General features: G+C 40.0%; 22 protein-coding genes and 1 non-coding gene across 31 annotated transcripts; 13 read left to right on the top strand and 10 right to left on the bottom strand.

The window, feature by feature from the left end:
* Positions 1–1,734: 1,734 nt before the first annotated feature.
* On the bottom strand, positions 1,735–5,088 carry LOC105390566 (cysteine-rich hydrophobic domain-containing protein 2). The gene is made up of 3 exons (XM_011561888.3): positions 4,840–5,088; positions 3,597–3,807; positions 1,735–2,113 (listed from the first exon to the last, which is right to left on the bottom strand). Exons 1-3 carry the CDS (start codon positions 4,953–4,955, stop codon positions 1,946–1,948), a joined length of 495 nt encoding a protein of 164 aa, XP_011560190.1. The 5' UTR covers positions 4,956–5,088; the 3' UTR covers positions 1,735–1,945.
* Positions 5,089–6,984: 1,896 nt separating this feature from the next.
* On the top strand, positions 6,985–8,211 carry LOC105396792 (larval cuticle protein A2B-like). Its single transcript, XM_038106967.2, has 3 exons — positions 6,985–6,990; positions 7,249–7,507; positions 7,955–8,211. The coding sequence occupies exons 1-3, from the start codon at positions 6,985–6,987 to the stop codon at positions 8,149–8,151; spliced, it is 462 nt and encodes a 153-aa protein (XP_037962895.1). The 3' UTR covers positions 8,152–8,211.
* A 1,894-nt stretch (positions 8,212–10,105) lies between these two features.
* LOC119690897 (cuticle protein-like) lies at positions 10,106–10,913 on the top strand. Its single transcript, XM_038107068.2, has 2 exons — positions 10,106–10,114; positions 10,317–10,913. The coding sequence occupies exons 1-2, from the start codon at positions 10,106–10,108 to the stop codon at positions 10,911–10,913; spliced, it is 606 nt and encodes a 201-aa protein (XP_037962996.2).
* Positions 10,914–13,150: 2,237 nt separating this feature from the next.
* On the bottom strand, positions 13,151–15,161 carry LOC105390563 (cytochrome c oxidase subunit 5B, mitochondrial). The gene is made up of 2 exons (XM_011561885.3): positions 14,925–15,161; positions 13,151–13,344 (listed from the first exon to the last, which is right to left on the bottom strand). Exons 1-2 carry the CDS (start codon positions 15,097–15,099, stop codon positions 13,169–13,171), a joined length of 351 nt encoding a protein of 116 aa, XP_011560187.3. The 5' UTR covers positions 15,100–15,161; the 3' UTR covers positions 13,151–13,168.
* Positions 15,162–15,765: 604 nt separating this feature from the next.
* Positions 15,766–16,779, top strand: LOC119690818 (larval cuticle protein A3A). Its single transcript, XM_038106659.2, has 2 exons — positions 15,766–15,867; positions 16,039–16,779. The coding sequence occupies exons 1-2, from the start codon at positions 15,856–15,858 to the stop codon at positions 16,678–16,680; spliced, it is 654 nt and encodes a 217-aa protein (XP_037962587.2). The 5' UTR covers positions 15,766–15,855; the 3' UTR covers positions 16,681–16,779.
* A 5,968-nt stretch (positions 16,780–22,747) lies between these two features.
* On the bottom strand, positions 22,748–31,681 carry LOC105390564 (larval cuticle protein A2B). The gene is made up of 2 exons (XM_048622034.1): positions 31,655–31,681; positions 22,748–23,378 (listed from the first exon to the last, which is right to left on the bottom strand). Exons 1-2 carry the CDS (start codon positions 31,664–31,666, stop codon positions 22,788–22,790), a joined length of 603 nt encoding a protein of 200 aa, XP_048477991.1. The 5' UTR covers positions 31,667–31,681; the 3' UTR covers positions 22,748–22,787.
* LOC119690819 (larval cuticle protein A2B-like) lies at positions 24,607–28,413 on the top strand. The gene is made up of 2 exons (XM_038106660.2): positions 24,607–24,753; positions 27,777–28,413. Exons 1-2 carry the CDS (start codon positions 24,742–24,744, stop codon positions 28,341–28,343), a joined length of 579 nt encoding a protein of 192 aa, XP_037962588.2. The 5' UTR covers positions 24,607–24,741; the 3' UTR covers positions 28,344–28,413.
* LOC119690815 (outer dynein arm-docking complex subunit 4-like) lies at positions 28,832–30,829 on the top strand. Its single transcript, XM_038106653.2, has one exon. It carries the CDS (start codon positions 28,904–28,906, stop codon positions 30,689–30,691), a length of 1,788 nt encoding a protein of 595 aa, XP_037962581.2. The 5' UTR covers positions 28,832–28,903; the 3' UTR covers positions 30,692–30,829.
* Positions 30,829–31,691, bottom strand: LOC125488417 (larval cuticle protein A2B-like). The gene is made up of 2 exons (XM_038106656.2): positions 31,655–31,691; positions 30,829–31,484 (listed from the first exon to the last, which is right to left on the bottom strand). The coding sequence occupies exons 1-2, from the start codon at positions 31,664–31,666 to the stop codon at positions 30,894–30,896; spliced, it is 603 nt and encodes a 200-aa protein (XP_037962584.2). The 5' UTR covers positions 31,667–31,691; the 3' UTR covers positions 30,829–30,893.
* A 1,843-nt stretch (positions 31,692–33,534) lies between these two features.
* On the bottom strand, positions 33,535–35,638 carry LOC119690820 (larval cuticle protein A3A). Its single transcript, XM_038106662.2, has 2 exons — positions 35,487–35,638; positions 33,535–34,118 (listed from the first exon to the last, which is right to left on the bottom strand). The coding sequence occupies exons 1-2, from the start codon at positions 35,595–35,597 to the stop codon at positions 33,648–33,650; spliced, it is 582 nt and encodes a 193-aa protein (XP_037962590.2). The 5' UTR covers positions 35,598–35,638; the 3' UTR covers positions 33,535–33,647.
* A 1,986-nt stretch (positions 35,639–37,624) lies between these two features.
* Positions 37,625–38,864, bottom strand: LOC119690816 (cuticle protein 19.8). The gene is made up of 2 exons (XM_038106654.2): positions 38,750–38,864; positions 37,625–38,449 (listed from the first exon to the last, which is right to left on the bottom strand). Exons 1-2 carry the CDS (start codon positions 38,759–38,761, stop codon positions 37,739–37,741), a joined length of 723 nt encoding a protein of 240 aa, XP_037962582.2. The 5' UTR covers positions 38,762–38,864; the 3' UTR covers positions 37,625–37,738.
* Positions 38,865–50,417: 11,553 nt separating this feature from the next.
* On the top strand, positions 50,418–54,544 carry LOC119690817 (larval cuticle protein A3A-like). 3 transcript variants are annotated; one of them, XM_048622031.1, is made up of 3 exons: positions 50,418–50,558; positions 50,641–51,024; positions 54,095–54,544. In XM_048622031.1, exons 1-3 carry the CDS (start codon positions 50,547–50,549, stop codon positions 54,431–54,433), a joined length of 735 nt encoding a protein of 244 aa, XP_048477988.1. In that variant the 5' UTR covers positions 50,418–50,546; the 3' UTR covers positions 54,434–54,544. The 3 variants fall into 3 exon arrangements, with proteins under 3 accessions (XP_048477988.1, XP_048477989.1, XP_037962585.2); XM_048622032.1 differs by having other exon boundaries at positions 50,419–50,558; positions 50,641–51,096; positions 54,206–54,544; XM_038106657.2 differs by lacking the exons at positions 50,418–50,558; positions 50,641–51,024 and adding an exon at positions 53,477–53,628 and having other exon boundaries at positions 53,711–54,544.
* Positions 54,545–55,447: 903 nt separating this feature from the next.
* Positions 55,448–66,906, top strand: LOC105390583 (protein male-specific lethal-3). Its single transcript, XM_048622119.1, has 13 exons — positions 55,448–55,735; positions 55,962–56,140; positions 56,527–56,666; positions 57,144–57,252; positions 58,532–58,723; positions 59,466–59,588; positions 60,038–60,204; positions 60,464–60,779; positions 61,247–61,348; positions 61,866–61,974; positions 65,042–65,129; positions 65,399–65,483; positions 65,825–66,906. The coding sequence occupies exons 1-13, from the start codon at positions 55,634–55,636 to the stop codon at positions 65,892–65,894; spliced, it is 1,782 nt and encodes a 593-aa protein (XP_048478076.1). The 5' UTR covers positions 55,448–55,633; the 3' UTR covers positions 65,895–66,906.
* Positions 66,892–72,892, bottom strand: LOC105397460 (histone acetyltransferase type B catalytic subunit). The gene is made up of 8 exons (XM_048622120.1): positions 72,510–72,892; positions 72,084–72,253; positions 71,414–71,585; positions 70,776–70,935; positions 70,188–70,353; positions 68,660–68,808; positions 67,866–68,034; positions 66,892–67,705 (listed from the first exon to the last, which is right to left on the bottom strand). The coding sequence occupies exons 1-8, from the start codon at positions 72,568–72,570 to the stop codon at positions 67,538–67,540; spliced, it is 1,215 nt and encodes a 404-aa protein (XP_048478077.1). The 5' UTR covers positions 72,571–72,892; the 3' UTR covers positions 66,892–67,537.
* Positions 69,293–69,364, top strand: Trnat-cgu. The gene has a single exon. It is a non-coding gene; the product is annotated as a tRNA-Thr (tRNA).
* A 470-nt stretch (positions 72,893–73,362) lies between the features above and the next one.
* On the top strand, positions 73,363–84,999 carry LOC105397459 (E3 ubiquitin-protein ligase Kcmf1). The gene is made up of 9 exons (XM_048622127.1): positions 73,363–73,579; positions 73,759–73,926; positions 74,517–74,653; positions 75,621–75,740; positions 77,864–77,958; positions 80,259–80,433; positions 82,605–82,740; positions 83,307–83,485; positions 84,275–84,999. The coding sequence occupies exons 1-9, from the start codon at positions 73,564–73,566 to the stop codon at positions 84,326–84,328; spliced, it is 1,080 nt and encodes a 359-aa protein (XP_048478084.1). The 5' UTR covers positions 73,363–73,563; the 3' UTR covers positions 84,329–84,999.
* Positions 85,000–85,592: 593 nt separating this feature from the next.
* LOC105390581 (S-adenosylmethionine sensor upstream of mTORC1) lies at positions 85,593–86,626 on the top strand. Its single transcript, XM_011561908.3, has one exon. It carries the CDS (start codon positions 85,675–85,677, stop codon positions 86,596–86,598), a length of 924 nt encoding a protein of 307 aa, XP_011560210.3. The 5' UTR covers positions 85,593–85,674; the 3' UTR covers positions 86,599–86,626.
* LOC105390562 (SAP domain-containing ribonucleoprotein) lies at positions 86,618–87,792 on the bottom strand. Its single transcript, XM_011561884.3, has one exon. The coding sequence runs from the start codon at positions 87,664–87,666 to the stop codon at positions 86,866–86,868; it is 801 nt and encodes a 266-aa protein (XP_011560186.3). The 5' UTR covers positions 87,667–87,792; the 3' UTR covers positions 86,618–86,865.
* A 307-nt stretch (positions 87,793–88,099) lies between these two features.
* LOC105390560 lies at positions 88,100–90,536 on the top strand. Of its 2 annotated transcripts, none has more exons than XM_048622178.1 (5): positions 88,100–88,406; positions 88,680–88,770; positions 88,872–89,771; positions 89,899–90,133; positions 90,237–90,536. In XM_048622178.1, the coding sequence occupies exons 2-5, from the start codon at positions 88,732–88,734 to the stop codon at positions 90,335–90,337; spliced, it is 1,275 nt and encodes a 424-aa protein (XP_048478135.1). In that variant the 5' UTR covers positions 88,100–88,406; positions 88,680–88,731; the 3' UTR covers positions 90,338–90,536. The 2 variants fall into 2 exon arrangements, with proteins under 2 accessions (XP_048478135.1, XP_011560182.3); XM_011561880.3 differs by having other exon boundaries at positions 88,585–88,770.
* Positions 90,530–92,083, bottom strand: LOC105390561 (abasic site processing protein HMCES). 2 transcript variants are annotated; one of them, XM_011561883.3, is made up of 5 exons: positions 91,915–92,083; positions 91,595–91,799; positions 91,319–91,522; positions 90,991–91,203; positions 90,530–90,799 (listed from the first exon to the last, which is right to left on the bottom strand). In XM_011561883.3, the coding sequence occupies exons 1-5, from the start codon at positions 91,932–91,934 to the stop codon at positions 90,539–90,541; spliced, it is 903 nt and encodes a 300-aa protein (XP_011560185.3). In that variant the 5' UTR covers positions 91,935–92,083; the 3' UTR covers positions 90,530–90,538. The 2 variants fall into 2 exon arrangements, with proteins under 2 accessions (XP_011560185.3, XP_011560184.3); XM_011561882.3 differs by having other exon boundaries at positions 91,595–91,835; positions 91,915–92,082.
* Positions 92,084–92,216: 133 nt separating this feature from the next.
* LOC105390559 lies at positions 92,217–94,924 on the top strand. Its single transcript, XM_038106911.2, has 4 exons — positions 92,217–92,670; positions 92,760–93,166; positions 93,609–93,699; positions 93,948–94,924. Exons 1-4 carry the CDS (start codon positions 92,383–92,385, stop codon positions 94,281–94,283), a joined length of 1,122 nt encoding a protein of 373 aa, XP_037962839.2. The 5' UTR covers positions 92,217–92,382; the 3' UTR covers positions 94,284–94,924.
* Positions 94,925–94,998: 74 nt separating this feature from the next.
* On the bottom strand, positions 94,999–113,979 carry LOC105397574 (SAFB-like transcription modulator). 5 transcript variants are annotated; one of them, XM_048621995.1, is made up of 19 exons: positions 113,715–113,979; positions 113,178–113,606; positions 112,765–112,792; positions 111,809–111,905; positions 111,231–111,268; positions 109,935–110,077; positions 109,494–109,611; positions 109,014–109,135; positions 107,816–107,926; positions 107,198–107,275; positions 105,856–105,894; positions 105,502–105,623; positions 104,710–104,823; positions 99,048–99,171; positions 98,622–98,660; positions 98,415–98,502; positions 97,671–97,859; positions 95,870–96,049; positions 94,999–95,403 (listed from the first exon to the last, which is right to left on the bottom strand). In XM_048621995.1, exons 1-18 carry the CDS (start codon positions 113,832–113,834, stop codon positions 95,871–95,873), a joined length of 2,178 nt encoding a protein of 725 aa, XP_048477952.1. In that variant the 5' UTR covers positions 113,835–113,979; the 3' UTR covers positions 94,999–95,403; position 95,870. The 5 variants fall into 5 exon arrangements, with proteins under 5 accessions (XP_048477952.1, XP_048477951.1, XP_048477953.1 ...); XM_048621994.1 differs by lacking the exon at positions 98,415–98,502 and having other exon boundaries at positions 98,534–98,660; XM_048621996.1 differs by lacking the exon at positions 98,415–98,502 and having other exon boundaries at positions 98,534–98,660; positions 107,222–107,275.
* A 340-nt stretch (positions 113,980–114,319) lies between these two features.
* LOC105397573 (coiled-coil domain-containing protein 115) lies at positions 114,320–115,221 on the top strand. The gene is made up of 2 exons (XM_011569595.3): positions 114,320–114,481; positions 114,594–115,221. Exons 1-2 carry the CDS (start codon positions 114,463–114,465, stop codon positions 115,079–115,081), a joined length of 507 nt encoding a protein of 168 aa, XP_011567897.1. The 5' UTR covers positions 114,320–114,462; the 3' UTR covers positions 115,082–115,221.
* Positions 115,222–117,790: the final 2,569 nt, after the last annotated feature.

Genomic DNA, 117,790 nt, shown 5'->3' with positions numbered 1-117,790 from the left:
CACGTATCAACATCCCATGCAATTTAGTAAGCAATCCAATTCATAGATATCAAATCTGAAATCAAAATCCTGTCGAGGTTCAAAGCTTGGTACTGCTATCCTGCGATTTCCCATTCCATTTAACTTTGGTCAAGTACTGCTCTAAATTATCTCAGTTCTATGTATTCTTATGAGACTGAACAAAGTAATCAAAGTGAAAAATTATGAATACACGAAATATAGTAGCTGGAACGAGTCCTACACTGTACTTACAAGTGAAAGCAAATCTGTACCTATGATTGATAAGAGAAACCAGGTCACATAGGTGGTTATACCTCGGGCTAGTTGAAAACCTGTACTTTAAATAACAGTTTAGCCTCTCAAGTGACAAATTACAGTGAGCACTTGGTAAAACGCCCGTAGATAAAGAAGCTATATGAAAATGGCTGCCTTTATACTAATTATAGTATACAATAGTACATTACATTACGATTACAGCGAGATAAATATGAATTCGTAAGAGATTTTAATATTTCTTTATTCACGGGCGTTATATTAAACAAAGAATTGAAATTGGTAGCTTTGCAGTTTTTATTTACAAAGAACCTCCCAAGAAGACGTAGGACCATTTTTGCTTTTATAAAGTTTGTGTGGATTATACAGAATTAACCAATCACCAGCTTTAATTTACCGTCAAGGTAGGCGAGATTGGTGGTCTTATAATGTGTTTAGGTACGTACATGAATTAATAAGTAGTGTAAGTACTTCAAGGAACTTAATGTACCAGTATCTCTCGTGTTGGAAATATGCACTTCCTAAAATCTTTATTCCTTTTGAAAAAGGACAAAACATACCTATGTACCTATACATTTTAATCGTGTAAAAATTTTGTTGTTTTTAATTTCTGTTTTATGCAAAATAAAACAATTCGATTCACTCATAATCTTAACAATGTTTAAGGTTCAACTAAAGTAGAACCTCCTTAGCTTACATTCAATGACCTGTACAATTTATTTCATTATGACCCTTATTGCACAGCTAACAATGTCGACGAGTTAACATCATTCTGCGAATCCTAGAGAATTTAAAATACATTTTACGAACTAATATAACAGGCAGCTTCGCTCATACTAGCTATTTATGTGAGGATACATGCAAATGCACCTTATTGTTGCGGCTATACAGATAATTCAAATTAAATATAAGAATAATATGAAGTATACAATTCATATTTTCTGTAACATATTACAAAATTAAACTTTTTGTGCTTGTATGATTAACTTATGAACTATGAAAGTCTGAAAACAATTTATTTGAATTGAAAAAGAAAAGAGTACCTACCTAGGTATTTAAATTAAAAGAACGTCGAAGATGATTACTTTCGTTTATACTTATAACAAAGTATTAAAAAGTAAAATAATGTATGCCGCATCAATAAGGTCGTTATTACCAAGCTAGATATTACACCACTATAGGCGTCTACACATTGGACTTCACCCTGCGATAACACATCCAAGTAAGCACTACAATAATGTAACATCACATTTTATATGTATCATCTACACATGAAAAGCATATTATTCAAATATAATTTGTCTTAAAATAACAATTATTATTATCTTAAAATTATTTACAAAACCCTCCATAAAAATACGCTCGGTAAAATGACAGATCCATTGCACACCACACCTCCATACAACCAAATTAAAACTATCCATGCCCGCAACTTAAATACACTCACTTTCATTGTAGTACTGTTGTTATTCTTCACCCTCTCTAAATATCCAATTAAATTACAACTGCCTGTCTGATCTCAAACATTAGACAACCTCCATAATCATCATAACGACGACTAAGCACAAAACCACCAAAACTACAATCAAATCGACCCCAACCCTCAATGCTGCCGCCGAAAACACTTCCTTCACACAAACTCAACTGGCTATATTTACAAGTCCTTCCCGGCCTAGTCGGGTCTGTAGATGGGTATCTTGGGTATGAACTCTATGAGCAGCACATACTCCATCATGCTGGAGGAGTCGCAGTGCTGCTTGGTGAGCCTCCAGCGCAGGCCCAGCTTGTTGTACAGGCGGCTGTTCTCCCATTCCAGGAGCTTGTTGAGGGAGTGTTGCGTCTGTAAGATAATGGAGAGGGGATATGTAGTTACTGTTAATAGTTTTAAATTTAGTTTTTAAAAATGTTGCTGTTCTATAGCTACAGTGATGTAGTTTAGGTTTATACCTACCTGCTAGCTAAAGAAAAAGGTATAACATAAGTACTAGGGTGCATGATAGGAGCCGCAAGTGAATTATCAAGTATATATTTGGGCACTATAAGAATTTAATGTTGCCATTATATCGAGAGTGATGTAGTTTAGATAGAACTGTTAACTACATTATAAGGATCCTATAACATAAGTGGTGCATGATAGGGAAGTCCGCAAGTGACTTATTCAGCATTTCTTTATTTGTCCCCTTGTACAATTAGAAAATCATAACATAGCTGATTCGAAAACTTATCAGCTGCATAGTACCTCGTGTTTCTATTTTAAGTTTAAATAGAAGGTATCATGGCATCAAGACTGGTTAGTCGAAAGGCTGCATGTTTTTAGTGCCAATTTAAATATATTGTGTGATATGTTTTTGTTTAGTAATCAATATCGAAATTAAATAAAACAGAACCATTAGCAAGAACTTACCTATGAATTTTATGCAGTTTAGCATTGGTCATGGGCAAATTTATGCACCAGAGCATTAAACGTAAAAGCCACTGTAGGAAGTACAAATATGATTGTATAACGATTGATTTACGCAAATCCTACATAACTACAAGTAAAGGGCCATTGATAAGGCAGAATGTCAACATACAGACGACGATAACAGTTTTAAGTGTTCTATAACATGCAACTATCATAGCAAACCCAGGCAAGCTATTCCTTGTATAAAAAATAGCTGAACTAACTGGTCAATTAGTAGGTAAAGGAAAGTTGTAGGCAGAAATGATTACTTATTTATTTAATTAGATGAAGAAAAAGGTACACTTATTCTACTTGTGTATTTATCTTCACGTACAAAGGCATGTCCCATATTGGTTTGAGAACATATAAGAACATGCTAATACTGGCCGTGCCATAAATTATGTATCAGCTGCTCAATAAGCACATGACTTTGTTATTTGAATACCTTATCTCAACTTTAATATGCATTATAAATTTATTTATAGCACATACAAATTAATAGTTAATATTATTATAATTTAACACAACGAGACAGAGTATGAAATATTGTCTTCATAAAGCTAGAGAGGCATCATCAATCGTACAAAAGTTACACATTAATTTATGACCATATCGGTTTTGTAAGTTCAGTTCTTAAGATCATTTTATCATCTGCCTAGGTATCAATTGATACCTAGCCTATCTACCTACAATCAAGACAAGTCAATTTAAAAAGCCATGGTCACACAAAATCTGCATACAGAAAATGTATGTGTAGCCTGAAGGCACATTTGTGGATTTAAAAATTTGTTTTGTCATTTCAAAAATTCACCGGCCAAGAGATATTTAGAATCACTCCCAATAGTCCCAATAGTTTATTTAAAAAGAAAGATCTACTCACTCGTTTACTAAGACAGATGACGGGCCACAGCGAGCAGCCGAGGGTGCAGCAGCAGCAGACACAGCCACAGAATAGCCACTTCACATTGACCGGCAGAGTCTTCTTGAGCACACTGTTGATGCGGTCCACTGTGGCCTGGTACTCCTCCGGGGCCACACGGGACTGCAGGCCGGAGGGGAACTCGCCTGTGAAGCGGTTGCTTAGACCAAACCTGGAATACAGAGATACAGGGTGGTTAGGGTATGAAAATTAATACACTTTGTATTAAAATAATCATTAGATACTTGTGTCTTTCTATTTCACAATTACTAATAGTTTTATTTTATGTTATCTACCTATATGATATATGATGTACATGAGCATCACACTCAAAACTGCGAGATGATTCAAACAAAGTACAATAATATTTTGTTCTACGTTTCTTACCTTATCAGTATTAATAGTGTATTTCTGAACTTGACCTACAATGTGTAACATTAAGATGTCCTAACAATGCATGTGTTAAAGTATTAAGTAAGATTGAACCTAATTAATGTGATGATCTCATAATTGGATTGTTATAATTAAGTGTCTATAATTGTTATAGTGTGGATTCATGATTTAATTTAATACAGTACATAGTAATAAACAAGTTAGCATGTTCAAATATTGCAAGCTGAATGAGTAGCTATGGTATTGAAGTTTTTGAGGTACCTATACTCTATAATTATGTAAGTATTATTAAATGTTATATGTGTTGATACCAATCACACAAACTAACTTGTACATTACATTCACTTTGTTTGGTTTCCATTTTGACTTATGCAACAAGTTATTTAACTGCTGTATGGTGTATTTAGGCCTGTGTTGCTGATATTTTTATCTCGATATACATGAGAACAGCTGAAGCGAACACAATCTACATAAAGCATTGAATTGATAGCATGTCTTCATACAAATGTATAGGTAAATACTATAAAATATTCAATAGATCGTAAATTTAACGTGAATTAGCCATGATAAGCTGTAAATGCGTTTTTATTGACTCAATATGATAAGTAAACGAGGTGAAATGTGATTTGGCCTCCGATCCGCGATGTAGCCGAGACAAGGACCTTCGGCGACAGACGACAAAGACTTCACCACCGACGACGAACGACGCAGTCATCGACCCGACTATTTGAACATTCGCCCGAACTTGTACATTCGCCTGGCTATTTACCAAGCTGCACTGATTAATCAGACAAGACTTTAAACTACTTACACAGTCATATTACCAGCCCCTCGTACAACTATTGGATCTGGCACTAAAGTTACATGAGTCTCCTCTATGTGCTCCTCACTCTCCTCATCAGGGTATATAGCATCAAAGTCTGCCATTTTATGTATTCACTAGCTTATTTTAAACACTGAATTCATCTATCTACACATAGCAAAGCAAGTTTTTGTTTGTGAGAGATTACAATTTCACTTCAAGCGACATCACAAAGTGACGTTTCAAAACACACAGATGTTTGGTGTTACCATAGGAATATCATATTAATGAAGTTTTTATACAATGACAAAACACAAGTTTCTGAAGTTTATTTTATTTCAGGCTATCGTTATTAATGAATTAAGTTTTATGTTTATAATTAAGCACTTTTAAAAAATTTTACAAAATTGTTTTGAAATGAACAAAGCAGTATTTTTCATTATTAAACTTAGTACAAAACAAAGGCTGGCAATATTATATTTGTTCTTGTTTTGTATCGATAGATGGGGTTAACTATTAATATAAGTATGGGTGTATTAAAGTAGTGTATCATAGTTTTGAATAGATGGCGTTAAAATTGTTTTTTTTTTATTATTCTTCAGCGACTTCAATGTTGACAGAGCGGTTGGAATGGTACATAATATGTCACTTTACGATGATGATGAGGATGTAACTTCAACTGGCTCATGTGATTTAAGTAAAGCTTCCAAGTAATACCCTCACCATCACACTCCGCATCTAACACTAATTGTAGGTAGTTAGTTAAGTACTTTTTTTCCTCTTAGGTCAGATTTTCGAGATATTTTCTTATGAACCCGTTTCCAGTCAGTCTTATGTATCCAAGGACTATACATAGTCCTTGAATGTATCAGGCTCTGACTGTTGTCACAGAACCATTGCATTATTTTAAGGTTCGATTCCCACGTCGGCACCACCATTCTTCTTCCTCTGTTAAAATATTGAGAACGCGTTAAGTACCTATAGTTAGGTAGGTATAGAATATGATCCAAATTTGTGTAAGTAAAGTTTTATACAGGGTGTCCCACAAGAAGTCCCTTTAGAAGGCGATACAAATGCTTCGTTCAGTTTTAAATATAGGCCTTTGCCACTAAGAACCGTACGTCCACGTTACCTAAAACTACCAATATGAACTTATTTTTATTTATGTTACTCAAGTGGGTAGGTAATTGTACCTAAGTATAGTTTCATAGAAACACTCAACCTTCACCTAAAGCTTTAATTTAACTTTCAGGCAGTTAAGCATCAAATACAATCCGTATTCACATCACACAATGTATCAAACTGCAATGGCTTCCACGGCAACTTTGTAAGCTAGTAAAAAGGCTGGGCCTGGAGGATTACTCTACACTAACGAAAAACGGACGAACAAGAGTTGTCGTGAAATCGACAATTTAATACAACGAGATAGAGTCGTGGCTCGCGCAAGACCGATCCAAACATAGTTTTTCGTCATATAGAGTGACCCCCTGTTATCATGGAGGTTTGATATATCACATACGCACACACATGTGGCTTGATAATGATTATGATAACGCAGCTGTGACCCAAAAACTAACGGCAGGTCGGCGGTGCTAAAGCAGTTATGGCCTATACTTGCCTTGTAAAGTAAGCTACGTAGATACCTAGGGCTTATAACAACTAGTATTGATTTCCTATGTTTTATTTGAAGGGGGTGCAATAGGATTAAGGGTAACCCGAAAGGGTGTCACGCAACTTACAAGTTTTCTATACGAGTATAGGTAGGTTTGTATTTTAACCTAAGTCTGCATGATGTGTACCACTGCTCCAGTTTCTACAAAATTCACGCAGATCATATAGGTACGTATTATGCTAATGACCAACATGGTTACAGGGAAAATTTCCAGAGATAGAATAAAACTTAATAAACGTTACTGTATTAGCAGGTACGCACGAACATTTTAAAAAGGTTAAACGCTGTATTTTACAGATACTAGGTGAGATGAGAGTAGCAATAGCAGTCATCCAATGATTGAGTATAGGCCACAAATGCGACAGACAAATAATGCACTTGTCAGCTACGGTGCAATAAAGCTCGCGCGAGGCTCGCGTATATAAGCCTGCGCCTGCGCACCCTGCAGCACAGCCTCCACGAGCCCGGAGTCCACACGCAACATGCAGGTAGGCTTGCACCACATTTTTATTAACTGAAACTTTCCATTTACTCAGATTGCTGAAGTCTCTGAAGGCTGAAAAGTGAGACAAACCATGTTGGAGACCCTGTTGGATATAGGTTAGACTTTGGATATCAGTTTCACATATCCCAAACGAAGTCAGGTGACAGCTGGTCATTGCCTGATTCCTACTGGAGGTACCCATTTAAGGCATCACCTGCCTTTAGAATACAATAAACTAATTTATCTACGTCTTTTCTTCCAGGTTCTAGCATTCACGACAGTAGCGGCGTTGCTTGGCGGTGCGCTCGCCTTAGTCCCCGTTGGCGCCCCCTACGCCCCCTACGGGTATCCCGGTCTGGGGGTCCCCGGGCATGTGGGAGTTGCCGCCCCCTTCGGCTACCATGGCCCAGTCGGCATCGCCCGCCCCGCCGTGGCCGTCGCTAAAGTTGCCGCCCCAGTTGAAGACTACGACCCCAACCCTCAGTACTCTTACGCTTATGACATCCAGGATGCTTTGACTGGTGAGTGCCTGAGTGGTGGTTATTTCTGTTATACTTGAGGGTTGCAGTTGAGAGTGTATATCGACTAGACAATTTATAGAAGCTTTTATAAATATAAGACACGTTAGCTCAGAGTTTACTCTCATGGATAGTCTCACTTATAACGAGGTTTTTATTGTTCCATATTCTTCTATTCATACCATACGTGAGTGAGAACTCAGGAATTCCATATCCAGCAGTGGACGAATACAGGCTGATGATGATGATGATAGTGCCTACTCTGTTTGTACAAGCAAAATGCACAACCGCTACTTCACAAACCTTTCTGAAACTATATCTTAAATCAAAAAGTTCATATTATTCAAAACAACTAAAGCACCTTAACATAGCCTCATCTTCAGCCTTAAGAGGCTTCGGCAAAGATAGATAGATTTATACAAGCTAAACACAATCTTCCCCACTCCCCAGGCGACTCAAAGAGCCAGCAAGAGTCCCGCTCAGGCGACGTCGTCCAAGGGTCCTACTCACTGGTCGAGCCGGACGGTTCCCGCCGCATCGTCGAGTACACCGCGGACCCGCACAACGGGTTCAATGCCGTGGTCCACAAGGAACCCGCCGGACACGTCGTTAAGGCCGTCCACGCCGCCCCGGCCTATGTACACTAACCTTTATGATGATTGAACCTTCGACTGTGATGGGAAATTAACGTTTTCGATGTTGGAGAATTATTTATAAAGTAAAAAAAGGCGTATGATGCCCGTTCATTTTCAGATATGCGTGCTAGCTAAAGATAGATAGCGTGTAACATCTCTCATTTCAGTCGAAGGTTAATTTAATGGACCTTTGTTACCGCTGCTCTAGTATAGGATGTTGGGGTTAATTTTGAAGGTGTAAATAGTCTATTTAATGTGTGTTGTGTCATTGAACAAAGTTTTTATTGTATTTTTGATATATTTATGTCATCGGCAGATTTTAATCAGTTGGGTTACGTTGATTGTGTTGAATTTTATTTTAGTTATTTTACCTTCAGAATTAACTCGCCATATTTGATAATGCTACGGCTGGTTCTAGCATTATGTGAGTATGTGACATGCTCAGAGCAGCCTGTTGAAAATTTACCGCTTGTTGCATGGTGCCTGATACTGAGTCGTTATTTATTTATTTAGTCATTAAATTAATATGCTTGTTGTATAGTTATATTATTAAGAATGGCACTGTTAAAGCTAAGGTAATAAATAATGTAAGTGGAATCCAAAATGTGTTGTTTTCTTTCTCAATATTTCTAAGAGTCTCTACTTAGTAATGTAAATGAGAACAAAAATTTTACTTCACCGATTTCACTGCCAAAATTTTACCTTTTTTTGATATTAGGTTACGGAAAAGTTATTTGAATATCTAGAATCTAGGAAATCATGACACCGTTAGGAAAAGATTTTTGACGCATGGTAGCGCTTTGCGCGCGTTGAATTCTTTTGTATGAAAAATGTGTTCTCACTTTTTATTATGCGAATTTGGGCATAAATATATTAGTATTTTTTTAATACCTTATGCCATGATATTTATATAATATGTTATTGATATATTTGATATAGTTACAAAGGAACTTCATATTTTCAGGATATATTTCAATCATCGTAACCAATAAAATACAAATATTTCACTCATAAACAGTATTTTTTAAAAGAAGAAGAAGTATATTTGTTTTTAATATACGCAAGTAGGTATTAACTAAATAAAAATGAGGTCTATAATAAGTTAACACTTACAGTTTCTTGCCGTGGGCCCTTTAAGTTGTATTTCCCAGGTCCTAAATCTCGGTTAGGTAATAATCTTGCGTAAGACTTGAACTAAGGTAATAGGGAAATTGAATTGAATCATGATGACACTCCAATGTGAAACTAATAATGATGTACGATGTTTTAAAAGTAGTATAAGTTTAGTAGGTAGGTAAGTAAGTAGTTATAAAATCATTAATTTCAAAATTCCGGTTAATAGGTTTTTAGAATGTTTACGTATGTAGGTATCTAAGCTTTGTTTCAAAACTTTTTCTAAATTTTCTATATAAATGTATTTGGTTTGATAGCATATACAACTCCGTAACAGTGTAGGACGTAGTGCATTTGAATCTGACTGTACATGAATGTTAATGTTATCAAATGAATGGATCTTACAGCACAGAGTCGTGGGATGAGTCACGTCCTGAACTATGCAAATAGCAATGTTTATGTCTTATAAAAAATGTATCACCACATAGGTAATGACCTACTATTTATTCATATAAAACTGTAAACTGTATTAAGTCATACCTGCCCAATTATCTAAAAAAATACTTGAAAATTAAAATTAAAATACTTTGGCATTGAATTTAAGAATATTACCCTCTGTCTTAGTGCTCAATTTTAATTGTTCACTACAGGACAATTCCCAGCACTTGGTGACAAGATCTTTGTTAAACTTGAAGAAAACAAACAAATGGTGCTTAAAGTCCCGAGTAGAAGGTAAATCGGCGAAGTTGGCCCGATTGAACCTGCAGTGAATGCAATGTGCGGTCTGAAGTATAAATAGTTTGAGACGACAAGCCCTGGTGCATTTACCACTACCATTGTGCCACCACCAGAGATGATTGGGGTAAATATACATACTATTTTAATCAATTACGAAACCTAATGAACTTTTACTCTATAACAATCTAGTTTATTTTAGTTTGTTCAAACAACCTTCTTGTATTTTTTAATCCTTTAAAATTAATTAATTAGGTATTTTTTGTTGTCCTGAATTTGTACAGTTCAATCTTAGTAGGTATAATCATGTTGACTTCTTACTTTTCCAGCTTCTAATATTCGGGAGCGTCCTGCCCAGCATCCTCAGTGTCGTGGTCAATGACCCCCCGAACCAGGGTATCCAGTACAAGTACTCTTACGACATCGAGGACCCTAGCACGGGAGACAGCAAGAGCCAACACGAGAGCCGGACCGGTGATGTGGTCACTGGATCTTACTCCGTGCTAGACCCTGATGGAACCAAGCGCACTGTCGACTACACAGCTGACTCTAAAAATGGCTTCCAAGCTGTAGTGCACACCGTTCCCGCCCAAATACACACAAAAAACTTTAATCATAATGTGGTGACAGATAATTCTTATGTCCCAGTAGCTTCACCATACGCCGCGCAGGTTGAATATAGTCCGAGACCTCCACAGAGGTTGTATACCTATGTTCCAGCTCCGACCTCATTTAGAGAGTTACAGCCAGAGCCAGTAGCTCCTCAAAGTGCATCTATCCCTTACGCAACTACACCGAAGTCGTATGAAGAAGAAGGACAAATCACTGTTTATTTCTATCCAACACAAGAGAGGAAGACGTTGTTGAAAGACACATTAGAACCGGGGCAGTTCTTTCAGCCATCAGCAGAATACAATCATCAATGACCCACTTATAACTAAAGTCCTAATTTATATACTGTAAGTTTTAATGTATTGCCGCTGTGATTCCTTTAGATTTACGATAGAATAGAATAGAATAGAATAGAATACTACTTTATTGACTTAAAAACAATTTACACAAATAACAATTTACGATAATTTTATATTCTTAAGTAAAAATAAGTACTTATCTCAAAATACCTTTGTTTATTAAAGAGTAGAGAAGCTTCAGTTGCCTTTCAAATTATTTTTGTCAATATCTACTAAGTAACCTAAGTTTTTATAGTATTGTCTCATTATCAATTGAATTCAACTAAACAGCCTAGGTGCAGCCTATATAACGGTGGCCCTAAGCTATGTAGGTCGTCGACCTATGAGAGCATTCAAAGCTGGACTTAAAAGGTACTTCCTCGAGTTTTTTTTATCGACATTTCGAGAATGACAGCGATTGTAACTATTCTCGAGAAGAGGAGATTTGTGTTTACACGAAGATTTAAATAATACCTGTAGTTTTTAAATTAGATGACTTAAGTATCGGTTACATGTTGTCAGCACACAAAAATATAGAATTTCTTCCAGATTACCTCAATGGAGATTAATTATAATAAATTAAGAATAAGCAAATAATCATACAACAAAGCCTTCGTATTATCAGACACTACCAGTAGGTATTACCCTGCACTAATATCTATAACCATAACGAGTTGACGACATAATATTGGAAATAATATTGTAATAATAATAAAAATATAATGAGCCCAAGTTAATTGTATTTTATGCAACGAGAGCTGGTTCCGGTGCGGCGCTGGTTCAAGGTTAACGAGCATTAGGCCGCGTTCATGACGGAGGCAAGACCGATGCCACTAAAACCAATGCGACTAGCGATTGCGACTAAGATTTTTCACTAGGCCTTTATCAGGTTGTACCTCTACTATGGGGCGCAGCTTTATTCCAATTAGTTGAATTCTCTAAGGACTCTAGTCCGATATGCGCAGCCACAAAGTAAGTATCATCAACATTGTCTAGGAGCACATCGTACGAGATGTAATGTTCCACTACCAAAGTAAAGTAAAAGTAAGTGAAAGCCGAAACAAAAATGTTGTAGTTTTTATAAAGAATACCCTGAAATACATATTTATATCTCTTTGAAAAATCACTTGAAAAGCTCACATAATGAAAATTCATGCCGATTCAAAGTTTATGTTTCTAAACATCGATAACTTCATACTTTGAATCCAGAGTTTATGTAATTACGCGTTTGAAAACCGTGAGCCGTATGGCTACTGTAGAAACGTGTAGGTATTTATAAATGTAAATAAATACCTATCAATCGCAACTATTTTCATCTAGGTGTGCTGAGAGCCTTACTAAGCTCCGAAGTGGGTCAGTAAGCGAGTGGATTGGCCTTTTCAAAGATAATCCGCTCAAATAATATTAGCTTCTCTTCTTAAAATGGTAACGCTTTGGGGACAAGTCATGTGAGGACCGTAATATAAATAAGTATCTTATAAAAGCCACTAATGGTACTATGAAAAGTTACTTAACAGTTTACTGGTAAATAATCCAAAATTGTATGTAAGTAAAATTAAGTATGTTTACATAAAATTGCCAACATTTCATATACTTACATATATTTTGTCAATAGGAACTCATGAATGAAGTCGAAACATTCCTTCATTAATCTATCATTATTTTCAGGTGGTAAAGCAGTTTTCATTTCAGGAATCCAGTTGCTGAACTAAATCCGAAATAAATTTATCCTTCAATTTCCCATAGAAAACCCTTCACAGGAAAAGCTATCATTCCTAACACATGGTTGCTACCCAGGTTTCAGTAAAAAGATCATCGATCGTAAATTGACCGTCGTCGCGGTTTGATCAAGTTGGCACCCTCAAACTCAAATGCTTTTATTCATCGTATACATATAAATACCTACATTTTTTTCTGCTGACCGTATTTTTTTTTTACAAATTTCTCTCTGTTCCAAAAATAGCTCTTCGGCTCATTTCTACACTGTCAATTAAACGCTTTCATAACAAATCAACCTTTATTATAACATAATTAAGTACAAAGTGCCTATGTAGGGTGTTGCAAAAAGGGTATACTAACCCGAAACCTACGTGTGCACTGTGCAGCATGGACACAACTAAGCCCGAAAATTAATCCAGAATGATAAAATTCACGAAAAAATACACATAGGGATCGGCTTAGTATAGGTACCTTTTTTACAACATCCTGTACATATACGCAGAATCACACCCCTACAGCGGCGCAGTGGGACACAGTTCGAACCAGTGGCCGCAGCCGCAGCGCCGGGGCTCGCCCTGGTACAGCCACATCCACTCCACGTGCATCTGGTGCTCGTTGCAGACGCAGCCCACCAGCCGCTTGCTGAACGCCGACGGCATCAGGTTGGGGCGGCTGTAGGTGCCTGGACCTGGAATAAGTAAGAATTAAAAGTTTCATTGTTTAAAAGTTGCTCTCAGAATTCCAACTGCCTATTCATGAAGCAAGAATCAGAGAGATCATTTTTGGGGAAATTGAATTGGGGCTTCATAGGGCCTTTGTTTGTTTGCCTTGTTGCCTTTCCAGCAGCGCTACAACTCTCTGTCCTCGGCCTTCCTCATACATTGTAACCTTATACAATCGAGAAGTTCGATACCTCCATGGGCGGGGTAGATATTAAATTTGTCCAAAGATAAATATTTGGTCTCGGCTACGACAGCAGCGTTACTCTATACTGACAAAGAACGAATAACCACATTTAATACAACTAGATAAGTCGTGGCACTTCATTTTTCGTTATATAGAGTGACCCCCCTGACCCTTGCACCTCTCGGCACTATGCTTGCAGAATACAGTAAGTGAATGTCACAGGGCGCTCGACATTATTCCATACGCGTCTGCATGAGTTTCAAGCGCGTCCATTTCAGTAGGTCAAATTGATTTTGACCTACTTGTTCTTATTTTATACTCGTAATTAAGATTTTACCAGATCCTAATAGTACTTAAATGGAATATAATTTAGGCTTTACATAAAACCTACAATGATATTAACAATGTGCTTATTACTTAGAGCACAGCATTAGCATCATTGAATGTAAAAATAACACATGAATTTATTACAATTTTTATCTCGTAGTAAAATGCTGTTTCAAATATGTATGTTTAATTATTGTACATAAGTAGATGTTTTTTTGGAATTCATTTTAAAGTCTTATCCATGGTATCAATACCTAGATATAGCGGTGTTTAGTACCTAACCCAACAAATAAATGTACGAATTTTTTATTGAATCTTTGACCGTGAAGATTCAATTTCGAATTCTACAAATTGTTAGCTGGCAATGGCAATGAAGGCGACTATAATTAATAATTATATAATTTAACTGTGAATGACGTACAATACAAGTTAACTCTACAATATACACACGTTAGAGGTACTTATTTAGTTAAACCTATGTACATTGTACACTTGGAGTGATAGTCCTACGATTCAAGAATCTGGGTTGTAAAACAGATCTGTACCTATATTATAGATAATCATAATCATAATTTATTTCATTTTCGTTAACAAAGGTACAGTAGTTATTAGGATATAAAATCTAAATATTAAATATGCTTTGTATGTGGTCTGTATCCTTTTCGCCTCTGTTCCCTACACTAGGAAATCCTGTATTGTAGGGTAATCAGTCAATGATCAATTAAACACTAAACTATTTTTCAATTGATATTCAAATTCATTAAATTAAGTGAATTAATTCCTTCTCCGCTAATTCTTCTTAAGATAAATTCAGTTAATGTCCACCCATGATCTAGCCTGCCTTCAAGCTTACACTCAGTTTTACCAGGTATTACTTGATCGTCGTACTTTATAGGCCAGCGTGGTGGGAGGTGGACTAGGCCAACACCCTTCTTTCATTGGAACTAGACCCGTGCCCCAGCAGTGGGGACGTGATGGGTCATGATGATAATGATGATGATGACTTGATCGTGGATAGGAGTCCTATTATCTAACCTCTAGGCACCATGAGTATGCGGAACGGGTCGCAGTCTCCGGCCAGATGCGCCAGCAGCTCCCGCTTCTCTATCCCGGTGACGTGGTCCAGGGGGTCGTGGAACTGCCGCGCCAGGGACCCTCGGGTGGTGGAGAGCCAGCGGGTGCTGTTATGGAGGCAACGGAATATGCTCATTATGGGAGGTTGAGGTAAGTTTCTGAATGTTCCGAGTTATTAGGAAGGAAAATTCACGTTCGCGTTGGTGGTTTTACTTTGTTCACGCTTTGTTTAGATTTTATTGTGATTTTATTGTTGTCAAAGTGTGTCAAAGTGATTATTTTGGCAGTTGGCACTGGACAAAAAAACATTTCAGCCAGGATTTTCCATGGATTTTCAGGCTTTTTCATGACCCACAGACCACCCTACTGATGAATAAACTTTTAACTTTCTTCTTCTATTTTAAAAACTTGTTGAAAAGTTAATTACTGAGTCGTTAATTAACTACTTACTAGATTTTAAATACGCGATTGAATGAAATAACTACCGTTCTGATTATATCACATATTGACTATGATACATAACAATATAGCAAAAAACACAAAGAGAGACATCAAACAAATGATGCAACAGTTGGTTACGGCCAGCTAATAGTTTTATTACCGCTGAAGGTCGCAACTCCGCCCATGAAAGAAAGCTGTTCTCAGCCAAAATGCAACTGCTCTTTACACTGCTCCATATAACACAACCAGATCAAAAAGCTGCTGCCACCACATAATGAAGCCGCTATTGAAACCACCTCGCATGTCCGGTTAACAATTCACCATCCCGACGCACCGTCGTACAATGCCGTCGCCGCGGGCGCATTCGAGACATATAAAAGCGGAGATCAAAAATGTTGCGGCACATTCTACTTGAGCTCTCCTCTCGTGAAGTCACATTCATCCCTTCGAAATGGCTTTCAAGGTAGGTTAATTGAAAGTGCAGTCGTAAAAAAGATATTTATAAAAAGCCAACTGCAAAAAATACTTATTAAAACAGGGTTTGTGCAAAAGCTTGCGTATTACCGGATGTAAAGCAATTAGTTATGTAACTCTACCTAAGTTTTGTCTCACTGATTATTTGTTTGATTTCCAGCTGGTAGCAGCGTTGTGCCTGGTGGCGGCGGCGCAGGCGGGCGTGGTCCCGGCCGCCTACACCGCGCACGCGCCGGTCGCATACGCGGCGGCACCGCTCGTGCACGCCGCGCCGGCCCCAGTAGCCTACGCCGCCCCCGTGGCCAAGTACGCCGTGGCCGCCCCCGTTGCCAAGGTAGCAGTCGAGGAGTACGACGCTCACCCGCAGTACAGCTTCGCGTACGACGTGCAGGACGGTCTCACCGGAGACTCCAAGAGCCAGCACGAGTCCCGCGACGGAGACGTCGTGCGCGGCTCCTACTCGGTCGTCGACCCCGACGGCACCAAGCGCACTGTCGAGTACACCGCCGACGACCACAACGGATTCAACGCGGTCGTGCACAAGGAGCCCGCGGCGGTCAAGGTCGCCAAGATCGCCGCCCCCGTCGCCTACTCCGCCCCCCTGGTGCACGCCGCCCCCGTCGTCGCTAAGGTCGCTACCCCAGTGGCCTACCACGCGGCCCCAGTCGTCCACCACGCTGCCCCAGTCGTCGCTAAGGTCGCTACCCCCGTGGCATACTCCGCTCCTCTGGTCCACCACGCCGCTCCCGTGGTCCACGCAACCCCTGTGGCCTACGCCGCCGCCCCCGTCTACCACCACTAAAAACAACGTTGGCAAGCACCTAGTCACTATGTAACAATGTTAATCGACGTTTTTGTACATATTTATTTTTCTAGCAAATAAATAAATAATTCTGCTATATTATTCTCTATAATTTTTCCCAGTTAATCCAGGATGTCAGCTAACTCCATACCAAATTTCGTCAAAATTGGTTCAGCCGTTTTGACGTAAATAATACACACAAACTTTCGCATTTTTAATATAAGTAGGATTTTAATTTATTTATGTGATTTGCTGTAGGCGCTTATGATAGCTTCCGACTTTACAATGTAGGATTGTTAAACATAGCAATTAAAATGTTGGTTGTAACAATAACCTAACACTCGATTTAGCAAACCCTTAACTCGTATTTAAAATATATTTTTTATCTTTATGGCGGGGCTTATGCCGGTTACCCGATAGTACACTATTACTAACTAGGTACTTACAGAATACCTTTCTCTTGAAAAAAAACTAATTTTAGCAACCAATAGACAGATATCCGTTGATGATCTCGATAACCATGAGCTGAAGAAGATTTCATCGATGTAAAAAATCTCAATTGATATTTATCTTTCACCTGCAAATAACTGAATAGAGGCAAATGCAGCAATTGATCATTTCAATCCCTTCATTGCGTTACACGGATATGGCCGAATTCAGCAGGATAGACTAAAACATTCGCAAGAATAACCCCATAAATAGGTAGGTACCTCGTTTGTTCAATAAGCTCAGTAAAAGTATTAATGGCTAGGCTTAAATGACACATACAAAATATCTGAGTATCTGCTTTCTTAACGGTTCTGGTTAATCCTATGTTCTGATCTAATCTGGTTAATGCTAGGTGCCGGTACTGATACCCCCTCAGAGAATAGAATAGAATAGATAGCTGATACTCGGCACATAAGGCCGCTAGCAGTAGCTGTAATTGCTCGCGAATTTTTCACCTATATATCATCAGCCTATATCCCATTCCACAGGGAAATACATCTGACAGAACGCTTATTACATTCGAATAAGGGTAGTTTTTAACCGACTTCAAAAAAAGGAGGTGGTTCTCAATTCGTCGGCATATTTGTTTTTTTTTTTTTTTTATGTATGTTCACCGATTACTCCGCCGTATATGAACCGATTTTGAAAATTCTTTTTTTGTTGTATTGGGTTGAGCTCCCAGGTGGTCCCATTTTTTTCAGAATTTTATCTCACCCCCAAGGGTGGGTAAAGGGGTAAGAACAGGGTACGAATTTCCATTTTGGGCACATGTTAACCGATTCTAATGAAATTAAGAACGTAAGTAAATATAGTTCTTATAACAAAAAAATATGATGGTGACCTTGAGCTGATCTGATGATGGAAACGGAAGGCAGTCAGGGGAACTCCTCAACGGTATATATATACTATATAGCAACTACTTCGTGTTTAGGCTTGAATGATTCGTATTGATTGGTAGGACTTTTTGGTATCATTTGCACCTTACTTTTGATTGAAAATTATTGCAAATAAACTAAAAACTATAAAATAAAATAATTATAAAATAACCGACTTCAAAAAACCACTAAAATGTAAGAAATAATTTAAGGTTTACACAAATTCTACTCGCATGTGACAGTACAAATATACCTAAGCAGGAACTGTTCTTTTTTGAAGTTGGTGCCATATTTCTTCAGATTACTTTGTCACCGCACCAACATATTTATTTTAGGGCTAATTTTTCAATGGTCAGATAAGCGTTATCTGGGGAATAATTCTGATGCTGTAGCGTCTGACTGTTTGTATTAGACAGTGACAGCTACAATTTTATTCCTCAGATAGTGTTTATCTGACCATTGAAAAATCAGCCCTTAAAGTGTTTTGTTATTTATACTAGATCGTTGTTGTTTTTGTTTTTTTTTTATTATTTTAAAGGTTTTTTGGGAAAGCAAGGTTTATTATCTGACTCGAAAGTAGTTCTCGTAGTAAGAATAGTTCCTTCTGAATCAAATTTCTTGGTCTATTCTGGATTTACCAAAGGTCCACAAATGTCATGAACTTTCCATGGTGGTTAAAGAGAGTTTATACGATTCGTTTTTACAAGGGCCTGAAATGATGATGGGCACCAATATATGGAAGCTGGGACCAGCATCAATAGAAATGAGTGATACGTCGTTGAAAAGGTATTTTTTTGCAGAATATTAATAACGGAAGCGCTAGTCTTGATTTACTGTCCAATTATAATAATTTACCTTGAAAGTTTTTATATTTTATTTCTGTAATTTTAATGTTTTTGTTAGTTTTTCACATTCATTTTTAATTTTTATAACAAAATGATCATATTTCATATAATATTATATTTGTTTATTATCTCAGTAAATAAAACCAGTTGAAAGTAATTTCTCTAATTTCAATAATACGTGTTTACGTGTATTACGCCCTAACTGTCATCAGGAGAGAGAGTGCAATGCCATAGAAAAATACTTCCTTCCGACGAATATACAGGGTGGCCCAAAGAGTGACGTCCAAAGGAAAATGTTTGATTCCTTAGGTCAAGGGGTAGCCAAATCACCCCCATGTATGTTCAGCAATTTTTAGTAGTTTAGGAGTTATGATTTTTTTTCCAAATTTTCTACGAAAATCGACCTCAGTGGATTAATTATGTTTTATTATTTTTTGGATAACTTTTTAAAGCATTTTTTATTTTTGTGTCATCCTCTTAAGTTGTTCTTTTAACCATAAAAGTTTCAGCTTCCTAGCTGTAATGTAAGTTACAGCTGAACACAAAAGAGTAGAGATTAATGTTTTTGGAACTAAACAGATTTAAACCTGGCAATAAAAAAAAACTTGTGATTTGTGGTCTGTTTCTATGGTTTGAATGTCAAACTCGCCCTGTTCCTGTATAAACAAATCGAATTTTGCTTAATTTTGGAGTTTTGTGGATTGTTGAGTTTGTTCACGAAGTGAAAATGAATAAAACCATTCGCAGCGAAGCTAGACAGATGATTTACAGCGTTTACCTACGATGTTTGGCGGAGAATGAGGCTGGAGAAGTATTAGTCAATATATACGATGTTTATGAAAGAGCAGCGTTTTATACTGGTGAGTAGGTACTTAATTTCTAACCATTAACATACATTGCTTATATTTCTTGTAAAAAAGTACTATTTTGATGTAATAGAATGCCTTTCAATGTGTATTTGTTATTCTTATAGAGGTTAGAAAATACTAGTGTCAAACGTTACATGACATCAGGGTCTGGATGCTAATGTTGTCAAAACATCAGGTCTAGATACTTTTTTACTAACCCCCGACTCAAAAAGGGTATCGATAAGTTTTACAGCTGTAGGTGTCTATGTGTGTCGGTCTCTCCGTGTAGAGTACCTATTGTAAAAATATGTGTAAGAATATGTAATGCCGAGTTGCAGCAAGGGACTTTAAGCTAATGTGGACATTAAATCTATGTCTGTCTCTTTCTGTCCGTATACTGTCAAAGCAAGGCAACAATACATTTAATGCCGACATTAACTTAAAGATCCTTTCTGCAACTCAGTGTAAGAGTCGGTATAAATTCTCCAGACATAATAATTTGCAAGTCACTGCTTTTCTGACAAATTAAATAATTTGTTGCAGGAAAATCGGTAAACACAGTTTTAGAAGAATTGCCGGGGCACATTTGAACTTTTTCCTGAGCAAGAAAAAACTGTAATAAAATATCGATGTGTGATACTATCACTTTTCTCCTATAGTAATTACATAATGGGATAACCAACACATGTTTCAGTGCAAAAAAACATTATGAAATACACAATGAAATAAAAGTTACAGTTGATTTGATTTAATGAAATTCATTCAAGACTGCCCCCCTCTCCCCTACTAATTTCTTCTCTTAACATAAACCTCCCCAAAAAGTCGCATTTTATAATTAGTAAATATTTGAAACATTTCTCGTTTTGATTTTTTCTGCTAAAGTATCGTGATACTTTTGTCCGTTTTCTATACTATAATAGTGTGGCCACTTTCTCAGATTGCAACGCCCTCAATTATTCTCTACTCTTTTATGTTCCATTGTAGTTATTTTTTTTATCGAAAGTTCGAATTATATCATCGAGCTAGACTGCTCTGAATTTTCTACTTGAAATTAAAAATTGAAAAAGATATTCTCATGGTGCCTTATTAATTTTAAAAACTCCGCAAAGTTCCAAAATCACATAAAAATAAAAATAAACTATTGCTTAACAGGGTATTATTTGCAGAAAAAAGCCTTCAAAGGTACCTGGGTGGAAATTACCTAATTAGTAAATTGTTTCAGAAAGTTGAAATATTCCTGTTATGTCATTAGGGTGATTCTTCGAAATTGCATTCTTCGTCTGATTTATATGGCCATTTTTTTATTTAATTTTAAGCTCTATAACGTTTGTTTATATGAAAATGGATATATCAAATAACATATAATTGGAAAAGGCACCCTTTTTTATTAAGTAGTTGCAAGCAAGCTGGAAAACGGACGCCCTATATGAATCAGAATAACACACTTCAAATATTTTTTTTCAGTACTGAAACAGCATTTACTGAAAAAAATAGATTGGTTACAAATAGAGATAGACCTAGACTGTATGGAAAAAAAAATACGTGTCATTATCTTAATTGGTTACAGAGATATCCTCAACGCCGTCGAAAATACGGTCCCCGAAGAATCACCCATTACTAAGGACTAATTAAGTTAGAAAATGTATCAAATTAAAGGGAAAATTAAATTATTTACGTTTTTTTTTATTTAAGTTACATTTTTGAATGTAAATTCTTAGAAAAATGTTTTAGTCTGAGTAGTAAGATTTATGAGATAATTTTATTATTAATAATAAGTAAATAAACTCTAATAATTATTTTACACATTTACTCACAATAAATTTTCAAAATGGCGACCTCCCATAGCAATACACAACCTACATCTACGTAAGAAATTTTCCCTTTAATTTGATACATTTTCTAACTTAATTAGTCCTTAGTAATGACATAACAGGAATATTTCAACTTTCTGAAACAATTTACTAATTAGGTAATTTCCACCCAGGTACCTTTGAAGGCTTTTTTCTGCAAATAATACCCTTTTAAGCAATAGTTTATTTTTATTTTTATGTAATTTTGGAACCTTGCGGAGTTTTTAAAATTAATAAGGCACCATGAGAATATCTTTTTCAATTTTTAATTTCAAGTAGAAAATTCAGAGCAGTCTAGCTCGATGATATAATTTGAACTTTCGATAAAAAAATAACTAACTTACATTACAGCTAGGAAGCTGAAACTTTTATGGTTAAAAGAACAATATAAGAGGATGACACAAAAATAAAAAATGCTTTAAAAAAGATATCCAAAAAATAATAAAACATAATTAATCCACTGAGGTCGATTTTCGTAGAAAATTTGGAAAAAAAATCATAACTCCTAAACTACTAAAAATTGCTGAACATACATGGGGGTGATTTGGCTACCCCTTGACCTAAGGAATCAAACGTTTTCCTTTGGACGTCACTCTTTGGGCCACCCTGTATTTCAAAATGGACAACTTATACGGATTTGTCGTCATAATACTTTTTTGCTCACTTGAAAAGAGCTATCCAACGATGTATGTCTCATCTTTATTGGACATAGGTCCCAAAACGCCCATTGTCATTTCAGATGCGGCCTTATGGGAAAGATATGTGTATACGAATCAATCTTATTATTACGGCAAATGTCTAGTGGAGTAGAGATCAACATATTATTTTCTTTACAGAAAATAATCCATTGTCCGGCAAAATATTATAGCATACGCAAATTCCATTTGGACAGCCAGAAAGTATTTTTATGTCCACATAGAGGTACCTAAGTAGGCGACTAATATTCTAATTGTTTACCTACTAGTTTCACTTTACTATTTAAACATCAGCGCAAAGCTCACATCATCTAACAAAAATAACTTGAATAAGCGGAGAATTTTATATGACAATAACCTTTCCTAGATGTTTGCTACAAAAATAAGGAAAGATAAGTATCGTTTATAACATTTTATTGCTTTTTCTCGATGAGCGAGTTTTTCTTAAGTCAAAGGTATTTAAATAGGTTTCGTAATTAAGGGAGATGACTAGATTGTTTTCGACTTAGTGGTGGTAGTAGGAAGGCGCAGCAGCGGCGTAGGCGACGGGCGCGGAGTGGTAGACGGGGCTGGAGTAGGCGACGGGGGCGGCCGCGTACTGCTGGTAGGCCACGGGGGCAGCGATCTTAGCGACGACGGGGGCGGCGTGCACCAGGGGGGCGGAGTAGGCGACGGGGGCGGCGATCTTGGCGACCTTGACCGCCGCGGGCTCCTTGTGCACGACAGCGTTGAATCCGTTGTGGTCGTCGGCGGTGTACTCGACAGTGCGCTTGGTGCCGTCGGGGTCGACGACCGAGTAGGAGCCGCGCACGACGTCTCCGTCGCGGGACTCGTGCTGGCTCTTGGAGTCTCCGGTGAGACCGTCCTGCACGTCGTACGCGAAGCTGTACTGCGGGTGAGCGTCGTACTCCTCGACTGCTACCTTGGCGACGGGGGCGGCCACGGCGTACTTGGCCACGGGGGCGGCGTAGGCTACAGGGGCGGAGTGGTACACGGGGGCGGCAGAGTGGTACAGGGGCGCGGCCGCGTAGGCGAGCGGCGCGGCGGGCACCACCCCGCAGCTGCAAGCCGCCACTAGGCCGGCGAGGATTACCAACTGAAACAACAATTAAAAAATATTATTATCACCAAACTATATGTATCACCAATCACTTCATAATTTATTTAAATTTAAATTATTATTTTTAACTTTTATGTTTTTTTTATTAACTTAATCAAATTAAGACACACACCTTGAATGCCATTTCGGGATATGTGTTCTCAACTAGAGTCGACAGAGCTGTACTGTTGAGGCGTATTGTACAGCATTTTATATATCAAAGTGTGATATGCCCGAGGCTCTGCCGCCCGCCCAGCCGGCCGCTTCGATCAATAACCGGACCAGATGTCACTACACTGAAGGCCTACCAGAATGCAAAGGTCGAGTCAAATATGCTTATCAGCACTTCTTGATAGATAATGGTTGTAACTAGTAAGCTATTAATCAATGGTAGTTGATGCTGACATGAAGATAAATGTTATGTTACATGTAAGGCCGGATTAGACGGATCAAAAATGTTGTAGCTGTAGTGTAATATAATTATGATGAAAAGTAACACTCGGTTTTATGATTTAGCGTTTGATGGTACCAGTATTTGGCACATATTTAGAATATAGAGAAGAACATAGCTCGCGATCAGTAAGGTGATTGGTAAGAAAATATACGTATAGAAATGAAATAAATGAAAAAGCCAGGTTTTAACTACAAAATTTATCGTTGAACCTACGGTATTTTTATACACTTAACCAAAGACCTTACCTCTATTATAACTATATAGCACTCACCTATCCAAAAGTGGTGAATCAGTGGTGAACCTAACTGTGTAAGTAAAGCACCTAAGAAAGTATGTACATCGTTTTATAATATTAAGGTCTTAGATTATCCAACCAGGGTTTCAGATATCCTTTGCTGGACACGAAAAACGACAGGTTTTATAAATTATTTGAATATACGTAATACCATAGAATAACAAGTACAATGTAATACTTACGTAGATAATTAACTAATATCCACCATACATACTCGATGTCCCCAGATGACGAGGCCAATCTAACTGAAGTCTGCGGACAGAATTTAGGCACCTATTCTTACTAACACATCTTCAATCTTAATAATGCATGCAGTTATGCACATTGCCAGCTAACCTCACAGCCCAACTGTCTGACCTATGTATACAGTTAGTAGAGTTAGTACTAATTTCATAACACTTGGCCTAAAGTCAAGAACGCGTTCGAATTTTCCGCCATTGACAAACTGCAGGCTCATTTCCAATTTCGTGCACATCCGCCCTGATGCGGCGGTCCATACTAAGCGGGCATCTTCGCGGTGTCACAACCTCCGCGTGGTATAAATACTGCGGTCACCCGTTCCAGAGCATAGTCCAGCTCTATTGTCTGAACAATCCATCCAACCAAGAAAAATGGCTTCTAAGGTAAACTTTTGTTTTTACTTTCATTTTTATAAGTAAAAAACTTTCTTCTTTAACAGTCACATTCAGATAAACTTAATTTCACAAAATAAAACCATATCATCCCTAACTCATAAAACTATGTAAATTGTTCAATTAATTTAATTACAGTAATTATATAAAGTTCTTTCATCCAGAAGCCCTAGCAATAAAAATTCAAGAAATAATCATAGATTGGTCACCATCAAAACCCATAGGTTTTAGATTGAAATAACTTTATTTATTCATACTGTTTATTAAATTTACGAGTAATTAATATTGTCATTATCTAATTCAATAAAGACCTCGATTAATTAAAACCATGGCCCTTCGATGGCTTCCTTAAGCGAATTTAATCACCAGGTTCTATCCAAAAATATCTTGTTAACCTTTTAGATTAACATAACATTTTAACAACTTCCCTTTTACTTTATTAGTTAGTATTTACCTAACACACGCTAATGATCCATGTTAATTAATGTTGGTTATTAAAAATCTAAGGGCGTTCAACCTTAAAACCAAATACCTACAAATTCTCGTTACAATGCAAATTCTTTTCGAACACCTTCTGAAATTAATAAAATCTACTAGATATAATATCTCTAAATATTGCCATTGAGGTGCTATTTCAAAGATGCTATTCCACTTCCTGCAAATTTTATTCTAGTATAATTAATTCACCTAATAATTAAGATTATCAAGTCATTTTATTCACAGTGGCATTATTAATTCACGCAAAACGCAAAGCTCATAAATCTACACTCGCGAGCAACCAAATCGACTCAAGCCTTCACGGCGCACATATACATTGATTTTCCTAAAACGATAAATGGTAAATATAAAAGTGATATGTCATTCGAAAGCTGAAGAATTAGGCTTTCAATTAAGATCAATACCATAAAAAAAAACTAAGCGCAGATTTAATGACGCATTTTAATTGCCCGTCAGTGTTAATTACCTCATTAGGAATCCACGCCTTGCGCTACCTGATCCCGCTATAAAACCTTTCCACATCCGGTGTACCTTATCAGTCGCTTGTTGCAAGTTGACCGGTACACATCTCGTTGCATTGTATTCCTTGTTTTCGCAAACCCATGGATACCACACCAGAAGAAGCTGCTCAAGTTGTTGCCTTGCTGCAACAAGGGTTAAGTCAGCGAGCAGTCGCTGCCCAGCTCCACTTGAGCCAGTCTGCTGTATCCCGAGTATACAGACGGTTCCAAGAGACTGGTGCCTTCAATCGAAGACCAAGAACGGGCCGCCACCGCTGCACTTCAGAGAGAGACGACCGCTTCATTGTCTCAACCTCGCTGCGCAATCGACACCTTACGGGCGTTGATGTGCAGCAAGAACTGAGACGTGTACGACAAGTGGCTGTCAGCGAGTGGACAGTGAGAAGACGCTTGAAGGAAGCCAACTTGACACCAAAAAGACCTGCATCAGGCCCCAAATTGACTGCAGGCCACCGACAAGCGCGTCTTCAGTTTGCTCGAGAGCATCTCGATTGGAGCATTGCGCAATGGCGGTCGGTCCTGTTTACTGATGAGTGCAGAGTGTGTCTGCATGGCAGTGACAGGAGAGGCCGGGTCTACCGGCGTCCGGGGGAACGATTTGCCCAATGTTGTTTCGCTGAAACAGTAGCATATGGCGGCGGTTCCTGCATGATGTGGGCTGGTATTTCTCTAGAGGGAAAAACCGCACTTGTTTTCGTGCCTGGAGGCGGCCGAGGAGGCGGGTTAACAGCTGATCGGTACATCACCGACATTCTACTCGGTCATGTTGTGCCCTATGCAGAATTTGTCGGTGAAGACTTCGTGCTAATGCACGACAATGCCCGCTGCCACACGGCACGAGTCAGTCGGCAGTTTCTGAGAGAGAAGGAATTGCGCACGATGGACTGGCCTGCGCTCAGTCCTGACCTGAATCCCATCGAACACTTATGGGACGAGCTCAAAAGAAGAGTTCGGGCCAGGAATCCAGTCCCTGCAAGCGTGGACGAGCTGAAGACAGCTTTATTAGAGGAGTGGGACGGCATTCCTCAGGAAACTGTCAAAAAGTTGATAAGGTCTATGAGAAACAGGCTGCAGGCTGTAATTAGGGCAAGAGGGGGCAATACAAAGTATTGATTTAAATAAATAAATTTTTATCTTAACATTTTTTGTTTAATTTGTATAATACGATACCCATACCCTTTTTTCCTAAATTCCCGTTTTTCCTACAATTGCGTTCAGACATCATTTATTTCAAAAATGATGAATGGATTTCAATAATAATGATATCAAATTAAAGCTGACATCTTAAGCTTTTAAATGACATATCATTTTTATTATTTCTATTCATAATTTTACTTGTATTAATGTATGTTTGCGCCGTCAAGGCTTGAGTCGATTTGGTTGCTCGCGAGTGTATATACCTACGCTCTTTTTACAACTAATTCGTGTGTCAAAAGACCAGGCATTTCAGGTGGTGCGTACTTATATAGACAGATAGATACACTTTATTTAAACTAAAAGGAATAATAAAATTAACAATTTTTAACTTAATTAGGCTACAAAAGGCGGTCTTATCACTAAAAGCACTTAGTATCTTAGTGGACAAAGGTCGCCGGTGCCTGCAGAGCTAATCTGGATGCGGGGCGCGCGCGTCCTTGCGACGCTATCCGCAGCTCGTTTGTAATTTCACTGCGCACACGCATGGCGCAACACTCTAGTCTCCTCGTGAAACTATGTCAATGTTTCTAGTACACTGTTGCGCACTTGTCATTGTAAATCATGCGCTTAAGCCCACGTGTGCACCGGCCGCTGGATAAGGAGCTTTAATTTAATTCTCGTTGCACAGATAAAATCGACAAAAGATATTGTGGATCTTATCTTTCATAAGTTGATTAGTAAAGATTAAAATAGCTTTTCAGGTTAATAAAAGCTGTATTCAGTCAAATCAAAACAATAACTCGAAATAATTAAAGTAACTGTGTGTATCTGTATTTAATCCAAACAATTCATTTCCAGTTCATCGTATTCTCCTGCCTGGTGGCGATGGCCCGCGCGGGCGCGGTGGTGGCGGGAGCAGTGGCGGCGCCGCTAGTGGCCGCCCCCGCGCCCCTGGTCGCCGCCCCCGTCGCGGCCCGCCTCGAGGAGTTCGAGCACCCTCAGTACAGCTACGGCTACCAGGTGTCGGACCACATCACCGGCGACTACAAGGAGCAGAGTGAGCAGAGGGACGGGGACTTTGTGTCGGGACGCTACTCGCTGGTGGAGCCTGATGGCGCGAGCCGACGAGTCGTAGAATACGCTTCCGACCCCGTCAATGGATTCCAGGCTGTTGTCCGCAACGAGCCCCTGGTAGTCGCCGCGCCTGCCGTGGTGGAGCCCGCCCGTATCGCCGCCGCCCCGGTCGCGCCTGCCCGCCTCGCCGCCGCGCCCGTGGTCGCCCCCGCGCCCGCCCGCCTCACCGCCGCCTACCCCGCCCCGGCCGCCCGCTACTTCACCGCCGCCCCCGTGGCCTCGCCCTTCGCCCGCCTCACCGCTGCCTACCCGTACAGATTCGCTCCCGCCGCGTCTGTGGTCGCTGTCTGAGCTAAGGAATGCGATAACGACGGACTGATCTACTCTATTTTGGTTTATTAAATTTTCTACTTGACTTAAATTTGAATTTTTCGTTTCCTAACCTACTTTTCGTAACTGCTGCCTACTTAGATTACTGCATTGTATATTTACCATTTCAATTAAACATACAGAGATATAAGTTTGTAAGTATTAATAGGGCAATATTAGGTAGGTATCCATATGAATTTTATCTGAGCTGAGGATATACTAAGCACCATCAAATTATATAGGTATTTATTCTCGTAAGTCTTGATGGCGAAAATAGTTTTTTATTTGGGGCACTACTTTTATCTCCAATGAACACGACTCGTGAGTCGTCGTGTCCTTGTCGTGTCCTCCCTAATGTTACGTGCTTTGAATAATAATATGTCCTCGCTGGTATGCTCCTGAAAATAATAACCCCCTCACGCTGCTCTCTGACGAGGTTCTTTGTGCTCTCTTTTCTGACAGAATGCAAAGGTCACTGTCACTGAAGTAAGCCATTTATTTATATTTATTTATTTACAATAATTAGATAACAAAGTTTAACCATGGAGGAGAAGGAGTTGTTCGGCGCGCTGACGGTGTACCGCGAGCGCGGCGCGTACCTGCGGCGCCTCGAGCAGTTCGACAAGTCGCTGGCGGCGTACGACCAGGCGCTGGCGACGCATCCTCAAGACATCCGCCTGCTGACGGGCCGCTCGCAGACGTGCGCCGACGCCGCGCGCCCCGCGCCCGCCCTGCGCGACGCCGAGCGCGCCCTAGCGCTGCAGCCCGACCACCTGCCTGCCACCCACATGCAGGCGCGCGCGCTCTACGCCATCACCGAGTTCGAGCGCTCCCTCGTCGTCAACCACCGCGGCTATGAGAAGCGCCGGCAGCCGCCCTACTTCCTCGAGGGCATCAACCAGGGCCGCGAGACCATACAGGACTGTATCGGCACCAACGCCGGCGATGTCATGATCGACTTCTTACCTCTCATTAAGAAGGTAGAAAAGAAACGCATCTATGAAGACCAGCATCCTAAGTCGCTGCATAAATGCCGGATACCAAAATGTGAAGCCCACCGCAAGCTCACGCAGGCGCAAGCCAGGAGGCGGTTGATGTTGTCTCGAGTTTTAGCGATGAAGTATTTGGGGCCGATGGCTTATGACAAATTCTTTCTGCAGGACCGACAAGTTGACCCGCGGCTAGACTCGGCCAATGCCGCGGGCAGTCGGGAGCTGCGGGCGCTGGTCGACGAGGCGCTGCGCTCCCTGATCGAGCGACAGGATATGCTGCATGCTCAAAGACCGTACTACTCAATCAAATTGGCTGAAAGAACAGTATCGAAACATCACAGTGAATTTATGAAAGCCATGCTAGAAGCTGAACAAGAGACGTCGACGCGCACGGCTGATCGACTCATACAGAAAGTTGAGAACAGCATGAGACAGTCGCATGTTAATGAGGTGATTTCTCAAGCAGAACGAATGCAGACATTCTTAGATAAGAAGACACCGAGGACTCTACCCGACAAAGAAAAGTTTATCGATCGGCTTTATCGAGCGGTAGGCGAAGGGTATCTGTTGCAACATCGCCTGTCCTACTCACTCAGCGAAAGGGGCAACCGCCGCCGCATCGCCTTCCTCATGGGCTTACCAACAGGGCGTCCGAGATCATTCGACTCCGTCATGGCAAATTACCCGTACAAGTTCCACGACCTGAAGACAGCCACAGAGAAGCTCACGGCCACTCTCGACATGTGCGAAAACTCAACTCAGCGTTGCTGGCTGTACTACGAGCTGTCGCGTCTGACGTGCGCTCAAAAGAACTACTCGCTGGCCAAGTTCTATGCCAAGCGGTGCCAGCGGGAGGCGGAGGCGCTCAACAGCCCGACGTGGTTCCTGAACGGGTGCTTCGCGGTGATGAGCGGCGACATGCAGCAGGGCAACGCCAACGACGTGCGCGAGACGGTGGACACGGCGATGGAGTGGAGCGGGCGGCTGCCGGAGCCCGGGCGCGTGCAGGAGTTCCTGGGCCGGTGCGCGGAGGTGGCGGGCGAGACGGCGGCGGCGGCGGCGGACGAGCGGCGGGCCGCGGCGGCGCGCGAGCGGCAGCTGCTGCAGGTCATGGACCCCGCGGAGCGCACGGACATGCGCGTGCTGCTGAAGCGCATGGCGGCGCTGCCGGCGGGGCGGCGCGGCGCGCTGCTGCCGGGCCCGCGCCGCCGGCCCAGCCCGCGCTCCGAGCGGCGTCGGCGCCTGCAGCGCGGCCTCACCGTGGTGCCCGGCCCCGACCAGGCCCTGCCCGCGCCGCCCAAGACCGACGTACTCGGCTTCCAAGTTTTCGATTTTTAAAAGTACTTTTATTGTGGTTAGAAGTTGTGCATTGACGAAATGTTTTCTTAATTTACCTAGTTTATTTCGTATGGATTTTTTTTGGTAACCATAACCTTATCATGCTTGTCCTACTATAAATAAAAAATATACGGCAGTTTATATGAAGGAATAAATATTTTATTTACAGATTGAGACGGTATATCAGATGTGACTAGGATATTCAGTGGTGGTAGTACGAAGGAGCAGCGGCGGCGTAGGCGACGGGCGCGGAGTGGTAGACGGGGCTGGAGTAGGCGACGGGGGCGGCCGCGTACTGCTGGTAGGCCACGGGGGTAGCGACCTTAGCGACGACGGGGGCGGTGTGCACCACGGGGGCGGAGTAGGCGACGGGGGCGGCGATCTTGGCGACCTTGACCGCCGCGGGCTCCTTGTGCACGACAGCGTTGAATCCGTTGTGGTCGTCGGCGGTGTACTCGACAGTGCGCTTGGTGCCGTCGGGGTCGACGACCGAGTAGGAGCCGCGCACGACGTCTCCGTCGCGGGACTCGTGCTGGCTCTTGGAGTCTCCGGTGAGACCGTCCTGCACGTCGTACGCGAAGCTGTACTGCGGGTGAGCGTCGTACTCCTCGACTGCTACCTTGGCGACGGGGGCGGCCACGGCGTACTTGGCCACGGGGGCGGCGTAGGCTACAGGGGTGGAGTGGTACACGGGGGCGGCAGAGTGGTACAGGGGCGCGGACGCGTAGGCGAGCGGCGCGGCGGGCACCACCCCGCAGCTGCAGGCCGCCACCAGGCCCAAGAGGATTACCAACTGAAACAACAAAACAAAAGTTCAAATAGGTCTTTTACGATGCGGAAACGATAAGCCACTATTGACGTTAATTTTAATCCTTGTATGTCCTTGAACTGTATTTAATTGATCACTGTTTTAAATAAACTAAATTGAAACAATGCTAAAAAACATTTTATTAATAAAAATACCTTGAAAGCCATTTTGATCTGTTAGTGTTGACCGATGAGATCGTACTTCTGAATCGAGACCAAGCTCTCGTTTTATATCCGTCGCGTTTAGCTTTCGGTCGTGACATTCAGAAGCTTGTGACGTAAGTGGACAGCCGAACTTGGCGCAGCTTACGAAAGCTTTCGACGAAAACTTACCCGCAAGGTCACGGTCAGATCTTCGAACGAATAAGTGCAAGTACCTATAATGACATTATTATAGTCTACTCATTTTCTACTTTTATAATTTTACAGTAAACCTATGCTTAATTGTAATTAGTTAACTAGTTAATAAAAGAAAATTTGACCTATAAACCACCATGACATAATACGTTATCATATCGTATAATTTGCTCTACTTGCATTCAACTGAATATATTATATGCATTTTAACTTTTCCGTATGTGTCGATAATATTTAGTTAATACTTATTTACGTACGTAGATCTGTTTTAGCAATAAGTAGGTTACTTATTGAACTTAACTTACACTTACGCACCCAGTAAAGTAAAGTTGGTTACTGCTACTGGGTGCTGCTATAAACTACTGTCTACCCCATTAATGTATGTCTATTCTTATGCATTTTAACTTCAATAAGTAACTAGAAATTTTGAAGAAAAATACATTTATAGTCGGTTAACCAAGTCTGAATAAGGTAAGAGGTAAGATCAAATCAAAATATTCTTGATGTTTCCAATGCAAGGAAAGCTTGATGCTGCCGTTTTTACAGATATATCTCCAACATTATATTCTATGTGACAATAAGAATGTATACCTTATCCAGAACCTATTGTGAAATAAGTACTACTTAAGCTAAAATAAGGATTGGCGGCTAGGTAAGTACCTACTATAAAACATATCCATAGTAATCATGGGGCTCTAGCCCTCTTGAACTGATCGTTGAAGAATTGTTTAATACGAGGGCGGGTCAATAAGTCCGTGACTTTTTGAACAAAATACTGGTTTTTGGATATTTTTTTTATTTTTTTTTTCAACGTAGTCTCCTTTGAGCTCTATACACTTTGTGCAGAGTTTCTGCAATTTTTTTATCCCTTCCAAAAAATTAGGTTTCTCGAGGTCATCAAAATACCCACCTTGGCCTTCTTTGGCGCCGATTCACCCCGAGAAACCCACCGTTTAGACAGATTTTTGGTCTCTGGTGTGTTGTGGTGGATCCACGTTTCATCCACGGATACAAAACGGCGCAAAAACTCGTCCGAATTTCGGTTTAACAACGCCAAACACTCCTCTGCGAAGTTGTCATTCGATTGCGTTTGTGAGCAAACGCGGCAGCCATCTTGCGGAAAGCTTTTTCATACCCAAGTGATCATTCAAAATTGAAACCAGTGAGCTACGTGATATCCCTGTGGCTTCCACTATCCCTTTCACTTTCAATCTCCGATCGGCCAACACCATGTCGTGAATTTTTTCAATCATTTCAGGTGTAGAGACCTCTACTGGGTGCCATGAACGTCCGGCATCTTCCGTACTTGTACGGCCACAACGGAATTCAGTAAACCACTTTTAACCATAGATATTGATGGTGCAGAGTCCCCATAATCTTTATCAAGCTTAGCCTTGGTTTCAGTGATGGTTTTTTTCCGTAAAAAAATCATGCTTAGTGAGCACACGAAATTCAGTTTTTTCCATTATGTTTTTAAATCACGCGGTTGTTGCTAAGAACGGGTGTAAAACACAAACCAAGTGACGTAACTTGTGCAAATTTTGACAGATGTCTACTGACAGATGCTTGTTGACAGGAGCAGTGTTGTTCTTTCAGTTAAGTGGCGGGAAATTATAAAAGTCACGGACTTATTGACCCGCCCTCGTACAAAGGATAAAAAGATAAGCAAAAACAAGAAAAACTTTTCGAAGTATTTATTTACTCCGCTTCATAAATAACAAATTTACAAAATGCCTATATACAGTTAACATAATCTAAAAAGAGATAACACAGCAATATTGTAATAATTCATCTAGTAGTAGTAGGGGTAGGGGTATGGTAGCCTGAGGGGCGCGGGTGCGGGGGCGGGAAAGACAGGGGCGGGGGCGGGTGCGTAGACGGGGGCGCGCGCGAACACTGGAGCGGGGGCGACCACGCGCGCGGGGGCGGGGGCGAACACCGGGGCAGGTGCAACCACTGGGGCCGGAGCGACCACCCTCGCGGGCACCACCAGCGGCTCCCGACGGACCACCGCGTTGAACCCGTTCAGAGGATCAGCGGCGTAGTCCACGATCCGCCTGGTGCCGTCCGGGTCGACCACGGAGTATGATCCGGTGACCAGGTCCCCGTTCCTGTGCTCCTGGTGGCCCTTGTAGTCCCCGGTGAGCGCGTCCTGTACGTCGTACCCGTAGGAGTATTGTGGGAGCGGGTCTGAGCGGAGCAGCGGCGCGGGCGCGAGCACGCTGGCTGAGGCGGCCCCTACCACGCACATGAATACTACAATCTGGAAAGAAATTGAATAGTTATAAATGAATATTGAAAAGCGTAATAGTCAAAGGATGTGTGTAGTTTACTCGGGAGCTAGGCTGGCTGAACTGAAATTAAGAGGATATATACAAAGGTTCCACTCGACAGAGCTACGTAGAGGAACTTCGCCCCCTCTAAGAATAGAATAGAATAGGATGTGTGAAGAAGAGCTTTTCAATCCACAGCGATTGCCGACATAAAAGGTTGCTTTCAGCAGTTTAATTTCACTTCTGATTCATTCGATCGATCGATATCGATGCTAATGAGATGCAGTAGCGATTGCCACCAATATTTGCGTAACATCTATTTGTGCCGGCGATGTCCTGCATATCAATCGTCGTCCCTTCTGCTATCACTATCATATCACGCATATTTACAACATGCTGGCGGTCAATCGATTTGACGAATGAGTGGGGTTGTGTGAGGAATACTTATAGTTGCTTAATTGCTTATATTATAGCTTTTGTTCAAGTACTTAGGTAGGTACATTTTCAACTACTAGGTACAATATTGGTGAATACATCTTTGTGTCTGGAGAATATATATAAAAGCTACGAGTACAATTGAGTATAAATTGCTGATATGCATTTTATTACAGCTGTAAAAGCGTCTTTGGATTTGATCTTTCTATAAGTATCTTAGGGGTTTTTCGGGAATGTAACAAATAATAATATGTAAAAACCTCTCAAGGTAGGATCGTATTAAATGGCAACATTGCTAATGTCAAGGAGTGGCTTTCTCCGCTGCAATGTGCGCGGGCGGCGCATTATCATACAATGATCGATCGTGACCGACCGATTGCAAATATCATTTAATAATTGCAATTATAATTATTAATTCTTTGGACGTGTTACATTTTTCTGTCCTTAGATGTTGTGAAAGTGATTTTTAGGCACATAAGTAAGATTTGCAAATAAGTATCCTTATTTAGAGCAGAGTTAGGTAACGTAAAGTGCGCTGTTGTTATTTGTGGCTACACTAGACGTGATTAATTGAGGCTACTAAATGTAGACCGCCTTAAAAAGTAATTAGACATTTGATTAAAACCTGCAATTTTGGTATTATTTTTGTCAGGTAAAGGACACCAACTTTTCAGTTTTAATGTTCATTCACATAATAAAATCTTTTGAAATGTGAGTTTTACAATTGCTATTTATATGAATAATAAATAACTCAAATGGCAAACATATTTTATCATGAATAATGCAAGTCACTGTTTTTATCACTAAAAAAAATATCCTAAACCTTTGATACTAAATTCACTTATTTATTTTCACCACGAAACTAGGTATCAAGAGCACAAAACACTTTCACCACCAGCTACCCCGCACCCTCACTGACTCACCTTGCTGTCCATGTCTACAGGCTTGAAGATGCTACGGAAGGATGAACGAAGTCGGTCGACTGTGCCCCTGATGTCCAGCCACCGGGTTTTATATCGTCCACTGCGTAACATCACTACGTGAGCACAATACAACCACCGCGTAAAGAAAGTGACGCATTGCGTGATGGTCTTGCGATATCATCGCATCGCACAGGGATGGGACGTGTCCGGTCCTTATAGATGGGTAATTAGGGGGTTTTCCCACGATAATTTAGGTGCATTGTCTTAAGGATAATGTAGTTTTCTGATGGGGTTGATGATGATACACTCACGGGCAATGAAAAGGTTCCACTGAGAAAAGCACCAAATTTCTCCTAAGCGGAAAAGGCTTGCTTAATAACGCCTTCTGCAACATGAAAGTACGGTCAGCTGCATAAGTAGCTATACACTTCTGTACCTTGTCAAAGTGACGAACCGTCAATGTTTCAATGAATGGATAGGTGGTTTCAGATTGACAAGGTACAAAAGTGTACAGCTACTTATGCAGCTGACTGTACATTTAACAGTGCATCAGGATATTACCCACTAAAAACAATAATATTTTGTTAAAATAGTGAGTGTAATAATCAAAGCTTCTTCCATAAACTAAAAAACATACATACCGTCTACGACTGTTACCACCTTATTCTTTGAGATTTTAATCTTACATTACTTGTTCCCATAGATACTTACCGAGTTATCTAGAAAATCAGAGGTTTATAGACATCGGTCTGTTTTGAAATCCTGAGATTAGGAGGTCCCGAGATTCAGGGCATTAATTATTTTGGCGCATTTGTTATTTAAGTATAACGACTAGTGATAACTCGTATTGTCCAGATGACCGCGCAGATGCTCTAAATTGATAAAGTTAAGTAATGTTATGATATAGAAAAAACCTTTTTTTTAGTTACTCTATTGGGTAGGGAAGACTGAATATTGGCACATCCTACTTTTATCCCGGAGTTCCCGACAAGCGAAGCTCGGTCCTAATTGTTGATTCATTTAAGTAGTCTCGGCCAAAGTGAGTTTTGTTGTAAGTTCCGAGCAGCATGCATGACTGAATTTGTCGTTAGGTACTTACATATACCCATAACCTACCTACGTTCTTACGTAAACTGGGGTGCACGAAAGTTGCATATCCTTCTGTGACGTATCACTTGCTCCATACGTTTAGCGGTCAGCGATAATCTGAACCATGGTGACAAATCCTACTCTAGCTCTAGCCTAGTCTAGACCCAAGTCATGTCAAGTAGTAGAGACGATTACACGATAGATTCGTTGTTAAATGTAGGTACCTACTTAAATTTTAGCTAGTCTTTTCCGCTTAGGATTAATGTGGTGACACACTGCAATTTTTTTTTGTTTTTTATTCAGTAAAACAAACACAGGTTACAAACAACAAAAACGCCAAACTGTACAACTGTAACCATAATATAGATATAGATACAGTGAATATGTACTCACATCAACAATCTCCCGCGGAGAAGCCTGAGCCGGCCGAGCGCAGAGATGAATGGACCTTACATGCAGTAGAGCTTTATAACCAACTAGCTGTTCCCGCGCGCTTCGCTTCGCCTTAAAAAGTTTTCCCGTGGGAATTCCGGGATAAAAAGTAGCCTATGTTCTTTCCCAGGGTCTAGACCGTATGTATACCAAATTTCATTCAAATCCGTTCAGTAGTTTTGGCGTGAAAGAGTAACAGACAGACAGACAGACAGACAGACAGACAGACAGACACAGTTACTTTCGCATTTATAATATTAGTTAGGATTCCTTTGGGTCGGCATCGGGCTACGGCAGTAGACTAGAGGGCAGTAATGCACGTTTTGATACTTAACTCATAAACCATTTATTTTCTGATTTTAAAATACAACTCTTGAGTTTCTCTTCTCCTGTGGTTTTCCAGTTCCGCAATGCATACTGTTTTAGGTAGGTATGTATAAAATCGAACGAGGTCTTCCGTGAGTGGTGTTTAGATAAATCAAATAGTTAAGTATGTCCTTGTGTTGGTACTAAATCTCACTTTCGAAATTTCAATAATTTCCATATTTCAATAATTGTAAAGTTAAATTTTTACGTTTTAACCGCTACGTGCAGCAATGTAAATAATATAGCACACATTTAACAGTGAAAATATATTTATTTAAGTACTTAAAACTAAATAAAAAATAAGTCTTTCAAAATGGGCCATCAAGTCAGTCGTGCACAGCTAGCGTAGTAGGAGTGTGGGGCTTTCAGGGGTAGCGGTACCCCTCCACGTTCCCGGCGGCGATGACCTTCGCCGGCGCGGCGCGCACCACCTCGGGCTGCGGGAGGGCGAGGGCGGGGGCGGGGGCGAACCGAGTCACGGGAGGGGGGAACGCGGCCGGCGCGTACGCGGGAGCATACGAGTACGCCGACGCCACCGCCGGCCCCGCGTATGCCACCGGAGCATTACCGAAGCGCTGGAACACCGGTCCGGCGAACTCAGCGAACCTGGGACCGGCTATCTCCGCGAACCTAGGAGCGGCGATCTCGGCGAATCTGGGACCGGCGTAACGTTGAATGACCGGCTCGGCGACGACGGGGGCGGCGAAGCGCGGGGGCGGCAGGGGCTCGAGCACGGCGCGCGGGGGGGGCCGCGCGGGGACCACCTCCTCCACGACGGGTGCCACGGGCTCCAGCCCCGGCTCGCGGCGCACCACGGCGTTGAACCCGCCCGGCCCGGCCGTGTAGTCCACGATGCGGGTAGTTCCATCAGAGTCCAGGAAAGCGTAGTATCCGCTGACGAACTCGCCGTCCCGCCGCTCCTGCTGCGACTTGATGTCGCCCGTCACGCCGTCGCGCACGTCGTAGCCGTACTTGTACGACGGGTAGTCCTCCTCCACCACGGCCACGGGAGCCCCCACCGGCGACACCGCCACCTGCGCGCGCGCCATCGCAGCTACGCACGCCAACACGACCAACTGAAATAATGAACAACTTCTGTTAAAATACATGATTACTTTCTGAAATGCAATCCTTTCTTAGAATTGTTGTTATAGCGTCCAGGCCGCCGCCGCTGGACTGACTCTCTTAGACAGCTAGCTATTCGAGGTCAAAGGCAGAGTGTAGGGTTGCTGCTTGGAAGAGGCCTATGTGTCCAGCAATAACAGCAATCAAAATTATTATTGGCGGATGGACAAGATTAAAACTGTTCACATTTCACAATCACTTTTAAATTTTCACTTAGAGATCACTGAAACACTTGTAATGGTCGTAGGTACCTTGAAAGCCATTTTGCTGAGTATGAGATGTGTTGCGGGGTGCGCTGGGATGAGCACTGTACCCCCTATCACCTCTAACACTGTTTTATACTTCACACGACAACAGCTTGCCACATCCTGACGCATCTCCAAATTTTAACATATTCATGTTTCAAGTACGCACGTAAGTACGGTGTTTCTGTCGGGACAATGCCAAGTTAACAAAAGTGGCTACTTGAGCAACGACGTCGCGGGCTAACAACATATTATTACGGTCAATGCGATTCTCAACGCGTCACGGTGGCCGCAGGTTTCAGGGGTACATTTGCGCAATTCAGTGGACCGTCTAGACTTGCATTGTTCGAGCATGGCCAGGACTCGTTAGCCCCCACCGACATCCTTGCTACTGTCTGCTACTAACAAAAGGCATAGACGCGCGTCTCGCTAACTTTCTAAAAGTTTCAGTCTTAGTTCAGCTGTGATCTGAAGACGGCTTACAGAGAAGACAGGAAGAAATCCCAATGGCTACATCACTAGTTGTCTCCAAGTTTGCTCTACATAAAAACAACAAAGTATCTAAGGTACTAGATTACTGTGCAATAGCTTATGTTGGTACAGATCCCGTGAGTCTGACGGCCCTGGGGTCCACTTCGTGTCATGAAGCGGTGATTCATTGGGCTAGTTTCAACAGCTCCAAGTAACACCAAAGACGTTTTCATTGTTGACTTACAGCGATCAATGATAAAAGAAGGCGACGAATTAACTTTGAGATTTGTAATCTCGAGCGAGACGTATTCCCAAAGACATCTGGCTACTTCATATGAAGATGCTACTGCCCAATCCGATGTCCAGGACCTTCCAGGTACAGATTTACTCGACATTTGACCCTGTAAAAGAGATCAATGATTAACTTCAGCACCTTAACAAACTTGCCCTTTTGATGTAATCATTATATATGAGTCTTTAACTAAGCTCAGTTATGTATATGATATGACCGATGCCGAAGAAACATTACCTAGAGAAATATATGTACCTACATATATTTTTCTAATCTAAATTGATCTAATCTTATATCTAGACCAATTGCATAAGGTTGTCTCGTTTGTATGTAATTTTGACCGTCAAGAGACATATACACATACTCTACTTTGCCAAGGCTCGCTTGATTGATGTTTTAAGCTCTAATTACAACAAGTTATTAGGTCTATCGGTACCTGAATATCAGTTATGATGTTATGTAGATCTGGTTACTCATTTGCAAAATACGTAGACTGATCAAACGTACGTTTTCTAATAGGCATATCTAATAGTTTAATCTTAGGTCTATCCGGCTAATCTTAAATTTATCTTAAAGTCTATCTCAATTATAACAATTTATCTCAACAGATTTAACAGATGACAGATACACAAGGTAAAATACCTAACTTGATTTTATTTTTCAGATCGAACACTACATTACCTACCTAACATAGAATTATTGTTTTTCTTACAAAGTAATTTGAACGCTTTAAACTTATGGAATAGAGATAAGTACCTACTACGAAAACAATATTGTAACATTCCGTACTACTTATTGAAGAATAATGAAATCGCTTTCAGACACTGTGTCTTTACAATGCCAAAAATGGCGAAGCAAATCTGTGGTATTTATTCACAATATTTAGATATTTCTACTCCTGATTTACATGTGAATAGTGCTGAAAGTGGGTCATTTAAACTAGTTAGTAGACGATACCTAGTAGCTAAGTAGTCAGTACCTCCGTGGCGAACCTCATATCACTCATATCTCCATCACAATACGCATCTGCAGGGTCTCTCAAGGTTCCTGGCCCAATTGAAACAATAATGAAATATAATTTCGTTTATAAATTGTATTATAATTAATTATGTTTTTATAAATTTTCTGAATAAAGTGTAAGTATAAAAGGGTACAGTTACAGGTAAGGGATGCGTACTCTTACAAAAAGTAAAATATGGTAGATTTTTTATAAATGCATATTGTTTATACTCCTCACGTTTATTTCTCCATGAAAAGGGCTAAACGTAAACAGTAGTAATAAAAATTATCAGTTAGTATAATATAATATCCTCATAGCCTGGGCGCGTCCTTTATTGTAATATAAGTAATACTGTAATATTTAACTACTAATGTTTGTAGCAGTTACTATGGAATTAGACTCCTTTTTCATGTCAATATCACTCACACATTAGATTGTTATCAATATTTTTGATCAATATTGTTACCTTTAAGTATCCATAAGCTCAATGCGTTTAAATAGGTACTAAATAAATAATTGGGTCACAAGCACAATTACATTGTCGAGTCATTTGGTTGGCACACTTCAAGCTGCCCAGTCCTTCGGAGGGCTACCAACTGCCAACTCTTGCGCAAGCGGCCATTGATTGATGCGTCGGAGCCTGCAGATATCAATCTTTTGATTAGCTCTACACATGGGCCGGGCATGTCAATAACACAGGTACAGTGCTAGTGAATTATGCAGTTCTCCTGACTCAAGCATAGACAGTCAAAGACAGCAATTGTGTACTACTTATACCTATAGAAGTAGTAAACGAAATACCAGGTTTGTTTCAGGAGTATGAAACGGTATAAATTTAACAAATGCGTAGGGTCGTCAGCGTCAAACATCTATTTTACGTATGTCTAAATAGATTTTGTGGTTACACGAATAGCGAAAACTCGTGTGTCTTCCACTGTACCTTGGGTGGGTAGATAATGAGAAACACACGCTTGAACCTCACCTAACTTGCATAAAGCTAATATTGCGTTGTATGATTAAGGTATATACCTAATGGTGCCTACGAACCCGTAGAAAGGCACTCCAGCCAATAGACCGATCTCCTTAGATAGGTGACCAGCAGTGCAGCGAGCACAGGATTCGATACTATTTTCGAATCTACACGAAGACCCACTTTTACCAAACGCTAAACGTATTTAAATACATTTTGTACTAACTGACAGACGTATGACAGGCTACTTAATACGTTTAGCGTTTGGTGAAATTCCACCTAACATATGGAAAAAACAAATGTCACTTTTGGAACTAACTTTGCGAGAACTTTGCCTTACATTTTGACAGTGACAGTTGACGATACGCAACGTTAACGGAGGTTCGAAACTTGTGCTCGCGACTCAGTAGTGTCTGGATGAGGAAGGCCAAGGACAGGGTGGTGTGGCGTTCCTTGCGGTGGCTGATGATAATAATTATGACATACACATTACACACCATATATGGTGCTGAGTATGGCTCTCGGAACAGTAAACATATTTTCGGCTATATTCATAATTATATTAAAGTTGCAGAAATCAATTAACGTCTCTAGGTCAGAATACTAAGTTTAAAGGTTTACAGAGAGTGCAAGTCGTACCTATTCTTGAGGTAGAGTATCGGCAAACATTGCACAGGTAGTTTCGCTCTTATTCTGTACATGAAACCGGTTAAATTTGACAGCAAGAGTCATTTGTTTTATCTTCCACTGTACTCGGGTAGTGATTTGCAAACACATCACGTGTGGACTCGGTGCCTCAATGGGCGGTAGTCACAACTGGTTCAATTTCTATCGTCTAGACAAGGTTCATTTTATTTAACATGTTCAATTACTGATGTATTGCGCAATATTATTTTTACTTTGCAACTATTGATTTGACAGAAAGTCTGGGATTTAGTGCACTTTTAGGCTTTTGGATTGTTCAACAAAATCTAAATATGGCATCTTCATCATCAGTATGACTAATAATTGAAATACGAAATTTAAATCAGATCGGATGGACTTTTTATGTAATGCGGTGTGACTGTTACATATCTATTAGCTTTCATATTGATTGCATACATCCGAGATCATTATCATGTAGATATTGTATTATTGGACCTACCCACCTGTCAGCTAAGCAACGATTAAGTTACAAAAATATTTTATCGTAGTGACCTGAAGCAAAAAATTGTGGTGCTTTGAGACAAAGGTGAGGTTTCGGCGATCAGTGTCTTTGGATCCGATTATATGTGAGTAGTTCTTTATCAAAATAAGTTCGCAAAATCATAAGCTGTCGGTAGGCCTGCACTTACATTAGCCGATAACATCAGACATTATAAGCGTCAGCTCATGTAATGTCAAGGTGCTGGCTTAATATTGTTTCTTACGATCTGCCATTGTTCTTTGTGTACTTACCAATAAAACTTTTAAATGAAACTATCTGTACAAATAGGAACCAAGATAGGAACAGATTGGCTGAAAATCACACAAACTTTAGAATAATTTTAACATAGAACATGACTGTCAAAACATCCTTTTAGAAACATAGAGTTTTTCTTGATGCTTGTCTTCACGAACTAACCTTAGAGCCAACTGTAGCAACTTGAAAGCCATAAAATAATCAGCGAGAAGGCATCAGACACATGGACTCTGGACAACAATGGGGAACCTTTGCCGTGGGTTTGTTTGCGTCAGGAGCACGTCACGATCCCGTCAGTCCGTCGCTGATGCAACGTGGCGTGAGTGTGAGTGATTGTGAGTATGTGTGTGTGTGAGTGTGTGTGTGTGTGTTAGCCCGGCAGACGGCCCTTATTGGATTAATTTAATATAATACCGTGAATACTTTGGCCTACGATACTGACGAGCCTAAATTATTTGTAAAACTTATATTTAGATTTCTGCAGTTTATGGATGTGTTTTGTGTTTCTACTTACGATTGGGTACCTCAATTTTCCAATTGAAATAGAGGTAGTAAAATAATTCCAAAAAATGAAATTGGTAATATTATATGTAGATGTATAAATAAAGAAGCTTTATACATTTCACCAACTTTTCAGCGTGCAAAGGTGACATTATAAGTACTTAGGTATGATAAAGTTTGAATACTTACCTAAGTAACAGACCAAATGTAAAATAACAATCAAACACATATACAATGCAAACTACACCGCTCGTAGTCTAATCAACCATCAAATAATTAAAACCATGCCCAAACAGCTTCAACAAGCAAAACAATTATCCTCACACATGATAGATGTAGGTAGGTGACCTCTAGAGGAGCCACGCCCGCCGGCCCGGCCACTTTTGTTTTCATTTGAGACCTCAGGAACGTGTGGCTAAGTGTGTAACCGCATTTTGTATTAACAGGTTCCGTCATACATTTACTTACTAACTTACAAAAAAATATATGTGATAGTCAGCTTTTGTTAATGAATATTTTAATGTTTGTGATTAGACGACTGAATGGCGTAGTGGTTAGTGACCCTGACTACTGAGTCGAAGGTCCCGGGTTCGATTCCCGGCTGGGGCAGATATTTGTTTAAACACAGATATTTGTTCTCGGGTCTTGGATGTGCCCGTGAAATGGCAATAGGCCCGCCCCCTATTACATTGGGACTAACATAAACACTGGCGAAAAGTGGGTGTAGCAATGCACCTCTGCCTACCCCGCAAGGGAGTACATTAGTACAAGGTGTGAGTGTTTATATTTATATATATTATTTGTTTGTGATTATTGTACCTACTGGAGTTTTCCGTATCTTACTTTAAAGGTGCATAACATTACATTTATTATTTTATAGCTTCTTTTACAAAATACTTCAATATAACAAACAAGACATGTATGGCATAGATCTATCCATTACATGTAAATTTTATCACGGAACCCTAAAGTTCTCAAAGCTGCTCCATGCGTGAGGTCGATAAGACCTTAGCTGGGTGTTCGCAAAATTACTCACAATCTGAAGGCTCCATCTCCCAATTATCTGATTTACTCGTTAGATAAACGCTTCCTAATAAGCAGATCTAACGTAATAACTAGCTTTTAACGTTTTACTTCATGTTTTTAAAATCATATTGTACATTCCGAACAACAAATTTTATCTCTCACTGTATGGTTTTAGTGTGTACGGTACTTCACCTAATGAAGAAACATATATGGATAACAAAATGTTAAACTTGAAGTTTCTCACAATATAATAGGTATAAAGAAAAGAAAAACTGAAAACTATTTTTCATCACTCATACTGTGAAAGTATTTATTTATTTATTCATAAATTGGTATTAAAAAGGCATGAAAATATCTTCTTTTAGGCTTGAGGAAAATTGCTTGGTTGCATTTAAAATGCGATGTATGTACTTTTAAGTAAACGCCTTATTAGACCATGCACCTGATGATATTTGGCTCGTAATGGAGGTGAGCATTTTATTGTTGTTGTTGATATATATACTCATAATATTAAAACAAGAATTTAAGATCAATTTTACTTTCCTCCTGCATATTTGTATTGAAAACCATCGTGTTTACTTCGGATGAATTTCTTCCTTTGGGTAACAATGTACTATATTCATGAATTGTTCCATGAATTTTATATGCCTATCTGGCCCCTACTATACAATATTCCCTGCAAAAAAAGTATAAATAAATGATCATACAGGTCTTGAATATTTTAAGTTATATAATTACTTTTAAACAAGATATAATTTTAATTGTACACGATGGGCTGATGAGTTGGTGGTTCCAGCATAAAGTAATTAATAATTAAGTTGAGATTGAACGTAATTAAAATGAGTCTTTTATGTAAACATCTTGTCTTTTATTGTTTATGATGGTTACAATGTATTTAAGTAAGTATTATGTATAAACGTAGGTATATATTTTATCTTATTATTACGTAGATAGTACACATGTACTAAGTACTTAAATATTTTTAAAGATAGGTACTTAGATACAATATTGAGATAAAAAAAATCAACTACAAGAACGAATCATGATTCTACTAATAAAATTCAGCATTTCAATTAAAAGTAATGATATGTGCACTCTTATAAGGTCAAACCGTTTCTCAGTACGTAGAGTGTGAGTACTGCGCAGGCGCAGAGGGGCCACTCTATATGACGAAAAACCAAGTTTCGGCACGCTACTGCGCGACCCACGACTCTATCTCGTTGTATTAAACGTGCCAATTGCACAACAGCTCAAGTTCGTTGGTTTTTCTTCAGCATAGAGTAAACCTTCGAGCCGCAGAGTGCCCTTTTGACATATGAAAAGATCCTTACGAATCTGGGTGAGACCAATTTGTGGATTGTGCAAGTGTCGACCTACTAGGTACCTACGGTAGTGATAATCATAAGTCTACACTAACTACAGTTTAGTGTCGTAGGGCCGTATGATAATGTTTTAAATAGCTTATAAGCTTTCAGTAAAAAGTATCAACTACAGCCCATCTAAAAAGACATGAAAACGGAACTGGATTCTAACTAAGCTGGTATTTCATCGGTGTACTTATTACCTTTATTTCATCTATAAAAAAAGAGATTATCAATCGATATAAAAAATACATGTATTAAACTATAAATGAATAACTGAAGATGATAAAAAGTCATATAGTATGTAGGCGTTCACTTACTACACTTACTAAGCGTAAAGTCAACCAACGTGTGATATCCTTGCGCAAATTGTATGGTTGGGTGTGGCTGCTTGCACAATGGTAGGTAACAAGAGCACTAATGACAATGCTTGTCTGAACTAAAAGTGAATCCTACGATCAAGTTCTTATTTACCTATTGTTCGCTTATATGAAAGATATGTCGTCCGTTTAAAACAACTCATTTTTATTTCATTCATTTTTGCCGTATAGCGACGCCATTTGGAGTAAATTATGAGTGTGCGTACGAGTATATTCTGCGTAAGTGCTTACAGAACGATTAACATTGCAGTGGCGGAAAAAGTTTACCAATGATTAATGTTAGTCAGTTCTTAATTCAAAAATATGTAAGTACATGAATATGTAAATACAGATAGGTGTAGGTATTAAAGTTTTATGAACGTGTTTATAACAATGTTACAAAACTTAACTTTCTCTGAATGTTGTGACGACATTCAGACTTCAAGTTTCAATTGAAACAATCTGGATAGATGTAAGTCAAGATATCAACCAAATCTTCGTGACTTTAGTGTCGTAATAAACTTACTTAAAGTATGTAGGTACTGTTCTCCTATTCAGAGCTACTAAGCATTTTCAAGGAATCAAACCTTTAATACAAAAATCTTCGATAGACAAGGGAATGTTTTGGTATCGTTAACAGTTAAATATTTTTCGCAAGTATTACTGTAAAGTAGCTTCCACTGTTCATTTTCATAGCAAATGGTCACACCTAGTGTGTCTCTCACTCTTCAGTATAGTTATTTATTGACTAATGGCATAAAAACCAGCTGTTTTTGCTTGAACTTTTGACGATTTTAATGGATGTCCCGTAGGTAAGCAGCATTATCTCGGCGGAAAATATCTAAATCGGTTATATAATTTAAGAGTAATTTTTTTTCAAACTTGTATTAGGTTATAAGTAAATTAGTATAATGAATTGATAAGGTATCCTGTCTACAAAGTTCCATAAACAACGTCACTGTACAACACATTATGGCTTCACATTAAGCTCCACTAAGCTCGTTTTGTGCTATAATTGCAGCTTTAATGATTACGGCAGTCGTCGCCGCGTGTAAGATGCCAACACTATTAGAACTTCATGCAACCTCATTTGAACCAACTAATGTTATGCCGTTAAATTAACACGCTGTTTACGCTTTATTTATTTGTACTGAACTTAGATAATATAATTTTGAAACCAAAAATATTGTGTGGGAAAATGAATTGCTGTTTTATATGAATTTAAATACATACATACACATTACACATTATAGTGATAAAACATAAATAAAATATGTATTGAATTTACTTACCCGAAACTGGTAAGCACTTTACAATATGAACGATGAAATTATAAAAACTTGATATAGGTATATAATTATCTAATATAATATATAATTCACTGTTCGATGGAAAATATTTAACTTACTTTTAAAAAGTGCCTCGAATCATAATGGCTACGAGCGTGCTACGAAGTTTTTGTTGCCGCTACGAACATACAGATCTCATTTTCATACAAAAGACATCAACGTGCGCGTTTATTGTAAGTTCTGGGTGAATAAATGCAGTGAGGTACGACCGTATTCATCTTAGGTACTTATTATGTACCTACTTACCTGCATTTTTTGGTAATATAATTATGTATAGTTAATTACTAAGACGATAAAACTAGAACAATTTAAAATTGGGTAAATATTTTCTGGAATTTTATTTATTGATATAATTGATTAAAACTAGTTGATGTACTAATAAATTACAATTTCAATAAACATGAGTGTAAAAATACTGTTTTTAAGTACTTAGTTATAACCTATAAATATGTGCAACTTGTATGAAAACCTCTCCATATTATATTTATAGTCCATTCAAGAAGTTAAAAATAACATTTTTATAACAGAAATAAAGTAATTACTTGAACGAGTGCAAGTGTGACGTAGTAGGTTCATACGGGCAGTAATACAGAGTTGCGCCACAAGTAGACACGACCGCTAAGGAAACCGGTACCCACATAATATGTTTAACATGTCTCTAAGCTTTAAACTTCCAAACTCTATTACACTTGTATGTACACCAATGAGCATGCCTGGTTTTTGTTTGTGATTTACGTCATGTCTTTATAGCTAAACAATAAGTTCGCGGATTCATTGGGCAGGTAGCAAAAAGCCTAAGTACAGGGGCAGAGAAGCTTGGCCCCTCTCACAAGCACTGTTACTATTAGAGGGGGTTCCGGTTTCTCAGCCCGTAACTGTACTTCACTAAAAGTGGTGTTTTAATAAATTCCCCAAGTCTACAGTTCCAGTGGTAACCTAATGCGGAGCAAGTCAAACTGGAGCTTAAAATCAAGATCTGCTTTACTGTACAACCTTCAGCTCGCAATACAATTATAATTAAGATGGAGACATTAGCAAATGCACTTTATTTTACAATGTGATAAGTACAAGAATTTTAAATACAAGAATTAAGATTTTATGAAGAAAAAAAGCTCAATTTTTCCAAAAAATCCTTGGCATTTTCAGACTAATATTATCTACCTAAGTGCTTTTCGCTCTGAACTTACAATTCAACAATTTTTTTACCTACCTCATACTATCTTATAAAGTCAAATTGATATGCATAAAAACTATTATGGACAACATAGGCTACACTTTGAAGCAGCTAACCCGATAGTTAACACAAGCTACATTGTACTTTACATAACATAAAGCCAGTTGTCTCAAATTGCCCCACATATCGGAGCAGCCTTGAAGCAGTCTTGAATGGAACAACGGCTGTTCGCCCGCAACAAGACTAGTGTGAACTTGCCCTTGCGACGATCTCTTAATGGTTCCGGTCAATAGCGTTACGTAAGAAATGGCTCCGATTTAAAATTAACCAAAGCTATGGATTTACCGTATGCTAAGTACTGTATTTTTTGGCTTAAAATAGGGATATGAGTATGTTGGACCCAAATGCAGAGAGCCGTTATAAGTTAGACTTGTGTAAAAATTACTTAATCTGTGCATAATAAATTATAAACATAAACCGTGTTTAGCTGCTAATTAAAAAGCTAAATCGTCCACCACAAGACATATAAGGCTCTTTCAAATAGAGCCACAACCACAACACTCGCTTTTCGGTCTTTATCATCATTCAACCACAAGAAACACATTCCAGTTGCTCTTTTAAATAAGACATGGGCTCCTCGAGTGGTAAAGCCCATGTAATTGATAATACATCGCGGCGGTCGAATCTGTCAAGGCAGCATTTCGCCCTGAATAACGATCAGTTGGTGCATTGCTAAATACTCTCGCTACGTCCATTGTCGGTTTGAATGTCACTGTGATCGACACTGGGAGATAGCGGCAATGAGAGACAATGTCATTAATAAACAAGCGGCTCCTGTATCGTTTTTTTTTTGTTTCTAGGATGGTATAATAATATGATTCCTAGGCCCTAGGGCCTGCACGAACCAACATTTTTTATAGCGCGACTCTTTGTGACATGATTTTTAAGTCGCACTTAGTATTTATATTTTTTCCGTCATCTCAAATGTTATATTTATGCGAAGAAAATATCGCATTCCTTGTTTTACATTAGAATAGCATTGAACGCTACCAGTGTAAATTAAAGTTAAATAAAACCTAAGTAACCATGCACAATCAAGTAAAGGATCAAACAAGTATGTACGTATAATAATAAAAAAATCTGTGCCTACTTCAAGTTTAGATATCCCATAAGTAACAACTATACATAATTCCCTGTGTCTGCAAAACCTTTACGAATTAACAATACAACATCATACCTTTTGTAAATACGTCGGTATATAGGTACCTAATCTAACCGCAAATTAAAGTTCACACAACAGATGTACATGAAATTACCGCCGCCTATATGTAAACGAAGATCCACTGAACTTTAGAATAGTGATTGTTGCGCCCTATTTAACAGAATAATAAATTATACTTAAGAAGGTCTCTATTGATAAGCATTTTCTTGCATATTATTAACAACAAAAACAGTCCTTCGAATACCTTTTTGTCTGAGTGTAAGAAAGAAAATCGATTGTTCACATCAGCATTTATAAAATAACAGCCGAAAAGTAAGTATGCCCAACTGTTCATATCGTGCGCTTTGGGACTTTTGTGTCGTTTATTGACGAAAGCCAATTTGCGTAGTCTTTATTCTAATTTAAAAACTCAAAAGTCTGACTTACTTACTTGATTTCTGCTGAAATTGCCTCCATTGAAAATAAACTTCGTAATTCTTTACCACGGGATGAACTGGGAACAGCTGCGCAGCGCCCCGGGCCGCCCTCACGGCCGCCCCCCGCGCGCCGGTGAAAGGGTGCGCCAACACCTCGCCGGTATAAAAGCTGCCAGCGCTCCCCGACCGACATCATTCGATCTCCATCCACACTCGACACAATGGCATTCAAGGTACTACGCCGCTCCACATGTGCAGTGCAGTGACTCGTGGGATACAAGTGCAGTGAATCTAATAGTTGTTTTGTTGTTTCAGTTGGTAATCCTCGCCGGCCTAGTGGCGGCCTGCAGCTGCGGGGTGGTGCCCGCCGCGCCGCTCGCCTACGCGTCCGCGCCCCTGTACCACTCTGCCGCCCCCGTGTACCACTCCGCCCCTGTAGCCTACGCCGCCCCCGTGGCCAAGTACGCCGTGGCCGCCCCCGTCGCCAAGGTAGCAGTCGAGGAGTACGACGCTCACCCGCAGTACAGCTTCGCGTACGACGTGCAGGACGGTCTCACCGGAGACTCCAAGAGCCAGCACGAGTCCCGCGACGGAGACGTCGTGCGCGGCTCCTACTCGGTCGTCGACCCCGACGGCACCAAGCGCACTGTCGAGTACACCGCCGACGACCACAACGGATTCAACGCTGTCGTGCACAAGGAGCCCCTCGCCGTCAAAGTGGCGACCGTCACCAAGGTGGCCGCCCCCGTCGCCTACGCCGCCCCCGCGCACTACCAGCAGTACGCCGCCGCCCCCGTCCAGTACGCGGCCGCCCCCGCCTACTACTCGGCCGCCCCCGCGCACTACGCCGCCGCCCCCGTGGCTAAGCTGGCCACGCAGGTCGCGTACTCCGCCCCCGTGGTGCACGCCGCCCCCGTCGCCAAGTTCGCCGCCCCCCTGACCTACGCCGCCGCCGCCCCCGCCTACTACCACCACTGAACTCATGCCAAATACAATCACCACTAACGTATTGCTTTATAATATGTGACACGTGGTACAAACTCATTAGGATAGGTACATAATTTATAATTTAATAAATATTTTCTATCCTCAAGTAATTCATTTTATTTTACGACTCCAATATTTTTTTTAACTCTATTAAGTAGAGAGTTAGTTATTGATAGTCCAGGCAAGTATACATACGTATTTTCAAGGAAACCTCCGATGTAGCCTACCCGCGTGTTAATTAACACGATTCATGGTAGATCTCAGGACGAGTTGAATACATGGGATACCTACTGTTTTGAATTTTGGCTTTAATCATTTTCGATTGTAGGTATGCTAAGTAATAAATATGGAAGGGCTTTTAGGTCTTACTCCACCATGCTGGATTGGTGCAGGTTAATGGACCCCAACACAAGTAAGCTTGTGCTGAGAGAGTTGTCGTGTTAGTGGTCAACCCGACTGTCATATGTTTTCAAGCTGCCCGAAGCCCTCTGACAAGGCTCCGACTACTGCCGAAACCGCAAACGGGACCCAAGGCTTAACGTGCCGTCCGAAGCACGGAAGCGCCCATTAAACGACCACTTGAAAGCAATGACCCATCCATTGAGTGACCGTGCCACGTGTTGCTTAACTTCAATGATCAGATTACGATCACTGAAGCTTGCTCGACTTCTTACGGACGCTATATATATACGTAGCGTACACGCATACATGTGTTGCAAAAAGGGTATAGTAAGACGTAAGGGTTTATTTTTCGTTTAATTTTCAAAATTCCTAGAACAAAAGTTGTTCAGAATAACCCCCTGTGTCACCCCTTTTCGGCTTAGTATACCGTTTTTGCAACACTCTGTAACTCTATATTATATTATACCTACGAGTACTTTAAAAACAATTAAATCCAATCAAATTTTATACAGAAACTACAGATATTCTTATTTACATTTTCAACCCATTATTTCCAAATACAGAATATCAAGGTTAAACCGATAAAGGAATCATCATCATCATCATCATCAGAACGTATACGTCCACTACTGGGCATTTATATATATAACTATAAGTAGGCCTTCCATCCATCTGGGTCCAGCAAGCTAGAGGCCGTTCTACCAAAGCATACGTACCTATTTGGTTTACTCTACACTATGCGACATTTTCCTATTCGTATGTTCTCATTTACTAAAACAAATTTAAAGCTTTTTGAATATAGGTACCTTAAGTAGGTATACCTTCTTGATACCTTAATAGCTATCTAACGTATTATGCACCTGAATAAAAGGCAATTATGAATTATCTACATAATACGTCAAATATGATGCAATCCTTCAGAGAAACCGCGAGAATAATTCGAGGATGAGGATGGTAAACGTTAAATCGTCATTTGCCCAGTTTTTCCCTAATAATGCAACAACGACGAGTAGTCGTCTTAACCCTACATTTTCTTGACCAGTGATAATGATAACCCAATTCGAAGAAAACTGGCCAATTTCGTTCATACGTAATTTGTAACACATCATTTTGCTTAATGTAACTACAATCGGAATAAGTATTTTGTATATATACCTACAGATAACTAAGTACTTAATTAAAAACTATTTGTTTTTTTTTCTTTTGCTACACTAAACTACACACGACAGCGACAGCTCGGCGACTAGAATCGGCTACGGAGATACGGCAAGTTGTCTTGGCCTGTCTACAGCCTAATTTGGCCTTTGATACAAAAGTGAGAAAATTTTACGCATGCCCGAGAAGAATATGTGACGAAGCTTCGCAAATAAGCTGACACTCTAGAGTATTATAGATACCTAGATGATCAGTTGAATGTGACAACCATTAAGTACCTACGTTACTGTATGTTTCTATGTGGCTCAGTATCTAATATAAAACACACAACATTATCAATTACCCAGAAATACCCCTTTACAAAACAACATTAAAATGATTTCACACTTACATAGAGCTATGGTAGCGGGTGCGTTACAGGTGAATTGAATAAATCAGTTTATAATGTTTATTAAATAATAGCTTTTTATACCTATATGCACCATTTCAACACATGTCATATTATATCATTTACGTAGTATTATATCAACTAGAACTTAAAAGTATAGCAAAACATGAAAGCACAAAAGCCATTTCTTTTCATCTCTGAGTGCTCAAAGGATGTCCGGAGCGGCTGCGCATCGCCCCGGGCCGCCCTCACGGCCGCCCCCCGCGCGCCGGTGAAAGGGTGCGCCAACAACACGCCGGTATAAAAGCTGCCAGCGCTCCCCGACCGACATCATTCGATCTCCATCCACACTCGACACAATGGCATTCAAGGTACTACGCCGCTCCACATGTGAAGTGCAGTGACTCGTGTGATACAAGTGCAGTGAATCTAATACCAGTTTGGTTGTTTCAGTTGGTAATCCTCTTGGGCCTGGTGGCGGCCTGCAGCTGCGGGGTGGTGCCCGCCGCGCCGCTCGCCTACGCGTCCGCGCCCCTGTACCACTCTGCCGCCCCCGTGTACCACTCCGCCCCTGTAGCCTACGCCGCCCCCGTGGCCAAGTACGCCGTGGCCGCCCCCGTCGCCAAGGTAGCAGTCGAGGAGTACGACGCTCACCCGCAGTACAGCTTCGCGTACGACGTGCAGGACGGTCTCACCGGAGACTCCAAGAGCCAGCACGAGTCCCGCGACGGAGACGTCGTGCGCGGCTCCTACTCGGTCGTCGACCCCGACGGCACCAAGCGCACTGTCGAGTACACCGCCGACGACCACAACGGATTCAACGCTGTCGTGCACAAGGAGCCCGCGGCGGTCAAGGTCGCCAAGATCGCCGCCCCCGTCGCCTACTCCGCCCCCCTGGTCCACGCCGCCCCCGTCGTCGCTAAGGTCGCTACCCCCGTGGCCTACCAGCAGTACGCCGCCCCCGCGCACTACCAGCAGTACGCCGCCGCCCCCGTCCAGTACGCGGCCGCCCCCGCCTACTACTCGGCCGCCCCCGCCCACTACGCCGCCGCCCCCGTGGCTAAGCTGGCCACGCAGGTCGCGTACTCCGCCCCCGTGGTGCACGCCGCCCCCGTCGCCAAGTTCGCCGCCCCCCTGACCTACGCCGCCGCCGCCCCCGCCTACTACCACCACTGAACTCATGCCAAATACAATCACGACTCACGTATTGCTTTACAATATGTGATACGTGGTGCAAACTCATTAGGATAGGTAATTTATAATTTAATAAATATTTTCTATCCTCAACCTATGTGTTTATACTCAATATAATAAAAAAGACCTAGTTAATTAAATTAGACGATCGGATGGCGATGTCGCAGTGGCTATATAGTTGACTCTGACTGCTATGGCGAGGATCCCAGGTTAGATCCCCAAACGGTACAGATGCTTGTCTCCGGGTTTAGGAGTTAAACACCTAAATCCTTAAATAAATGGCACCATTTCGAAGTCATTTATATGTAGACGTAAGTAGGTATCGCATTAAATGTTAAGTTGATTCGATCATTACTTACCGCATATGCACATTGAACAACAGAACTACGGGTGTCTGTCGATCTATGGTTGAACTCTAACCTTGATATTTCCATGTTTCCCACGCCGAGATGAGCAGGTGTTACAAGTTTGTTAGGCATATTGATGTTTGTAAGTAGGTACATAAGGTACGTCTGTTGGAGGTAGGTTGGCTTTAGGTAGGTGTAATTCTAAGGTTTAACTGCATAACTTGATAGATAATTACGGTTGTAGACAGTGCTAGAATAGGACATCCAATTTGCTAATAGGTACCTAAGTAGTTAGCAAGGTACTGATACTTTTAAGTAAGAATTACTGTAAAATACATTACTATCTTCTCTTCCACAGCAATGATATTCTTATAGCTTCTGCAGCCGCAGAGAAGCTGGCTAGCTCTTCGCCTTTTCACCAAATGCCTTCCTCCCTGCCAATGCCAAGGCTTGATACGACTGTGCCTCAAAATAAGGATTAATAAAAAAAAACATTATTTAGCCTGGCAACTCAAAGAAACACATCAGTTAGACACTGTTGAAATTAACATCGCTATTTTATAACAGATTATCGCAATATTGAAACCAACGGTTCAAACCAACGGTCGTATTTGTTTTTGACAGTTGATTGGTAGATTGTTTTGTTTACAGCTGTTCTCCCCATCACAGCGCCACTGCGTTTGTAGATTTTGTCCAATATTTCAATTTTATTTACGAATTAGCAAGTGGTGACTAACTAAATAAGAAGTGATTTGACCCAAGAATCATCTATTCCAAACTAATTAATAACTCCACGTGACAAATTGTGCATTAATTGACTAATGATCTGATAATAATGGTTTCGACAAGAGGTGTAAGATATAAATTTACCGAAGGAGAACGAGTACTGTGCTATGAGCCTGACCCGACTAAAGCTAAAGTGCTTTACGACTCAAAGGTAAGCATTCTTATTGATGTATAAGTTAGAAAAATATCGAATAAAAACCGGCAAAAGACATTTGAGGTTATGTGCGACGCTTGTAAACAAAGTGGTAAACAATCGATACGCTACCACCATAATTTGATGGTGGCCTCCGAATACATTAGCCATTGCGTTTTCTGATCGAATATCCCATATTTTCCCCAATTAAGTTGTTACGCTTACATAACACGTAAACTTGTAGGTGTTGGAGGTGATCGATACTAAAGACAAGCGAGGTCGGCGCAGCGTCGAGTATCTGATCCACTTCCAGGGCTGGAACTCGTCGTGGGACCGCTGCGTGAGCGAGGACTTTGTTCTGAAGGATACAGAAGAGAATAGGCAACTGCAGGTGGACTTGGCTGAGAAGTCACAGCTACAGCTGTGAGTTTTGCATGGAATATTTTTATGTTCTATTTTTGAATTCGATTAGGTTAGGGGTGTTCTGTCTCTCTCTCTGTCTTCAAAATGTAGTGTAAGATGTGGTTTCTTCTGCTGAATATTCTTTGTTTATGATCTTAGGAGTGGTGCTTTGCCATCAAACAGCTGTTCCTACATAGTCCACAAACTGATGTAGGAATATAATACCAATGGTGCTATAATCAGTGCTAGTTTACATACATTTTCTTCACCCCCACCCTAAGTAGTGATCATTTTGATTTGCATAACTTGCAGTTAGTTGCATTGAGGCAAGGAGACACACCTTAAATATTAATTTAGACATTACACTTATTTATCATATTAATGTTAAAACATACTATCCTCCACAGTGGAGCCTACTTATACCGTAAAGAACGCAAGAAGGGAATGTGCGGCAGTGGCCCCGGCCCGGCCAAGCGCTCGCGGCACGGACTCAGCGACGATGGCTCCTCCACCAGCACACAGCCTGATGCAGAAGGGGAGGGTGAAGGTATGTGGAGCAAAATTATTACTACTACTTACAGTTTATAAAAAAAGTAAACTATAAGAAACTGTTAGAACAATGTAATACATAGTTGAATGTGTATCATATCAGTTTATATGTAGTTCCCTAGAGGGAAATTTCTGCAAATTGAAATTCCAGCATAACTTGATGAAAAAGACTAAGGTTTAAGGATTGTGTTGTTATATGCCACTGTGGATATGTGTTACCTGATGATACTGAGTGAAGGATGACGGGCGGAATAAGTAATTGATAAGTAACTATACATTTTCCCCTTATCATGAAAAGAGCTTTCGAACGACTTACGTCTGGTTGTTATTGGTCGGTGGGTACTCTGGGTACGTGACTCGTAAATTTTTGCCCTCCTTTTACTTAAATTAAAAACATCTCCCTATCCCTAAATGAACTAACAGCAGTATATAGAAGAGTGACAAATGGCCCGTAACGTAACCATGGTATTCACAGAGAACGAGACGTCGAGCGCGGGCGACACGGACTCCTCGGCGGCGTCCGGCAGTTCGCAGGAGCCGCGCCTGCGCCCGCGCGCCGTCATCAACCTCACGCCCGCGCTCAGGTATTATTTATTTATGCTTTTATTGCACAAATTACAAAAGTATATGTACGAGTACAATCAGGTGGGTAATCCATTTGTCCTTACTTGGCACAAAAGGTAAAGAATCTTTGTGTGTCTTTTTAATCAAAGTATTATGAAACAAGTAAACTAAAGCTAAAATAAATGGTTTTATTACAAAATGAATCATTTTTACTAGTAAGTATTTCATTTTATGTTATTTTTATTTTATAACCCTGGTTATTAAATAAGTTCAAATAAAAAGGCACACAATGATGTTGATTCTGAAGGCAGAAATTCTAATTTTAACGCTGTCAAACTAAAAAATTTGCTAGCATAAAATGACATTTACGGAAACAATGATAGAGTCGAATTTTAAACAAAGAAATTAAGGTTTTGACATCGCTAAATTTAAAATTTCTGCCTTCAGAATCGATATCAATGATTGTTTATCTTTTGTGCCAAGTAAGAATGAATGCAGTATATACGATTATTCTATTCTACTCTATTCTATTCTGGGGGGAGGGGAAGCTCCTGTATGTGGCTCTTTATAGTGGAAGTACATATCCCAGGTAGACCGCTCTTAACCTTCCTTTAGAGACTAGTGTTAAAATACATAGCAAAATTGGCACTATTTTTATTGATAAAATAGCTGTTGCCAGCCAGCTTCACTTCCATTTTAAAAGTTTTTCCGTGGGAATCCGATATCAAGATAGCCTATGTGTTTATCCAAGGTGCTATATGCGGTGTAAGGTAAATATTACTTACTTCCCGCATGATAAACTTCATGAAAATCATTTCGATTTAAGATGATAATAACGTCATACATTAACTTCGTGGTAATAATCGTGACAAAAATATATCGTGATTCGTGATACCCACCGCTCTTGAGCTATCGAGCCTAATCCTAACTATAACAACCCGCAGGGACCGCCTAACATTTGACTACCACCTAGTAGTGAAGCGCGGGCGGCTGCCCCTCCTCCCCGCTTCGCCCACCGCGGCCGAGATCCTGGAAGCCTTCGTGAAGTGGTTCCTTTCATAAAAATCCGTTCATAACAAACTTCGCGTATTTTTGGCCTAGTGTGTTTTTACACTAATGGGAGATTTTCAACATAGACAATCAACCATAGATTATAGATGACTTCATACCCAACAGCACTGCATTTTTTTTTAGCCGGCATCTAAAAAAAATGCAGTGCTGTTGAGTATGAAGTCATCTATAATCTATGGTTGTTTGTCTATGTTGAAAATCTCCCATTATAATGATAACAACCCACAGGGACCGTCTAACATTCGACTACCACCTAGTAGTGAAGCGCGGGCGCCTACCCCTGCTCCCCGCGTCGCCCACCGCCGCGGAGATCCTGGAGGCCTTCGTGAAGTGGTTCGCGCGGAGCGGCGCGTGGCGCGGGGCGCGGCGCGCGGCGAGTGAACCGCCGCATCGGCCCAACTTGGCTGATGTTTGTCAACGGTAGGTTTTACTGATAGTCCAGCTAAATATTGATAGATAGATAGATAATTCTTTATTGCACACACAAACATAAATTACACAAGGAAATGTACAACATAGACGGTACAAATGGTGGCCTTATTACTGAGAGTAATTTCTTCCAGACTACCTCGGAGGAGAGAAACTATACAAGAAAATGTATATTATTGGTATTGATGTAGGCTATATAGGATTATCGTAATAACGTTTAACCTTTTTATAGCTTCAAAATTTAAAAAAATGACAATGTTTAATATGTAAAAAGTTTAAATATTTTTTTCTTTTTTGTTAACTACCGTAACGCACTCTTATGTGTGAATGGAAACAAAACTATAGCAGTTTTTATTTAAAAACATATTTACTAGATGAAAGACGTTATTTTCTCGATATTGCGATGTGTGTGAAACATGTAATCACAAATTTCGCCGACGGGCGTACTCCGAATTTCGATGTGAAACTTTTTATCATGTTGATTGTTATCATGCATTTGATTTTCCTCTCGCCAGGCAGAACCTAGTCGGCGCGGCGCGTATTGCTATGTGAAACCTGTAATCACAATTTTTCTCCCTGCCAGGCTGAACCTACACAGTCCGCAAGATCGCTGACGGGCTGCACATACTGCGATGTGAAATCTGTAATCATACATTTCCCCCTGCCATATTGAACCTAATCTGCGCGTATTGCGATGTGAAACCTGCAACTATAAATTTGCTTCCCCTACCAGGTTGAACCTAGTCCGCGAGGTGGCGGACGGGCTCCGGGTGTACTTCGACTTCATCCTCGGCGGGCACCTGCTGTACCGCCCCGAGCACGCGCAGTACTACCTGCACTGCGGACCCATGGAGGAGTGAGTACAGTTTACACGGAACGAAACTATCAAAATATCAAATAGTCAAAATCAAAAACTCATGAACGGATGACAAATATTGATTAATACTATGCATAGCGATAATCAAGCAGCTAATTAGTAGTGTCGCTCAGTTCATTCACATCCTCCTGCACCTCTACCGGTACCTCTAAGCTAAGATAGGAAAGTGCATATAAGATAATTTCTTTGTTGACTTACAAAACATGAATAAAATATATCAAAGGTGAAAACAGATGAACTGAACTTAGCCGCTGCCGATAGATGCCAATGAAAGAGAGACTTTAGGAATGGATAGATCACAATCGCAAGGCAATTCATCAGTAGTCATATGAAAAAAATATAGTTTTTAGTGTACAAGTGTAAAATCCATAACGGTATATTTTACACTCATACAATTTTTTATTCACAGTTTTACCTTATCTTTTCAGTATCATTGCCGGTGATGAAAATGAGATCAAAGTGAAAATGGAGCCTGAAGATGAGAACAGTCAAGATGAAGCCAACATCACGATGGTGGAGCAAGACATGAAGAGCCCCAAAATACCAGAATATTCCCATTTGCCTCCCGACCCCGTCGACTCTGAGAAAAGTGAAGGTGAGGTGTTCAGTAATTTAAGTGTATAGTAAATTCCGATAATTTAGTAGTAGAGTAGCTAATAGATTTAAACTTATCTGTAGCCCTTTAGGTGTATGAAATAACGTCGTATTTACAAAATAATATATACATAATATAGATGTAGTCATACTCGAATCGCACTGTACCTAAAGTTCATAGGTAGCAGATTTTTGTTACAGAATCCTCGTTATTAATACATAATTATATTGTTATACACCTTTCCGCTTTTCCTTCGCAGGTTCACAGCAATCCACTGACCTACCGGCCGTAGAGAACATCAAAGTAGAGAGAAACGACACACCAACCAGCGATACAACAGCCCCAGAAGAAACCAACGACTGCACCAACAAACCCATCACAGAGCCAATAAACACTCCAGTACTCAACAATGGCACTATAAAAGTCAGAACCCAAGAAGAGATAAATTCATCCGTAATAACAAAGGCAGATGATAGTAATAGCAACAGTAAAGGGAAAGAAGACGTGAATAATGGGACGAGTAAGGTGAAGCCGCAAGAGCGGTGTGCGACAAGGAGCGGCAATCTGGCGCGGAGGTATGTGGTGTTGTTGTCTCTTTCATACACGTTTAAGTATATGTATGTGTAAATACCAGACTCCGGTGTATGGTGTCTTTATTGACGTAGATGCTATTTCCACCAATCACATCGCCGCGACATAGTGACGATTATCTACGTTGATAAGGTTGCCTGTCCACCAGAGCCGAGCAGGCTAGCAGAACGGAGTGCGAGATAAAAATGACTATTGAGAGACCTATTTACCTCCTTATATTGCTCGCTCCGCTCTGGTGGACAAGCAGCCTAAAGATGCCATGTAGCCACATACATATAAGTCTACATCACAACTGTGAATACTTGGCTTTTTACTGAATTTCACAAGAATGGCTAAAATGTATACGTTTACAATTGCACTTACAACTTTAAATTTGATTGTACATTTTTATTAACTACTTAAAAAAAATATCACGTAACTTGTACTAATAAAGCACCGTCTATGCTTACAGATTGCGCTCCCACAAGTCGGCCGTGTCTCAGTCGGAGACGGAAGAACCAGGCCCATCTACGTCGGCCGCCGAGCCGCGTGCTATGGAGAACTTGTCTTCCAGGTAACCTATGAACCTTCCATAACGGCGCGTTCTAGCCCGAGCCAAGCTCGGCCCGGCTTGTGATTGAGCGCACCAGTATATTCTTACTCTCAAGACTTGGTATTCTAACTGTGTGTTCCGCACACCTACTAACACGCTGGTCCCCTATCCACAAATGTGGACTCTTGATAGCAGCAACTTCTGACATATTCACTCATGTACAGTCCATATACATGGTGTTGGTTGCAAAGAAGGTATAAGTACTAAGCCGAAACCGTTGAAAAATTAATATTTTTATTGCGAATTTTGACATTCTGTTTTCATTTTTGGGCTTAGATATACCATCCTGCACATGTAGGTTTCGGCTTAGTATACCCTTTTTGCAACACCCTGTATAAAGCCATGAAAACCCCACTAACTCCCTGATCTTGAAAAAATCACTTTTAGCGATAAAACGCCGCCTTTTTTGTACCTAAGCATTCTAAATTCTGTTCTTGTGTACAAATAAAGAATATTCTATCTATCTATCTTGTTACAGTGTCGGCAGCAGCGAGTCGTCCATCAGCTCGGGGCTCCGGCAGCTGCAGCAGACCGCGCCGCCCTCCCCCGCGCCCGCGCGCACCCCGCTGTCGTTGCTACTGGACAAGGTAAGTGGTAACACTCATACAGACGTGTAACAGTGTTAACACGCACATAATCTCCTTCCTATAACTAGAAAGTGTAACAGTGGGGAACACCCAAATATTCCGAAAAACATTTTTCCGAATTTGAAAACACCGAATATGTAATTTACGAAATATTGCAATACCGATTTTTTTAAATTCCGAATTCTAAAAATCACGTAAATTATAATTTCGAATATTATAATAACGAAGATTTGTTATTACGATTGTCAAATACACGAACGTTAAAAAATACGATTACTCAGGCATACGAAAAATAAAATACCTATTTATTATAATCACGAAAAATTCAAATCCCGATCGAAAATGTGATAATTCGTGATTTTGACAAAAAAATCGTAAACGTCTTAAAAACCTTAGACCCAAAACCTAAAGATAGGTGCGACGACGAGCAAAGCGAGGAGGAGCGTGTTAGGTGCACATAGATATCGAAAAACAAAGCGGAGCGCAGCGAAGCGGAGCGGAGCGTTTCAAATATAGAGCAAAACAATTGCTCGGAATTTTATGGTGTTTAACCTTAAAAACCTTAGGACCTAAACCTAAAGATAGGTGCGACGACGAGCAAAGCGAGGAGGAGCGTGTTAGGTGCACATAGATATCGAAAAACAAAGCGGAGCGCAGCGAAGCGGAGCGGAGCGTTTCAAATATAGAGCAAAACAATTGCTCGGAATTTTATGGTGTTTAACCTTAAAAACCTTAGGACCTAAACCTAAAGATAGGTGCGACGACGAGCAAAGCGAGGAGGAGCGTGTTAGGTGCACATAGATATTGAAAAACAAAGCGGAGCGTTTCAAATATAGAGTAAAAATATTGTAAATAGAAAACTATTTGTAGTATTTGTTGTTAAGTAACACAACAAAGCAATGAAATTGCTCGGATTTTTACGGTGATTAACCTTAAAAATCTTAGGACCTAAATCTAAAGATAGGTGCGACGACGAGCAAAGCGAGGAGGAGCGTGTTAGGTATACATAGATATCGAAAAACAAAGCGGAGCGCAGTGAAGCGGAGCGGAGCGTTTCACATAATATAGCTTAAAAAATATTGTTAAATTGTATACGGATTATGCTGTTAATAAACACACTATTCTTAATAAATTCGGGAATTTGTATTTTCGGAATATTAAAACTTCGGGATTCGTAATTTTAACAATTCGTTATAATAAAAGGTCGTACTTTTAAAACATCGAAATAATAATATTCGGAAAATTGACTTTCGTGATTTTAATAAATATGTTGTTTGAAATTTCGTTTATTGACTATTCGTGATTTTCGTTATTCGGAAACTTGAAATTCGGGATTGTGAATTATTCGGAACTATGAAATTCGTAATTTTAAAAATCGTTATTTTCATATTCGTAAAAAAGTAATTCGGATTTATGTAGTGTACCCGTAACAGTGGTAACACACATACTAGACAGTGTAACACAGTGTTTTTCAACCTTTTTCATGACGCGACCCCCGTGAATAAAAAAATATTTCGCGACCCCCTCGACCCTTTCGGTTTTTTAGCATGTATGTATGTGTATGTTAACAACTAATACCATTGCGACCCGGAATTTCTTTTTCGAAATTAGCTTTTTCTATCTGACTTCTTTGAGCATTTAAATATCTTGAATAAAAGTTTTCAAGGGTGAAATGAACATAAAAATACAACATACCTGGCTTTACTAAAAAATAAATACTTGTGGTCGTCGTTTTTGAACCAGGCAGGAAGGCCTCCCACGCTACGTTTGCCTATTCGTGGTCTGTAACTAATCGAAAACTCCTTTACACCAATGATTATCGGTTCTTCGGCAGATAGGTATGACCAGCACACTACCACTTCAGCTTGCATATTTTGACAGCTATGTCAGTAATTTTAATCCTTTGACTGACGGAAAACCTCATTTCTGATACGATTTATCAGAGAAACCAAGGATAGCTCTCTCCATACCTCGCTGAGCGCCTTTAAATCGGTGGACTAGTCCTGCCGTCAGTGCCCACGTCTCTGCACCATACGTCATCACTGGCAGGATGCACTGGTTGAAATCTTTAGTCTTCAGGCTCTGAGGGATGGCCAAGGAGAATATGTGCTGACGAAGTTTTCCGAATGCAGCCCAACCCAGTTGGATGCGCCTTGCAGTCTCCTTGTCGAAGTTGCTTTCTGCCTAGCCAAATAGTCTCCCCGAGGTAGACATATCTTGCACAACTTCGATTGTTGCCTCACCAACGATCACTGGCTCCGGTTCGATGTGAGCATTGTACCTATATGACTTTCGTCTTGTCCAAATTTATACCCCGAAGCCTACACGTTGGGAAGCAGCATTTAGGCCACTTCCATCATCCAGCTGAGTTCCTTCAGAGATTCTGCCATAATAACGATGTCGTCCGAGAAGCAGAGAGGTGTGACATGTACTCGCCATTTATATGTATGCCATGTCCAGCGGCATCGTACAGACTCCTCAACTCCTAGATGTAGCGCCAGTCGATTTGAAATCTCTGCAACGCTTCCAAAATTGCCGATGTCTCGATGGAGTTGAAGGCGTTTTCATAGTCCACAAAGGATAGACACAGATGCTGATTATAAGAAAGAAAGAAAGACAGATCCATGATGAGATAATTTAATTAATAAAAAACAAGCTCAGCCTTCGCATTTAAGAAAATTTTAAGTAAAAGTTTTTAAAGTATGTGTATTTCTTAGTAAATTAGTACTAATTGACTTTATATTTTCTTTACTAAAGTTCCCAGTTTTTTCGCCCTTTGGCGACCCCCCTACAGAAGCTACGCGACCCCCCAGGGGGTCGCGACCCACAGGTTGAAAAACACTGGTGTAACACATACATAATGTTCTTTCTACTAGACAGTGTAATATTGGTAACACACACATACAGCCACTTTACAAATGGCTATTCATTACTTGGTCGAATAACAAAAATAAGTGAAATACCTACTACAATAATTATGCACAGCCTCACCGCGATACTCTCAGAAAGACATAATTGATGACTAAAATCCTCTTCTATGCACTACATATTCCCGTTGCGTCCGCAGGTAGCGAAGTGGGAGATCATTCCCCGGGAGGGCACCGAGCACCTGCCGTGTCGCGTGTACGGCGCCATACACCTCGCGAGGCTGTTCGGTGAGTTGGAGTTTTAGTTTTATCCCCGTGTAGAATGCTATTTAGTCTACGTTTTATAATTAAAGAGATAGTAGGGGTTTACCACTACAATGCTACTATGCCAAAAGGCTCTCAAGCGAGTTATAAATCTAAAATATCTTCTAAACGTTTTTTATGGTAAAATGAGGTCAGAAGATTAGGACGCCCATAAAATATCATGAGCGCTGAGTCTATCTATCTAACGACGTCATAACGCGCACTCGCTCACAATGTACTTTTTTGTGTTCCAGTGAAACTACCAGATTTCCTCAATGCAACTCAGATGCCGGACATCAAGTTAAAAATGCTGCTGAAACATATCGACATGTTTGTTCAGTGAGTACCTTAACTTTATCCCTTGCTTGCATTGCTGAACACTAATGCTTCTAGTGAATTTGGGTAATGCTTCTAATGAGTATTATCTAAAGTATGACGAAATAATTCAGATTACGGCTATAATCATAATCATAAGGTGGTATACGCCATGTTGATTTGTGGATCTAAGAGACTAATATACCTGTAAAGATTTGTGAAACTAATAAATATAGAAAACACTATACTTTTTCATATCCCGTAACAATAGAGCATCGTAGGTCGGCAAAACAGTCAGTCTTCCTAACTGCCGCACTGTCCTGCCCTTATCGCTCCTACTTTTTACTAATGGGTAAATATTTCAGGTACTTGGACGAGCACAACGAGTGGTTCGGAGAGATGTACTACCGGAGCAGCTCGTCTAGATCCCGATGAGCCTCGTGTTAGTGACACATGCCGCGTCATGTGCCGTGAACCAGACTGTAGTGATACAGTGATATACATGATGTCATGTGCCGTGAACCACAGTGTACAGTGCTAGTGATACAAGAGTTTTGTGCAGTTACTAATGGCTCAAGTATAGTGACACATGTCGCCATTCAGAGTTCAGTGTTCTAGTTGAACAAGTCACCGGGTGAACCGCAGTTGTGCCATGCTATATGCCACCATCAATTTGTGTCATGAATCCCAGTGAGAGAATGTGTTCCGTTATCGCAATGTGTGTATAAAATATCCTCGGGATAAAACTTCTTTATAATCTTTAATGCATTACGTTTATCGTGTCATTGGATGGAAAAACAATGAAATTAGTGTGAACCTCTTTGTAAATAAAATTGTAGTCTTGAATGAAATAGTGTGATATTTCGTCACTGTTGAAATCATACAAATAAATAAAGTAACGTTTGAAATTATGTAAGTGTCGATGATAATTGTAAAATTTGTAAGTAGACAGGTGAGGTTATACTGCATAATTTAGTGAAATCTATACAAGTACAAAGTAGAAAATATTTAACATTCCAGATAATAAGCAGGAAATCTATGGCGTAGACTCAAAAACTTTGCTAATCTAGAATCATTAATACTTGATTACCTAACTATGAATTTCATTTGTATCGCCTATTTAATACTGAAATCCATGGCAGCATTTTAGTTTGCGTTCCCAGTTGGCAAACTCACTCGTAAGTAATCGCAAACTGGCAAACTCGACAGTTTCCTAATGGGATCGCAACCTTAGTTGGTTGAATGTTGGATGAGTATATTCTGGGGAGTCAAATGCACAAGTGTTTAACAGTAGAAGTATCTTCTTACCGAAAGTTATTGCTAGTCTGTGATTTTGTATATCTTCCGATATCAATAATATTAATTGGACTAAGTACTTTTGTTTCTTAGTGTATGTGATGACTTTAACGATCTGTAAATAAAATAAATGATGTTCGTTTAAATTCAACTTGTATTTATTATTATCACAAAGCAATAGTAACAAGATCTCAAGACGTTTTTAATCCAAAATCTTTATAACATTAATGAATTATTATAATTACATATTAAATGACAAAGTAATACATATGAGACCTGTATAAATAGCAAATGTTAATAAACCATGCAGTACAGAAACTTAATACTTACTTAAAACAAAATACGTATAAAAATAGAGTAGTCTTGGTCAACTTAAAGTCAGTGTTACAGAAATAAAATTTTCACGGAAAATCCCTGCCGATTTGAACACTATTTCTAATCTATTTTATTATTTAACAAAGCTTACAGCTACAAACCTCGAGGTATCAATTTAAAAATTTCAGGACGAGCACTTTAATTTACTTTAAATATCACACCATGCAAATTTGCGTCCAGAATCCAGATATGTCCCCCGGCATTTTAACCTTTCATTGCTTTAAAGTACATTTTTGAACACATCTTTTGCCGCTACACGGGTTCTTTATCGACGTAGATAAACGGCACTATATCGCGATTCGCTATAAATACAGCGCTGTATTGTATGGTAAGCTGTATTAGTGGAAACAGCATTAAAAGAATTTATCGACGTCGATAACGAGCACGTGTAGCGGGCGCAGGTTGGTTTAGTCGCGGTCCCACCGGTCCAGCACTCTTCTGTACTCCTGTTCCAGCGCGAGGTACTGGCTCTTGAGGCGGTCGTGCGTCTCGCTCGCTCCCGCCACACTGATGGTAGCCGCGTACTCTTCTGGCTTTAGCACTTTTTGCAGTTTCTTCATTTCTAGTTTCCTTTTCTGAAGAGAGAGACAGAGCAAATATTATTATCTAAAAGAAATGGATAGGATAAAAGTTAATTCGTAGACATTAGGTTTTAAATTTCAGTGAGCGCTTTTACACAATCAGGTTACCGGTACAGGTATACTACAGGGAACCCGATTCTCCATGTAAGACTACCTGGTGCGGCGCGTTGAGTCGGTTCTTCACATGCAGGCGGTAGGCCCGGTACGCTGCAGCATCAGATATGTCGGTGGCCCTCAGTCGCAGGATCTCGTACACGCGCCGCGCCTGCCGCTTGTTGATCTTGAGCTGGGCGCGGGCTGACTGCCACATCTCCGTGGTGAAGCTGAGGTGGGGTAGAGAATTGTTATTTTAGTTATTTGTAACTTTGCGTGCCATGTTTGGGAAGTGGTAAGTATAGGTCGGTGTATGGTATCATAAATGCGATAATTGAAGGAAATCGTGTTGCGTTGCGACGGCGACGCTATAATCGACTTTTGGAGACGGGTTGAAGATGAGCATGCTATAGAAAGAGCTCGAAGTTTCTAGAAATGTTAAGTTATTCGTCAGAGACCTAAGATTATATAATTTCGCTGCGCGCTGGTTAGACAAAGGAACCCATAATTATTGGGTAGACGATTCTCGAGTGGATACCACAAACACCTCCATTGAACCGAAGACTAAAAATACAATGTAATGCAGTCGACGAATATATATTATATTGTATGATATTAAAAAACGTAAGATATAACGTGAATCATAAAACAGAGGCATGTCTAGCAGTACCCCAATACTGATGCTGATATTTAAAAAAGCTAAGATATAATGTGCCCTTTTCCTTTTATACCAGTCTTGTGGGTTGACTGGTAGAAAATTCGTATAGCATTAAGTCCACCCTTTGTAAACTTATGTTTATATTTGTGAAATAAAGTATTAAATAAATAATATGAATGATAAACCAGTCCCCTCACCCATTAGCGAGCTTCTCCGGCTGGAACGCGGGCAGCTCGGCGCAGTTCCTGGCGTCCACGTAGTCGCGGATGCGCTGGAAGTCCTGCGAGGGGTCCTCCACCGTGATGTCGATCACGTCCGGCTGGATCGTGAAGTGGGAGTAGATGGCCTAGAGGGTGGGGGTAGGGTTTATGTTGAGTGACGTTTATTACACTGTTTATAAATGATAATTGAAAGTGAACAAGTACCTACCTACCTACCAGAAGCTACTCCACGGAAGCTATTTTTTTCCACGAATTTGCAAACGTCGTTTAGGGAAATAGTTACAAACTTTGTCAGTCACGTTCACGTGACTTTTTTGTTGAGTAGATTTCTTTTTCACGAGTTCCAAAAATACTGTATAAGTGACGCGGTCTCTGAGCTGGCATAAGATAGGAATAAGTAGCGGCACTTCACTACGGCAAGTTGAAACCTAGGAAAGATTTCGAATAACTAACTATAACTAATACCTAAGTATGAAACTCATCGTAATTATTTAATTTGGAGTACTTATCGAAAACGTAAACAAAAGGTCACCAATAAAATAGGGCAACCCGAGACTCGAACAGCACCGCCACCGATAATGTATTGTAATTTCGACTACATAACCACAAGCCTCTTTAGCTCAGTGGTAGAGCACTGGTCTCGTAAACCAGGGGTCGTGAGTTCAATCCTCACAGGAGGCATGCGTAAATTTTAATTTTAGTTAATTTTAACAATGAGTTTAGGCTTGAGCTTGGTGACTCTATTCAAAGGACAGAATAGATAAAATATTGTGAGTGGTCCGCATTATAAAAATATAAATAGTATTCACAATTAAATTGCTGCTTGGGTCGCTCTTATAACTTCCTTGAAATCTACAGCCTCAGTAGTATTACAAAAAAAATAATAGTTCTCTTTTTGCCACAAAATTTTGTGCCGAAACTTTTCCAGTAGAGGCGCCAATTAAAGACCAACTTTTTTTGTTTTTGTTATCTATACTATCATTCTGTAGCTGAAGACCCTCAAAATACTTCAAATTCATAGACCGTAAGTATTGTAAATTTACAAGGTTAATTAAAATTTACTTACAACACAAGTTTCAGTTTTCTTCAGTCAAAACGTTGAAATTCCTGTATTACAACGTCGATTTTAAACCTATTTTAAAGTGTCGAAAAGCTTAAATTGGGGATGTTTTCCATTTCTCTGCAAGGAAAGATGCTGCATACAAAAGCAGTGCATATTACCTGCAACAGATGCGCGCAAATGCCCATCTTCCTGAACGGCGGCAGCGTGAGCACCTGGGACACGCGCGGGCGCGTATGCTTCGGGTACGCGTATCATAGACCGTATTGTAAATTTACACGAGTTTCGACTCTTTTCGTCAATCAAAAAATTTAAATTTCTGTATCACAACTTCGATTGTAAACCTATTTTAAAGTATCAAAAAGCTCTTTGTATTTTGTGGGTTGTTTTCCATTTGTCTGCAATGGAATAATTATGCTGCATAAAAAAAGCAGTAAGTATTACCTGTAACAGATGCGCGCAAATGCCCATCTTCCTAAACGGCGGCAGCGTGAGCACTTGCGACACGCGCGGGCGGGTATGCTTCGGGTACGCGTAGTAGCGGTACGCCGTCGCGTACGCGGCGGACGCGTAGCGCCAGTCGCCCTCGCTCGACTGCCACTTCTCGAATCTGTAGAGACAAAGATTAAATTGCAGGTAAATTATTTTCGTCTAAAGGAATTAATCCCATCCGAAATGAGAACTGTAAATCTGTAAGTTGTAAGGCAGGGGCCAGTCATATTTGGCTAGGAACCAATGAAAAGTAATTGGGGTGGGTGGATTTCGTTTTACATCAAGCAAGCATTGTAGCCTCACCACTGATAAGCATGGATATCAGCTTTCTACACGTATGATCTCCACAGGTAGCCGGTAGTGTAGTGGATAAAGTTTTGTGGTGCTGTTTTGAATGGGCTTTACCATTTTCCACAAATTACGTCAAACCCTTGTATCTTGGAAGACAATCTAATTAAACTTTTCTGTTATTGTTTGCAGTCATAAACATAAACATAACATTAATTTCATTGCTTTTCTATTTACACAGTTAAAACTTACACTGTAAAGAAAGTCCACTGGTCATCGTCAACGTCGATGAAGGAGGCGGCGTCCACGTACCACAGCAGGAAGGTCTGCAGGCGCTCGTGGTACTGCAGGAAGCCGGGTGTGGATGTCTCGTTGTAGTACACCTCAAATGTTCTTTTAGTGCCACATTCATCTGGAAATTAAGTTATTTTCATTGTTTTACTTTTTTTTTTATTTTTTTGTTTTTTTTTTATATTATTATTGTTTTTTTTGTGTATATTTTTATTATTTTTTGTTGTGTGGTGCTGGAGACAGAATAAAGAATTTTTATCTTTATCTTTATCTGAAATGTTTACTCAATTGTAAAACAATCATTGAATTGAATATGAATAAATGAATCTATTTTGAATTCATCTTGTGAAAGAAGGGTTTGTTTATTTCATATTATAACAAAGAGTTGAAAGTTTGCATAGAAATTAGACATAATTGAAATTGTTATTCCAAAGGTTAAAAACTAAGGAACATGAGGAAAAGTGTTGCAGTGTGCCATCTATGTCAAGAGGCTCCTGTTGTGTACCCTATTTCTTGAATGGTGATGATATAAAAACTATTTCACAATTTTCACAACTTATTTACTGTCTCCTTTCATCTAAAAATAAGCATATTGTTACCAGGTGTAACTGTGAAGGAGTGGACGAGACGGCCGTGTGGAGTGAAGTGAGCATCTTTATCCAGCATCGAGATGAAGCGGTCAAGGTTGGTGATGTAGCCCGGGGCAAGCACTTTCTGCAGTGCTCCTTCCACATCGTCAGCTGTTAGCCCCTCCGATTTACTTGGTTCAATCTGTTAAGTGATTAAATTTATAAATTACAGCTGTTCCCGCGCGCTTCGCTTCGCCTTAAAAAGTTTTCCCGTGGGAACTCCATGATAAAAAGTAGCCTATGTTCTTTCCCAGGGTCTAGACCGTATGTATACCAAATTTCATTAAAATCCATTCAGTAGTTTTGGCGTGAAAGAGTAACAGACAGACAGACTGACACAGTTACTTTCGCATTTATAATATTAGTTAGGATTAGGATTAACTGAATATAATGTAATGCTCATAAGTAATATTGAATGGATGGTCCAACTAAGGAATCAATCTTGTAAGACCTATGGGTGTTGAAGCAAACAACAACAAGACCACATTGAGGCAATTAGTTAATAGCAGATTGAAATTATTCAGGTCAATTTAATTTTCAATTTATTATGGCTCTCCCTCATTTATAGCATAAAATTTCTAATAAACCCATCACAGTAACAAAATGCAGGTAGATTGATATTCTTTAACTTAGTACCTACCTTATCTGTGTACTCTATTCCAAGATATGTGAGGAGACTGCCAGCACTGTAGTAGAGGTGGATTTGTAAGTCTTGGTAACCAAATATGTTCTCGTTCTCACCAAACACTTGGTGACACATCTCGGGCCCAAATGAAGTGTCTTCATCTTCAATATCCTTTTGTGATCTCACTGAAATAAAGGGATACATCATTATATTTCTTATTTAGTTGACTTGAGACTTAAGTGCATTTTTTAAGTAGTTTTTCTAAGTTATTGGAACTGAGCAGGTGTGGAGTAAGGTTAAAGTGAAAAAACCTATTTAACAAAAATTCAGCAGGATATTTGTGTATAGATTTAGTTTTACTCAATGGTATCAATTTGTGAGTATTGGAACCAATATATAATATGTTTATTTAGTCAATGCACTTCCAAAGCCGTTACTTACCTAATTTGATCTCGAGGACATCATTGCCATCAACGACCAAGTGGCACAAAGCGTCAGTCATTTTGGAATTGTATTATACTAAATAAGATTACTATGGGGGGTTGAAGGTAAGAATAACTTGTTTCTTTCGGTTAAGGCTTCCCGCGTAAATATATTCTTGTTCTGCATGAGGCTCTGTTAAGATTTTAAAACTTGCTGGTAGTCTAGACTTAAGCGGAATCACTTTATAAGTTAGTATCTATCGTATAAAATTTGGTGCCGTTATCAGATCACTTTTTGAAGAATTTACAACAGCAAAAGGAGCTAGAAATTTAATTACAAAACAAAAAATTAGCAAAGCAACAGCACCGGCAGACGGTTGAAAAATGTTGAAAAAAAACTAAAACTGTCACAATGACAACCAAACCAACCGCAAATATTAATCGTGTATCTGTGAAAACGTCATCCAAATCTATAACGGCATATTCCGAGGATGAGGTAAGGAAGCGCGAGGTTATTATTCTAAGAAGTAAGTTCACTTCGCTTATCTGCTAAAGAAAAGGGGCAATAACGCTTGGGCTACCTAGTCATTCACGAGCTTTTTAGAATCTACATTTAGGGCTTTTCAGAATCTATCCAAATTCGTTGGTGACTATGGTGACACCTCCGATAATCAGCTCAATATTCTATTTTCTAAAAACTTTCATAAAACTGTAAACGTTTTAATTTTATCACGGTTGTAAGGCTCGACCTGTACGGTTTTTATTTTATATCACATTTACATTAGGACTGCGATTAATAAGCTTTGTATTTATAAAAACTTTTATTTTGGTCTGTTCTACTTTGTTTGGCAGAAAAACTATTTGTTTTGTTATTGCAACACTGAGTTTATGTGACGTCATTATGGCCTGGTTGGGTTAGGTTTGCTTGCTTGGAAATTTTTGTTAAAAATCTTGTATTTTAATGTAATATATAGTTGTATTTCTTATTTTAGAATAGTAATATAAATATAACCTAGATTAGCAGCAATTCTGGTGCCAAGAAGTGTTTGTTTCGGCTGCATTTTCTGGCGAAAATGAACTGCCATGAAGGTGGGTAATGATTATCAAAATTTGTTCGATGCTATTGTCATTGTGATTTCTTTCACATAAATAGTACAATTTTATCTTATAATCCCACAGTTTTCACCGCTACCGTGCCTAATATTGATCACCGAGATTACGGTAAAGTTTAAGTGTATGATAACGTAAAATAATTGTAAATTTTGCAGGGGTCAGCTGTGATTCTTGTATGAAAAATAACTTCAGAGGGCGACGATATAAATGTCTAATTTGCATCGACTACGACCTGTGCGCTTCTTGCTATGAGGCGGGCGCCACCACGAACCAACACACCACTGAGCACCCTATGCAGTGCATTCTTTCCAGAAGTGACTTTGGTAAGTAGACCATGTATAATTCTGTCATTTCTCACTATCTTATCACATCTTTACTCCTGAAAACAGGCCCTATACAAACCTGGTTCCAATCATATACTAGGGTATGATGATAGCTAAGAGCATAAGGATATTAGTATGATACTACTTTCCAAAATTAGCATAATCTAATATCCATGAAATTGCTGAGGTTTCTTCACACCTCAAAGTGATGTTACCAGCCATTCATATAGGTGCTATTATTGATAAAATTACTTTCACATACAAATTCTTCTAGAAGTTATAAATAGTAATAAAAATCATTTATTAGTAATTGAAGTATTCATTATCAACTTGAGAAATAAGATCAAACCTAGACAGTTATTTGATCAGAATATTCTCAAATATGACATGTCATACTAATATGCCCTTATGGTATGGCTATTACTATGGAGACCATCCTATTATTTAAAGATGACATAGAATATTACCAACAACATGTTAATAGGTCACACTTTAATGGTAGGATGATACTCATAGTAATAAAATTAAACTCTAAATTCATTATAATACCTTTTAAACCAAATGTTGATGACACCATATTTTTTTTTCAGATTTATACTATGGAGGCGAAACATTGGCGCTGGAGCAGCCACAAGCCTACACGTGTCCATTCTGTAACCGCATGGGGTTCACGGACACTATGCTCATGGAGCATGTCACCGCCGAACACGCGGATACCACACTCGCTGTGAGTCACACTAGTGCTTGTCTGCCAGAACTCTTCACATTGGTAGTAATATACCTGTAGTAATGAAGAGAGTCTCAAAGTTCATTTAATTTTGAATTGGTTTAGATTTTTCTACATTGTTTGTTTGATGAACAATGTAATTTATTAGATGTACAACCAATCACAATGGTTATTAGAAAGAAGAAACCTTGGTTTTTTTATTCATCTCTGTGGTGATTATGTAAATTCAAATGATATTCATGCACTTACTTAGCAGTGTTTGATGATTCATGGATAAAAGGGTTACTGTTTCTCTAATATGCTTTTAATTTAGAATTTTATTTTACTTCCAACTTTTAGGCTCTTTAGACTGAAACCAATAATAATATAGTGAAGCACAATGGTGATGGTTAATGAAATCATAGATTATTTCTAAACTCATCATACTATGTGAGTCAGCCACTTTTCCCCATACGTATTTACACATTTTTCAGGCACATTTACAGAAAAAAATCTCCCTAGCTTCCAGCATATCTCTCACTTACAATACAAACCTTTTCCCATATCTTTCACTCCGCACCAACTCTACATCTCTCTCACAGAAGGTGTAAGGCATATCAATTTGCCCCCATCTCTTTCACTCCCCTTTCCTCCATGTGCGGACCAATGAATAATATGTTAGGTGGATATCAAAAGTGCATCCATAGCAATATATCTAGTGGGAGAGCACCCTTGTATGGTCAGCTGCTTTTTTAAGTAGCTTTACACTTCTGTACCTTATAAAACTGACAAACCGTAAATGTTTCTAGGCAGTTTGTAAATTTGACAAGGTACAAAATTGTATAGCTAGCTACTTATGCAGCTGACTGTACAGTCATAGATGTACACCTATGCTCATCTCTGTCACTCCACCCATCTCTCTCTCTCTCTCACACAGTTGAAATGCCAACTCTCATTGAGTCTCACATCACCCGTCTCTCTCCCGCAGGTGGTGTGTCCAGTGTGCGCGTCGATGCACGGCGGGGAGCCCAACTTCGTGACGGACGACTTCGCCGGCCACCTGACGCTCGAGCACCGCACCGGGCCGCGAGACCTCATCTCGTTTCTTATATCCTTTTACAATAGCTCGAGTTTCACGTTACACGCTAGTGTATTGTTGCCTTGCTTTGACAGTATATGGAGGGAGAGAGATAGATTTAATGTCGACAATAGCTGAAAGTTAATTTCTGCAACTCGGCGTAAAGAGAAACTGGTCGGGGTAGGACGGTGGCGGGATGATAGCATGTGGGTTTTAAAATACTGGACTGATCTGCTTGATGCGCTATCTGATGTGTCATGGAATTCCATGCATTTAAGCACCCGGCGGTACGCTGGTCTCGACGTCACGTCGCCATCGCGCCCCGCCGGTTATGCGGTGGAATCTTCAGGGATGCTTAGAAATTACTTGATGAGCCATCCGCAATACTACCAAAGATTACATACTCATGTGAATCGTAAAATTTTGGTGGTCATGTATGTACAGTCAGTTGCATAAGTACATAAGTAGCTATACACTTTTGTACGATGATGTCAAACGACCTACTAAACAAAACGTCAATGTTTGAATGAAAGAACAGCAATGACAAAAGAATAAAGAGGACCTGGCATAAAAATCGGTACTTAAAAATATATCGTCGTCTCTTTTTAACTTATTGGTGTTATCGTACGTAAAAAAGGACAACAATACAATACAATACAAAACACTTTATTTGCACCAAGAATAAAAATTACAAAAAACAAAACTTAAAAATAAAACAGTACAAAAAGGCGGCCTTATTGCTTATAGCAATCTCTACCAGACAACCTTTGGATGGAAGAGAGTAAGTCTATATGATTGTGAGGTAGTTGTGGTGCAAGTATATATATACATAAAATATATACTACTTAAACAGTACATACACTAAATAAATAAATAAATAAAACAACAAATAAATATCTAATAACTATATATATTATATATATATATATATATATATATATACCTATAATATACTTACATAAATAATACACATTACATAATATTATATTCAACTAGTTTGTCAGTGACTGTAGGTAGTGCAATTTGACCCTTTCTTTGAAAGAGGCCACAGATGGTGCACGTCTAATTTCTTCAGGAAGAGCATTCCAGAGAACCACTGATTTCGTCGTAAAGGAGTCACCGTAGAAGTCAGTTTTGTGCGGCGGAACTAGCAGTCGCAAGTTCTGAGCAGACCGAAGTGTGCGATCGTGTGAGCAGTGCCGAAACTGAAAACGCTCTTTTAAATATTGAGGGGATGCCGGGTTAAACAGTATGTTGTAGAGAAGCGTTAAGATATGAGTATTCCGTCGAAGGCGAATAGGGAGCCACTTGAGTTTTATACGATATTCGGAAATATGGTCATATTTTCGTAAACCAAATATAAACCGTATACAAAAGTTTTGAAGTCGCTCAAGCCTATTAAGTTGCTCCTCGGTGAGATCGAGATAGCTGGCGTCGGCGTAGTCAAGAATCGGTAATAATAGAGATTGAGAAAGCGCAATCTTAGTGGATGTAGGAAGGAAATTACGCAATCTCCTAAGCGAAGCAGCTGAGCCAAACACTTTTCGGCTGACTGATTCAATTTGTGGTCCCCAAGACAAGTGTTTGTCGATGAAGATTCCCAGGTACAACAGTAGTTTTGTCTTTGCCTAAAATTACAACATTGCGACCGGTCGCCATGTTTATTGACATCCAAACACAAGGTACTTCAGCTGTCAAACAATTTGATTGTTTACATTTTTCAAGAAAAAAGCCGCCATTTTAATTGAAACCAAAGTTACGGTAAGCGCATTTTTTTCGTGGATACGCCATGTCCTCTCTTTATTCCTTTGTCAATGAAGAACAGGCAGTTTGTGAGTTTGACAAGGTTCAAAAGTGTATAACTACTTATGCAGCTGACTGTACATCCAAGTAATTCTATTACAAACTATCCCCTCTACTGGTCGTCTATGTAAACATATTGCCCTTATATGCCTCTACAAAGCAGCACTTTGACCTCGTCCCTCCTACAAGCCATCATTGGGCCAACCCCAACAACTATTAATTCCGGCATATAAAGCTCTACTCTTAAAATCAACATGGCCCTTAATATCAATATATCCTGCATGTAATACTTAAATTACCTATATCATTTACCTCATGTTATTGCAATATAACCCTTAACCCCTGTGCACGACGAGCCGAGCGGCATCCGGCACGGCGGCGTGCGGCGCATGCCCCACTCGGGGCGCGGCGTCACTCGCGCGAGACGCACCAATATGCAGTTCAGGTATGCACAGTCTAGTGATGTAACGAATATGTGTTTTTGGACATTCGCGAATGCGAATGCGAATGCGAATATCTGATATCGATATTCGCGAATGCGAATGCGAATGCGAATATTCAGTTTGTGTTCAAATTTGGCGCCATGGTTGGTGGCATGGTTTGTATGGTTTGGTGGCAGTCTCGTACTGAACGAGGTACTTACGTTCCGTTCTAGGCGCATTCCGAATCAGACTAGCCAATACTAGTCGCAGTTTTTTTTTAAAGTAGCTTAATAAACTTAACACTTTATTAAGCTGCGTAACTGTTACGAAACATTGTGTGTGCGGTTTCTGAGGGCGACTTACACGAAAAATTTAAATCTATGGATATCTTGCTCTGACACTATACTGTCAAAATACGCTTTTTGTTTGATTTGAGATAAATACCACCACCGATTTAAAGTCGCTCAGCGTGCTATGGAGAGAGCTATGCTTGGGGTTTCTCTGATGGATCGTATCAGAAATGAGGTTATCCGTCAGAGGACTAAGGTTACCGACATAGCTGTCAAAATACGCAAGCTGAAGTGGCAGTGGGCTGGTCATATCTGCCGAAGAACCGATAACCGTTGGGGTAGACGAGTTCTCGAGTGGAGACCACGAACAGGCAAACGCAGCGTGGGACGCCCTCCTGCCCGCTGAACTGACGACCTTAGGCGGGTGGCGGGTAGTGGTTGGATGAGGAAGGCCGAGGACCGAGTGTTGTGGCGCTCCTTGGGAGAGGCCTATGTCCAGAAGTGGATGATTATTGGCTGATGATGAACTACAAATTATTTATATTTAGGTCCTAACTTAGGACTCCTAAGAAACTATTTGAAGTCGGCTAATGCCGAATTTCGGGTGAATCCGATTATATGCGATTTCTTCCAAATGCAGCCATACTTTGAACTGTGGAACCATTCACCTTGATGGCAACTTAAAAACCTCGCTTGGGTTGACTCAGGGCGCAAGGACCGAACGCGCGTGTTAAAACGTAAAATTAGTAAAAAAGTGCATTCGGCATTTTCGAATTTTCGGAATTACCCGCGCGTCGGTAATTAATAAATCAGTTAAGTTACTTAAAGGATTGTTTTTTCATCCAAAAGATTGTCATTTTTGCTCACTAAGTTGTGAGTTTAAAAACCCTAGCTCTGATTTTGTATTTCACGACTAGGGTAGTTCCAAATGTTGGAAATTCTGTGGATCGGGTAATTTTGAATTATAAATATCACATAAATGTGTAAAAGTTCTTCGGAACCTACATCGGAATTACCCTATATGTTTGGAATTACCCTGAAGCAATGAAAAAAATATCAACTTTAGAAACTTAAATATTTACGAATTCCGAGGGTATTTACAGAATCCTATGAAACATAGTTTTAGGTTGTATATTCAAGTATACAAAGCGATCTTACATGAATAACAATAACCCAACCAGTTCTGATAATGTGACAAAATTCGAACATGTAGCGGACTCGACCAAAAACCTTTCGTAATAACCCACCTTCACTATATCTTAAGTTTCGTTTCCCAAAGTAAATAAATAATACCAAGTGATAAAGTAAGACCGGTAATGTGATTAAGAGGGTAACTTGTAATACCTACCTAAGTAAAATGGTTATAGATGAATGGATTTCGATATTGTTTACCTACCTACCATTATTTTCAAATACTTAGTGTTTTTTTTCTAATAAGTACTGATATTCGCAAAACATTCGCACAAAATTTTGCGAATGCGAATGCGAATGCGAATATCCAAAAACATGCGAATATTCGCGAATGCGAATGCGAATGCGAATATTCGTTACATCACTAATGCACACCACATTTACCTATTTAGACATAGCTCAAAAAATGTGCCTTGCCATCCAGTGTGGCAATGCACTAGGAATAATGTGAACATTTAGGCCACATACATACGATAAGAGGGGGATTATTTTAATTTAGAATTAGTTGTTAGACATCCCCTATAAGTCCAGCTAATAAATTTGAAGGATATGGATTGAACGATAGAGAGATATGTAGTGTGGTGACAATCTGGCAATACCAGAAACTATTAAACCTTATTTTTATTGTTCATCCATTCATCACACAATCATTGCAATCATTTGCTAAAATTGCTTGCACCACTGTTACCTCTGAATTATTTTTAAACTCCATCCAAAGGATGTGTGTAGAGATTGGATGCACCATATTACACTACAGACCGAGGATCGGTTCCATCTATATTTTCCATCCTACTGTATGTTTGCTTCCATATCTTTTACATTTCCAATCACTTTCTCCACAGCGGCGGCGGCGGCCTCTCCTCTTTATCGCCCTCATCCCGCGACGCCGTCGTGGATCCCATAGCGGAGCTGCTGTCCCAGCTGTCGGGCGTGCGGCGCGGCCAGCCCGGGCCCGGCACGCCCTCGCAGCTGCAGCAACTGCAGATGCAGCTGCAGCTGGAGCGGCAGCAGGCCACGGTATGTACTGTAGTAGCTGTATACATAGCGAGCACGGTATGTACTGTAGTAGCTGTATACATAGCGAGCAGGCCACGGTATGTACTGTAGTAGCTGTATACATAGCGAGCACGGTATGTACTGTAGTAGCTGTATACATAGCGAGCAGGCCACGGTATGTACTGTAGTAGCTGTATACATAGCGAGCAGGCCACGGTATGTACTGTAGTAGCTGTATACATAGCGAGCAGGCCACGGTATGTACTGTAGTAGCTGTATACATAGCGAGCAGGCCACGGTATGTACTGTAGTAGCTGTATACATAGCGAGCAGGCCACGGTATGTACTGTAGTAGCTGTATACATAGCGAGCAGGCCACGGTATGTACTGTAGTAGCTGTATACATAGCGAGCAGGCCACGGTATGTACTGTAGTAGCTGTATACATAGCGAGCACGGTATGTACTGTAGTAGCTGTATACATAGCGAGCAGGCCACGGTATGTACTGTAGTAGCTGTATACATAGCGAGCAGGCCACGGTATGTACTGTAGTAGCTGTATACATAGCGAGCAGGCCACGGTATGTACTGTAGTAGCTGTATACATAGCGAGCAGGCCACGGTATGTACTGTAGTAGCTGTATACATAGCGAGCAGGCCACGGTATGTACTGTAGTAGCTGTATACATAGCGAGCAGGCCACGGTATGTACTGTAGTAGCTGTATACATAGCGAGCAGGCCACGGTATGTACTGTAGTAGCTGTATACATAGCGAGCAGGCCACGGTATGTACTGTTGTAGCTGTATACATAGCGAGCAGGCCACGGTATGTACTGTAGTAGCTGTATACATAGCGAGCAGGCCACGGTATGTACTGTAGTAGCTGTATACATAGCGAGCAGGCCACGGTATGTACTGTAGTAGCTGTATACATAGCGAGCAGGCCACGGTATGTACTGTAGTAGCTGTATACATAGCGAGCAGGCCACGGTATGTACTGTAGTAGCTGTATACATAGCGAGCACGGTATGTACTGTAGTAGCTGTATACATAGCGAGCAGGCCACGGTATGTACTGTAGTAGCTGTATACATAGCGAGCAGGCCACGGTATGTACTGTAGTAGCTGTATACATAGCGAGCAGGCCACGGTATGTACTGTAGTAGCTGTATACATAGCGAGCAGGCCACGGTATGTACTGTAGTAGCTGTATACATAGCGAGCAGGCCACGGTATGTACTGTAGTAGCTGTATACATAGCGAGCAGGCCACGGTATGTACTGTAGTAGCTGTATACATAGCGAGCAGGCCACGGTATGTACTGTAGTAGCTGTATACATAGCGAGCAGGCCACGGTATGAACTGTAGTAGCTGTATACATAGCGAGCAGGCCACGGTATGTACTGTAGTAGCTGTATACATAGCGAGCACGGTATGTACTGTAGTAGCTGTATACATAGCGAGCACGGTATGTACTGTAGTAGCTGTATACATAGCGAGCAGGCCACGGTATGTACTGTAGTAGCTGTATACATAGCGAGCAGGCCACGGTATGTACTGTAGTAGCTGTATACATAGCGAGCAGGCCACGGTATGTACTGTAGTAGCTGTATACATAGCGAGCAGGCCACGGTATGTACTGTAGTAGCTGTATACATAGCGAGCAGGCCACGGTATGTACTGTAGTAGCTGTATACATAGCGAGCAGGCCACGGTATGTACTGTAGTAGCTGTATACATAGCGAGCACGGTATGTACTGTAGTAGCTGTATACATAGCGAGCAGGCCACGGTATGTACTGTAGTAGCTGTATACATAGCGAGCAGGCCACGGTATGTACTGTAGTAGCTGTATACATAGCGAGCAGGCCACGGTATGTACTGTAGTAGCTGTATACATAGCGAGCACGGTATGAACTGTAGTAGCTGTATACATAGTGAAACCGCGGTATAGGCTCTCATAGTAATTTCGTGGGTTTTATGAGCGCCATCAGTTGTGTATCATCTGTACTTCGCCACAGGTGACGCAGAGACGCGAAGATGTAGGTAAGTAAAGTTTCAAAACGCAAAAATCGGCACTAAATGCTCTTGATACTTTACTACTGTTTTGGTATTGTTACTCCAGATTACGTTTACTTGCTCGATATTACATGTTATATACTTACCACTAACCACCCCCTCTTACCCCCCGCAGGCAGCCCGACAGCAGCTGGAGCGGCTGCCGCGCCGGCCAGCAGCGGCCAGCAGCGCCGCGCCCCCCGCGCAGCCCGCCGCCCCCGCGCCGCCCGCGCCCGCGCCCGACTCCGCCTATCTACTGCACACGCTGCTGGGTACGTGCCACTGTAGCTCTAGTGTCGAGGCAGTAAGGTCTAGCGCCGCGCCCCCCGCGCAGCCCGCCTGCCCCCGCGCCGCCCGCGCCCGCGCCCGTGTCATGTCAATGTCAGTGGCTGCCATTATGCCATCGGTATAGAGCCCTGGTTAGCGCAACAGCGATTTGGGCCCTGTCTGCAAGTTTTTTCAACGTTCGAGAAGCGGCGAGTAAACGTGAATTTGTATGGCGCTGAAGAGACGCCACTTAGCGGTAAGTAGGTACCTAGCTGCGTTAGGTCCGCGCAGTACAATTTTGCGTTTAGATGGGTTCTGACCAAAGTTACGAGGTGTAATGTTACACAGCAAGCATTCGTGCAGTCAGTATGTAGTGTTACGAGGAAACCAGCGAGCAACGAGCCGATTTTAGAAGACAGCGTTGCGTAACATTCTTGCTAGGAACAGTCCGTAACGTTGGTCCTAACCTTTAGGTTTTACTGCTCGAGCGGTATTGAAAAACTTACACTTATTTTCCCGAATGTTTTCCACGACCGTTACACTAACTAACCCGATCCTCTACCATCCACAGGTACAGAAGAGCCCCTAGTGGCGGGCGAGGCGGAATCCCGCGCGGCGCTACTACGCGGGCTGATGCTCGCGTCTCTAGGGAAGCCCGCGCCCCCGCGCCCCGCGCCGCCGCCCGCGCGCCCCGCGCCGCCCGCGCCCGCGCCCGCGCCGCCGCGCGCCAAGCCCCCGCCGCGCACCAAGGTGAGTCGTGTGTACATAGTGGTAGAGGCTAGTGTTGATAACATGATGCTCGCGTCTCTAGGCAAGCCCGCGCCCCCGCGCCCCGCGCCGCCCGCGCCCGCGCCCCGCGCCGCCCGCGCCCGCGCCCGCGCCGCCGCGCGCCAAGCCCCCGCCGCGCACCAAGGTGAGTCTTGTGTACATAGTGGTAGAGGCTAGTGTTGATTACATGATGCTCGCGTCTCTAGGGAAGCCCGCGCCCCCGCGCCCCGCGCCCCGCGCCGCCGCGTGCCAAGCCCCCGCCGCGCACCAAGGTAGGGGATCCTTGTAATTATGGTAATAACTAGCGGGTCCCGCGAGCTTCGCTTCGTCTTAAAAAGTTTTCCCCTGGGAATTCGAATCTGTTCAGCCGTTTTGACGTGAAGAAGTATCAAACATAGTAACACACTTACTCACAATCGCATTTATATTATTAGGATGTTAAATTTTCGTCTGCGAACCCATTTGCGACTCTCACATAGCCTCGCCGAGTCTTGTGCAGCAGAGGTTAGTGTTAATCGGCAAACCCGCGCCGTACTAAGCCTCTGCTGCCCACTAAACCTGTAAGGCATTGTAAGTAGGATTGCCCAATCTAATTCCACTTATACACTATGTGCCACCATTTTGTTTTGGTTTGTTTATCTGCACGCATTATAAGATTGTCTTATAAACTTTCATTTGCACTCAACTACCGACGTTATATGCAAATATTACAACTAATAACGTCTCATCTCATACTATTTTGTGTATAACAATTTTGGCTTGTATCCCCAGGAGGCGGCGCGCACCGCGCACGCGCCGGCGCGCCCGCTGCCCGAGGGCAGGTAGGCCCCGCTCCCCGCGCCCCGCGCCGCACCCCCCGAGTGCCCGCCACTCCGCACGTATACCGTACTCCATGCCTCATGTCTACCACACGGAGCCACGACGCTTAAAGAACTGTTGCACCGCGAATAGTGGCCGATCCTAGTGACTACCGAGTAACTGTTGTACATACGCCGCGCCACCGCCCCGCGGCAACTTCATTTTATTATTATTATTATTGTATTTGTATTCTTTTCTTTTTGCTAACACTTATTAGTGGAGCTTATGTTTGTTTTGTAGGCTTTCCAAATATCTGTGTGGTTTTCTTTATTCTAGGAATAATAGTTATGGAATGTTTTTTAATCGAATTAACTAAACCTCGTACTTGTAAAGGTGATAAGCGTTAAGGTAGGTGAAGCAATGACTCACGAGTGACGAGAGGAGTCAGTAGACACGACTGCGAGACCAATTTAATGTCCAATTGTAGAAAGCTGAATAAGTTAACGAGTATTATTTTGATTAATTTATAAGTGACTCCTCTCTGTAAATACACGTTCTTTACAGATCGAGAGCAACTTAACACAAATTGCCACTAGCTACTCAAAAGTGCTTATTAGTTTATTTGATTGTACTCCAACATTACCTTGATTACAAAATGTTTGTATGTACCCTAATTAAATTCTATAATATTAAGAAAATGCTTTTCATTTTACTTTACCTCTAAATATTAATATTCAATCCCATTGGTTAGCACTGCCGATGGCGTTATTATGTTAGAGATGTGTTAGAGGCATCTATCGAAGACTATTATAAATTGTAAGCCGCCGTTCATAGTAGGTACCCATGGACCATAAATCACACTAATATCACGAAATGAAAGCCGTGTGTGTATGTGGGTACTATTTTCTACTATTTATTTACTAGGTAGTAAAATGGTAGTAAAGCTTTACTGTTCAATAAAATGTATAGTTTACGATCATTCGAGTCCGTTCGAAAAGTAGCTTGTGAGAACATAAAAGGATGAATGTCTATAGCTCAGGCTGAGAGCATACAACAAGGCGGTTATTTATTAGTTCTGCAAAATTGGTTATGGTGTAGAAGTCCCTGAACATACTTACTTATGTTCCTTGTCCCTCAAGGAACATATTGCTTCTTTAACTAGAAATGATCCACCTCCAAGTTTTACCTCCTGACAATGAAAATAACGGAATTAATATTCTGAGATCTTAGATTCACAGAATATCACCAATTAAATTTCCACAGAACAATATTTGACAGCTTGTCCTTCCTTAAAATTTATAGGTTATGTTTTAGTAAACAAACAAAAAAAATCTGCTTTATTTATTTTTTAGCTTTTATAAGTTTTAAATACAATGGCTAGTGATGAACACAAGTCTTTGGCTCAGTTCGTCAAAGACGTACATTCATCGTTACGACAATCTTCAAGTAAAATAGGCGCAAAACGGGCATGGAGTGAACATTGTGAGCAGAAGGATGTTCTTGAGAAGTATGCTCGGTGTATGGAGAAACTGGCCACGGAACATTGGGATGTCAACTCTTCTAAAAGCGATAGTACTGCTGTCTCCAGAATCAAGTGGACTACAGACGAATGTCAGGACTATTTCATAAATAAAGGATACCAGTCTTGCCATGAAAAGGAGACAGTAATAGCCGAAAAAATCAATGTAAAATTCGATCAGAAAGAGTTATTTGACATTCCCATCAGGCTGCTTGACGTTGGAAGCTGTTATAACCCTTTCAAAGATTATAATTTTATAGATGTTCTGGCTATTGATTTGTGCCCAGCCAATAGTTCTGTAATGCAATGTGACTTCTTGAATGTTAATATTGGTAAAGAATTATCAAGATGTGAGAATAAAGTAGTAGAATTACAAGAGAATTCATATGAGGTTGTAACATTTTGCTTTGTCTTAGAATACATTCCAACACCGGAGCTCAGAATATCTGCCTGTGAAAAAGCTTACCGTCTATTGAAACCCGGGGGGTTGCTTATAATTAATACACCAGATTCTAAGCATGTTGGTGCTAATTGTAAAATCATGAAATGCTGGAGGTATGCTTTGGCTCTAATGGGTTTCTCCAGGATAAAATATGAGAAGTTTGCTCACATGCATTGTATGACGTTCAGAAAGTCTCTTGTGAAAGATACTGCAGTCAGGTGGGCAACTCTGCACAAACAGGAATATATGGAGTACAGTTTACATATACCACAAGATAAAGATTTCAACTCTTCAAAACAAAAAACTGAAGATGTAAAAACAGATAAGCCAAGTTGATATTAAAATAAATACTTGATATTTTTAATACATTGTTTATTTTCATGTCTATTGTAACATAAACCCATGTTTTAACAATATTCCGTTTTGCAATTAATGAAATGTAATGTGTAGAAGTACACAATGAGATAATTAGTATTTAGGATACAACAAATTCTTAAAATTTTAGAAAATAATGACAAAAGTTATTACTTAAGTATATTCAACTTAATCCTAGAGTAATAAAACTGTCCATAGGTACTAGAATTATCATTTATCAACACTATGTTAAGCTTTAGCAAGTCCAAATTTCTCCTTACGTTTTTCCAGCAACTCTTTCTTCTCAATGTCAGTCATTATTTTGGATACAGATTGGCCAAACCTTTCAGCTCTCTTTTTTAATTTCTCAAGGTTTTCAGAAAGGGTCCCTGTAGTAGCTGTACTAGTGGTCAGGGGAGTTGTGGCAGCAGTGGTGCCACCTTGACCAAAACGCAACTTCCTGGCTTCTTTGCGTTCATCATCACTAACCTTCACGGGCAAACCAAACCTCTTTGCTCTCATCTCTAGTCTTGTTTTAGGATCTATGTCTGCTGTTATTTTAACTTTTTCTTTAGTTGCTGTGCTTTCTTCTGCTGGTTTGCTCTCAGCTGACTCAGGTACTTTTGTTTCAGATGGAGCAGTGATTAAAGTGGGGCGGTTCAAAACAATCTTTTTAGGTCCACCATCTTTGTTCTCAGGTTTGGATGTATCTGTGCTGGTGGTGAATTTTCTTTTCATGGCCTTCACCGGTTTCGGCTCAGGTTCCGGTTGTTTAGGCGGGGAATTGTCCGCAAGTGCCAGCTCAACTGCGGAGTCGTCTAGAACGATGTCATTTTGGCTTTTATCGTCATCATCTTCGAGCACACCGTCGGAGTCTATTTCGTCTGAGTCCAGGTTGATGTCAGCGTGCTCGTCCTGCGCCAGGGCGGCCTGCAGGCGCGCCACCAACTCCGCCTTGTCGCCGGTACTCACCAGACCGCGTGATTTTAGTTCTTTTCGTAGATCGATAACTTTCATTTTTGTCACATCGGTTACGGTGGAGTCTGCCATTGTAGACGTGATTTAATCAGTGAACTTATATGCTGACGGTGCTGCTTGCTTGTAAATCTTTCTTTTGGCTTTTCCACAACAACGAACAAGCGGAATTGAATCGAAAATGCAACCAAAAAGGTATTTGTCAATGTCAAATAATACCAACATTGATTTTGTTGCTATTAATCTGCGTCATGTACGTACATGATAGAGTAGGTCCCAATCTCGTCCCAATGGAAGAGACTTTACACGAACCGTTTTGAGGCAAACAAAGTTAGTGCAGTAGAGGAGGATCATGGTGACCTTTGAGGTAGATAGGAAGCATATAGTATCTGATATATTCAGGAGGGATAAGGACAGTTGGAGGACAAAGCTTGTTCTCGGAATAATAAACTATGGTGCGAGTTGTTAGCTATATTTGACAGTGACACAACAAGGTTGGTTGGTTACTCTGTGGGTTTTGTGACCCTGTGAGGAATTTGGATTTTGTTTTTCTTTTCATTTCCATTATAAATTCGATGTTATTGCGGTTTTCGTTTTGTTTATGTGTCTCGTTTAATTTCAGCTATACTACCATACCGATTTTTCTAAAGTATGGTCCTAGTTTTTAACATATAAAAGGTTAATTTGGTGCCGGTTTCATCATGAACACCTTACTTTATGAGAAACAAAATATAGATGCATTTCTTAAAGAATGGGACGATACAGCTATGCCCTTACCGAGTTTAGAGGCGGAACCTCATCTTCTTATATCGAAGGTAAGAAAAGGTTTTTTTTAATTATAGTTACTATTCTTTCAATAACCATGATCTAACATTTCAGATAGGTACTTCTATGCACATAAGTTGATATGTTTTGAGAATCACCTACGAGCTGACCTTTTCAATACTATGCATTATTAACAATATTCATACAATTCTAAATTTTACATTTTAGGTGCGAAAACATTATCTAGAATATCTGATCCAACTACTTTCAAGTAACTATGAGACAAACCAAAAATTGCTTGGAAAAAATATTTACTTACCCAGTGCCATATGGAGGTGTGCTAAAATCTTGGAAATAAATGCAGTGAAGTCCTGTATGGTTATAGACTTGTACCGAAGAAGTATCCTGTCTGTGGTAAGAGGGGATCAAAAAAATCAAAACATTGAAATCAAATGAAATAAAATTGTAAGTGGTGAAACAGAATTTTATATTCTTGGTTTTAATTTTCATTACAGATTCACGAGTTAAAGTTGGACACTAAAAGAGGAAAACTGAACAGAAAACTACTTGAGTTACTCCAAAGCCCACCTGGAAATGAGAAAAAAACTCAAACTAATTTAGACCTACCAAAGAATTGCAACTGTCCATGTGCATGTAACATGACAAAAACAGATAAAAAGAAAAGGAAGCTATCACCAAATACAATAAATAATGAGCAGAATTATCCAAACCCATATAAGGGCAACATGAGTGATATTGGTATCCTATGTAAGGATGAACACACTGGATTCAAAGAATCTGAATCTGATAAATTATACAAGATACCAGTCATAACGAACTCAAGAAATGAAACTCCAGATGCCATACCCATTTCTCAAACAAACATTGAACAAGTACAAACACCAAAAATGGCAGAATTAGACACTTCTGTGAATCAAAGCAGTAAAGTAGCTACCATGCCACGCATGTCCACTGACTCCCAAGAAGCAGAAGACCAAATAATGTTACAATTAGAACAAATCTTTAGAGTTGATTCAAATGGACTTGAAGATGATTTATTTGAGGGTACTCTATGTGATATGTTAGATACTACCACAAATGGAGTCCAAGATAGTACAAAGGCACTCTTAGATGGTTTGGATGATTGTAGCAAGTCCCTTCAGCACAATGATTCAACTGTGGAAGATCAAGCAGCTAAGATCAAGTCACTTGATGACAGACTTGCCATGCTAGAGACCTCTGGAGTCTTACAAGCCACTACAGTAAATGTGCCCGAAAAACCCAACTATGAAAATACAATAAAACAGAAAAAGCCAGCACAGACTAAATGGGTCTGTGAGCTTTATTATCAGAAGTTATATCTGTTTGAGAAAATGGATGAAATTAGGGATAGCAACCGAAAAAAATACACAAGGGTGTGTACTTTACTATTTTATTGTGTTTAAATTATGTTGAACATTAAAATTTTAACTTTAAAATGTTATTAATTTAGAACTAACATAATAAACTGCAAATTAACAAGATAATATCACAAATTTTCAGATTAAAGACAAGTTTTTGGAGTTGTTTGGGGAAGACAGTGATGATGAGGAAGATGTGATGTCTCCGCTGGACGAGACTCCAGAGTTTGTGCTCAGTTGCAAGGAGCGTATTGCGCCATGGATTGTGAAGCTGTTGACTCCACATTATGTGAAGGGGCGGATAAGAGGGAAGACCTTGTTCAAGGCACTGGCCAAACATTTGATTGGATTAATTTATCAATGTAGTCATTATCCCAGTAAGTAATAGTTATATGAACCATATAAATTTTCAGTTCATAGGCTTCCTTGAGCATTTATATTTGGGAGTAATTTTTATTGACTATATTTCTTTATTTTCAGGTGAATATGAAGTGCACAGCTTTGTTAATGACTTCTTGAAGAACCACAAATTGATCCGATGTGAAGCGGACTTCAGAGAATTCAGGATTGAGAACATTTAAAATATACTTGTTGCCTTTTATAATGTTACAAAATATTAAATCACTTTACCTATAGGTTTGAGGAGATGTTAAACCATAATAGGTTTTAAATCTATTTATGATATTATTAGGACCCAAGACATCATCATTAGAATAGTATTTTTTCAGTTTTACTGATATTTGACTATTGAAGGAAAATAAATCTCTTGCTTTTCTTTTACTCTAATTGGCATTATTTTTTCTCCTTTTAATTTCATTACTGTCAGTTTCTGTAGATTTTCTTTTCTCTACTTTAGTGAAGAAGGCTGTTAATGATTTTTGAGCTGATTTTGGTTTAGTTACTGTTACCCTATTGTTGCAATCTTCTGATTTATACCGAGAATTGTTCACAGCTGTAGACACAGGATGCCAACATAACATCTTTACTGGTTTTAAGTATGTCAAAGCCAAGTCAGGGTTAACATTATCAACATCAAGCCAAGCCTGCAATAGAAAAATGTTATGAGAACACACAAAAAGAAAGAATAAACATCATTATCATCAGCCTTTATAATGGTCACCTACTGCTGGACAAAGGCCCCTCCATAATAGTGTCACACCAGCACGGCTGGTAGCATTTGCCTGTACAATGTACAAGTTTACAGGCAAATATTAAAATATCCTTCAAAACTCACCTCAATTTGTTCAGGAGTATCCAGAACAGCCGGCATCCGGTGGTGCAACCAGTCCAGGGTGCTGTTGGAGTCCATAGTGATCACCGAGTAACTATAAATTATGACATCTTCATGCTTCCAGACACTGTATATAGCTGCTACATATAGTAAATTGATGCCTTTCCATCCAGTCTCTTCATCATAGTCAGTGCTCCAGGTTTCTGGATCATCCATCTGAAACAAGTCCTTTTTAAACCATGTATTCTTATGTATCTCTTGTATGTACCTACCTAGCTCAGTTGAATAGAACCAAACTCCTTTTAATCATGCACTATAGAAAATACAATACCTTTGTAGAATCCTTCTGCGGAGCGTATATGTAGTATGGCTGCTTAGTTTTAGTAGACTTATCAGTGGTTTGCCATTCATAGAACCCTTCCATGACCACAACACACCTTCCTCCTTTGTGAAGTGCTGGTCCATACAGTTTTGAAGACTTTATGTTCTCCAAGCGACAGTTATTAGTGCTCAAGTTGTGTTTCTTATAATCTCCCTGTAGAGAATATTATTTTTGCATTTAGTATTTTTTAGCTGTTATAGAAAAAAAAACATGTGAAATACTTACTGTATGCCATGGTGGGATGATGCCCCACATCATGGGCTTCAAGATTCTTTCGTTTTCGGAATCAGATCTAAACTGACTGGATGAGACCAAGACTTGGGTTACATCAGTTGGAGCAATGTTATGTGATGGTGAGTAAGTTTTACCATCATTGTGTTCATCAGACCAGTCTGGCTTTTTGTACGATTTACAACCTTTAGGCTTATAACTGCAAGCATGACGTAAATCATTTTTATTCAGAGATCTGAAAAGTAATGCTTGTTATTCCGTCCGAAAGTTATAGTAATTATAATAGGATAGCTGATGTATTTTACTATGCTTACAACACAGTTCGGCCGCACATTCGAACTAGGTAACTTATTTCAGAAGGGCAAAGTAGGCAGTTGTAGAATAATTAATGGTGAAAATACAAAGCGAGAACTCAAATTTATTTGGAAAATAATGAATTGTAGAGGTTATGTTTATAAACAATACCGGCAAACGCAAATAAACAACACAGAGTCACAGACCATACTGTCAGTGTAACCATAGTGTTTCACCCAATTTTTCCTACGCATACTACTAATAAATAATGACAGTTGTGACAGCCAATTGACATAACACTGTAACACTGACATAAGTGAGATTTTAATTGTCAAATTTGCCCATCGCGAATTGGGGCATTGTTTTTCTCAAAATTACTAATAATTTAGTTGTTTTTTCATTAATTCCTTCATCTTATACCCTGTGTAAATGCGAATATTAAAAAAGCTCTCTCGTTGCTATGGGTTCCATTTGAAGGAAGGTTGTGCATGTTAATTAATCTTAAAATAAATACCAACATGTGGAAGTATGTGTCTCGTCGTGTCCGCGATACTTTCGAAAGGAGTGCTAATTACTTCGACAAACGCAGCACCACCGGGCTGACCAACGCACCCAATAATGTCACTGACGATGGCAAGAAGAAGTCATCTCCGCCCTGCCGATGGTACATTTTGGGAAGATGTTGCGATCCTTCGTACAAAAACGACAACAACACCAATAGCAGTCGATGGAACTTCGAACAGTTGAATTCTTCTTGGCTCAATGCCATCACCTGGGTGAGATACTGCCAAATTATTTATAGACTAGCTATAGACATGTCTTTATTAATCAGTACAATGTTTACATGTTTCAATTATAATTTCAGAGCAGTGCAGTTGTCCTTGGGTGGTACGCGACCCAGTTCATCCACTTGAAACACAAATACAGATGCAGACATGACAAGAAAGAGGCCCAATGCTCCATTCAACATCTTCTGAAATCACTGCAGCCATTTGTGCAAAATGTGAATGAAAATGCACCATTTTTGAAAGCAGCACCCAATGTTGAGAAGATCATAGGCACTTTCATTCCTACTGTGCATTTGATATCTAATGGTGATAGTAAGACTGGAGGTAATGAGGCTGCATCAGCTCCACCAAGCACGAGCTCCGGGTCGTCTGCTCCGGAACATTCTGACAATGATCTGGGAGAAGTTCTGAACTCTATTGAGAACAAACTTGGCCTGGCCGCCATTGAGAATGGACAGCATCAGGATGGGCTGAACTTGTTAAGGTCAATACATATTATTATACCACAGTCTATAATAGATTATCTTGTACTAGCTGTTGCCTGTGAGCTTTACTATACCTTAAAAAGTTTTCCTGGTGAAAAATATCCAGGTTGTCAGTATGTCAGCTTCCTGAATACCAGATTTCATGTGTGAAAGAGTACATATTATACAATAAAACACACATCCAAACAAACTTTCACATGTGTAAATATTACACAATCTCCCAAATTCTCACTATTAGAACCTATTAGATAAGATAATATCATCAAAACAAGCTAGGTGTATTTATAAATTATAAATCAAACAGATAAATCAGATAAGTACACTTTATTGAGTCATACTATCATGTCAGTCATATTGACTGTTATGAGCTAAACTACAAAAGCAGTCATACTGTATTTTTTGGTCATACTGTTTTTTTAATGCTATTACGTTATTTCACAGGTCAGCTGCAACCAGGAACCATGCACCCGCCCTGTATAACCTGGGACTGTGCTATGAGCTGGGACTCGGTGTAGAAGTCAATGAAAAAGTGGTAACTATCCCCCGTAATAATTAACATGCAAATTTTTGCTCATGCAGTAAAAGTTAAATATCATTCACATGCTTATGTAATAAAAGTTAAAATGCTCTAAAATTCATCAACAATAATAAATTTGCTAACAAGCAAATCAATGCAAATAGCTTTGGGTAGCTTTCAAATGTCATGCTGTCTTTTAGTCTCAGCCTGGCCACTCGAAAAAATAAGAATTCTATTTCACAAAAATCAATATTTTTCTCCAGGCGATGGACTTCTACCGTTCCGCCGCATCTCAGGAGCACCCGGGCGCCATGTACAACCTGGGCATCTACTACGGGCAGGGCCGCGGCGGGCTGGCTCGCGACATGGACACCGCCACGAGGCTGCTCAGACTCGCCGCACTCAAGGGCAAGGAAGAAGCCGCTATAGCCCTCAAGGCACTAGACATAGACATCAGTGAGCCACTCGAACAAAATGTGGAAAGCTTCAGCTTTCCTTACACGCCGTATGCACCGGCTGACGAACACTTGGTGCCAACACACTCTAGTTTGTTCGTAGATAATGTTCAATGCACAATAAATCATGCTACTGTGTGCTAAGTTGTAATACGAGCAATAATTGGTGATGGTGTGTACTTACGTTTTGTTTGTTCTTTTATCCTATGTAAAATAAGTTTTGTTACGAGAAACATGAAATAGAGTATATTTATGCTGACTCAAATCCCCACCTAAATTTTTCAATCTCATGAATTCCTATAAAAGCCAATTTTTTTTTTCGAGCTGTGATCACATTACTTGGATACATGTAAATCTATAAAGTTAGACATTATGCAATGTCCATTGGAAATATTGCCCAAAATGGACCGTTGAGTCAACAATACTTCATTTGTTTAGGTTTAAGTTAGGTAGTTTTAGCTAATAATAATATAAGGAATAATATAGGTTTTTCCCAGATGTTTACCCTAGTTTCTCAAAGTGTTGAATATTTATTTGCGCTAATTTCATTCGTGGCTCTAATTAAATCGTGCCACGACTGTAAATGACTAACATGAGTCACCTCTAATACCAGTAGTGATGGGTAGTAAATCTGGGTTTGGCCGAAAATATTATGCCATCACAAATAGTCAGTGATAGTTGATAATGCAAACGATCTTCATCGTAAAACGATGTTTATTTTTTAACTATAATAATGACTAACTGTGGTTACACAATGAAATCTAATAAATCTTTATGTGTACGTACATTGTCTATTTCTTTACGTTAGCCCTTTCTTTTATACGTTTTACTAACAAGCTTAGGAAAGAAAAACAACAAGTTAAGAATGTAATGCTTTATTATTGGTATCCATTCCTTAAATTTAATTGTACCTAATATTTTACACAAAGCGTGCCCTAAACATACATAATGTAATTCACACATTTAAAATTAAAACATTATCATAAATGTTAACTTCATAAACTTATACAATATTCGTAGTCTTGCCATTTACTTACAACAGAAGGAATGGTTTTAACCTAACATGTAAATTATAACACCAAATCATTACAATATTGCAGCAAAAAATCTAATAAAGAAAACTACCCAGAAGACTAAATACAAATTGGTCAAGTTGGGCATCCAGTTAAGATATGGTATCTGATTTTAGTAGGTAATAAGTACCTTATGTATTATATTATCCTAATTCTCGAACAGTTAATCTTTCCTCGTGCTGTGGTCGGGCCTGCAACAAAAAGTTATGTTAATGGCGAAAGTAATTAATTAACATTAACAACTATGTAGATTTCGAGTGCAATAGGAGATACTTGAGTGGAGACCATAAACCGGCAAGCGCAGCGTGACACCGACGATCGTAGTCAGAGTTTCGATAGAGGTTGGATGGGGGAAGGCCAAGGACAGAAGGTGCCCAGCACTGGACCACTATGTAGACAGCTAAGGTGTTATCGACGTATGAAGGTCACACAGCATACATAAACGTAACGTAAACGGATCGCCTTTCACCCGAGCTTGACGCGATGCAAGGCGATTACGTTACGATTCCCAGTAGTGTGTGTTCCAGTAGGGAGTTTTACATACTGAACGCCTTGAGTTGCTATGGTTACTATCCCTTTCCGAGTTGATGTGAGCTGTGTGACCTTATAGACTGAAGGTCCAAAAGCAATAAAGTTAACCATAAGAACCCGACTCACATCAGTACTTGCGGTACTCCCTTGCCGGCGCATATCTGTCCGGGTAGGCGGCGCCGGGCGGCGGCGGCTGGTAGGCGGGCGGGTACCGCGTCTCGTACGACCCGCCGCCGCCGCCGCCGCTGCTGCCGTAGCGGGACTCGCTGGCGCCGCCCGCCCACGCTTCGCTTGTTCCGCTGCTGCCTGGAAGAGAGATGGTAGGTTAATTAAATGTACACGTGTAAGTTTTAGGTCGCGGCCGTAGGGTAGTAAGGGAAACGTAGACGCAAGACACAGTGGATAATAATATAGTGTGAACCTTACTGTCCCGCCCCCGTATTTTGTAACTTTTTGAGAGTTAGTAACCGGTGATAATTGGTATCAACTTAGAGACTTATTAACCGAAAACACCAAAAATCTTAGTGAAAAAAATATGCAAGAAGCCTACCAACATAAACGTTTGTGAAATCAGATAAGTCAGTAAAAAGTTATTAATTAATAATGCTCTAAGTTGTCAGCCATTTTATACCAACCAACCCCTCGGAGTTACATAATACGGGGGCCGGTTTAGTGCCAATTTCTCCATTCTCGTCATCTCAATATATAAAATTCATGACAGATGTGTCAAAAGTAAACCACTACTCCCTGGTTATGCTCTAACCGAGAATGGTGAAATTAGCACTTAACCTTATATAGGTTTCCTTGGCGGCTTGCAGTCTCTCAATGACCAGTTCTTGAACACTTCTCTCCTTGAAATGGCGCATTATGTTGGCATACTGTAGGCGCGCTCGCGGGGGGAGTAGCGCCGCCTCCTTGCTACACCTAGCGGCTGCATGCCGGTGCCATTGTGAAGCTAGAGCTTCGACATTCTTTTGGAACAATGTAGCGCTGTAATTTTCTAGATACAATTGAATCGAGTAGAAAAACGCCTTTTTTTCTGGATCACACTCTGTTGGCTCTTTGGGAGCGCCCTATATTTAGCATCATTTATGTAGCTTTATAAAGATCCCATAGAATCGAGTAGAAAAACGGCGTTTTCTTCTGGATCACAGTCTGTCGGCTCCTAGCGCTCTTTAGAGCTTCCACGTTTTTCCGTTTTTTAATACTTCCATAGTAGGAAGAAGGTAGCACTGCAGTTTTATAAAGACCCTACAGAATCGAGTAGAAAAACGCCGATCTTTCTATGTTACAGTATGTCGGCTCTTTCAGAAAGCCTTATATAGAGCACCATTTACGATACCCTTACCTTTGTTAGCGGGCGCGGTGTCGACATACCGGGCGGCGGCGGGCCAGCTGCGCGGCTCGGGCTTGGCGGGCGGCGAGGGGGGGGGGGGGGCGCGCTCGCGGGGGGAGTAGCGCCGCCTCCTTGCTACACCTAGCGGCTGCATGCCGGTGCTATTGTGGAGCTAGAGCTTCGACGTTCTTTCGTTTATTATTACTCCCAAACGTAGTAACAACGCTGTAGTTTTCTAGATCCTACTCTCTCGGGTCTTTAGGAGAGCCCTATATTTAGCACCATTTATGTAGCTTTATAAAGATCCTGTAGAATCGAGTAGAAAAACGCCTTTTTAACTGGATCACACTCTGTTGGCTCTTTAAGAGCGCCCTATATTTAGCACCATTTATGTAGCTTTATAAAGATCCTGTAGAATCGAGTAGAAAAACGCCTTTTTAACTGGATCACACTCTGTTGGCTCTTTAAGAGCGCCCTATATTTAGCACCATTTATGTAGCTTTATAAAGATCCTGTAGAATCGAGTAGAAAAACGCATCACAGTCTGTCGGCTCTTTCAGAATGCCCTATATTTAGCACCACTTATCTTACCTTTGTTAGCGGGCGCGGTGTCTGGGTACCGGGTGGCGGCGGGCCAGCTGCGCGGCTCGGGCTTGGCGGGCGGCGAGGGGCGGTAGGCGCGCTCGCGGGGGGAGTAGCGAGCCGCGTCCTTACGAGCTCCCGGCGGCTGCGGCTGCCGAGTGTCGTCTGCGCCGTTGGCCGGGTATTTTAGCGTGTTTGCTGTTGGGAGAAGGGTGGTTTGAGTGTGAGTTTTATTTAATATAGCTGTTCCCGCGAGTTTCGCTTCACCTTAAAAAGTTTTCCCGTGGGAATTCCGGGAAAAAAGTAGCCTATGTTCTTTCTCAGGGTCTAGACCATATGTATACCAAATTTCATTCAAATCCGTTCAGTAGTTTTGGCTTCAAAGAGTAACAGACAGACACAGTTACTTTCGCATTTATAATATTAGTTAGGATTATATGGGATTTCTTAGTCTGTAGTATGTATAGGAAAAAGCAAATGAAACTTGCGAAAAATATTGTAAAGCCGGTTTTGCAAGGTTAGTTCAATTAAAAGTTTCAGGTTGAGGCCACACTTTAAATGCGTGAAAACGCTTATTCCGTTTCTAAAACATGCACTAGACTATCTGGCTTTTCACTAAGGTCCAAATTCCTTGTCATGTGCAATATGAAGAAACAGGTACCAGAATTAAATGTTATTACTCAAGTGACTCAAGGTTCTATTTCCAACGTTGGAAGAATGCTCTTATATAATGAATGTATATAATGTACTCACAGGACACGTGTCGCGGGTAGTCCCGCTTGTAGTCGGCGCGCTCGCGGTCGCGCTTGTCCCGCTCGTACGCCGGCGCGGGCAGCTCGAACTGTCTTGTATAATGTATATAATGTACTCACAGGACACGTGTCGCGGGTAGTCCCGCTTGTAGTCGGCGCGCTCGCGGTCGCGCTTGTCCCGCTCGTACGCCGGCGCGGGCAGCTCGAAGCGCGGTGGCGGCGGCGCCTCGAACTGACGGCTTGATGACTGCAATGTTATTGCATTTGTTAGTTTTGTGGTGTGGCAACACAGAATGCTGCTGGAATGTTGGTGTAAGGTCTGATGTAGCGAGGTCATTTTGGTAAATAAAGCCCCATCCGCCAAGAGTATAGACCATCATTTAGTTATTCAATCAGGTCAGGTGAATAAAAAGGTCTATTCTGGGCTGACCAATTAATTACAATAAGATATCATTAAGGCATCTTTCCTATTCAAGGAGCTTGGGTCGTACTCCAGCCCGCTGGATCAACACTGAAGTAGTTGCTGGATGAAGAACGCCTATGATAAGTAGTCTAAGATGCCCTTATTATGAATTTATACCACGATATATATTAGAACGACGGGTCATAGTATATATGTCACAATAGTACACACCATTGGCGGCGGCGGCGGCCTCTTGTGGCGGGGGTCGCGCTCGTAGGCGGGCTCGGGCGGCTCCGGCGCCTTGCGGTACGCTGATCCTTCGTAACCAGAACGCTTGCGGCGCTCCTCTTCTAACCTGGAATACAATGATTGTGAGTAAAATGTGGTAGTAGCGCCCGCATCTCATGCCAGTACCAATGACAACTATTGAAAACAATAACATCGCTCTTACGCTGAAGGAAAGCATCGTAAAGAAAACCGCATATCTAGATTTAGCATATTATCTTCGATTCGAACTTTTGTTCGTACTTCATAAATTTATTATCTAGCCTACAGGCTGTTGCAAAAAGGGCATAGTACAGTATGGTATGACCCCCTGAGTCGCCCCCTTTTGGCTTAGTATATCACTTTCCCAATAACAGTAAGATAAAGAAGATAAAGATAAAGATAAAGATCATTTATTTGTCAGAACATGAGTATTTCATAGTTGTAAGTACACAAAATGCATCGATCGTCATGTCTTACCCTTAGGCGTACAAATATTTATATGTTTTCTAATAATAACATGCTAAAATTACATGCAAAGTTTAAACAAAAAAAAACAATTTACTAATAAAAATAACATTAAATAAAAATAAAATTACATTGTGAACGAGGCATCCAAAAATTGCTATAAAAATATGTCCATATAATTAAAATTCAAAGTCTAAGTACAATGTCAAGCAATATAAAAGTTGTGTAAAGATACATAGGCAATTTAGTATTTATAGAAATAATTTAAAGATAATGCACATGTCCAACATTAGAAACAGCGATCAATTAAAAAATCATTTATAGAATAATAACATTTTTCCGCAAGAAGCTTATTCAATCTGACTTTGAATAAATTTATATTTAATTGCTTAATGTCCTTTGGGATGTGGTTAAAGATTTTTGGTCCCATACAGAACAAGCTTTTATGCTTAAGAGCAGTCTTTGCTTGAGTCGCACCGAGTCTAGTCTCATCACGTTGCCTACGTGAGCTCATATCTACAGCTCTTTGGAATAGATGGGGATTCGTTTTAACAAACATTGCAACTTCCATTATGTAGAGTGATGGTACAGTTAAAATTTTGTACTTTTTAAATATTGGTGCACAGCTGTCAACTGTTTTCAAATTAAACATTGATCTGAGACATCTCTTTTGAGATTTAAATATTATATTTTTGTCCGTTGAGTTACCCCAGAAAATTATTGCATATCTTAATATCGAACCTACAAGCCCATGGTATGCAATCAGAAGGGTTTCCGAGTTGACTACTTGTGACAGTTTAAATAAAGCATAAGCAGATTTACTAAGCCTTTTGCTGAGATCATGTATATGTGGCTTCCAAGTCAAAGATTTGTCAATAAATATACCCAAAAATTTAGAAATAGTCGTTTCAGAAATTCGAGTACCTTTAAAATTAATATTCATATTTGTACCTGTAGAGATTCTTTGCGAAAAATGCATTAGTTTTGTTTTATCAAGATTAACCATTAAATTATTATTTTCAAGCCATGATATTATTGTGTTAAGCGCGTCATTTATGTCAAACTCATAAGTATCATTATCTTTACAATTAATTATTACAGTACTGTCGTCAGCAAATAGTGTCATGGGGTATTTAACATTTCTTGGCAGATCATTTATATACGTTATAAATAATAAAGGACCCAAAACACTTCCCTGTGGAACACCATACCTAACAGTTCGCTCTTTCGACAAAAAAGTTTCATTTGTTTTAGTCTTAATATTAATTTTTGATATTTCAACCTGTTGATATCTATCTTTTAAATATGATTCAATCAGTTTTAAAACATTTCCCCTTATGCCATAGGCTTCTAGTTTGTGGAGTAGAGTAGTGTGGTCCACATAATCAAACGCTTGCGTCATATCCATGTATATGGCACATGTAGGCGTTTTGGAGTCAACGCCTTTCATCACAATATTGAGGAAGTCATATATCGCCATATTAATGGTTTTTTGTTTTCTAAATCCTTTCTGTTCTTCTATTAATATATTATTTTTTTCTAAGTAGGTATATAACTCATGATGTATAAATTTTTCAAAAACCTTTGATATAACAGGGATAAGAGCAATAGGCCTATAATATTTCATGAGTTCCCGGTCATCTTTTTTGAATTGTGGCTTTACAATTGTTTTTTTCAATGCATTCGGATATATTCCTTGACTTATACATAAGTTAAGGATATGGCTTAAGGGGTGTGCTATAATATCAGCTACTACTTTCAATACCTTAGTACATACACCATCGTAGCCAACACTGTTTGTATTTTTCAAGAGAATTATGTATTTTAAAACATCACTAGGTGAGCTTGGTGCCATAAACATTGACTTGCATTGCGATTTAATGTTCGAAGTTGTATCCTTACCTGAATTTGGAAATGATTGAATGTTATCAATATAATGATCATTAAATGAATCAGTTATTTCTTGTGGGTCTATAATTGTACGATTATGCAGTTTAATTTTATCAATGGGAGCTTTTGGATAACACATTTTTGAATTGTTGATAATTGACCATGCAGTTTTAGATTTACTGTCAGAGTTTTTTATAGCATGGATGTTTTGGGAGCGCTGTGTAAGTTTGATAATCTTTTTGTACCTCTTTGTATAGCTTTTATATTTAGTTTTATTTATCAAATTTGGATCTAATCTGTATTGCCAAAGTAGTTCTCTCTTCTTTTTACTGCATCGTTTGATGCCTTTAGATAGCCAATTTAGTTTCTTTGAAACTTTTATTGTTATAGTTCTCAGTGGAAAGCAAAGCTGGTAAAATAGATTAAATATTTCGAAAAATGAGTTGTATGCATTATTTGCATCCGTTGATTTATACGTTTCCCTAAAGGAGAGACTTGCCATACATTCCCTGAATTTCCTTAAATTATCCTGACAGTAGTCTCGTTTTGTAATGCGCCAAGAGTCAATGATACATGTTTTTTTGAGTGGAACTTGAATTAGTTGGGCAGTATGATCCGATAAAGCAAATTCAATAACATCCGATTTACATTTTTGCTTAAAAGTATGTGCTATATTATCAATGCAGGTTTTACTTCGTAGCCGAGTTGGTTGTCTAAATTCCAGTTTAAGATTATAATTTTGAAGTAAACACTCGAATTCTAATGTCATTTGATTTTTTTCAAGAATATTTATATTAAAATCTCCGCACATTATAATATTTTTATTTCGCTTTTTAGCCAATAATTGTAGTAATTCTTCTAATTTTTCATAAAATATGTTTAAATATTCTGCTCGCTTTTTTGATTTAGGGACTCTATATACACATACAACAATTATGTTTAGACCAATTAGTTCAATTGCACAGCACTCAAATATCCCACTTAAAGAGAGATTATTTATTTCTAACAGTTCCTTATATTGATAGCCATTCTTAACTAAGATGCATGCTCCACCTCGCTTGTAATTCCTGCTAAAACATGATGCTATATTATAGTTAGAGACAGTACAATATTCTTTATTATTTTGGCTCATAAAATGTTCTGTTATACATATTACATCAACATTTAATTTATTTTCTTTTAATTCTTCTAGACAAACTGTAAGCATATCTGATTTTTCTATTAATCCTGCTATGTTTTGATGGAAAATACAAAGGGTTTTATTAGTGGAGAAAAAGCTGTTGACTCTCTTCATGTCTCGAGGTTTTCTGTTGCTGAGTCATCTTGTCATTTAATTCAGTTGAGGAACTTTTATTTAGTTTGTCAATCTCGATCATAAGTTCCTTTAGCGCAGTGAGAATTGTCTTTATTCCGTTGTTGTTAATGGTACCAATAGATGGGAAGAACATCGAGTCGTTGTATTGTAATTTTAGGTTCGAGTCTAGCATGAACGCATAGTTATTGTTCATTAGGTCAAGGTACAGTAGTTTGTTAAAAGTCTCTACCCTCCAGTTAAATAGGATTTTGTGTTCGCTACATTTGTAAGTAGGTAGGCATAGTACTATATTGGTGTGCTGAATTTCTTGGAGAGTTTCTTTTACGAAGCAGACAAGTCCAATATAATCTTGTGTGGCTATAAAATCTTGATGACCAATCAGTATAATGCAGTAGTCGTCGAGTGTATAGTTTTCGATTTTTTTGTTTAAGCCTGTCAGGAGCTCTCTTATTCCGCCGCCTGGAGTAATATAGTGCAGTACTTTGAAATTCGATGTGAGTATGTCTTGTGTTGTTGATAATATATCGTTTTTATTGTTACTGCTTAATAGGCAAAGCTTCTTAGGCTGTTTTTTGGAGGTATTTTTGATCTGGCCTGTTTTTGTTTCCACGTTCTTGGGTGAGTTGGTTTTTGAGATCGGTTCTTGTGGGGAGAGCATGCTACATTTTTGTGCATAAGTTGCTGTCATGGTTGGATTCAAATATGTATCTAAATGACCAATCTCAGTCTGGGTGGCCTGGTTAAGTGCAGTTTCATTTGTTTTAGCTTTTTTCTGTTTAAGGGGGGTCGCTTTTATAGGAGTTATCGTAACTTTTTTTAGTAGCTCATATTTTCTTAGGATCTCTTGGTTAGAATTTTTTAACGCATTGTTTTCCAATATCAGGGATTGAATTTCATTGTGCGCGCTATGTAGGTCAGTAGTCAGTTTTTCTATTTGGTCTTTCATGTCTGATAAGTCGCAGGTATTATTGGAACTGGATATATCAGTCAGACTATTGCATGTAACATCTAGTGTCTGGTTTGCTGAGAGATCATTACTTGCTTCCGTGTCCGATTGTGTGCGGTTTCGATTCCTACGAAGAGTAATATTTCCTAAGAAATTCATCTCGGCTTATTGATTATTACTCTATCAATCAATAACGCCCTCTGTATGTTGATTCCTACAACTTCGTGAGATCTTTGCTCTAATCTTTTATTACCGAGTTAACAGTTCGTCTATAGTTGTCTAGATGGCGTTGTACATTTGTTTCGTTGTTCTTGTTTCGTTGTATTCTATTTCTATCATTTTTTATTTCTATAAATGCATGAAAAATGTATTAAACACACAAAAACGATTTCAAGTCCCTGGTCTCGAACCCGCGGTCACCGAACTTAGTAGGTGATTTCGGGCACTTAGTCCACTGCACCAATGGATCATGAAGAGTGCTAGTGAAATTGTCAATCGTGTTTTTGAGTTTGTACACAATATGAACGTTAGTGGACTTTGAACTTTTGTTATCTAACACAAATAAGTAATATTACTTATTTTGCGTATTTATTCACTGTTTTTTTCACTTATTCACACTGATACACACACACTTGATATTAATTGTTGTACATAGTTAAGTTTTAATTGATATTTGATAAGATTAAGCACGGTTTGTTATTGTCACTTGTTTTTGTTTTATTTGTCAGTAATTGCGGAATATTTTTCTTGCAATCGCTATCACTGATTAGTTATGATGTTATAATAGTTTATTAATAACTTTTGTGTAATTTCATTACGAATTTCTAATTTATAAATTATTTACAAAAAACTGTCGTAAAAACTTGACTTTCTCATAGGACAGTGGCGCCCTCTCTTTACAGTAAACAAGTATGTTATGTATTTTCATTTTAACCTACACCACAGCTATGTGCAATGGGCAGCCATCAACAGAGCCATCTTTGAATTATCTAATAACATTCCTAACTTACCTCAGTTGTGCCCTCTTCAGCTCCAGTCGCTCCAGCTCCAGCTTCTCTCTCTCGAGGCGATGTCTCTCCCTCTCCAGTCTGAGCAGCTCGTTCTTTTCACGTTCAATCTTCTCCCTGAAAAATATTAAATAATTATTTTTCTACAGTCACTTATAAGACAGTAGCAAAACAGAAAGGAATAAAGCTAAACGTATGGCTTTGCGCACTATTTGTTATAACTGTATATTTATCCAGCTCTTTTTAAATTTTGTGTTCCGTAAAGAATTCTGAAATTCATCTACGAGATACCATTTCTCTTATCGTCGCCATAGCTTGCAGTTTTCCAAATATTCGCAATCCACCTTCACTGATAATCACAACATAGTACCTGCACAACTCGACTTCGACGACCGAATGGCGTAGTGGTTAGTGACCCTGACTACTGAGCCGAAGGTCCCGGGTTCGATTCCCGGCTGGGGCAGATATTTGTTTAAAGACAGATATTTGTACTCGGGTCTTGGGTGTTGATATTTATATTTAGTATCTATCTATCTATGTATTTGTGTAGATATATCAGCTGTCCGACACCCATAACACAGGTTCTGCCTAGCTTGGGGTCGGATGGCCGTGTGTGAGATGTCCCCACATATTTATTTTATTTTTATTTATTTAACTCACAACTCAGCCCGGAGCTCTCTCTATCAGCCTATGCTTCTCCTGCCGCTGCCTCCGCTCCCGCAGGGCTCCTATGTCATGTTTGTGAGTGACGCTGGCTGATAAACATGGCACTTCAATGTAAACTATCTCACTCACCGCTCAGCCCTAAGCTTCTCCCTCTCTATGGCCAGCCGGTGCTTCTCCTGTCTCTGCCTCCTCTCCCTCTCCCGCAGCGCCTCCTCGGCCGCGCGCCGCCGCCGCTTCTCCTCGCGAGCCGCGCGGGACCGCTCTAGACTAAGACCACTCACCTCTCACCCCTAAGCTTCTTCCTCCCTATAGTCAGCCTCTAACATGGTAGTTCAATGTAACCTAGACATAGACAACTCACCGCTCAGCCCTCAGCTTCTCTCTCTCTATGGCCAGCCTATGCTTCTCCTGTCTCTGTCTTCTCTCCCTCTCCCGCAGCGCCTCCTCGGCCGCGCGCCGCCGCCGCTCCTCTTCACGAGCCGCTCGGGACCGCTCGCGCGCGCGCGCCAGGTCACGCTCTTTCTGTTAGGGGAGGGAGGGGTTAAGAAAGGTGGTCGCGGTAAGAGTATGCTGGGCTTTGTCGTATGAGTACCGAGTGTTATACATTACAAATAGCATTTTAACAGTGAATAGGTCCGTGCATACTCTTACCGTGTAAACTGTAATTTGGTGGTCATGTAGCAGTCATAGATTCTGTTGGCGAATATTTTTTTTATGGAACTGCAATTATATTTGAATTAGACAAACCGGGAACTCTGTCAGCACATTTCTTAATGCAATAGGTTTATGTGGAAGGCTTTTTTTATAAATGTTTGCATTGTGTGTTCGGACGGAGCAGGAAAACAGTGTGAGGAAACTTGATCATCGCGAAATTAGTACCGCCTTGAAAACACTGTGAATAGAACTAGATCTCTTCACATTCATAATGTTTTCTACCCTAGTAAAATATACAAATAACACTCGTAGATAAAGAAACAATATGAAATAGCGGCCGATATAGCGTTGAGTTTAGCCAAAACTTTCATATTTATTAATTATCTGCGAATGTTATCAATAGCAACTAAACATGCAAATATTTAGGACAATCAATCAGGAATGTGCATGAAAAATAATGGATTGTAACAATGCATTTATGAAACACAACACATGAAATGTTTTATTCATATCCCATATAAATGAATGAAACCACAAAAATGAAGTGCAGATTCCTAATAAAGTGTGAGGTGCAAATAACAACATGGAAGGGTGTAAATCAGAGCATAGATTAAACATGTCTATCAATAACACCAAGCATAAGGTAAGTTATAAACAAATGTTAGAAGAGAAATACAGTGGGGTAAGGGTTAGCCACAATAGGAGTATGGATAAATGCAATAACTCAGAAAACTATTTATTCTCTACTCAACAGTAAAATAAAACAAGCCTTTTTAACTGTTTACTGCATACATTGGTATATGCTTTAGATTTCTTCTTAGCATGTATAATATTATTAAAGGGATAGTCAGATATATGAATCCCAAGCAAGCCATTGGGTTTTCGCTTGTACTTACATTTGTACTCACTCATCTCATGGGAAATGAACAAATGAATAGTGATAATAAAGTCACTGCATAGGAGTATATTTGCTGTTTACATGATTATAGAATTACAGCTGTTTATGAAACTTTTAACATATTTGTCGTTGAACAAACTGTTATGACAAGTTCGTTGAAGTCGTTTAGATGTAGCCTTGTTTTATTTACGACAGTTGATGAGAGAATAATAATGATGATACCCGTTTTCTGAGCGCCCGTGGGGTAGACATGTTGAAACTAGTCTCACTCACCCATATCTTAGAAAAGGACAGCACTTCTCTGGGAGAGCGGCGGCGCTCGCGGCTGCGCGTGCTGCGGCGCGCCTTGTCCTGGAAATAACGTTCATACTTGAATCATTTGATAATCAGAATATTAAATCTACAGTATTACTTACAGGTTAATTATAAACTGTCGTGTTTCACACAATGATGCTGTGTATGTTTGCGGATTTATCATAACAACTAGATACGCAATAAACAGATGTTTGTTATGATCGTCATTCATACTTTAGAGCTATTTTATTGATTATAAGATATGGCGCGATGATAAAGAAATAATAACAAATGGCGGACGAGCTACTGCTATCTCACACAATCTTAAATAAATAAACGCGAACACACTCCGACACCGCAACGCCTCTATCGTATGAGTTTAGTATGCAGAGTTTTGACTGATTTGGCAAGTTTTGGGCTCACTCGACTCCTAGTAGTAAGCAGTTAACGATACTGGTGAGTGTATGTGAGATACATACTTCGCGGCTACTAGTCGCGCGGGTATCGTAATGGGAGAAGGGCCAAGCCTACTGAGAATGCAGCATAAGACTTGTATCGTTTAAGTACCTTACCATTACACGAATATCTTTATCTTACCTTGTCGTTCTTATCGCGCGCGTGCGAGGCGGCGCGGCCCTCCTCTCCGGACGCGTCGCCCTCCTTCTTGCCCTTCGACTCGCCAGACTTGTCCGCGTTCTCTTTGCCGTCCTGGAAACGACCACATCTTCATTAGCATTGGAGGGATTGGTATGATATTATGGAGGTACGAAGGCGATGCTACTGCTCCTTTGAAAAGGGGGGATCGTCCAAAAAAACTGGGCGGTTTAACTTGGTTGGCCAGGATGTCAGTTTGAGTCGGGTTGAGTAAAAAGATAAAGAATTTTTTTTTTGACACACTGACAACAACAACAAATACAGAATATTGTATGTATTTTAGACAGTAATACAGTACAAAACTAACAAAAACGAGTTTGCTGTTAAGAGCCGCGAGCACAGGATTCGATACTATTTTCGAATCTAAACAAACATATGGAAAAAACAAATGCCACTTTTGGAACTAACAAAAGAGAATTTCTCTATGGCGCCATGACCCAGAGCGGCCATTGATGAAACATACACTGATGTGTAGTCCGTGACTACAGCATATACTGGTCTTAATTTTATTATTATGAGGCATGGGAGAACGAACATATAGGTGCTGAAAGATCAAGTCTTTCTACTGTACTAGATGTTACCCTCGAGCTAAAAAAATATTTTAAAAGTGTTCCCGTGGAAATTCCTGGATAAAAAGTATTCTATGTTACTTCGGGATAACGGGAACTTGAATAGAATTAAATTATTTTTGAAATGGGTCTCTTTTTAAAAATAGGTTTCTGAGTGTGAAATGCGCAAAAATAATTATGATATTATTTGCATAAATAAAATCATGAAATACATTTTGTGATGCACTATGTATTGGGAATCCCATGATTTAGATTATAAAACTTATTTGTGCGTGTACAATACATCAAAATCTTATTTAACGAAAAAATATAATTTAATTAATTTACTTTTGAACCCTAACATCTCAAGAACCCCATGGTTTAGATTTTTTTTAATATTTTTCTCTGATAATAGACATTTTTACCAATAACTTAAAATAGGTTTGGTTAGAGGCTGCTAACTTACACAAAGCGGGTCAGGTTTTGCCATTCTTCTTTGCCTAACATTTTAAGAAAGTGACATTTGACGATACTCAGTTCAGCATGTGCTGTCGTTAGCAAAATGAGTAACAAATAGTCGCTGCTCTTGTTACCTCATCCTTGTCGTCCTTCCGCTCCTTGCTGCCGCGGCGCTCGTGGCGGGCGGGCGCGCGGCGCGACGCCGACTCCGACTCCGACTTGGCCTTCTCCACAGAGATCATGCGCCCGTGCAGCTCTGACGGACAAGTTGAGAACATTATTAATATCACAATCTTTTCTGACGAGACTCACGACAGAAATTAACTGTACGGAGATGAATGGTTATGTCGGTAGGGGACGTCGTAGGCGAAAGTATGCCGACCAAATAGGCGACATACTCAAGAAAAGCCACATTAGGAGTTTCTGAAACGGACGAGCGTATACATATGTGGAGACTTATGCATTTAGAGGAAGCAAAAGAAGTATGTCAGGACCGTGGCGTGACATGGAGGTCGATTGTCTCTGCCTACCCCTCTGGGAGACAGGCATGACCCTATTTATGTATGTATCTTTTAGGAAAAAAATAAAATAAATAGGCTTTTTATTAAATTTACCTGTACGGTGAAGGTTCTTGATACAGCTTTCAGCATCAGCCGAACTGGCCATTGTGACATATCCATAGCAACGTGATCCAGGAGTCCTGGCATTTGTCACTACCTTGGCACCAATAACCTGAGTTAAATATTATTTGATTGTAAGTAAAAGGTAACACTTTTTCACTCATAACGCACTTTGTAAAGCATAGAGGGGGCTATATCATGCATTGAAGATGACATTTGCTCAAAAAGAAAAGGGTTCCGAGAAAAATAAAAGAAAATTTATTTGTTCTCCTGGGAAAAGGCCTATAGTGGGTGATTATGATTAGGTATTGCCTGTTAATAACTATGTTTTTTTTTCTCCAATATGAAAAAGAATTGGAACCATTTTTATAAAAGTTCGTCAATTATTTACGTCCGTATCTTGTTAACAACACTTTTACGCAGACTATGCCTTACCTTCCCATGCTTGCTGCACAGCTGCTTGAGGTCCTTGGCTCGCGTGTCGCCGGACAGGCCGCTGACCCACAAGTTGCGCGCGCCGCCCTCCTTGCCATCGTCCTTCTTGTCCTTTTTGTCACCATCCTCCTTGTCTTTGTCATCTACAAGTCATCGTTGGTTATGGTTTAGTGCGCAAATGGTTGCAAGTGATTGGCTTAAGGATTTTCAAAATGGCCAATCAGGTCCAAATATGCTGCTTGGTCAACTGACTCGTTAAAATAAACGAAGCATACTTTATGAGTTTAAAGCCCCATCCATACGCTTGCTGTTTGTCACAAACACGGCAAACAGCAAACAAAGTCCCAAACACCAACCACAATCACCGAACACAAACAGCCATCCACATGCTCGGCGAACGCTCATAACATTCCGAACCGGCAAACACGGCGGACGACGAGCTATTACTTTCGGCTTGACATATTTTTATTATATAAATTAAAGCAAGAGAAAAAAAAAAGGAAAATAAGAAGAAAGCAAAGACGATGGTGGGATAATAATAATAATAATAATAATAAAAAAAAACCGACTTCTTTTTAATTATTATTTTATTTTATAGTTTTTAGTTTATTTGCAATAATTTTTAATCAAAAGTAAGATGCAAATGATACCAAAAAGTCCTACTAATCAATACGAATCATTCAAGCCTAAACACGAGGTAGTTGCTATATACCGTTGAGGAGTTCCCTTGACTGCCTTCCGTTTCCATCATCAGATCAGCTCAAGGTCACCATCATATTTTTTTGTTATAAGAACTATATTTATGTTCTTCATTTCATTAGAATCGGTTAACATGTGTCCAAAATGTAAATTCTTACCCTGTTTTTACCCCTTTACCCACCCTTAGGGGTGAGATAAAATTCTGAAAAAAAATGGGACCACCTGGGAGCTCAACCCAATACAACAAAAAAAGAATTTTCAAAATCAGTTTATAAACGGCGGAGTAATCGGTGAACATACATAAAAAAAAAAATATATCCCTACAAGTGTAGCAAGTTGATACGTCCGCCTCCCGCAATGCTAGCGCGCATACTGACCGCTGCCAGACGTGTGGATACGTAGCGAACTGTTTGCCGAACATCCTTTGATCTGGCAAGAAAAACCGACACCGATGCCGAACACTGGCGAACACAAACACAAACAGGCAAACAACGACAAACACCCATCCACACGTCAGTGTTTGCTGTTTGCTGTTTGCTGTTTGCCATTGTTCGCCGAGCGTGTGGATGGGGTATAACAGGTGATAATCAAACTCACCTTTGTCATCTTTATCTTTCGCCTCCTCAGTTCCGTCGCTGAAAAAGAAAATAGCGTGTCAGTATAATAGTCACGAGCTTTTACACACCACCCAATTAATAATTATATTTAGCAAGCCGTAATTTAATCACAACGTATTTTCAATTAATATAATTATATTTTTGAAGAGTCCACGGTGCTAGTTTCAGAGGTGGTATTCGCAAATGAGTTATTGTATTAGGACGCACACAACTACAAAGTTTTGCACCATGTGTCGTTCGCGTGCGGAGCAGGCGTCGTCGTCGGCAGGCGCGGCGCAGTGCTCGGCGCTCGTGGGACTTGCTTGTAGTCTGCAGGTGACCCGGCGCGGGGACTCGACGCGGGGCTCGGGGGCTCGGGGCGCGGCGCAGTGCTCGCCGACCGAAGCGCCGGCCTCTTGCTCGCAGCGATGCTCCAGCCCTCCTCCACGCGCGTCCTCAGGTCCGTATAGGTGCAAAACTTTGTAGTGATATTGAAAATTGAACTAATAAACCGTTTTGTGGGTCGAGTATAATATGGCAGCGCCTGGCCCGTGTCGCCGCAGCCCGGGATGCACCAACCTAGTGGCGGGAGCCTCAGAGTTATCTTCGTGTTGGTCGCCGGTCGCAGCGCCGCCGCCCGCCGCCGCCGCCGCGCCGCTCTCCGCAGACTCCTCGTCTACACAATCAGCACAATCAGCCACAGCCAGCCAGCGCGGGGCGCTCGCGAGCGACCCGCGTTGCCTCCCGTATCTTGCACTAGCTTCAGGGCCAACGCCCACTCTCTTCATTATCCACACACGTGATGACAAAACAATAACTTAAAACCTGAAAACTCGATTTCATATTAGCACCTCAACTTCTATGGATGAAAGGTTGATTGTAACGGCACGGAGCCTCTAGGTAGTCCTGTTGTAACTGGTCAGACACAAGGTTAACACTGGAGGTGTGGTTGGGATACATCGCGTTGGAGACAGAAGTGAGAAGGTTGCAGCTGTAGAGAGGCTATGAAGAAGTATTGGTTTACTATGTGTTCATCAAGTGATGAAGGTCCAAAGACATCCTTCCTGCCGCTACTGTTCTCTGGTGTTGTTCATTTTCCTTTCAGCAGGAGCTCATTAGCGATGCTTTAACTTCTTGCTCATTTTGCAGCAGCATCTGTCAGTGTCAGTGTCCTCTTCCCTGTCTCGTTTTTTTACATCTCCTTTTGTATGAATATGGTAATTAATTGATCACTTTGTAAGTAGTCACATTATTAATGATACCAGCCAAGCCATTGCTATATTGATTAAATGGGAATATTTAAATAAAATACTGTATCCCAATGCTAGAATATTGTTACAATAAATAATTTGTAGTGAATGCAATCTTACAGTGAACAGTTCATAAAAATATTGACAAGAATTCTTGATTTTTTATTATATTATTCATGATGAAATTAAATGTTTTTTTTTTCTAATTATTTAGCCTGATGAAGTGCTTGACTTTAAAGTCATAAGTAATAGCCTACTTTCTGTATCTTTTGCAATTTAACTTACCTTTTTTGCCTTTAGTGGTGCTATCAGTCTGAAACAAAAATACATGCTTTAACTATAGTATTTCATTTACTTGTGCCTTTTTACTTGTAACTTTTAAGACTGGTGGTTGTTGGACATAAAATATACAGGTTTCTACCAAATCTATAATTTCCCAAGCTATGACTTGTTTATTTCAAATATATAAAAATGATAAATTATTATGAGATATATAAATGTTGTCTACTCCACCAGGATGTGTTAGAACTAGAGACAGTTATGAAATAAAATAGAGAAACAAACCCAACTGATAACATGTATTATGTACTAGTACTACTAACACAATCACCAATTTAATCTATTTCCATCATAATTATTCCATTAGCAATTTTTGTAGATGGCAAAGTGAAACTAACAGAGAAAACATAATAACATACCTCTTCATTGAGCAATTCATCGTCACCAATGTCTAAGTTGATGCTGTCTTCTGCTTCATTGTTCTCGTTGGCTTTGTTATCTTCCTCTTGTTTTTCCTCTTTCTCAATGCACGGTTTCTTTGGCTCGGAAGCCTCATCCTGTTCTTTGATCTCGCGTTTGCGGTTTGGCTTCTCTTTTTCTTCTGTTTCCATTTTTTCCGGTTCCGGTTCGGTTTTGTTGCCGTTCTCGTGTTCTTCATTGGTGGTCTCGGCCTCGTCCTCGTCTCCGGCGTCGTCCTGCACGATCATGTCCTCCATGGCCGGCGTCTCGTCCTGCTCGGGCTCCACCGTGCTCTCGGACCGCCGCGGACGCTTAGAGGGAGTCTTGGGCTCGGGGCCCGACACTTCGAACTTGTACGTCTCCGGATCGTGACCCTCCTCTTTTAAATGCTAGAAACAATCAAGATTAATGTTTAAAGTAACGAAATATTAGCCTGGAAATCATTAGGGTGTGTTGATCATGGTTCTCATATCTGCCGGCTTGATAGTCGTACATACCTTGCACAAACGGTTAATGAGAACGCCCCGAACGCCAGATTTGTCGAGGTTACGTTTCTCCAATTCAGCCCGCAAATCTATAACCCGTAGATCATTGAGGGACCGCTTTCGGTCTGACATGGTGCAGCTATTTCAGGCGCACACTATTCTATAAATACACTAGCAGTTATGATACTATTTCCCAAAATATCAAGAAACTTTTCTCCACGCATGCACACCCAAAAATTTTATCACTGAAACAAATCAAAATGGCGCCGGTGACAAAATTTGACAAAAACACAGAGTAACTGCCGACACACCATCGACACACTGAACAAAACACATTTAATAGCCTGTGATTTCTCATATTTTTATACTAAAGCCGCGTACAGACCGGCCCAACGAACGCCAACGAACGTTTTTCGTTGACCTTTGTTGCTGCAATCTGCCCTGTATTATGTATGAATAATATCCATTGTTGGGATCACCGTTGGCGTTCGTTGGGCGTTCGTTGGCCCGGTGTGTACGCAGCTTAAGTCTATGGCATGTCTATGGTGCCTGCCGTGTTGCCGATCACGAACAAAGTTAATATTCTGAGAATCATGGAACACAGAACAGATAATATTTCGAATCGAAACGTCAAAATCATGTGATTGTTGTTTTGCAGAATTTTGCTGTATTTTAGATAAAGTTAAATTTTAATTAAATAACCACTAGTAAACCAAACAAGAACTGTTTTAAATATTTTACGACGATAAAAACCATTGCAATGACTGTAAAATCAGCAGGTAACCCCTCAGAATTTTGTAGCTTTATTGGATTTTTATCGACCTCATTACTTCTCCTACCTAACTAAACAGTAAATTTTAAAGGCTACATAAACTAAACTTATATTTACAGATGAAGCAGAGGCTTTGCCTGACATGGACACCACCTGTGAGCTGTTAGACAAGCTCGTACTGAAGCAACTACATCTCATGGAGGATAAAATGCGTGCAGAGGTGAACATTGAGGCTAACTTGAACAATGGCACTATTCACCTGGCCAAGTCTCGCTACATCATGGGCCAGAGTTCCGTGAGTGCCACCCGGCTGCCCCTCGACACCAGCCCAGAGTTCTCCGCATCTACTCTGTGTGCCTCCACCGAGGAGGATGGAGTCACTCAGTTGAAGGTTGTAGAAAGTGATGCTGAAAATACTGTGAATCCCCTGCGGTGGTTTGGAGTGCTGGTGCCACAGAACCTGCATAAAGCACAGAGTATATTCCAGAACACTATCAATTATGTCATTGAGTGTGCCAACATCCAGCTCCAACTGACCAGCAACTTGGAGAATATTGAATTATTGAAGAAATTTAAAAGTTCATTAGGCGTTGGGTCTGTAGAGTAATCAGGTAAGTGTAGTGATACTATATTTCAGTTTTTAAGAGATGATTTATTAATTTATAAGTTGTATGTTGTAAAAATATTTAGTATTTTGCAGATTGATTAAGGTTATATTTGGGATATAAATGAAATGTCCAGTGTAAATGTTTTTTCATTTATTTATTTGAACAGTGAGGTGATTGAATCACTAAAGTAACATAACAAAATTGCAAAGCTCCCTCCATGTATCCAGTACATGTCCCCAAACATCTTTAATGGTATTATAAAATGATAAAATAAAAAATCTATCCATTTTATTATGCTAAAAATATATTGTCATTAAACAATAATAATTTCCTAAACAATACAATTTTGGAATGGAATAGGGTTTAAGTACATTTAAATGCTTTTAATAAATTTTATACATATAATACAGTAAATAATTTATTATCTACAGCTGAACACAAAAGAGTAGAGATTAATGTTTTTGGAACTAAACAGATTTAAAACTGGCAATAAAAAAAAACTTGTGATTTGTGGTCTGTTTCTATGGTTTGAATGTCAAACTCGCCCTGTTCCTGTATAAACAAATCGAATTTTGCTTAATTTTGGAGTTTTGTGGATTGTTGAGTTTGTTCACGAAGTGAAAATGAATAAAACCATTCGCAGCGAAGCTAGACAGATGATTTACAGCGTTTACCTACGATGTTTGGCGGAGAATGAGGCTGGAGAAGTATTAGTCAATATATACGATGTTTATGAAAGAGCAGCGTTTTATACTGGTGAGTAGGTACTTAATTTCTAACCATTAACATACATTGCTTATATTTCTTGTAAAAAAGTACTATTTTGATGTAATAGAATGCCTTTCAATGTGTATTTGTTATTCTTATAGAGGTTAGAAAATACTAGTGTCAAACGTTACATGACATCAGGGTCTGGATGCTAATGTTGTCAAAACATCAGGTCTAGATACTTTTTTACTAACCCCCGACTCAAAAAGGGTATCGATAAGTTTTACAGCTGTAGGTGTCTATGTGTGTCGGTCTCTCCGTGTAGAGTACCTATTGTAAAAATATGTGTAAGAATATGTAATGCCGAGTTGCAGCAAGGGACTTTAAGCTAATGTGGACATTAAATCTATGTCTGTCTCTTTCTGTCCGTATACTGTCAAAGCAAGGCAACAATACATTTAATGCCGACATTAACTTAAAGATCCTTTCTGCAACTCAGTGTAAGAGTCGGTATAAATTCTCCAGACATAATAATTTGCAAGTCACTGCTTTTCTGACCAATTAAATAATTTGTTGCAGGAAAATCGGTAAACACAGTTTTAGAAGAATTGCCGGGGCACATTTGAACTTTTTCCTGAGCAAGAAAAAACTGTAATAAAATATCGATGTGTGATACTATCACTTTTCTCCTATAGTAATTACATAATGGGATAACCAACACATGTTTCAGTGCAAAAAAACATTATGAAATACACAATGAAATAAAAGTTACAGTTGATTTGATTTAATGAAATTCATTCAAGACTGCCCCCCTCTCCCCTACTAATTTCTTCTCTTAACATAAACCTCCCCAAAAAGTCGCATTTTATAATTAGTAAATATTTGAAACATTTCTCGTTTTGATTTTTTCTGCTAAAGTATCGTGATACTTTTGTCCGTTTTCTATACTATAATAGTGTGGCCACTTTCTTAGATTGCAACGCCCTCAATTATTCTCTACTCTTTTATGTTCCATTGTATTTATGTTGTCATTTAAGAATGTTGGTTTTTTCTGTGAGAATAATGAAAGCTTTACAGTTTTATATTATATATTGATTGTAATGATTAGTATTTTGTTGCAATAGAGAAACTATTATGTTGCCTTAACTTTGGTAAGTATATCTTTGGTTTTGATTTTAGCTAACAAAATGATCAGAAAAAGAATTTAGAGCACAGAAAAATGATTTGTTTAGCCTATCTTATAATAATATATTATCGTTATAAAATGATTATAACAAATGCCATAATATAAAAAAAATACAAATGTGTAACAAAACTAAAAATAAGTGCAGTCAAAATATAAATAAATTCTAAAAGATAGCATGGTATACATACAAAAATACATTTAAATATTGTTTCTAAAGCAAGTTTAAGAAAAAAAATTAAGGTCATAATATTAAATTAATTAAGTATACAAATATAAACAATACTTTCATAAAGGCACCAAAATCAACAAAAATAGTACAAAAGTACCTATATTGTGCTTTACACTCATATCATAATCAACATTCTATTGTACCTTGTACTATTTATAGGAATGATATTAATATTTTTGTTATTATGGTACAAATAACAATCCACTAGCCACTGACACTGTTTAGTTGTTAAATAATACCCATTAGTAACTATAAGTTTACTCTAGTATCTGCTATGGTACTTATAGCTAGGTTGACTAAAATGATCAATAATGATATTCCAAAAACACGGAAATACTAGCATTTATAGATGTAGGTAGCTATGTTTCTTGAGGCTTTTTCGTATATTTAGTTAAGTACATTACAATACATACAAACAAAAAATATAGCATATCGTAACATCGACTTCACATCACCAAACTAAACTGTATCAACAGGCAGGCTACTGTGGACACAACTATACATATTATTCTAAAGGGGCTGCTAAACAAATATTTTTTGGTTTACATGATTACATGTTGCCAGTTGAAGCCACCTTATTGTAGA

The sequence above is a fragment of the Plutella xylostella genome, chromosome 7 (genome assembly GCF_932276165.1).
Source record: "Plutella xylostella chromosome 7, ilPluXylo3.1, whole genome shotgun sequence".
NCBI classification, from domain to species: domain Eukaryota; kingdom Metazoa; phylum Arthropoda; class Insecta; order Lepidoptera; family Plutellidae; genus Plutella; species Plutella xylostella.
This window is presented reverse-complemented; position numbering and strand designations above follow the sequence as displayed.

Excerpts from the sequence above, each read along its gene's own strand:
- LOC105390566 (XM_011561888.3), bottom strand. The coding sequence starts at position 4,955 with ATGGCAGACTTTGATGCTATATACCCTGATGAGGAGAGTGAGGAGCAC. Across the intron at positions 3,808-4,839 it reads GGGGCTGGTAATATGACTGT|GTTTGGTCTAAGCAACCGCT; the intron begins GTAAGTAGTTTA and ends TCTGTATTCCAG. Across the intron at positions 2,114-3,596 it reads TCATCTGTCTTAGTAAACGA|ACGCAACACTCCCTCAACAA; the intron begins GTGAGTAGATCT and ends ATTATCTTACAG.
- LOC105396792 (XM_038106967.2), top strand. Across the intron at positions 7,508-7,954 it reads CATCCAGGATGCTTTGACTG|GCGACTCAAAGAGCCAGCAA; the intron begins GTGAGTGCCTGA and ends CCCACTCCCCAG.
- LOC105390563 (XM_011561885.3), bottom strand. The coding sequence starts at position 15,099 with ATGAGCATATTCCGTTGCCTCCATAACAGCACCCGCTGGCTCTCCACC. Across the intron at positions 13,345-14,924 it reads CATACTCATGGTGCCTAGAG|GTCCAGGCACCTACAGCCGC; the intron begins GTTAGATAATAG and ends TACTTATTCCAG.
- LOC119690815 (XM_038106653.2), top strand. The coding sequence starts at position 28,904 with ATGGAGGAGAAGGAGTTGTTCGGCGCGCTGACGGTGTACCGCGAGCGC.
- LOC119690820 (XM_038106662.2), bottom strand. The coding sequence starts at position 35,597 with ATGTTACGCAGTGGACGATATAAAACCCGGTGGCTGGACATCAGGGGC. Across the intron at positions 34,119-35,486 it reads CTGTAGACATGGACAGCAAG|ATTGTAGTATTCATGTGCGT; the intron begins GTGAGTCAGTGA and ends ATTTCTTTCCAG.
- LOC119690817 (XM_048622031.1), top strand. Across the intron at positions 51,025-54,094 it reads TCAACGCTGTCGTGCACAAG|GAGCCCGCGGCGGTCAAGGT; the intron begins GAGCCCCTCGCC and ends GTCGTGCACAAG.
- LOC105390583 (XM_048622119.1), top strand. The coding sequence starts at position 55,634 with ATGGTTTCGACAAGAGGTGTAAGATATAAATTTACCGAAGGAGAACGA. Across the intron at positions 60,205-60,463 it reads CGACTCTGAGAAAAGTGAAG|GTTCACAGCAATCCACTGAC; the intron begins GTGAGGTGTTCA and ends TTTCCTTCGCAG. Across the intron at positions 65,130-65,398 it reads ACACCTCGCGAGGCTGTTCG|TGAAACTACCAGATTTCCTC; the intron begins GTGAGTTGGAGT and ends TTTGTGTTCCAG.
- LOC105397460 (XM_048622120.1), bottom strand. The coding sequence starts at position 72,570 with ATGACTGACGCTTTGTGCCACTTGGTCGTTGATGGCAATGATGTCCTC. Across the intron at positions 68,809-70,187 it reads TTTGCGCGCATCTGTTACAG|GCCATCTACTCCCACTTCAC; the intron begins GTAATACTTACT and ends CCCACCCTCTAG. Across the intron at positions 68,035-68,659 it reads CCGGAGAAGCTCGCTAATGG|CTTCACCACGGAGATGTGGC; the intron begins GTGAGGGGACTG and ends ACCCCACCTCAG.
- LOC105397459 (XM_048622127.1), top strand. Across the intron at positions 77,959-80,258 it reads CGCACCAATATGCAGTTCAG|CGGCGGCGGCGGCCTCTCCT; the intron begins GTATGCACAGTC and ends CTTTCTCCACAG. Across the intron at positions 80,434-82,604 it reads TGGAGCGGCAGCAGGCCACG|GCAGCCCGACAGCAGCTGGA; the intron begins GTATGTACTGTA and ends TACCCCCCGCAG.
- LOC105390581 (XM_011561908.3), top strand. The coding sequence starts at position 85,675 with ATGGCTAGTGATGAACACAAGTCTTTGGCTCAGTTCGTCAAAGACGTA.
- LOC105390562 (XM_011561884.3), bottom strand. The coding sequence starts at position 87,666 with ATGGCAGACTCCACCGTAACCGATGTGACAAAAATGAAAGTTATCGAT.
- LOC105390560 (XM_011561880.3), top strand. The coding sequence starts at position 88,293 with ATGAACACCTTACTTTATGAGAAACAAAATATAGATGCATTTCTTAAA. Across the intron at positions 88,771-88,871 it reads GAAGAAGTATCCTGTCTGTG|ATTCACGAGTTAAAGTTGGA; the intron begins GTAAGAGGGGAT and ends TTTTCATTACAG. Across the intron at positions 90,134-90,236 it reads TCAATGTAGTCATTATCCCA|GTGAATATGAAGTGCACAGC; the intron begins GTAAGTAATAGT and ends CTTTATTTTCAG.
- LOC105390561 (XM_011561882.3), bottom strand. The coding sequence starts at position 91,934 with ATGTGCGGCCGAACTGTGTT. Across the intron at positions 91,836-91,914 it reads ATGTGCGGCCGAACTGTGTT|ATCTCTGAATAAAAATGATT; the intron begins GTAAGCATAGTA and ends ATTACTTTTCAG. Across the intron at positions 91,523-91,594 it reads TCATCCCACCATGGCATACA|GGAGATTATAAGAAACACAA; the intron begins GTAAGTATTTCA and ends TATTCTCTACAG.
- LOC105390559 (XM_038106911.2), top strand. The coding sequence starts at position 92,383 with ATGTTAATTAATCTTAAAATAAATACCAACATGTGGAAGTATGTGTCT. Across the intron at positions 93,167-93,608 it reads GATGGGCTGAACTTGTTAAG|GTCAGCTGCAACCAGGAACC; the intron begins GTCAATACATAT and ends GTTATTTCACAG. Across the intron at positions 93,700-93,947 it reads TAGAAGTCAATGAAAAAGTG|GCGATGGACTTCTACCGTTC; the intron begins GTAACTATCCCC and ends ATTTTTCTCCAG.
- LOC105397574 (XM_048621993.1), bottom strand. The coding sequence starts at position 113,834 with ATGTCAGACCGAAAGCGGTCCCTCAATGATCTACGGGTTATAGATTTG. Across the intron at positions 105,895-107,197 it reads TGTCCTTTTCTAAGATATGG|AAAGAGCGTGACCTGGCGCG; the intron begins GTGAGTGAGACT and ends CTCCCCTAACAG. Across the intron at positions 98,661-99,047 it reads GGCCGCCGCCGCCGCCAATG|TCATCAAGCCGTCAGTTCGA; the intron begins GTGTGTACTATT and ends ATAACATTGCAG.